Genomic DNA, 144,179 nt, shown 5'->3' on the forward strand with positions numbered 1-144,179 from the left:
GCAAGAGATGACCCTGCCAATTATAGACCTATCAGTCTGATAGATGTAATCCAGAAAGTGGTCGGCAGGGTCATCATCTCAAGGGTTGGCGATTGGATGGAGGGGGAAAGTATTCTCTCCCACCTCCAGGCCGGATTTCGCCGGAAGGTGGGCACGATGGACCAGGTCTTTCGCTTTTTTGTTATCTATTGGAAGACAGTTACCATCAAAAAGGGCAGCCTTTATATGGCCTTCATAGATCTCAAGACGGCTTTTGACCTGGTCCCTCGTGCTAAACTGTGGGAGATTCTGGAAAGTATGGGCTTCCCCGGTACACTCTTGAGTTTAATTGTAAGGCTCCATGAGGGGAATTATACGAGGATCAGATGGGGTGCCCAGGGTCAGTTGACAGACAGGGTACCCGTGAGGAGTGGAGTCCGCCAGGGATGTGTCATGGCTCCGACTCTCTTCTCCCTGTTTGTGAATGGAGTGGTGGACCATCTGAGAGGAGAAGAGACGGATGCTCCATCCCTGGCGGGGGAAAAGATCCCGACTCTACTCTTCGCCGACGACACTTTACTGATATCCAAATCCCCGATAGGACTGCAAAATCTCTTGCATCGATTTAGTTCCTTTTGTATAGACAGAGGCCTAACCATCAATACCCTGAAAACCAAATTGATGGCTTTTTCCCCCTCCAAAAAATTTTAAAACAATTTTACGCTTAATGGGGCTCCCCTGGAGTTGGTTGACGCGTTCGACTATTTAGGGGTCCGGATAAATAGCCGAATTAATTGGAAGGACCACCTGGCTAAAATGTTATTGGGCCACAAAAGAGTATCTGGGGTGACCCTGCGGGAGTATCGGGAATCATCCAGCAAACCAGTGTCACCGGTTATGGCCATTTACGAGGGTCAGATACTCCCGGCTGCATTATATGGCTCCGAACTATGGGGGTTCGAAAATGTCTCTGAGTTAACCTTAGCAGAAAATAAGTTTCTGAGAGATGTGGTGGCTCTCCCTGTTTCCACTCCGTTGATCACCTTGCGGTTAGATCTAGGTAGACGAGCCATAAGGGACCTAGTGAGGCTGCGCCCACTGCTCTTCTGGGTTCGTTTAAGAAGGACTAAGGAGCTTGCAAAATATGCTGAAGTATTGGATGACTTAATCTCGCTTGATACCGGCAAGAAAATTGGATGGCTGAACTATGTGAGGCACTTAGTTTTGCAAATGAGTCTGAGAGATGTGTGGGAGTCTCAAATGCCCCCACCCAAATTAGTGATCAAGAAGCTATATTGGGATTGGGTGCAGGCCGAGGCAACACGCAGCATGGCTGGGGGTTCACTCACTGAGCGCTTTCTTGAGTTCAAGTGGGCTAGAAAACTGGAACCCTTTTTTGACCTCATTACAAAGCCGCTTGACAGAGCCCTATATTTAAAACTAAGGTACGGTACCCTCCCGGTGCATGAATTTACCACAAGGTGGTCCAACTACGGTGGCCCATCGCGACCATGCCCGGGCTGTGCGGCTCCTAAGGAGTCTGTGGCCCATTTATTCTTTGCCTGCCCCGCTTATAAAGTGGCACGGAAGATCTGTCTGAAACCAGTCTGCAGGGGCTTGAGGCTGAGGTGTCACAGACTGGCCTTACGAGTACTGTCAACGGATTCATCATCTACCATCTTGATTTGCGGGGTGGCAAAATTTTTGAGCAGTGCCTGGCTTACACGCTCAAGAATACTGAAGTTGCATTCTAGGCTACAAATTGACCAGTTTGGAGGTAATTGAAGGCCTTCTATTTAAACGAATTGCTGAGAATGTTTGCCCGCGGCTCATATCAACTGTATTGCCTTATGCTGTGTTTATATTTTTAATCATGGTTTTTTCTGATGATAGCTACTATCTTTTAACTTGGTGAAATGTATTCTTTTAATGTGTATAATGTAATCTTTTATGGTGAGCACATTTTACCGAATAAAGAAAATTCAATTCAATTCATTCACAACCCTTCCATAGGGTATTTGTTTAAATTATTACTTAATATGGGCCTGCCAGGTCACAAATCTGAGGGGCATAGTAAAAAAAAGTTGGAGCATGGACCAATGCCAAATTCAGCAGCGCCGCGCTCCTACATATTTAAAACGCAGAGATGCACCATATTCACCAGTATATGGTGCACCCCTGTGTTTCCCTTGGTGCTGGCACAAATAAAGCTACCTAGCGCGAGCGCAGGCACCCTACCGCCATGTTCAATGGGTGCCTCCACTGCAGGAAAGATTGATTATGTGCAGGAAGGGACATTTTTCCGCACATAAACAATCATTCATGGTGATTTGCTCTTTCTATGTGTGGTGCACAATGCAGCACACCTGGAAAGAGCAACAATACAAGGAACAATGTATAGTTTCTCCTTGTACCGTCATTCTAACACCTGGTAATCCATGGTGTTAGAATGGTGCTGTTTGTGATGCAGCCTCAGACTCATAAATCTGGGGCAGCATAATGATAGAAAGTCCACAGCCCACAGAAACACCCATTGCACATCCTATTGCCGCAGAGGACTGTGGCGGAAAGGGGCATATTAACAAGGTGGTGTTAAGCCACGTTAAGTGGCTCAGCAGTAGCACCACCTGGTAAGTATGGGAAATAGTGCTACACCCCCGGAGCATAAAAAAAACGCTCCAGTGGCAATTAGGGATTGTAAGTATGTCCCTGAGACTCTAGTTTCAAAGGAATTAGGTTTAATTTGATTGCTCATATATAACTTATCCACTACTAGCTACTGATCATATTACCATTTAACAGGATTCTTTAGGTAATAAAATCAGGAGTGATTGGTTTGTTTTTGTTTATGGCTAATATATTAAGCTTATTAATTTGTACTGGAATAACACTATATCTATATCACATACATAGTACAGCTACTTTGCTTATATTTTCTGAAGCTTACCATGCCCTTTGCTTACCATGGCTATTTTACAAACTTGTTTACTGCTTACTACTATGACCTGAAGTTTTTCCTCTATTTTATCTAGCTGGTAGGTGACCTTTTGTGTTTTGTTTCTACACATAATGGTTTCTCTTCATTTTACCTGTTAGACCTGGCATCCTTGGCATGGTTTCCCCTGACTTTTTATCTTCTGACCTCCTGTATTTGACTGTTTTTTCTGATTTCATTATTGCTGGCTTTAGGAATCTGGGCACTTTACCATTGCTTACTAAAGTGCATGTGCTCTTTACTTAAAACATAGTAACATTGGTGTATCCACATTTGGCATATTTGATTTGCTTATAAGTCCTTAGTAAAGTGCACTACATGTGCCAGGGCCAGTAAGTCAAATTCTACCAGTCGACTTGCAGCACTGATTGTGCCACCCATATGACCTTTAAACATGTCTCAGGCATGCCAGTGCAGAGGCTGTGTGTTCATTTATAAACTACCATGTCGACCTGGCAAGTTAACCTACTTGTCAGGCCCAAACCTTCCATATTATTACATATAGGTCACCACTAAAGTAGGTCCCGGGGAGCCAATGGGTAGGGTGATGTGTATTTAAAAAGTAGGGCATGAACATTTAAGTTTTACATGTACTTTTAAGTTTTGCATGTTCTGTTAGTGAAATACTGTTAAATTCAATGTTCACTACTGCAAGACCTAGCTCTTCCATAGGATAACATTGGGATTGCCTTATCACATTTTATAAGTATTGTTTCCAATTGGGAAAAGATGGGACCCCCAAAGTGGGTATCTTTAGAATCACAATTAAAACATTTTTTCAAAACACAACTTGGTGAAGTTGGTTTTTAAATTGCAATACAGAAGATGCCACTTTTAGAAAGTTAGTATGTTCTTACTGTAACCATTTGGTGCCTTCTTCTTGTCTCTGGAATGCACATCTGGGATGGGTGACAGCTGGCGTCCTGCACTCCCTCTAAATAGCCACATGCAAAGGAAGGGTAAGGTTGACTGAGTGGCCATCTGCATGCTGATGGGTCTTCCTGAGCAGGATGGAAGGGAAGAGCTGACACTTACACCTGAAAGAGCTGTGTCCTGTCCCCACGCAAAGGTTGCATACTCCCTGTAGTAAGTCTAGAGCCAAGGCAGGAAAGAAAGTGACTCTGTGCACTTCAAAGGATCTCTTCGAAGTCTCCCCCACTTGAAAGGTCCAATTGAGTATTCGTTCTGGACGTCTGACACCACCAATTCAGAGCACTTCTGGAACTAAGGACCTTCTATAAGGAAGAAGGACTTCTGTTCTGCTGGAGGGATTGCCACTTTGCTGAACTGCGTTGTTGTGTTGGCCAGCTGCGTGCTTCCCTCTTGCGGGGAGTGAGAAGGACTGGACCTGCATCTCTACATCCCAGAACCTAAGAGTCTCCCATGTCTTCTTGGCTTGCCCCCTGTTTTCTGAAGTCTCAGGGATATCAAAGACCTCTCCTTTCAACCTAGCCTGCTGTGAGTCCTGCTCTGCCAAGTGGTACCAATTCTGTCCTGGCCCCTTGGAAGTGAGTACAAAGTGCTGCATCTGCCAGAACACATTCATTGACATCATTGCGTCGCTCAAAACGACATATCCCTGCCGTTGCAAGAACCAGATCGATGCATCACACTTGAACCAGCTGCATCGCCTCTAGAACTGCCACATCGGAATAGATGCATCGTCACCACTATGTGGAAAATATTGATGCATTGCCTCTACAACGTGGAGACACCCAGCGCATCACATTCAAAACCACTGCACCTCTGAACCAGCACATTGCTCATCGAACCGACGCATTATCATTGTTGCATTCCCAGATTTCCCATTCCTGGTAGACCTGAAAATGCATCAAAATGCTACGCCTTCCCAGGTGAGGCGTAACAAGGAGAAGAATCTTTATTTCTCCTTTTTGTCCTCTATGTGTGTTGCATGCTGTGTTTCATTCTGCAGCACTTATTGAAAGAGAAAAATGCCTCATGGGATTGTTTTTGAACAGAAAAGTGTCACTTCCTGGAAAAAAATATTTCTGATTACATCGCAGGCACCCTTCACCAAGGTGCAAGGGGTCCTGCATTGGCACTATGCAGCCCCTAGTGCGGCAGAGCCGAGAAAAGACAAGAAATACGTTAAATAGCGTGCATTCTGCCTTTTCCCTATCACGCAGGGCAGCGAGGTAGCTAGCTGCGCTGCATGATTTTTTTGCTAAGTATTCCCTGACACGTCACCATCACCGGAACAAGCTACCCTCGTACATACAATCCTGTCTGGATACGATTTAAGAAATTACTCAAAACATGGCTCTTTTAACTCCTTTCTAATACTCCAGGTCCTGTTTCGACTGCATTCGCACTGAGAGACCCTCTTGGCGGTAAATTGTTTGCCTTTTATAAAATAAATATAAATATAAATATGAATGTAGAAGATGTCAGAACCGAGCATCTCTCATTTTCCCCAGTGTATGAGCACTGCTGCCTTCATGTAGTTAAATTCTCGCTCCTAAAGGCGCCATGTTGAGTGGGCACAGGACAAATACTGCATGGGCCTCATTTATGAGGCTGTGCGTCACTTTTACGCCGCCGGTGCATCACTTTTTGTGACGCACCAGTGGCGTAAAAAATGTGCCTTGTTGCACCATATTTACAAAGTGACGCATCTAGGTAGATGCGTCACTTTGTAAACCCCTGCGCCACATTATACCTGCGCCAGGAATAATGTATGCAAGGGGGGCGTATTGACGCAGTGAAATCTATGAGATTTCACTGCGTCACTTTTAGGACGCCCTTGCGTCAAAATCTTGCGCCTGCCTCACAGCAGGCATAAGACTGACGCAGGCCCTTTCACATGGGGCTTGCCCCATGTGAAAGGGCGCATTGCTGGAGTTGCGTCACTTTTGTGACACACTCCAGCAATGCGTCACTTTTGCGCTTACAGATACGTCAGAAATACTGATGTATCTGTAACTCCTTGAGACATGATGCGTCATACATTAAATATGACGCATCAGGAATGTCGCAAGGAGGGCGCAGGGAAAAGTGACGCATCGTTGCTTTCACGCAGCGATGCGTCAATTCTCATAAATGAGGCCCCATGGGGTATATTATCAAGGGGTTTATCTCCGCTTTTTTGGCTTTAAAAGCCAAGAAAGCGGAGATAAAATTATCTCCCTATTACCAAGCTGTCGCTAACACCAGTTAGTGACAGCTAATAGGAGATAGCGACCATCTTGGGCCCCGCTTTGCATGTCAGTGATATTTATCACTAATGACATGCAAAGTGGGCGTGCCAAGATGTTAGCGACTGGAAACAGTCGCTAACATCGCTATCTCCTATTACCAACTTTTGGAGATATTCGCGCTAAGCGCGAATATCTCCAAAAGCTAACACCTGCCCTGAGCAGTTCTTCACCATGTTATCCAATGGGAGGTGGATAACATGGCTAAGAGCATTTGCTCGATAATGCATGAATATCGCTGACTTTTCAGCGATATTCATGCATTGCGGCCGTTTTTTATCGCATTTGCGATAAACCTTGCTAATAGCAAGGTTTATCTGCGATAAAAATCGCCGATGTGCGGCGATAATTTTTGTCTCTAAACAAGTTAGAGACAAAAATTATCGCTAGTTGTTGGTAATATACCCCCATATTTTTAGAAGAAGTGCTAGTGTTGTGACTTTTTTCTGTTTGCCTGCATCCCGGAAGCATTACACTCGTACTGTGTGAACAACACATGTAAACGTGCCTCTCATTGTGCAAGCGGTGTGAAAGGAATGTGCAGAACTGCAACATCTAAAATAAAAGTTATTGGAAAAGAAAAGTAATTAATAGATTCAGTACCTCTAGGTAGAGTAAGCAAGGTCTGTACTAGCTGTACTGATTGAGGACATGGAAAGTCTAGCTAGGCCTGTGGTGTTTTCCTGTGACTTTACGTATGCTGTGGTAAGGCAGGTTTGGCTGTGAGTACTATAGCATGCGTGCCCTCGGTTCAGTTCTCTTCTTATACGATTCACTATTTGCTAAACTTGTCAGCATTTCTTTAAGGTATGCCACAGTTTGTATTTCTATACGCAGACTGTATTAACTGAAAAACCTGTAAGGTAGCACATTTATGGCAAGTAAAGATCGAATCAAGAAGGCAAGCTCGAGAGAACAGTGAGGATGACAGTGCACACTCATCTTCTCTGCTCTGTCAAGGATGGTTAAAGGTTTAACAGGTAGAAACTTAAAAGACGTGAAATAGAATTCAATCGGACACTAACCAAGACCTTGAAAATGCAATCCTGCTGATCACAGACAAGGTGAGATTGTGAATGACGGCAGTCTGTCACTCATGCCCACGGAATCTAAAACACTGAAACGAATAGGCTAATGATAAATGCCAACATAGTCTACTTTCAGCCTTGAAGTTGGAGGCCAGCATTTGACTGATACTGAGAAAATCCTAACTAGTTATCCCTTGCCTTCTGTCCAAATAAATTGTGATGTTCAGAATCGCCCTTATTCCTTATCTCTATGGTTTTGCACAAACAATATGGGCAATTATCAGAACCACGTGCCCCCGTTGTTTCCACCTTCCCTAATAAGAAGATATGTGATTATGAGCTACATCAACCCATTAGATCATTGACTATTTGATGTTCACTATGTACTTGAGTTCTGAGTTTGATTAATCTAAGTATTGAAACTATGCTTTTTGTGGCTGTTAATGTTTGATATTTTTTAACTCATTTTTAGTTTTCAGAGTGCATGAGGTTGTCTGGGTATGTGGTTGTTTGTGTGTATTGTGAGAGTGTAAGTGTGGGGGCAATAATATGTCTATCTATGTTGGAACGTTATTATGGTACATGTCATTTTTTTTACATTTTGATAAAATATAAATAAAGATTGTATATTTCTTAATCCCCTTTTTCCTACTTTATGGGGCAATTTCTCCGTTTGTATGGTGATTTCTCAACGAGGCAGTTTGGGTCTCTTTAGACTGTATGTTGGCAATTATCAGTTGTGACCATTCCGTGCAGTTTAATACAATACTAATATCTATAGTAATCCACTCTAAAATTAATCGAAATTCCCTTGAGCCTGGCAATTGTTAAAGAGGATTTCATAAGCTCCAACACACTCATGATAGACACTGCCTACTATGGTGGTGTGTGTATGTGTGCACATGTGTGTTTGTGTTTGTGTCTGTGAATGTTAGTCTGTACACATGCACATGGGTTTTGGGAGGAGTGAGGGCAGATGAAGGAGCAAAAAGGGCACATGTCTCATGTCATATTCTGTTTCGATCTTTTGCTTTACCCCATCGCCCCCGGCCTGGGAGATGCTAATATTGCTGCTTGTATTGCATCACAAACCTCCCTCAATTAATAAATACAAATAAAACTACATTGAGGTATATGAAATTGCAATTTTGATTGAGGGGGTGAAAATCCTTATCAAGAAACAACCACAGTGATTTTCAGGGAGCACCACAAAAGTCCCTAAATTATCCTGTGCTTACCAGTGTGGTACTATGGCAAATTATCCTGTGCTTACCTTTGTGGTACCACGGCACAAAAACAGCCAGGCATAAGATAGAGCACTGTGTTATGCATTTATGCAGCAGACAAATAGTTATAAATAAAATGAGACCAAAACAACAAAAATCCAATCAGTAGAACTGAAGATATGCAATGTTAAAGGTTTATGTAAAAATAGAGCCAAGAAGCAAAAGTCGCTAACTGTGCAAATCTGGAAGCACTAAGACCAGGACAAAGTCACAAGTTCAGGCCAAATGCAATGCAGTATGGGACAGATACAGGGAGCAGGTTAGCCTCACTGAAAAATGTTCCTTCTCTAAGTCTGATGGGCAAAGTTCAGAATTGAGGATTTCACATAAAGAGCTCATTCGATGCCAGCAAAGGGTCCAGGGCTTGGGAAGGCACCACTTGGGAATCATGATGTGAGAAGTTGGCCTGATGTATGATGTCTTCAATTTTGGGGGCACCTTATATCAGTCCAAACAATCCCTTATGGTGGTGGTTGTAAGTCAACCTTAAAGACAAGCTATCCTAGAGGTAGCATGGACTAAGCAGCCTAAAGGCTTAACTCAAGAGGGCATGTGAAGCCAGCTGTTATACCATATGCAATCCTGTAATATCAAATGAAAGGACACCACACAAGTTATATATTATAAAAATATATGTATTTATTCTTAGAATAATCCCCTGTACTCTTTATGAGTATAGAAGCACAAGCATTTAAACAAAAGCAGAGTATAACATATGAAAGTTGCACAATTATGGATAGGGCCGGTGGCCACTCAAACCATATATCAAAAAAGTGGTATAAGTATCACCTTTCGAACAGTGGTAAGGCCTAGGGCCCTGGGAATCGCTGGGACTACACTGGACTAACAGCAGTTAGGACGGGAGTAGCCCGCAGGATTCGGGTGCAGCGCTAAAAGCACACGCATGCACCAATGCAAAGTCAATGGTGCGTAAAAGTTATCGAGTTACAGTTTTAAGAGTCTTCCGACTGGACTAGAAGGACAAAACTTTAGACTTAGACACTAGAGGTGTAAACCACTACAGGAGCACCGGCGTTCAAGAGTTACTTCACCCAGAGGAAGCGGGTGCACAGGTGCAAAAGCGTGTCGGGTCTCGTCGTGTAGATCTATGGAGCCTGGAGATGAAGATGCAGCAGGCGGCCAGAAGAGAAGAGTCCGGTTGGATCCAAGGGTGTATCGAAGATGTAGAGTACCTGAAAGCAGAGGGGACAGAGTCTGGGTCACTAGCCAGTGATCAGGAAGGAACCAGGAAGGAACCAGGCAATGTCGGGCACAATCAGGTGGTTGTTGTGAAGCTTGTCTCCGCTGCCACGTGGACTCTGGGGCACCGAGGATGTCCTGGGGTGAATCACGAATTCTCCCACAAAGGCTCTCGCTGTCAGCGGTGTTGGCTTCCAAATCGTAGTTAACAGGCCTTGGCAAATGCAACCAACGCAGGATGCAAAGATCGCTTCTTACTCGGACCAGCAAGGTCAGAGCGGTTGCTCCTTGTCAGGGGAGCGAGGGCCAGTCTTGAGCAACCAGACTAGCAGAGCAAATTCAAAGGTTCATCGGTACTGGGGCCACTAGCCAATGGGCAAGCGACCGGACCAACGCGTCAAGCAGGAAAATGCAAAAGGGCCCCAGGTAGCACTCAATGAGTGTTGAGGAGTGAGCTTTGGTGCAAAAACTGCTCGGGGCTAGGGCTTCTCAAACCCCAAAGAACAGCTTCAAGGAAGCCTTGGGAGCTGCACGGTCAACACTTCGTAGTTTTTCCAAGATGGCCGGCCCCACGCTTCAGGTCGCCTCCACGGGTCTCAGATTCACTGGGACTGTGGATCTGGCTGTTGGAAGGCAGGAACGCTGGGTCTTGTCGATCTCTGTTGCTCGAGTTCCAGCAGGAACTGCAACAAAGCAAATGGTGAGGGACTGGATGGTGCCTATTTACACAGGGTGGTCACTCCTTGACCACAAGGGAGATTCTTCAGTCTTCCACGGCGAGTGGGATGTCGAAGGGTCCAGAGTTTTGTTTCATAAGTTTCAGTCAGGATAATCTTATGTGCATCAGCACAGCTCCTACCTTTATTCCAAATCAAGGGGCTGGATTATCTGCTAGGTCCCTCCTATGGGTGGGACCCAGGAAGGGGGTGGTTACAACCCTTTCCCTTTGTCCATTTTCGCGCCAGAGCTGGGGCTGGAGTGCCCCAGAACCGGTTTGACTGGATTCTGCATGGGACACCTTGTGTGCCCCAGGCAGTGTCTAGTTTCTTTCAACCCTCCCTGCTCCAATCCACTATCTCCTGTCTGGGGTGGTGTAACACCTCCCTGTGACAGGAAACCCTTTGTCCAGGCCTCCCCTGCCAAGCTTCGGTCAGCAGCAGGAGGTCAGACTTGTGTCGGGGCAGCAGCAGCCATTTTGTGATGCTGAGGCTCTGGTTAGGATTAACCGCGTTTTAAGTAAAGTAACATGTCTTCACCCTCTAGAAGGGTGGAATGCTACCCCCATCGCCAGAACTGGCGAGGGGGTAGTATTCCAAAGTGTATGACACCAAACACGACATATTTCGATAAAGCCAAACCAAAGTTAGCATTAACCGTAAGGATTATAATGCACTTAAGAGTATATGGTATGGCAGTATCACTGGAACAGCAGTAAGGAAATGGTTCTGAACACTGCAGACAGGCCCAGCTCATGCCAGAGCACCATCTCACATAAAATGAAGCACTCTGCCCCCAGGATTGTAAAGGCCTGCCATAGGAGTGACTTATAGGTGCATATGTGTCCAGATATAGGTTTAGACATAGGTATACTACATCTAAGCAAGGGGTGATTACACAACCTTGCCCCAGCTGAGTGATCAGCCAGTTGTGTCAGTTTGGATGGCCAGCCAGGGGTGGCAAAAGATATGCTGCAGCCCCTGGTAGGCCTTGGATGCACCTATGCCCTGGGCACCTGTAGTGCACTGTATAGGGGCTGATAAGGTGTCCAATACCAATTTAGTTATGCACCTAGGGTACATGGAGTCCCTTTTAAAGAGAGAGCAGATAGCCTCGGGCCCTGAATAGCAGGGTCCCAGGCCAACTAAGTCAAAAACCAGCTAAACACAAGGCAGCAAATCTGGGGTAACCATAGTCAGGTGTCCACCTTCCTACACATGAACTGATAGAAATTGAATTCTTGGTTGGCTGAAGTATGCACCCAGGCCAGGCAGTGACCCCCACTCTCGTTAGGGTTAGCTAGATACACAATAAGATAACCTGTGCTCACCCTCAGGTAGCTTGGCCCAGAGCAGTCAGGTGTATCTATAAGGCAATGTGCAAAGTATTCAGTGCAAAACACACAGTATTAAGTTAATAAACCACGAAAAGCTTCCTCACAGGTTTAGGAAATTAGAGAATATTTATCAGAGCAAGATAAGACCAAAACGAAAACATTCCAATCAGTATAAGTCGAGATATGATTTTTTAAAGATTAAATCTGAAAAGCAACTAGCGATCAAAAGGTTACTTGAGGTCGCAAGGGACCGGTGCAAATTCAAATTTTCGGCCAATCGTGATCCCCGGCAAGCCGGCTACAGTACCCAGAAAGGTCCTGCTGACGAAATACCTTGGAGCTTTAGTCAACGTCAGCGTCATTGCTGAGCCGCACAAACGGGGTCATAGTTGGGTTCCATTAAAGTGAACAAAATGCATCATCATAGAGCCAAGCAGAGCATTGTAGTTGAGCCACACAGACTGTGTAAACACTGTTGTTGGGCAGTCTCAGCCTCAGCAATGAAGGGAGATCCAGCGTAATTTCTCCTGCAGCCAATGCAATATGTTGGTTTTGATGAAAACAGCAGCAGAACAGACTTCTGAGGCCTAATGCTTGTAGGTGACACCTCAGGCAAGGGTGGGGCTCACAGAAGGCAGAGGCCAGCAGCATCAGCAGACTTTTAGGAAGTCTTTTGTGTCCCTGAGACTTCAGAAAACAGGAGGCACTCAGCAAGCCTTGGAGATCACTTGGAGGGAAGGCAGAGTCCTGCCAGCAGAGACAGAGAGCAGCAGGCAGCAGGGCAACAAGCAGAAAAGCAGTCCTTCCAGAGAAGCAGTTCAGTTGAGTCCTTTAAGCAACACAGCAGTCCCTCTGACAGAGGTTTAGTTCAAGATCCACAAGTGTCTGATTTTAGGGGGCAGAGACCCAGTACTTATACCCAAAAGTACCTTTGATGTAGGGGGTGACTTCAAAGGAACTTACTGAAATGCACATGGATCTTTTTCAACCTAGTACTGTCTGCCAAGCTAATTTTGGGAGGTACATCAGAGTATTGTGTGTGGACAGGACACTACCTATTGGATTGTATGACAAAATATCGAAAGACAGAAAACCGACCTACAAAAATATTGACACAAAAATATCGACGTCAAAAATATCGAAGTCCTATCTACATAAAGATAAGTACAAAATTATCCCCAAAAAATATCGTAAAAAATATCGATGTTAAAAAATCGTTTTTTAAATGTTTTAATAATAATGTAAAAATAAGTCAAAAATTAATAAAAATTATAGATATAAACATTAAAACATATTAAAAAATAATAACTAATACATATAATTAATTAAACATCTACATATAAATTAATATATAGATACTTACTCCATATAATGCAACAGTAAGGAAAACGTTGGATAGCGTAGGGGTACAAATTACTATTCCCACTCCAGTGAGTGCAAAATAGGAAAGCGTTGGATAGCGTAGGGGTAAAAACTACTATTCCCACTCCAGAGAGTGCAACAGTAGGGAAAGCGCTGGGTAGCGTAGGGGTAAAAATTACTATTCCGACTCCAGAGAGTGCAACAGTAGGGAATGCGCTAGATAGCGTAAGGGTTAAATTAACATACTTATCAATTACATATTTTTTTAGAAAACAAATAACATATTAATAATTATTTTACAAAAACATTTAATAAATACCAATAAAATAAAATTAATATTTACTTAAATAACATTAAATTACATCCCACACTATTCCCCCTTTAAAACACAACACACTACACATACAAAAAACACAATTAATTTAACTATCAATTAATCAATTAATAACAATTAATAATCAATTAATATAATTATAGATTAACTAATGATTACATATTAATTACCAATTAATAATAATCACAGATTCATAATTAATTAACGATACATTATTTGACAATAACAATAAATAATAATTATTAATAAATGAATTCTAATTATTATAATTAACTAATAATAACAAATAATTACCAATTAGTAAGTAATTAACAATTATTGATAATAAATACCAATAAATAAAAACAATTTCATTAATTAATTACATTTATTTATTTCCCACCCTATGCCCCATAAACCCACAACCCACTACACATAAAAAATCACCTAATTAATTTAATTATCAATTAATCACTTATATAAAATTAATCACCAATAATTATTAATGAACAATAAATTAATTAACAATAACAATAAATAATAATAAATAATGCATTAATTCTAATTATTATAATTAAATAAATAATAAAAAGTAATTACTAATTAAGAATGAATCAATCATCAATACCAATTAATAAAAACATACTAATAATTAATTATTTATAATCACATTACTTCCCACCCTATTCCTCGATAAACCCACAACCCGCTCTGATACTAAAATGCAAAATTTACATTAACAAAATTCTCTCCGGAAAAAAAGAACTCTTTTGCACAATGCGGGGCATATGAGTTAATTAAAAACATCTTCACTCATGCTAATAGTCTGCACACCACCTCAAATCTCTGAGCTCTGTTTTATGTTGATGTAGAAGTCTGAACGGTACTCTTACCCAGACTCAGATTAATAGATCTTGGGTCTATTTGTAAGGTGCACAGACAAAATGTGGCATAGCCAAGATCCCCTTTAATTGATTAGAATACTCAGCAGTAAGTGTGGGGCCTGTACTGTATTTTTGTCTTTTTGGAGTTTTGTATAGTACAAATTAGACCCGAAGGTATCAGAGCACTTTACATGAGCACCAGTTACGTTACAGGTGGACACATTAATTTTTGTTAGGCACGGGGAGATTAAGTGATTTGCCCAGAATCACAGGATGTTGTCGTCCCTGCGGCGATTCAAATCCCGTTCTCGGGTTTAGAGGTTGACCGCTCTAGCCGTTAGGCCATATCCTCACCCCTCTAATGTTACTCATTAAATTCTTTGTTATTGTAAGAAAAACATTTTCTGTCAATTTTCTTTTGGTAGAGTCACCTGTAGCTGTACATTTCCATGTTACCACTAACAACTCAGAAACCGATGGGCTTTATTTAAAGATAAAACTTTATTATTTTCACAGAATACATCCTGCTGCCACAGTGTCTCACTCTCTAACTTTGCATGTATTCACACCCGAATTTGTGTACAGGAGACTGATGTTATTAAACCATTTCACTCATTGCAAACTTTAATGTAAATATAAACACCCACACTCACCACATTAGTCTACATTTGAACACATGCTGCATACAAATCTGTAATAGGGAAGAAAATTCAGTGGTCATCGTCCTTCTGCCAATCCTGATTGACTCAACAACACTACTAAGTTTCAGAAGTTCTAGAGCTCTACATATGGAAGTCTTTTAATGGGCCCTGATAAAAAATTAGTAATTTGGAGAGGCACTCCTTGTTTTTTTTGTATATAAATTCACAATGTTACAAACAATATAATGACATTATTAAACATGCGTGCAGTAGAGGAGGACGTACCGTCCATTTTATGCGTCTGAAATCTAAACATGAAAGAGAAAACAAGCGGAACCGCTTGCCCTCTACGCACTGTTGCGCATCCCAAAAAAGGAATACAAAATTAGTCCAGCTTCAACAATTATTCAAATTTGTAGTAAATTAATGAAACCACACCATTATATAGTTTCCAAAAAGGATAAATGTATTGACAAAATCATATTTTATATGATGAGTGCTTGAATTCATAAGCGAAAACACAAAAATTCATTAATGAACAAGAACATATGCTTTTTAGCAACACATCATTTTCATTATTCATCATATAACAAGTTCATGCCCTGCCCAATGCATTTCGGGCCACTTGGCCCTTCTTCAGGGGCGGTACCTGAAATGACATAAAAAAACAAAAAGGCTCGATCACTTAAGTGTGAAGGGCAAATCAATCTTCAAGTTCATGGGTTGCCACAACATTTTATAACTGCTTTACTTGAACAATTGTGGTGTGCACAGATATCCCTCTAAGCAAAATAAAATTTTGATGAACACTCACTTGTATGTGAAAAAAGGAAATTATGCGCGATGAAAAAGCTTGACTTGAAAAGACGTATTCAGAAAATCCATACTGAAAAGACAAAATTGTATGTGAGCAAGACAGAAAGAAAAATCAAAACGCGGATATCAGAACACAAAAGTACAATTCGGAATAAGAACATCAACAGTAGTCTGGCGGTACACTGGGACAAGAACAGACATACTATTGCCCAGTTGAAATTCCAGGTTCTGGAGGTGGTGGGCTCATCACCCGGTAAGAGTCTCACAAAAACTCTTCTACAAAGAGAAATTGTTTGGATAAAAAAATTACAGACACAAGATCCCAAAGGGATCAATGATCGAGTAGATTTAATATGCTTTCTCTGATAATTGCACAGACTATCACGCTGGAGGACTGTACTTGTATCAGAATAATCTCTGTATTTTTATGTATGATTTTGTTTGGTGCTCAGTACAGATTTTTTATAAAATCTCCTATGTTTTCTTTACATTTACACCACATAAACATGGCGCCCATACTTTTGTCTATTTAGCCCTTTGTGACATTCAGTCCGTTTTTTATGGCTATGGCACTCTTTACGTCCCTTATCAAGGCCGTCGCATTTAGTATGGCGTTCGTTACAACCGACATCAAACGCGCGGGTTCACACGAGTATGGAGAACGATGGGATAATAGCTACATTGTATCGGATAGCAGGTATTTGAGCCGCACTCGCTTGCTACTTTGTTGCGTTCCGCATGTAATTTGTTTTCTAAGCGGAGATGTTTGTCTCTGTAGGTTGAACTTGTAAAACGGACGCGAGAGTGGATAGGAGAATTAAACACAGTTAGCTGCACCGTACAGTGCCATTAAGGTGTGTATTTTGGGTCAGCAAAGTGCGGAGTCGTTTAAGTAGACAGTGATAGAAATGAGGCAACGTTGTAATACCAGTTTTGTATTTTGAAGGTTCAATGTTTGAAGCGGTGGGATTATAAACATCCGCCATGGATTGCATCCGGTTGAACGTAGCTCTGCTTAGATTCGGACCAGTGTAGTTTCAGTAAGTCACAGAGCATTTCATCGTTTGTTCGTTATTTGTAGATGTTCATTTTTAGTTAAGGCATTTGATTTTTGTCTTTTCAGTATGGATTTTCTGAATACGTCTTTTCAAGTCAAGCTTTTTCATCGCGCATAATTTCCTTTTTTCACATACAAGTGAGTGTTCATCAAAATTTGATTTTGCTTAGAGGGATATCTGTGCACACCACAATTGTTCAAGTAAAGCAGTTATAAAATGTTGTGGCAACCTATGAACTTGAAGATTGATTTGCCCTTCACACTTAAGTGATCGAGCCTTTTTGTTTTTTTATGTCATTTCAGGTACCGCCCCTGAAGAAGGGCCAAGTGGCCCGAAATGCATTGGGCAGGGCATGAACTTGTTATATGATGAATAATGAAAATGATGTGTTGCTAAAAAGCATATGTTCTTGTTCATTAATGAATTTTTGTGTTTTCGCTTATGAATTCAAGCACTCATCATATAAAATATGATTTTGTCAATACATTTATCCTTTTTGGAAACTATATAATGGTGTGGTTTCATTAATTTACTACAAATTTGAATAATTGTTGAAGCTGGACTAATTTTGTATTCCTTTTTTGGGATGCGCAACAGTGCGTAGAGGGCAAGCGGTTCCGCTTGTTTTCTCTTTCATGCCCTGATAAAAAATGCCTTCTGTTGTTTTCTGCAGCCATCACCTGGGACCAAGTGTTTGCTCAGGTTCTGTGAAAATACCTTGAGTCGTATAAACATCCACTTTAATAGTTGCCTGGAGCTGTAATTTCATTTTCATCAGTTTGGTGCAATGTAAGTATTAGGGGTGAGCATTAAATTCCGATCTGCCTGCGGGGATTTGGCCCCTTTCCTTTACCAGAGTTCCTGTCAAATTCTGCCACCTGCATTGTTTTTTTTGTCTCTAGGAGGGCACACGGCGCGATTTCCCCAACGCTGGTAGTTGCAACTGTTCACGATCAGAAAGCTTGCGCTCGAATAGAAAATCTGCTCAAGTGGCAGCAAAATCAACTTGAGAAGCAACACCCGCTGGGGAGCCCTGAGGTGCCGTTGAAGCAGAGTTTTCAGTGCAGAACAAGCTCCCTGTGCTAAAAGTCTGCACCAGCAGCTCAACATGCCAAATTCTGCCCATTTGCTGAACTTTGCGGAATCTTGTGGAGTTTTCATGTAACTCCGCAGAATTCTGCTGAGTTAAACTCTCTGAGTTACACCGACCCCGAGTAAGTATATAGTAAATTTACTTCATAATGTTGTACTGTTCTCCACTCCTCGCACCTGACAATTTTATACTGCCTCAGTCTGTGTTTTAAATCATTATCTTAGTAGATCTCTGTTCAGAGACTGTGCCAATTGTCACATGGCCTGTGTGCCTAACGATGTCAGGTAAGTCTTGATATATCTAGTCAGCAGTCGAGTGATTTCACTATATAGCAAACTCTTCCAACAGACAAACACACTGTTCTCACTGTGCAGTTAATCCTCCCCGATCTCCACAGCAACAATGAAGAAAAATGAATATTTTATTCAGGGTCCTGGTGCCTCTGGGGTGAAATATTAAGGTAGCTCTAGCACATGCTGTCCTAGGTTTGGCAGCATCCACCTGGCACATTTAGCCAAAAAGATAGCTTCCTTCTTCACAGTGTTGCTCTACCTGTCTGCTTGGATTGCACAGGGGCCCATTGTTTTCAGTTATTAAAGCCCCTGCGATGTCGCCCAACCCACCCCAACCCTAAATCGTTGGGGTGTTGCGCAGTGAGGTGTACCTAAGCCAATGTACTAACTGCTCCAGCCCAAATCTAGATAAGATGGACAGACCTTTCCACATAGTGCGCTTTCCATCATCTTGGTTGGTGTCTGTATCACCATGCCACTGCTGACTCAGGATACTCTGAGTGTGTCTACAGCCAGTAGGTCTCTTCAAAAGGATGTCTTGGTTAAAGACACCAGCACTCAGGGTTGACCAATGTTAGGATATGTTTAGACACCCGAATGGAATTACAGGGTTCTGTTTTGAAGCTTTTCTGTTCATCCTCGTTGGCCATTAGCCACCTCCTAAGAGTATCATTATTATGATTTGTAGTAGCTATATTGTTAGTAGTAGTCATAATCAGAGTAGTGATAGTATTGCTATTATTTTAAGTAGCAGTAAAAGTAGAAGCAGAATTCAACAGTAATATTACTAGTGTTAATTACTGTAACCTATTATTAGTATTCTCATTTCATGGCAGTGGATGAAGAAAGGGTTATTTATCTCTGTAAACAATTCAGCTAAAAGGAGAAAAGCATAGATGGAGATATGAAAAAGAATTGTGTTGTTAGGCAATAGCTCGGAGAGTGCTTTTAGAAGAAGAGATGAAAGTAAAAAAAAAAATCGGGAAAATGTTTGTAAACATGTTTTATTTGGTGGCAGAATCTGACAATCCCTCTCATGAAGATAAGCATGCTGGGTTGTCCATGTAACCAAGCCCGTTGCCAATAAAATGGAGCAACGAATCAAGATGCGTCAGTTGACTTGAGATAGATTTAATGTAGGTTACATGGATAAGGAGCCAGCTTCAAACAAACCAGCTCCAACAGACACCAACTCAAGAATGAAACACGCACATCCCAATGTATCTAAGCAGCATAAGAATGTCCTTAAAGAAACACTACACATGAAATTAATAAATGGTTACTACAGATTACTACAGAAGGTTTCAATATTTCTGGACAGACTTGAATCACCAAAATAAAAATATCTCAAATAAACTGCAGTAGACTGGGTTTAACCTTGCCTGATGTTTTGAAACCTGCATCACCAGAGGTCCAACATAAGCACCTTAAAACCAATAAAATCACCAAAGAGACGAACCCATCTGTACATACGTAACCATGGTCGCTACAGCCCTTTTATCTTATGTGAACACCCATGTGCTGAGATCCTCTTTTGCTTATTGTGGATGTACTGTTCCCTCCTACTAGATACTTGTGATAAAAGACTTGGGCCCTCATTTATGGCATTTTGGTGTAGGGCAGTGTAGCAAGGCAGCTCGCTGTGCTGCCCTACGCAAAAGTAAAAGGGCAGGGATGCACCATATTTAAGTAACATGGTGCATTCTTGTTCTTTTAGCGCCAACGTAGGCATCTTGCATCATGTTGCAAGGGTGCCTCTGTTGCAATCAGGATTGTTGTGGTGCAGGAAGGGGCACCTTCCTGCACAAAAACAATCCTAAGAGGTGTTTTCCTCTTTTTTGGGTGCAGCCAATGCAGCACACATGGAAAGAGGAAAAATCGAGGAGAAAGTAAATCATTTCTCCTTGTTATGCCTCACTTCAGGAAGCATACAGATTTGGCACTTCCACAGGTTTAAATGTTTTTGTAAATCTGGGGCATTGTCAAATTATAATGGTGTTGCATGGGAAAACCCATCACAACGCCCATGGAACGCTCCCAAGGTGGCTTTTTGTGGCTTCATAAATCTTTCTGAGAGCCATGTGTCTTGCACATACCATTTTATGGGGTGCAAATGTGATTCAGGGCTCTCATAAATGAGCCCCTTGATTTTTGCTTTTTGGGCCAAACATTGCCAATACTTTGAACTCTATTATTACTTTTGAATGCTTTTGATTTTAATCCTTTACTATTTTTTCTTCATTTTTTGTGACATGTTTCTTTTTGCTTTTTATTCTTTTAATTCTTTTTTAACTGGATCTTTGTTGTATTTGTTTTTTTGTTTAAATTTGTTTATTGTATTTTCATTAAACAATATTTCAATACAGTTCACAACGTTTCACAACTCTGCAGCTCTGTCATATACAGTACCTGTTATTGGAAGTGTGTACAATACTCTGTCATTAGAATAACATGTCATCAGCACAAATGTGGGACATCCTTCGGCTGCTGGGATGCCAGTATATATCCGGGGTACTGGCTTTTGTGGTTTCGAAAGTAATCAGTCAATACTGTGAAGGCATCGTTGACGGTGATAATATGGTTGGGCCATTGGGGTGTGTGCTCGCCACCCCCGCATGTTGTGGCATTCAGTCATCATGTTTACAGTTCTGGCAGGCACAGCACAAACTAAAGGTGTGGAGGTGGCAATCGGGGCAGCTGCCTGTTGGATGAATGTGAATGGCTGTATCCGCTACGCGATAAATGTGTGTTACAGGCTGGGGCACAGTTAAGTGTTCATGTGGTATGTGCCCTATACTTCGCAATTGCATGCCATGCGGTGGGACACTTTCCCATGGAATGTACTCTCGCTGCTTCCGTGTGTCGGAGCTGCTAGGGGGCTTAAGTGATGGAGTGGGGGGTAACTACAAGTAACGGGGTGGGAAGTTAGACTGGGCAGAGCGTTTGTGGGTCGCTTGAATGCAGAATGTCATTGTGGTAGCGCTTGAGGGGTGACTTGCGTGGTACGGGGAGGGCGAGGGCAACATGTTCTAGTTAAGTCGATGTTTGTCTGTGATCTTTTTTTTTTCTTTGCTATTTCTGACAATCTTTCTCACAGTTTTCCCCAGGGGTTAAGTAATATGACCCTTATTAAACCACTTTTCATTTGTGGGGGCTTCTGTTCAGAATGCGTCAGAGACCATTCACAGTTCACATTAAGACTGCGACCTTTCAATCCTGCAGAGTTCCAATTGTATTTTCTACAGGCATTTGAGTTTTGAAGCATAATAATCTAAAGGGAGAACATAAGGACTAGGATATTTTCTACCTCAGACATTCCATCAGAATGTTGGAAATGTGTTTTCCCATAATAGAGAATCAGTGTGACAGGATAAAGAACCTCCCCAGCAGCAAGAAATAAGATCCATATCAAGATCAAGTACCTTTTGTGACATCAAGCCGAATAACCCAGGAATGTCCAGCAAACATGTTTAAATGGTCCCTCACGCCATCCGTTCTGCACCAACAAACACACCCGCAGCAGGCGTCCAAGTCCTCTGCCCTCAAACACAATCATCCCATGCAACAATACCCTGTAAACCCTTCAAGCCCAAACCAACACTGGGAAAGGGCAGCAATGCTCCATATTTATCCAATACAGCACATTCCTGTCCTTTCCGCCTGTGCTGGCTCCATTTTGAAATCCTAGCGCCAATGCAGGCACCCTAGCACTGTGGTGCAAGGGTGCCCGCATTGTAGGTAACATTGTTTTTTTCATGGTCACAAAAACAATCCTGAAAGACAATTTCCTCTTTCTATATGTGCTGAAGAATGCAGCACACATAGAAAGAGGAAAAAACGAGAAATAGAGATATTTCTCCCTGTTACGCCTCACATGGGGAGACGTACAATTTCGGTGCATTCCCAAGTTTGCCAGGTTTGGTAAGTCTGGGAATATGTCAAAATCCATGGAATTTACGTGGGAACACCCACTGCAATGCCCATGGAATAACTGTCTTGCGCAGAGTAATAGAAAACAGCGATTTACACTGCTTTTAATTATTCCAGATTTTTTTAAGCCATTTAAAGCCATGCAAAGTGTCTTTGAGTGGCCTAATAAATATTACTCAGGTGTTTGCGTCATGCATGTACCACGTTGCCAGGTGCAAGCATGATGCACAGCTCTCATAAATATGCCTCTTAGTATGTTGTATGTGGCTTAACGTGTCCACATTTAGCCATATTCCTCTCAGATCTGGAGGAAAATGCCAGATGTAGCTGATTTTAGCAATTTCTTGTGTTGTTTCGGAGTATATGTTCTGCTTTCCAAACGCTGTCCTCTTGCTTGTCCTCTGTATTTAGGGTGACCTCCTCCCTCTAGGTGGCTACAGAGAGTGTCTTTTGTGGGATAGCCCAATGCATTGTGGGTGTTATAGTCTTAGCTCCATTAAACTAGTTAGACTAACAGACCTGAAATCACTTATTTGTAAGTGAAAAGTCCAAGTGGAGACATTGGCCATAATGATCTGCAGTGAGATGGTAGGAAAAACTGTATTTTTGTTGTCCTTGTTGTATGGAGTCTGTGCATTTAGAAACGTTTATGATGTGCATTAAATAAAATAAGTACCAAGCACTGAAGAAATGCAGTACTTACTTCCACCCTTAATGCCTTGCTTCAATTGACATTATCTTGTTTTGGACACAAATGGCGTTCATTAGCACTAATAGAGGAACCTTTCTGTTTATAAAATTCACTGTGAACGGCAGTATTAAATTCAGGGCTTGTCCGGATTGTAATTTGTTGAACATGGCTGTTATTATTTATATGTCTACATCGATAGCTCGTCACCGCGTAAAAAGGAAAGTAAAGACCATTTTTAAAATGAACAAAACAATTTTCTTTGGAACATGAAATATTTATGTTAGGTTTCACTGATCATCTCGAGTTAATAATGAATAATAAGCCTGCTGCCTACTTTTCAGGCTCTGTGATTGCAAGGAGCTCTTCATTAATAGGTTCATAAAAAAATTAATACATTAATGTCAACAGTAAAACAAGGTAGAATTAGTCACTAAGAGCACATAATTGTGATTAATTTCCAGAGCTTGGAGCAATGTAATGAACTGTGGAGAGTTAGGGCATTTATTTGTCAGTGTGCTTAATGGAAGCGATCCATATGTGCTCATGGCTGTGGTTAGCACAGGGGCAATCAATGCACTAAATAATTGTACTTAAATAAATGTAATTTCTCTCATAGTTTTGCTTGCACTTGCCACACATTTAGTGATATTAGGATTGGTTGTGAGCCAGATATCTTATGTAGGCGGGGAGGAAAATTAGGACTTATTCCAATTATTGGTAACAAAAGTCTTACATATTATTGTGCTTTCTGTGATATTTGTGATGATGTCTGACAACCCTCCCTTGCGAGCGTATTCTACCCGCGTTCTCTAATTCTTTATTAACTGCTACAAAGTGAGTTAAACAAAACATTTCAGTTTGGAATATCAATTCCCAAAATAATAAGGGTTTTCTAAATTAGACCATAGTATAGATTTCTGAGGCAGTGAGCTAAATCATATCAATCAAGATTAAGTATTGTGTCAATGAGGATTAGAGGAAATAATTAAATCTAAAGATTTCAGTTCCAAGCGTTCTTGAAAGACCAACAGACTCTACCTTATGAATACAATTTTAATCAAAAGATTTGCATGTTAAAACTCAGCTTTTGAGGGGAATACGTGTTCAGTAGTACCAGTTCCTCCTACTTCTTAAAGGGCGCGAACCACTAAGCTAACTGTACAACCAGTGAGGCTGGAACAATTTTGAGAGTGAGGGTGCTGCCATTAATATCATAACACTGAAGTTGCAATGTGATTTACAGACAGCACGTATTCCGTTGAAATGGCACTAAATTTGAAACGAGATGCAATTTAACTGTTAAAATTATGTAGCGCACAAACTGTAAGGAAATACACCTTTTTGCATGTTCACCCCCAAATTTTGGACTGATGCTGCTGGATATTCCACTTTGAGAGTGCATCGAGGCCTGCCAACCAGAACTCAATGCGAGTGTTTAAGCCTATACAAAAGTTATTGTTAATTGGATACACTAAATTGGTAAGTGGTGTCTTACTTATAAGCCCCTAATATATGGTGCACAGGGTACCCAGGGCATGTAAGGCAGAGTATTCACACAGGACTGCAGCACTGTTTGTTCCAACCTGCGTGTGACCCAGGTAAAATGGACCCCAGTCTGCTACTGCATGCTGACCGGGCAGTGTGTCACACTGCTAACTCGACTTCGCCCCTACACCTAATAGCAAAGGGACAACTTCCCTTAAGTATTATCAGCCGCGGCCCGTAGAGGGAGTTCCACGGGGCAGAAAGGCAGGGCGGGGAAGGGGCAGGGTGGGGGGTGCTAAACACCGGAATATGGATAATGTGAGGCAAGTAAACAATTTAATAAGTAAAACGAATTTCGTAGTGCGCCCTGCATCTCAAAATGCGATGCAGGGCGCGCTACGGAATTTGTTGTATTTATTAAATTGTTTACTTACCTTACATTATCCATATTCCGGTGTTTAGCACCCCCCACACTGCCCATCCCCGCCCCGCCTTTCTGCCCCATGGAACTCCCTCCACGGGCCGCGGCTGAGTACTATATGTAAGTCTCCCCTAAAGAAGGTTTATGAAGTCCTATGGCAGGGGGTTATATGGTATTAAGTAAGTCTTAACATGTTTTAATATGTTTTTCCAGCAACACTTCCAAATTGTTTTTCTGCTGGGGGAGGTTTGGAGCCCCATTGGCTAACACAGGGTTAAATGGTTGGCACTCCAACCAATCTAACTCCTGAATGGGATCACCAAGGTAAGTCAAGTAAGGTATCAAAATATTTGGGATATTAAACCGACCTGTTGGTCAGGTCTTATTTATGGTCACTGTCAAAGTTAAGCAACTTTAGAAAGTTGCTACCCTAAAATCCAGCTAGTACCGTGGCATCACAAAGGTCATGACACAAAGACAGATTTCTTGCCACCTGGGGAGATGTGTCAATGACTCCCAGGCCTGTAAACAAAGTGGTCACCTCCTCTCCAAGAATGGCTGCTCAGAGTGTTAGCCCACAAGGCAGGCTTCAAAGGCGAAGCCACCTTTGGAGGACAGCTAGTAACAACATCCCTGAGCAGGATGACTTTTGTTCCTGCAGACAATTAGAAGACAGGCCAAAGAGAGGGAAACCAATCCCTTAACTGGTTTTCCTGTTAGCTTGTAGCCCACTGGGTGGACTACTCTGCTTCTCACGACCAAGCAAGTGTTGTGCCATATTGAAAGGCGTGAGACTAGGGTACTCTGGCACAGCCAGGTGCCACACATCAGAGAAACATCGTAACTAGAAAGGAGGGGACTCAGTAGCCCATTGGCTAGTGACCATGTGGTCCCCTATGGGCTTGCGTCTGGGATAAATGTGGCACCTCTGGCATCGTACCCATTAGTTCACATTGGAGAAGAAGAGAGGACCAAAGAAGCATTGACGGCTGTCCCTGAACTGCGCACAGAGAGGCTGCACCATCGAGAGGACTGCACCCGTTGCACTTTTGAGCTATCGAGATTGGGACTGTGTCTGTGGCTCCTGACCCCTGGAAGAGGGAATTTCCCCTTTTTATCAAGACCAAAGACTCCAAGGATCAATTTCCCGATCCTCTGAAGCTAGATCCTGGAGTGCAAGAGCTGAAAGATCCCAACCGGACAGAGTAGTAGCCCTCGCAGGGCATGACAAAGAGAGAATCAGGGATTACCAAAACCTGAACCTGCTTCTGGTGGACCCGGGAGTGCTGTTCAAAGTCAGGTTCATCATACTCAACGGACACACGCACCCGCCAAAGGTTTTGCATCCAACCCCTGTGCAATGTGCACAGTAGTCCAGCATCAGCTGTCTGAGTACTGCAATGTAGAGGACTTTGTGGGACCCCGATCTCCGTGGCCACAGTCTGTTTACATCACCTGTCATCTGAGTAACCACCACCGCAAAAACCTGTCAACTGCACCTCAACCAGAGCATTCTTTTGAGCATTTTTGCTGGCATCATTCAGCATTAGGAACACTCCATTGACTTCTTTGGCAGTTGTTTTTAAAGCTGTGATCTTACTATTAAAGCACTCTGGTGGCCATATGACTGTCGAAAGTATCCTTTCTGGCCCCCTAGACCTTGTACCTGCCAGATTTGATTACCCACGATGGGCAGGAATACTCAAACTAACTTTTCAAAGTTTTTTAAAGGTTTCAAACTTTACGTAAGCCAATTTATTTTGCAATTGCATTTAAAAGATATAAAAAGTTATAAAATTTGAATCTCCGGAATCCTCCGGTGGATTTTAATGATCAAGGTCTCTAAAAAAATTCATAGAAAATATGCTTTATGTTTATAAATTGGTGTTGTGTATTTTTATTGGTGTGATTTTCTTATTCTGTTGTATGGTGGTGTTATATGTTTTACACTTAGGGCCGCATTTCTGAGTCATTGGCATAGGGCAGTGCCGCAAGTCTTCTTGCTGTGCTGCCCACCGCCGATGTGAAAGGGCAGGAAAGCACCGTATTCATGAAATATGACGTATTCCCACCCTTTCCCCATGCACTGGCACACAATTTGCTGCCTAGTGCCAGCATAGGCACCCTTGCACCATAGTGCAAGTGTGCCTCTATTGCAGGCAGGATTGTGTTTATGCTGCAACACACATGGAAAGAGGAAAAAACAAGGAAAAAATCAAATAGTTCTCCTCATTACACCTAGCCTGGGGAGGCATAAGGTTTTTGCGCTGCCCTAGTTTTATGTTTTTAATAAAATCTGGGGAAGCATTAAAATCCATGGGTGTTGCTTGGGAAAACCCACTGTAACACCCATGATATGCCTCTTTTACACAGAATAAGGCAAGACAGGGATAAGCGCTGCTTTGTCTTACTTCATATCTTTAAGACCATGCAAAGCAACGCAGGTTGGCTTTGCGTCGCCTCATAGATGTGATTGAGAGGCTTGTGCCAAAGGAGTTTTTAAAAAAGTGACGCTCCAGCAGCCCAATTCTCTCATAAATAAGCCCATTAGTTCCTTTACCAAGTCTTATAGCTCACTCCCACATCAAACTAGGGTTTAGTCAAGGTTGAGTAAATGATACTGACTGGACCCAGGATGGTATATTTGAGTGTACGTCACAATAAGGCCCTAGAGCCATATCATATAGTACACCCAGATCCTCATAAAAAGGATACTGTAAGGAATCATGTTGGAGCAAATATTTATCATTTTTACATCACTGAGTAAAGTGCCTTGATTTGTTTTGTTCCTAATAAATTCTTTCTTTTCAACACACTTCAGAATTACAAAAACTGTGCTTCATTTATGCTTTCCTAATTTCTAATATAATTTGAAATATGTGTATGGTTCATTTACAGGTATTTAAATATTGTTTTGTGTTACCTCCTGTACCCTACCAGGATTGTCACCTAGATCACTTTTACAAAAATCTCACACGTTGCAGTCAGAGAAATAAAAGTTCACACCTGTTTCCCAAAAAGCAGCAATTTGTCAGATGACATAGTCTAACATTTGACCGTTGCCTTTGTATGGGCAGCAAATGTCACAAAATAAACACATAATATAAAGTCATCTTTATTGCTCATTCACCTTCTAAACCCCAGCACTATTATTTCTGGAAGTGCTACAGTACCCCCACTACCCTATTTGTAGTACCTATTTTACCACTAAAGGCCCCGGGATCTTATTTATGAGAGCCATGCATCACCTTTGCCCCACATAAAGTTGTACATGCATGATGCAGGGCTCTCAATTCAAACTAAGCCACACAAACCCACACTGCATGGTATTGATTGGCCTAATAAATCTTGAGTAAGGCAATGCAGTGCAAATTGCTGAGTTGCCTTACCCTGCACCCGGGAAGCATTCCTTGGGCGCGCTGTGGGTTTTCCTATGCAACACCCATATATTTTGACACTGCCCCAAACTAACTAACTCATGTAATCCTGGGGAAGCGCCAAACCAATACGCCTCCCGAGGTGAGGCATAACTAACAAGGATAAATAACTTCTCCTCATTTTGGAATCTTTCTATGTGTGCTGCAGTCTGCAGCACATATAGAAAGAGAAAATGCCTCTTATGATTGTTTATTTGCAGGATAGTTCCCTTCTTGCACTGGAGGCATCCTTTCACCATGGTGCAAAGGTGCCTACATTGGCACTAGGCTGCAGAAATGGCACAAGCTTAGGGACAAAGGACAGGAATGTATTGTGTTGCATAAATAAGGTGCTTTCCTACCCTTTCACTTTAGCGTAGGGCAGCGCAGCAAGTTGCTGCCCTATGCCAAAATCCCAAAAATGAGGTACCCAATTCTTAGTTTCATAAAGATCTCGATTTATGCAGAAATACAATTTATGTGCCAATTGGTATGGTGGAATTTATTGTTTGAGTAAGTCTGTTAACAGGGGGCTCTACTCCTGCTGGAACAATTTTGCAATGGGGGGTGCAAGGCTGTAGTGTCAGTTTACTAAATTCTAGGGCTTTGAACATTTCTCATATTGTAAAAAAGTTAATGTGCCAGAGATCTGACTGTGTTGGCAAAGGAGGCCTGGAAAGGTCATTTATTGGAACATGGGGTTTAGCATGGAGGATTATGTTGGGCAAATGTCATATAATGAGAATCAAAAATAATGTATTCTGTTAAAATAAAAGACCTAAGGTACACTGAAGATTACTACCTATAGAGGAACAAGCAGTCCCTTCCAAAAGAGTATTTTACAACAATGCGCATAGAAGTCAAATAATTTTTATGGACTGCGAATTAAATGAAGTAATACAAGGATTTAGTACACGTTGATAAATCCAGAAACATAAAAAGTGGGAAACATGCAGGATAATAAATATTAAAATTAACAAAGCTCAGACATTTACAAAGTAACTGCATAAAAAATAAACAAGTAGTGGCACATATTTTACCTATGCTATCCTTAGTAGCATACAGAGCAATTGCAAAAGCCATGGTACTCTATGTCGACAACATTTCAATCCCTCTTTCTAATCTTGAGACCATCATCAGGACTTAAGTGTGTGCCTGAGACAAGAAATGCCTGTACAGGGAGACAATTTTAAGGGAAAAAGAACTGGAAGAAAAGGGGGAAAAAAGGAAGGAGAGGAAAATAATGGTAGTTCCAACCAGGATGGAGAACAACTGCCTCACATGCCATGCACGTACGTGGTTAGATGCTGTGCTCTCAGTTGCAACTAAAGTGAAAGGTGGGAGAAACTGCTCTTGCAACCGTGGGGCATTCACATACAGAAAACAATAATCCACCCTACTTTGCATGTGGAATGTGTGAAGTGTTGTACACAGGGCTCCAGACAATTGCTTCCTGGCCTGTGTAGGGGATCGATCCAATTGGGGAAGAAACCTGGTTATGGACAGGAACTCAAAAATGGCTGTGATCATTGTAGAAACAGCCATTGATAGCGTTAGCTGTAGGGATACTGGAATCCAGCATATGCAATCAATCATACTAGGAGGCAAAGGGAAGAAGAAAGTTAGAGGGAAAGGGGGGAGTGAGCTACAGTGTTTGCTCTATTCCAGCTGGGAAATGGGAAATGAGACATCCTTACCTAAAATTGTGTTGGTAATGTGGGCTAAGGGCGTAGCAGGATCAGGGTCCAGACAGATACTCGGTCCAATGAAGATGGCGGGAATGATGAGGTTGAAAATTAGGAAATTCGAAAGGAACCACTATGATGTAATGGCAGCATGTGATGGGAGCTGCAGCATTGTGCAGCATGATTGCTAGTAATGCAACCCGGAAGTAAGCGTGGTTGTGCATGTGTGCCCAGGTCCTCGAGAGACAGGGTGTTAAAGTAGGCAGGGTGGTGGCCATCTTAGTGAAGGAAATAATACTAAGTTTAATGTGAAAGAGTTCCCAGTGTCAAAGAAGGAATCAGAAAAGGAGCAAGAAAAGGTAAAGAAAAAAGGCAAAAAACTCCAATGCAGACATCAGATAAAATTCAAAAGCCATTGTTAGGAAAACATTAAGACATCAGTAATCTAGCATCAAGGGGGTAGTAGTCTGCATGATTGACAAAAGTGCCTTTTGCAATTTACAATATTCAGATGGTGAGTCCCATACAATACTGAATACTAGTTAGAGAGAATTTTATAATAAATAGATGGGCTGACCGTACAGCTAACAGGCCCGAAATATTGTTACTCGACATATCCAGAAATCAAATTACACCATCCAAAGAGCGAAGGTCGTTATAATAGAGTCATCCAGTCCTCTGCTCTGTTTTATCCATTGTGTAGGCTGTTGGTCCTTAATATCAATTTCAATTCTTCTTTGTTCAAAAGCGAAGTAATGTCAGCATCTCTTGGTGGGAGCTTGATCACCGTGATCACCTGCAAACACACATTGTCCTCAGGGTGGCCTTTGAGTTTAAAATGATCCACCAATGGAGCACTGCTCACTTTGCATCGAATGTGGCTTCTGTGTTGACAGATTCAGATGCATACTTTTTGGGTAGTCTTTCCAAAATAAATCAATTCACAGTGGCATATAATGGCAAATATAACATTCATAGTGTTACAGTTAGAAAATTGTTCCAAGACAATGTTGAAATGATTATACGTGAAATTCTTAGTATCAGTAGTAAATGGACAGACACTACAATTGCCACATTTAAAAGATATGGGCTTGGCCAAAACATATTGGGGTTGGGTTCCTGAAGGGACTGGGCCCTCCATGCAGAGTTGTGCTCAGAGAAAAGGATGTGTGTAGCACAAGCTTTGGCACCTAATAGGACTTGAGTGTCTGGAGGTAAGAGACTCTTCATGAAAACTTGTGCATATGGTGAAGAATGTATTGACCCCCTAATGGGGCTAGTGTGCCTACAAGGAATGGACTACAGTGTAATTAGCAGGTGTGGCCGGTGCAGGTAAGGGCGGTGAGGTGGGATGGGCTGGGTTTGGGGCCGGGCAGGGGGAAAATTGACATACGATAGGATAGGGAAAATAAATAAATCAAACCACTTACCTTGCACTCACCGTATCGCAGAGTCGGTAATGCGGCGAGCGCAAGGTAAGTTGTTTCATTTATTTATTTATTTTCCCTATCTCTCGTATATTGCCTCCCCCCCGCATACAACCCTCCCTACCGCCTCACGATCTTACCTGTACTGGAGGCGCTTGGTAGTTATTATATAATATTAGCACATATGTTTATGTAATGTACACTTTACTGGATTCCACACTTTTTAGTCTTTAGTATTTTTTTTATAATTTCGATGGCCATACTGGTTTGTAGAGGAAATTAAAAAGAATATTAGTGAATGACGTAAGTACTGATATCTTCAATAATGTTGATTGAGATGTCATTAGTGATGCTATCAATGATCAGTGGCAGCTCCTCCTTTAGGGTGGAAGAGAGTCGGCCCCCCTGCTGTGAGAGCAGCAAATATAGTTAAAATGGTAATAAAAAGGATTATATTACCATTCCATTATCCCACCAGCACCGGTCTAGCCAGAGTGTGAGGGTGGTGATTGGGAGCAAGGATGACAAAGCCTAAAGTTTGAAGTCCACATGTCGGTTTGGCCAGTAATCTTGTAATGGCTAGCAGAATATGTGCACTTCAGAACTCTCCAACCGAAGCTGTGTTAGACAGCCGGAGACGCAAACCTCCAGTCTCATGAGGAATGCTAGGTTAGTCTGCTCCACCAGTCCTAGTGCGTCTCTCATGCGGTTGCTATTATAAACAGCATGCAATCAGTGCCTTTATTGATTAGGTCAGTTGGCTCTGGGAGCCCGTGCTGGGTGACACAATCTGACTTTGTGGACAGGACAATAGATGGTAAACCGAGGGCACACAGCCTGTGACTGTAACATATGCTGCTGCGTTAGGGTATGTAAATGTTAAAAATGTTAACATTTAATTTTAACTTTAAAACGTTAAGGTAATGCAAGTCAGTGGTTTAGTTCCCTTTTATATCACACATGTTTTACATAGTCATGCATTCCCTAAAATTGTTAGCCATTTATTCCAGGATTTTGTGTTTCTGAAATATTTCATGCGTTGTATTACTCTTGTATAGTGCATAGTATGAATGAGTTGCACCATGTGTTTATAACGGTGTAGCACGGTTACAATGAATTTTTTACAACGCACTACCATTACATCGCAACTTTTACCACGCAAACCATTACAACGCAATGCGCTGGGGGGCGCTCTAGGATAGGGAATGTATTTAATATACTATCCAACACCTTCCCTGCTATCCACGGGGACTGGAGTTGGAATAGTAAATTAAATAATTCACTATCCAGCGCCTAAAAGCATTATGCGTTGTAATGGACTGCGTGGTAAAAACCGCGTTGTAAAGGCATGCGTGGTAAAAGCATGCGTTGTAGTGACACCAATCCGTTTATAACAGCCTGTGACTGAGAGCTTTGGAGCTGAGGCTGAAGGCAGTGCAAGTTTCTCACTGTGCCTGACATTTTGTTGGCCTTAGTAATATTTATTCACAGTCTCACAATTTCAGAATTGAAACATTTGCAATGTTTTTTTAATTACAACAAAAACATTGTTGCTTAATATTTGTTTTAGGCAGTTAACAACCATTGACAAGGGCAATAGTCCAAACCAATGCTCGCTTTAATCATTTTTATCTGTGTGCAGCAACAATATGTTTGCTGGCACACTTTTGTTTTATATGTGCACATTTGTGAGTAGAGATAAGTCACTATATAAGCAATCATGTGGGCAAAATATTCTGTCAAAGTGATCATGGCAATATGGAGGTATGAGGCTGCAGCCACGATCCACATAAAAATCTGTCGATTAACATATATCTTCTGGTCATTTTAACAGTCCAGTGATATAATTTATGGATTTTATTTTGGGTAAAGTTACCTTACCGAGAAAAAGTTTGCAATTAATGCCTACCTGCACTGCGACCAATACAATTATGTGCTGAAGTGCAGAGAGTTCTGTTCACTTTAAATGAGTTCAGTTATTAATAGTTTGGTTCACCTCGCCCCACTAATCGTTAAATACGCAAACAAAATGAGTACAGCACAATTCAGTATTAACTCAACAAATTAAACAAATGATTAACACTGTTATTAATAGTAATAAATATTTTCAATTAATGGCAGTTACTCCTGGAGTGGACTTGCATAGCATTTTCTCATTTGAGAAGAATCCCAAACATAACTTTTTAAAGTCTAATATCTTTAACACTGAAGTACCTAACTAATGAGGCAAGCACACAACATATCACATGATACAGATTGCAGGAATTTTTCTTAATTGAAAGGCAGGCTTCTAAAGGCCATGTAGTAGGAACACATTGTAAACCTGAAACTGAAGATAGGTTTTAGAACGTAACTGGGATGTGCTAAATATGAGGTGCACCTTTTATTACAGGAAGTGTGAAATCATGTGTGATTAAAAGTGGTTTACCTGAGGACGGGAGATTCTGCTTTTATGATCTATGAATTACTACTGAGAGGGCCGGGCCCATTAGTTCTAGACCTTTTCTAGAGACACACTCCGATGGTTCTTTTTCACAGCATGAAAGTGTGAAGGGGAGAAAATCGTTAATACACAGTTTATTCGCCAATAACTCTCCTTGACACGTAATAATCCACTGACAACTGCCTAAGGTCAGTTAGTTTATTATGAAGCCAAAAACATCTGATCATAGAGACGCCTCAACACGAGGGTATAGAAATTCAAAGGAATTAGCAAGAAGCAAAATCTACGGATCCAATTTAAATAGTGCAGCATAAACGAGACTATTAGTTCAAGAAGTAAAATACAGAGAATCAAAAAGCATGAGTCCAAATTCTCCTGCATCGAGGGTTGATGGGTGAAAAGCATCAAATCTATCCCTACTCTAGCTCTATGATGACATCCTTACATCAGCGTTTTCAGTGAAAAGGAAAGGTGTCCGTATGTGGAGTCTTCCCAAGAAGAAGTCTCGCCACCATTAATGGGTCAAGTAGCATAAAGCCACTATTGCAAATGAAAGAGCTTGTTCTGAGATGCTCTCTCTCCAAAGGCAATAAAGAAGTGGGCATTTTCCCTAATTCCAACAATCAGTAATTCACAGGTACCTTTCCCATAGTGCCAGCCAGTGCACAGTCCACAATAAGTACAGTAATGCAAGTACTTTTCCACGATGTTCTCCATGTAGCTACTTTGCAACAATTTGTCCATGGTTCTCATGCCTACTCCCATGTGAATTCATCTCCCTCTTCATCACCTTCAAGCCCTGTAACTGTAACTTCTTTTCTTAACGCCTAGCTACTAAAATAGAGACATTACTTTTTCCTAATGAATGCTTCTCCACCTGCAATAGAAACGTGAGAAAGAACAGATTCCACAGTGCACATGCAATTAAACTAATCATTCCAAAGCGAGAGTTGTCAGGGACTTGCATTTCAGGCCTACGATTTTAGCTAACATAGGATTGTGTCACTTTAAGCATTACAGATTGACATAACCCCTTTGCGTTTTAACTAACACATTTATCAAATTATAAAAATATAGTTGTTAGACACATTCAGTTTGTGAGTGGCATTAACTTCACCACACAAGTTCTTCTTTTTAGCATTTTCAGCTACTTACAACCATTTCCTACATTAATTCTCCATGTTACTTATCTATAACCTAAAACATGCCACTTAGTTATGTTAATACATTTCACAACTTTAACACCTCACATTAATATAATGGGAAGATTATATGCGGGTGCGCTGTTCACGAGATTATGATGCACCCATGCAAATTAAATGAAATTTCCACTCTATCACTTTGATTAAAAAAAACATCTGAAGCCCAGTATTAGCTTGGGACCCACATTCTATGACCCACGGTGTTTATGTGGTAAAAACAAAGATTCATGTAAAAATTATTAGGAATCTGCCACTAAAATGTTTGCAGTAGGTTCAGCACTTTCTCTAAGAGGCCTATAATGTGAATGACTCCTTCACCCAATCTTGGATGTTTTGCCAGTGGAACATTTGCTGTGGGAATTATGATTTCCTACCTAAATACTAAAAACAAAACCACACGTCTCAGAATGCAACTTGCTGCTAGTTTAAAAACAAAGGTTAGCTGAATGTGTCACAAAGGACGTGTTGTCACCTGTGCTTTTAAAGAGCAACACCTCCCCATGCCCCTCGACCAATATTTCATGTATTCAAGGTATATTTTAAAATTCAAACATTTTTCACACAAAAAAACTGCAATATACCAAACAAGAAAAAAAAATCCCACCCCATAATCATTGATATATTAACTTAACATGCGCACAACATGTGCACACTACTCTTTTTTTGTCTACAACACATTCTGTTAGAAAGTTGCTGCTGTAGTAATCTTCAGAAACCAAAGTCAGGAAGCAGATATTTGTGAATCAGTCTTTATTGATGAAAGACGTCCGTCCAGTCCGAACTCCAGTTTGTAATGCCATCTCCCACCCCCTTAACCAATCTCCCTCCCACATCAACATTCAAGCAAAAACATCATAGATCGCGATGAAGCCACGAGCATTGGCACGAGTGCCAATGCTCGTGACTGCTTTGCAGAACACAATAATGACAGGAAAGCCTGCGTGCACCCGACACACCTTCCCCCCTTTAAAAAAAAACCAACAACAGGAAAAAATACCTTAACTCATAACATAATCATGAAATCTCACAGGAAGACGGTGAACCCTTACACGCTTGGAAGGAGCATTAGAATCACTAGTAGGTGAGCTGTTCTAATTCACAATACTACCTTGTTCACTGACACCCAAGAAAACATTGGAGGTAGAATTCTCCAAACTGCTTTTACCACCATTAAACATAGAAATTCTATTTAAATTCCACACACTTCCGCCGTCCACCCAAACTGCATTTCGGAAAGTCTCTACAACTCAGAAAATCTTTGGAAACATCCTCTTTCTTCTTTACAGACACCAAATCACGAATCTTAACTACACATTTACTTGCAACACCTTGTCTCCTTTTCATATCTCGTCTCATTTTTTCCTTGTACGCTTCAACTCTGTGGCGCACTTTCTCATAATCAACATTAGTGAAATCACAACCCTTACATATACTTTTCTGCAACCACCAAGGCACCAACCTGGTACTGGGTTTGTGTCCTCTCAAAAGTTCAAATGGGCGAACTAAAGTTAGAGAGTAGGCTGAGGTTTTGTATGCCAATAACATGGATTATTAAGCATTACGCCAATTCAAACCTCCCTTCACTGACAATTGGATAGCTTCTTTTACAACACGGTTAATTCTCTCAACTTGACTGTTTACCTCAGGATGGAATACTGCAATTCTTCTGTGTGTAATACCACATTTCTCCAAGAAACACTCCATCTCTTTGCTAATGAATTGTGGCCCATTGTCAGTTTTACCTCTTATGGAATACCGTCCCTGAAGAAAACTTCCTTCAAAAACGTAATCACTATCTCTGTAGTGACATTCCTTACCATTTTAACTTCAGGCCACTTTGAATAATAATCAATTAGCACAATGCTGAAAGCCTCTTGTTTGGGCAAAACAGCAAAAGGTCCAATAATATCCAGGCCTAATTTTGCAACAGACCACAGGAAAATCAACAGGCTGGGGTTCAGGACAAAAAGCCACAGCAGATTTCTCACGGGATGCACAATTTGCGCAAGCTCTGATAAAATGTTCCACACATGTGTCAACGCCTGGCCACCATAAGGACTCTCTACTACGTCTTCTCGTATAAGAAATATCTAAATGTCCACCGTGGGCTATCGCTACAACAGTGTTCCATAAGGCATGGGGAGAAACAATTTTATCACTTCTCATAACAATGTTATTTTCAATGGCTAACCCATCCTTAACTTTGGAATAGCTCATCATTTCACCAGACAATTTTCTTTCTTCTGGCCAACCTTTTAGAATATACTCTTTCACTTTGTTTAATGCCAAAACCTTTCCCATTTCGAGTAGCCATACATCCTCTTGTAAACTGGCTTATACATTGCATACTAAATTAATATCACAAGAAGTGAAAGCAACTTCAAAATCTTCTTTCTCAATGTCTTTCAGATTAGACACAGGAGGAGGAAACCTAGACATGCAATCAGCATGTACATTCGCTTTACCTTTTATATATTCCAATGGATATTGGAAGCTTTGCAACCTAGAGGCTAATCTTGCTACCAGCCCCTGGTGCCATCATATACACAAGGAGCTTGTGGTCAGTTCTTAAAATGAATTTGGTGCCCCATACAAAATGTCCTAAAATATTCAGCACCATGCCTGGAGTTCCCTCTCTATGACAGAGTAATTCTTCTCTGCATCTCTCAAAACTCTAGATGCGTAGGCCGCAATCCATTCTTTTCCATTGTCCCTTCGGATTAATACTCCCCCCAAACCAGTACTGCTAGCATCAGCCATAATAACACACTGTTTTCCACACAAAAAATGCTTTTAAACAAGGAGCATTCACAACACATTTTTGTTGGACTTGGCCCTTTTGGCAGGTTCACCTCGAAACTTTTTTCTTTTGCCTAGCCTGTTTCTGTAACCTGGTGTTGGTGATTTTAGGCCTCTGCGCACCTTTTCACTGAGGTCCAGTGTAAAGTACGTGAGCTCTCTGTGTATGTGTGGTGAGTGGCTTGCCCTCCCATAGGAATGCATTAGTAATATGTGTGACCATGGTAGTTCCTGATGTGTGGGGAGTGCAAGGTCGAGTTTGGTATGTGCGAACTCGTGAGATTAAATGCTGCACGATGATTTGCGCAGATTTATTGTGTCTAGTGTGGAAGTGCCACTTCTAGAAGTTGGCATGTCTGTGCAGTGATTGTGAATTGACTGTCTGGCTTGTGATTGGCTGGAGCTGGCTGGTGTGCCTGGCTCCAGGAGTCAGGATGGGTCTGCCCCGGTGGTGAATGGAGAGATCTGCATGTTATGGGAGGGATGAGTACACCTGGGACCTGAATAGGGCTGGTCCTTCCCTCCACAATGCTGGCTCCACCCCCTAAGGTGTGTCTGATGTCCCTGACCCATCCTGTGAATAGGCAGCGGGGCTGAGCACAACAAAGTGCTCCAGAACCAGTTGCATCTGGTTCGCCCCTTGCCTGCACCTTTTACAACAAAGGATTTATGTGTAGAAAAATGGGCTGTGACCCCATGAAAAATGTTCTTGTTTCCTGACTTGAATCTACCAAGGGCGCGCTGCTGCTAGGACCCAGGGGAAGGCTTGCCTCCCTGCGCCCTGCCCAACCCCTGGATTGCAGGAGGACTTCTTGCTGGGACCCCTCTGCTCTGGGTATCCTTCTGTGGGGGCTTTATCGTTGCTGGGCCCCCCCAGAGCCTTGTGAGCGCTTTATTTTTGACTGTCCTGTTCCTGGTGCGCAGGTGCCCACCCTGAGTCTTGCCCGATTTATTTAAGGGTGCTGTTGTTTTTAAATAGCAGGAGCCCACCCTGCTTTATCATCAAATTTGGAGGGAGCCTACCCCTCATGGCGCTTGTTAACGTATTAATTCAGATGGGTGCCCACCCCGTTTATGGGCCTTAGCGGGTGCCCACCCGCTTCAACTTTTTGTTTGTACACTGAGGGAGCCTACCCCTCGGTATTGCCCCCGAAAAAGTGATGCCGGCGCCGTGGCAAAACAGGAAGTCAGGCGGCCAGGCGCCTGGAGCGGGACGGGACTTCTGCTTGCTTCCAGGAAGTCCCACCCGCCGCCGCGCTAAGATTGGCTACGGTCCCGCGCCTGCCGAGAGAAGAGAAGCCGGCCGAGTCATGGCCTCCCGCGGCCTGGGACTCCCGTGAGTTAGGGAGAGCCCCGGTGCCACCTGCCGAACGCAGCACCATGTGATGAAGGGAGCCCCGGAGACAGAGAGCCCCGTCGCGGGAAGGACGAATGAGCAGCCCAGTGAGTTAGGGCTGGCCGGGGGAGACATTCCTGTTTTCGCTCCTCGAAGGAGCAGATGGAGCAGGTGGTGCCCGAGCGAGGCACCGAGGTAGAGCGACCCCGTCTGCCAGCGAACCGCTCCCACGTGGGGCACACATTTAGGGTGGCCCCGGTTGCACAGTGGGCCGCCCCAATGTGCAAGATTGGCTCGTCAGAGCCCCGTAGGTTCCACGTTGTAGGGGGCATGTTTGTTTCTAGAGCCCGTGTTGGCTCCAACATTCCGCATATGTGTTGTTAGGGCGGCCCCGGATGGCACTGGGCCGCCCCACCATTTTACCGAGCAATGCATGGCTCCAGCAATGTGGCACAGTTTGTTGAGGAGTCCCCCGAGTGGGGTTTACCAGCCGGAGGGCCCGTGATTTAGGCCCGTATTTTGCCCCACAGTGCTTGGAGGGCATACTTGTTTAAGAGCCACTGGGCTCCAACCTTTAGGGCATTATGTATTTGAGGAGCCAGAGTGCTCCAGAGGGCACATGTGTGTTCAGAGCCTAGAGGGCTCCACCGTTTGCGCAATATGTATTTCAGAGCCCCGTGTGGCTCCAACGTTTTGGCGCAATGTTCTGAAGGGCTAGTGAGAGCCCCTGTTGCAGTTTAGAGTTCACAGCTGCCCAGCAAGTAGTGGGCAGCTGCACCATTTAGGCTTGTCTTTCGGGGGACCTGTTCTTAGTGAGTCACACTCCCGTCGCCCCTACTTTGGCCTCCACAGCTGCGCAGCACTTAGTGCCAGCTGCAGCGTTTAGGCCCTGTTCTTGTTCTCAGCTGCCCAGCAAGTAGTGGGCAGCTGCAATGTTTAGGTTTGCGCTGATGGTGCACCCTGACTGGCGCTGCAATGGCAGCGCGCCCTGACATTCGGGACACAGGGCATTTGAGCCCCTTCTTGAGATGGCCAGTGGGCCAGGGGGCTGGTATATGGATAGGGTGTACTGTAAATGTGGTGCTAGGAAATGTAATGCATCTAGTATGTTTTACGCACCCTGTGTTGATACTTCTAGAAATGGTTTTACCTATGGAAGTTTGTGTTAGTGAGATTGTGCTTCACTGTGATTTACGCCCCTAAATGTGAGTTATGCTTAGGGGCTGGGGTCTAATGTGTTTAGACTAGTGAGGAGATTGCCTACTGTATTTATACTAGTTAGGCCTAATGTGATTGATACGTAATACGCAATGCCTTTAAGCATGTGATACCTCTAAATGTGTTGTCATGCTTAGGAGGTTGTTTTGCCTAGTATAGTTTATACTAGTGAGTTTATGTGTCCCTGCGTGATCTATGCCTATGGTTATTAGTATTTTGTAGTGTATACCTACCTGTTACCAGTGGTTACTGGTTGTGGTCTATAATTGTTATTTGATGTTACAGTTACTCTAAGTGCTATTTCTACTAAATGCTGATCCTGACAGTGGCCCACGTGGCCCTGTCCTGTGTAAATAATCCCTTGTGAATATTGCCCGTGCCAGTTAGCACAATGTATAGTGTGTGATTACTATCTGATGTGTTTTAAGAATACAAAAGTTATTTTTATATAACCTTGTGTGGAGTTCCTTTTGTAGTGTGCCTGGGATGTTGTTGCCGTGTGCGTGTGCAAATGCTTTACACATTGCCTCCGGGATAAGCCTGTCTGCTCGTGCCAAGCTACCAAGGGGGTGAGCAGGGGTTATCTTTGGCATGTAACTCCCTTGCACTGACTAGAGTGGTGATTTCTGCCTGGCTTTGGCGCAAGCCTTAGCCAACCAGAAATCCCATTTCTAACAATTTTTTTAAAGTACTGAATGCAGTTGACATATCATTTGAACAAACACATTTCGTATTTTTCTTGAGAAGGCACCTGAAAGGGTCTACTTTGGATGCATAATTAGGAATGAACTTGGCATAAAATTCTGTAAGACCAAGGAATGCCACAAGTTGTTCCTTTGAAATGGGAACGGCAGCATTAACAATATTTCTTACGTGATTACGTTTGAGTTTAATAACCAAACCACTAATAGTATGTCCCAGGTATGCCACTTCAGTTGCCTTACATTTGCACCTATAAAGACGCAGGGTAAGACCTTTATTAGACAAATCAGTAAACACTTGTCTTAAATTAGTGTCATGTTCATCAACATTCTTACCATAAACAAGAATATCAGCCTGAAAAGCTATTGCACCTGTTAACCCTTCCAGTGTTTCTTTCATCAACCTCTGAAAAACCGAGGCAGCACTAGCAAGGCCAAATGGTATACAACAATATCTGAATACACCTTTAATTTTTTTTAAATACATTTTTTTAATGTATAAAATACAAAGACAGGTACAGAGATGAAACAATGTCGACCCACCCCAACCCCCCCACCCCATACACAAAACAAGAAGTTTAGCACTAGGTAGACAGAACCTGTTACATCTATTCTATAGTTGTCTTTCATAATCCATGAAGTTTAAAGAATCAAGTATCATCAAATAATAGTGGAGGGTTTTTTAACAACCATAATGAGCTAAAACAATAAGATGTGTAATCACCATAAACATACCTAAGTCCCTGCCATAAGTCTTTAAAAAAAATTCAGTAAGGGAAAACCTTTAAATAGACTAACAACGCATGCAACCAAGACAAACAAAATTGATAAACGGTCGCTGGCTAGAAAAAAAAAAGGAAGAAGGAAGGGAACTTGGCTTACGGGCCTAGTAGTGTGTCTGATTAAGCCATACTGGTAAAGGTTCCTAGATAATTAAGCCCCTCCTTTTTGCCCCTCCTTTTTGCCCGGATGCCTTTTTTTGCGTAAATTGCCTTCTTGGGGCGACATGTAGTAACTAGTCGAGCCAGGCATTGGGAGAACAATGGAGATTTGAATCTATCCATGAAGAGGCTATGCAGATCCGCAATATTGTCATGGCTATGAAGATAAGTGTGCCACCGCTCTTTCTGTTAACCTTGTTTTGTGTCCCTAAAAAATAGTCTTGGGGGTTAACTCAATATCCTGAGAGAGGATATTCTTTGAGAAATCCTGTATTTTAACAAGGAATGGAGTGAGTTTCCGACACGTAGCAAACTTGTGTACTGAGTCTACACAAGGGGGTCCATTAGGACGGCGGACGGATCGCCACCGCCATGCAGGCGGTAGCGATCCGTCCGCCATCCTTGCCCGTCCGCCACCTTTCTTTCCCCCGCCATATTACAATGGCAGGGGGGACCGTGGCGGAGGGGAAGACTGATATGGTGGCGCTGTCTCTCAGACACCACCATCCATATTAGGATGGCCTGGGAGGAATGCCTTTCCGTGGCGGCAATGCCACCACCAAAAGGCATACAGTTCTTGCTTGGGGGCCAGTTGCGGGCCCCCAGGGTGAAGGGGGGTGGGGGGTGCACATGGGGGTACCTATGGTACCCCCCTGCGTTTCACAGCACAACATGGCAGGCACCGCGCGGTGCCTGTCATGTTGTGCTGTGAAACGCACAACAAGCATTTTTCACATTGTGGCGGCCGGTGCTTTAAGCACCGTCCGCCGCAATGTTAAAAATGCAGGATGCACCCACCACTGTGGTGGGTGCATCCTAATTGGGGGCATGGTTCCTCCGCCCTTGTGGCGGACGGTACCTGCCCCCAACAGGATGTCTGTCCGCCATCCTAATAGACCCCTAAATTCTGAACACCTAGGACAAAATTGAGCAACTCTGCTGGGTGTAAGAAAAAAAGCTGTCTTGAAAAATTGTGCCTGCAGTTTAGCCGAGAGCAAATGGTTCTGGGTGGATCTCAAAGCACAATAAAAGATATTATGAGGGATCTCCAGCTTCGACTGTCATTTGCTTGCTATCTTGGACAAGTCATCAGGCATTTGACTATTCAGTGCGGAGTGGATGTGTCCAATCCGAGGTGAAGCAGGGGCCTTTAGTGTGTCAATAATGTCTATCTTCGCGAACCCAGCGGACCCAGCAGCCTTTTGGGCCAAGAAATTCCTTATGGCAATATGCTTGAAAGCTTCTAGTTCCCTAAGATTATATTGAGTTTTAAGGTCAGTACATGGCTTAATTCCGTCAATGGTGATTAAATCTCCCAATTTGAAAATTCCCGCTTTATACCACTATTGGAGATCTCCCAAAAATAGCTGGCAGGTAGGTATTAATATTGATAGGAGAGTAATAATTCAGTCTGCCCAGCCCATAAATTCTGCGTACGTTGAAAAAGACTTCATATGCACTCATTAGGGTCTTAAATCTAACCTGCTTGTAATACCCAAAAGTAAATCGCCACCACAGGCATTCCCAGGCCTCCTCCCCAACTAATAGTTGGAAGGGAGACAGGAGCCCAGTGATTGGGATATAGGAATGATCGTGCAGCAGTTCCATACTATACTATAGGACCGAAGCCCAGTAATATAGTCTTATGTCAGGAAGTTCCCATCCACCCCTCTACCTGGGAAGAGAGAGATAGCTTAAAAGTCTGCCTAGGCTGAGAGTATGCCCAGATAAATTGTGAGAAAAGTTGTTTGAATCTCTTAAGCATAGTTTTACTGAACTCTAGAGGAATAGCCCTGAAAAAGTAAAGTGCGCTTTACAAATGTGGATTATTATTATTATTATTATTATTATTATTATTATTATTATTATTATATAAATAAGTCATCTTGATGACATTACAACACTATAGTCAAATGCATATTATTAATCCGGTTAAGCGTTCTTTTAGTATCTGCTGCCAATGGGATTAGATTTTCTGCCACGATCATATCAGTATTTGCGACAACAGTCACCCCCAGATATTTCTGGATGACCTGACTATGCACACAATTGATTTCTTGATTTAAAATATTCTGAGTTTTATTTTTGTTAAGTGTGTATCCTGAAAGTTTCCCAAACTCCTGAGCCTTCTGTTCTAATGCTAAAATGGATCTGGGTTTGCCAAGGCCAGATCATCGAAAAACCACCACTGGGTCTGGGCCCCCAACAGCACACCTTGGCCACAAGCTACTAATAAACAAAAAGAGGTGCCAGTACTGCTATTTGATTCGACAAAACATATATCTCAAAACATCCGAATTGAACGAAATGCTTTGTACTCGTATCTGTGTTTTGATTTCAGTCGCTTTATTTGACTCAATAATTTTTAGTTCTTAGATTTGGTTTCTTAATTCACCAATTTTAACAATGTTTAAGACCTTATGTACACAACAAATACATTAATCAAACCAACAATTTACAAAACATTATATACATTTTCAAAACTCATTCAGACATTCAGTCATATCCCTCTCATACAGTCACAGACAACATAGAATTATAAATATATACTGGAATTCTGTTACTAACAGGAAAGCCATCAATTTTTTGTTCTTTCAAAAGAACCTATTCTTTATCAATTATCTATGACTTCTTATATCCTTATGGCCTTGGTAGTCTACGCGTTTCGAACTCGCGTTGTTATGGAGTTCTCATCAGGACCAAAGTTTGTGAAAAAAAGAAAAAAAGGAAAAAACCTTTCTTTAGGAGATTTCTCTCTTGTTTATATGTTCGAACTGCAAGACTTTTTAAGGGTTCTACAAAATAAACAGGAGGATTAGCTGTAGGATCAAGACTAATCCCCATCTGCTCTTGGTGTGGCCACCCTAGAAGAGATTGTCCTGACTTTGCGCCATACACTTTGCAGAATGTGTGACTTCCAAGGAATTCCAAAAGGGCCCAAAAATACCCGACCAGATTAATTTTGTGCCCAGTGTAACCTCCTGGTGTGACATCAGGAGCAATTAACCTCTTGTTGGGCCATTTGTGGTTTACAACTTCAAACGCAATAATGGTGTACCATGCACACGAATCAACATGAAATTGTAAACTGACGTTGTCAACACAAATCTCAAATCAGCGAAATTTGCTGACTCCCTCACTCCCACAAATATTGATAACAGTGTTAATATCATTGTCGTAATTTTCATAGTTGCTATCACAATCATCTGTATCTTGTATCATATTTACCCTTCTATACATTGACCTACAAGCTTTGCTGAAATGACACTTCTTGCCACACTTTGAACAGGTTTTATTATTAGCTAGACATATTTTAGAATTAGCTAAGTGTCCATTACTTCCACATCTGTAACAAACTAAGATGCTCTTCTTGTTTTCGCTCCTCAACCCTTTAATCTTTCCTTCATTTTTTTTAACTATTCCCGATCTTTTGTGCAAAAAATTGCTTTGGTTTCTCAGTTTCTTTAGGGACACAAAAAACAACTCTTTTCTCATTACCTCTTATCTCTTTAACACATTTTTCAGAAAGTTCAATGGATTTAGCTATATCAAAAGAAGCATTTAGGGACATATCGGACGTAGTCCATAACCTTTCTTGCAGTTTTTTGTTATTTGTTCTCATTAATTTTTGATCCCTGAGTACTTGATTGTAAGAAATATGCTCGAAATCATATGTTACTGCAAGAGACCTAAAAGCTGAAACAAAATCTTCAATCGACTCGTTAGGTTGTTGATTCCTAGAATAAAAAATTAATTTTTCCATGAAATATTTTTCTTTTTCCCATATCTTTGAGTAAGTTGCAGGGATGCATACTGGTAAACATTAATGTTTCCAGGATTCAATAATGGAGGTACGTTTTTGAATTCTTTTAAACCTATGCCACCCAAACAGTGTTTCAATAGAGCTAATTTTATTTCAGATTCACATTTTCCCCCTCAAGTACTTCAACATAAGCTAGAAATACTGGTTCCCATCCTCCAGGAGATGCCAGAAAAGAAGGAGGTGGAACAATGCCAGACATAGTTGATACAATATACTAATGAAAACCAATGCCAGATATAGCTATAGAAATAAATTAGCAAAAGCAGAAAGTATGTAATAAATGAGATAAAACAATAAAAGTAGTCACCGTGGTCATTTAATAATATCAACGAAATGTGTGCATATCACAAGATGCAGTGTATGCAGTCGGTTTGTTGGTTCCCACGATACAACAAAGCGAAGTGCCCCCGGAGATAGCTGCTGGCTTGCTTAATAGAAACCCAAAGTAGCGTGTAAGTAGCAAACCAGAAAGATGTACATAGAAAGAAATCGTGTTTCCAAGTTCAACAATGGTAATCTTCCCAAGCAGTAAAGATGGCCGCCAATGAGCGTGCTGAACATGCTATTTTCTCACCTGTTCCCAAATCTGTAGTAGTAGTAGAAATCAGCACTTGGTAAAATACATAGTCCTTTTTGAACCGCAACTGAGCCGAAACTCTGAGCTTACAACATGCTCAATAATCTTCCGACCCTTGAGATGCTGGCTAACGATGAAACGGAAGAATTTTGCTAAAATGGGTGTCACACAAGGTCCCGCTGTGCGACCTCGTGTGATGACGTGACATGCTCCGTGTTTCCCAGCATGCTCCATGTCACATCAGGCACCATCACAGCCAGCTAAAAGACTTAGGGGCATATTACCAACAACTAGCGATAATTATCGCTAGGTTGGCTTAGCGGCAATAATTTTATCGCTGTGTAGCGACGATTAGTATCGCTTAGGAGCCTTGATATTATCAAGGTTTATCTCCTAAGCGATAAAAATCGGCCGAAATGCATGAATATCGTTGAAAAGTCAGCGATATTCATGCATTACCGAGCAAATGCTCTTAGCCATGTTATCCACCCATTGGATAACATGGCTAAGAACTGCTCAGGGCAGGTGTTAGCTTTTGGAGATATTCACGCTTAACGCAAATATCTCCAAAAGTTGGTAATAGAAGATAGCGATGTTAGCGACTGTTTCCAGTCGCTTACATCTTGACACACCCACTTTGCATGTCATTAGTGATAAATTTTTCAGACATGTAAAGCGGGGCCCAAGATGGTCGCTATCTCCCACTAGCTGTCGCTAACTAGTGTTAGCGACAGCTAGGTAATAGGGAGATAATTTTATCTCCGCTTTCTTGGCTTTTAAAGCCAAGAAAGCGGAGATAAATCCCTTGATAATATGCCCCGTAGTTCGCAGAAGCTCCAGAACGTTGCAGCTGCTCGAAAAATGCGCCGATCGACGGGTCCCATCAGCTCCAATAATCACCATAGAAAACAAGTAAGCTTCCTGCTGCTTACTCACCACATACAATTATGAGCAAATCCACAAATTGTATTCCTTTGCGTAGTTGTTAAAAAGAGTATGCGACAATAAATACCAATAGTTGTTGATTTTTAAAAATTTAAATAAATAATCCAACTGATGAGCTTGTTCCTGCTCGTCGCTAGTGTTAGAAAGTTGCTGCTGTAGTAATCCTCAGAAAGAAAAGGCAGGAAGCAGATATTTGTGAATCCGTCTTTATTGGTGAAAGACGTCCGTCCAGTCCGAAGTCAAGCTTGTATTGCCTTCTCCCACCACCTTAACCCATATCCCTTCGAAATCAACATTCAAGCATAAACATCATAGTTTGCGAGGAAGCCACGGGCATTGGCACGAGTGCCATGCTCGTGACTACCTCGCAGAACATAATAATGACAGGAAAGCCTGTGTGCACCCAACACATTTATCTTGGGAAAATGTTAAAGTTAGAAGATGGAAAACTGCCCATAAAAACAGGGAATATTTTATCATTAAAGCAAAATGTTACCATATGAGCTAATATTTATTGAGCAAATGAGATGTAGTGGCTTTATTGCTGTTGTTGTAATGGAAGACCTGTTTTCCGATCCCTGTTTCTGACTTCATTAAATGTGTGATCCTGAACAATGTCGACATCCAGCCATCTCACTTCTCTATCTGTTAAACTTAGGAGTACCAGAACAAATACCACTCTTAAGTGCTATATAAAAACTATATTTACCCATGTTCAGCTCCTAATACTTTGAAGATTATTGCTTATTCTTCATTTGAGTGCATAGCTTATGTGTATTGGAGGTTGGGAGCAAGATCTACATCATTAAATGTTTGCTTTCAACATACACAGATGCTAATAAGGGGAAATGTGATTAGGTAGGGATTTAGGGCCAGATGTAGGTAAATTTTATTTTCCGACCTCTTAAATACCGAGTCATACCGACTCGGTATTTCAGAGGTGGTAAAATAAAAGTACCGAGATGTAGGTAAATGCAGATGTGCAATTACCGAATCGGAAACAGTCGGTATTTTCCGATGCGGGAAATACCGACCAGTTAATGCCCATTCATTCCTATGGGCTTTGAAGCCCATAGGATTGATTGGGCATTTACCGGTCGGTATTTACCACATCGGAAAATACCGACTGTCACAAGGGTGCAGGGGGTGTCACTTTGACACCCTCTGGCACCCCCAAAAGAGGCTCGGGTGCCATGTGACAGGCATACCTGCCCTAAGGGCAGGTCTGCCTGTCATATGGCATAGGTGTGCATGCACACATGTGCATGCACACCAGAAACGGTATTTTACCATCAAGTAGTATTTGATGGTAAAATACCGATTTTGTACTGCTTGTGGGACTCAGAAGAGTCCCACCTACATACCAATTTTCCGGAATCCGTAATGATACCGACTCGGTATTTTACATACTCGGTAAATTTACCTATCGGTAAATTTACCGAGTCTGTAAAATACAGGGACCTACATGTCAAATTGCTTTTACCGGTCGGTAACGGCCGAATTCGGCCGTTACCACCCGGTAAACGCCTACCTACATCTGGCCCTTAGTCTTTGCTTTCTCTCTGGGGTCCCCTGCTGACACACCCCAATAGTGCAGATTCCTCTTCTTAAGAGTGATTATTACTGACTCTGTCCCTGTGACTCTGTGTGCTCACTCTCATTCTCATTGTGTGTGGCAAGATGACTTAGGCACCCAAGCGTGCACGTAAGAGGGAACACAGGTCCTGACTGGTTTTTTATGTAAGTCAGATGTTGTATTATATATCTGGATGAAATAACAAATAGCTTTGAGAGAAACCCTTCGTTTGTCAGTTGAGTTTGCTCGCTACATAAAAGTCATCCCTACCTCTTACACCTCACCACAAATGTCACCAGCCCCCACTGTCAATGATGCCACTGAACATGTAATAAGTGCTGTAATATTGGATGCCATAAGCAGTGCATGGTGGGGGTAAAAGTTACAGTTAGCTCAGTGACCCATACCTGGTAAATGTCTATGTTTTTTTAATTTAAAAGGGTCATTTTCAACTGTCCTTTTTACCTTTCTATAACATCAATGTAACCTTTTTTTCAGTGAATTTCAAAGTTGTTTTTTTATTTAAAGTGAGATAGTACTATCAGGCCTAACTATAAAGTCCCTTTAACCCTTGGAATTTTCGGTGAGTTTTTAGTTTTTTTTTTTAATATAAAGTAAGTAATTACTATAACACCTAAATATAGCATTACTTCAACCTTTTTTTTCATTGAATTTCATTAATTTGTTTTACATATACTGATATCTTATCATAGCCTTTGTGATGGCAATTTTTAACCCAAGGCTGTGGGGTCGCAAGTGCCCATGTGGATTGTCTTAATGAAATGTTACTGTAATGCACATGCACTTTTATAGCCACTTGGCAAAATAAAGTTTCTTTGATTGATTGATATCTTATCACAAGTAATAGGTCCACAATTCTCTCCTTGCTTGGAACCAAGTGCCCCATTCTAGCACTGGTCTCTCTTAGGGTAGTGAAGCAGAGCAGTTCAAAGCTTTACCAGGGGAGGTGGAGTTGGCTAGTGTCGGAGGGATGGTCGGAAAGGAAAGCTAGGAGGCCGGAGAATGGTGATAAGTTGTTTTATTGAAAGATGGGACAAGGAAATTGCTGAGGGTATTACGGTGTGGCTTCAGTTGTGGGAGGGAGATTACTGTCCAAAATAAAACTGGGGTCCGGCTATGACTGGATAACAGTCGGTGAGTCGTGTAGGGTGGATGTGGTGTCCTTGGCTCAGGATACAGAATTCTTCGGGCTGGTGATGACGTCCCAGGATACTCCGGAAAAAAAAAATGGCGGTGAATACAAATGTAGATCTCTATATTGCCCTTAACCTCTCCTTGTGCCAATCATGTTTTACAGGGTATATACGGTGAAACACGTGATGGAGGGTGTGCCGGGGATAACAGAAAGGAAATGGTGCAACAGATATAAAAAGCCCCACCTAGCAACTCAGTCTTAATTTTAATCAGGACTTCAGCAAAAGAAAAAGAAAAGGAATCTGATCAGCCAGATCGGCTTAAATGACGGGCTGTTCTCTTTAGTGCGACGGTTTATCCAAACAATCTGTGCAGCCGTTTTCCAGGTTGGTTTGGTGCCCAACCGCCGCCCTAAACCCAAGGCACGTCCCGCACCACGGCCCCCTCCTTCCCAAATGTCCCCAAGATGCAGTGCACTCACCACCAAAGCCGTAACTCTCCTTGAGTTACGGCGGCAAGCTCGCGTCTCCTGGGGGCGTCCACCAATCTTCGCTCCACATCTCAGATTGTTCTTCCGGGGCTGGGTCGGCTGGATCTTCCGTCGACGGTGTTCTTTCTTCGGGCTCAGCAGGAATTCTCCCCGGTCCTACTCCTTCCTGCTTGGCTCCCGCGGCGTCCTCAGCGTACTCGACTCCTTCGGCTTCAACTTACGCGTTTGCCCCGTCTTCCCACGAGAGGCTTCTTTTCTCCGCCTGGCTCAGCAGGGATTGGCTGTCCTCGTCTTCGTCATTCTGCAGTGGGGAAGGCGCAAGGACTCTGTTAACCCTTCCATGACCGGACCTTATTACTGCTTTTCGTGACTGTTGGACCCCCAGAGGTACATCAGTCTGCCCTCGTTCGAACTCCCCCTGACATTCCCCTACCTTAACTTTCCTGCTAGCAGGATACCGTTCAAGAGGATACCGTGACAAAAAATCTGCGTTTGTCTGTTCTCTGCCTTTTCTATGTTGGGTTGTGAAATGAAAGGGTTAGAGGGCTAGAAACCATCGCAGGATGCAATCGTTGTGTCCTTTGTTTCTGGCAAGCCACTCCAGGGGAGGGTGATCTGTGTTTAAAATAAACTCGTTCCTTTCCAAGTAATATTTTAATGATTCCACAGTGCATTTACTAGCAAGAGCTTCCTTTTCTATAACGGCATATTTGCTCTCTCTAGGGAATAGTTTCCTGCTGATGTAAATCACTCGTCTTTCTTGCCCCTGGGAATCTATTTGTGATTAAACAGCCCCAAGTCCCTTCTCCGAGGCGTGGATTTGCAGAATAAATGGTTGAGTATAGTCTGGGATTGGAAGGACAGGTTCAGTAGTGAGCAAGGTCTTTAGATGGGAAAAATCCTGTACAATATCAGGGGGGATGTCTCAATTTCTTTTCTGTAGGCACATCTTTTCTTAAAAGGTCAGTCAAGGGGGCTGCTATCTCCGAGAAGTCGGGTATAAACCTCCTGTAGTATCCTAATATACCAAAAAATGCCCGAAGCTCTCTTTGTGTAGTGGGAAATGGGACCTCAGATATTGCAGCTACTTTCTCTTTCTGTGTTTTAATAAATCCTTCTCCCAGGAGATAACCTAAATATTTTACAGACCTGGCAGCTAGACGGCTTTTAGCGGGATTTATGGTAAGACCCCCCTTTCTAGTGCCTGGATGGTTTGTTCTAGATGTAACAAATGGAGATCCCAGGTATCACTGTAGATGACTATGTCATCTATATATGCAGATGCATACTCCTGATGGGGTTTGAGAATAAGATTCATAAGGCGCTGAAAGGTGGCCGGGCCCCATGATGGCCAAAAGGTAGCATTTTGAAATGGAACAGCCCTCCCGGGGTAGAAAAAGCAGTCTTCTTTTTATCACATTCTCTGAGGGGAACCTGCCAATAACCATTGCAGAGATCGAGGGTGCTGATGTATTTCGCCTTGCCTAATTTTTCAATCATTTCGTCTACCCTCGGCAATGAGTAGGCATCAAAGCGGGAGATCTTATTGACTTCTCTAAAATCGATGCAAAAGCGAATGGATCTATCGAGTTTCGGCACAATGACAATTGGTGAATTCCATTTGCTTTTGGAGTGTTCTATTATACCCATAAGTAACATTTGTTGGATTTCTTCCTCAATGGCCTCCCTTCTAGCCTCAGGGATTCTATAAGGTCTTAACCGCACAATCTTTTTGGGTTTGGTATGTATGGCGTGAGTGATAAGAGACATTTTCCCTGGAGTTAGAGAGAACACCCCTTTAAGAGATGATAGTTTGGCCTTTAATTCTTCCTTTTGGGTCAGGGGCGGATCGGGATCTATGCTCTGTACAAACAGGGGTTCTGGCTTGTCCGGATTGATCAAAAGAGCAGGTCTAGGACCCTCCCGTTTTTTTAGTATATTAATGTGATATATTTGGGTATTTCTCTTTTCTTTGGGGTCTAGATCCAAACGGTATGTAACTTGTTCAAGGACCCTGATGGGGCCCTACCACTGCCCCAACATTTTATGCTCTGAAGTGGGTCTCATCACTAGTACTAAGTCATTTATGTTCGGACTTCGTTCTTTGGCTTTCTTATCATATTGTTTCTTTTGTTGTTCTTGGGTCTGCTCCATGTGGGTCTTGACTATGTTACGTATTTTATAGTCTTTTTTTCAGCCCCAGGACATACTCAGGCAGTGGTTTTGCCCCCTCTGGTTCCTTCTCCCATTCCTCCTTAAACATATCCAGCAGAGTTCTGGGCTGCCGGCCGTACAGCAGTTCAAAAGGGGAATACCCAGTACTTTTCTGCTTTTTACAACAAAGAGCAAAAATGGCCACCCGTAACATTTCTTCCCATTCCCGGGCCTCGAGTTCTAACAACTTCGTTAAGGTGGTTTTTAAAGTGGCATTATATCTTTCACAGAGACCATCGGTCTGGGGGTGATAGGCAGCGGTCCTGATTTGTTTTATGTTTAGCTGCTGGCATACCTGTTTCATGAGATGTGACACAAAGGGAGTGCCCTGATCGGTTATAATCTCTTTAGGAAAGCTAACCCTGGAAAAGATGTTAATAATTGCCTTCGATATTTGGGTGGTGTTTGGTTGTCTCAAAGCTACGGCCTCGGGGAAATGGGTCGCGTAATCAACTACGACTAAGGCATACTTACACCCGCTGCGGGAGGAAAGCAGGGGACCGATGATATCCATTCCAACCCGTGTAAATGGTTCTTCTATTATTGGGAGGGGACATAATGGGACCCTTGCGGGTATTATCCGGCTGTTTTTTTGACATATGGAACATTCCCTACAAAATTTCCTAACTTGTTGGTACACTCCCGGCCAATAAAAGTGATCAAGGATTGCCTTCTCAGTTTTGTCTCCTCCAAAGTGCCCACCCAAGAGATGGCTATGTGCTAGATAGAGGACCTTCTCTCAATGGGACTGTGGAACCAGTAACTGGGGCTTAGCGTCCTTCCTACCCTTTCGATACAGAAGGCCCTTAGCCCTAAAAAACTGAGGACAGCTTTGGTCTGGGTCTTCATGATCTGTGGATCTATTCCATGCTTCACGTAAAGTGGGGTCCTCTCTCTGTGCCATTCTAAAATCATGATCGTGTTCCCATACCTTAGTGTTAACTGTTTGGGTGAGGGAAATCAGAGACCACTGCAGTTCTCTGCTTTTTTCTGTCTTTCGGGTCTTTCCAGGACATAATTCGTGGTCGGGTACTTGGGCAAATGGGGTGGTCTGTCTCCATTCTGCCTCTCCAGGGACTGACTCTAAAAGTAGTCGGTTTATGTGGGGATAATCAGTCCCCGGAATGAAAGGCTTTGGTAACTTAGGTATGAGCCCTATTTTAAGGGAAAATGGTTCTACTTCGGGGTCATGTTAAGACAAACACCTCTGTGGTGTTATATGGTTTCTGATCTCCATGAACGCATTGGATGTTTACCATGCCGGTTTCTGTTTGCACACCACCTGGGATGATTTGGGGTTGGATGACACTTCGCAGGCACCCTGTGTCAACAAGAGCACCCCTTATTTCCCAATTTACTGTTACTGTTCTGTGGAACGGGGTGAACCAGAAGGTACGGGATGACAGATGTAGGACCTGGTGAGTCCAATGTCCATGGGTTCTTCCCTCTGGGGACAGGTGCGCGCAATATGTTCATATGTTCCACAATTATAACATTGAGGTACCAAAGGGGCGGGTGGTCGTGAGGGAGGTGGTTGGGGTTGGTGGTGGTCCTGGTACCATAGTCACAGTATTGTTATTTTTACTGGAGATGGTTTTGGGGCTCTGGAGGTAGAGGTCCCGCTTCCGTGTCTCCATTTGCCCTCGTCTTGCCCCCTTTGACTCTCCTGGGCCCGACTGTACGCACTTGCTATTTCCACTGCTTTTCCTAGCGTAAGGTCTGTGTGTTGCCTAACCCATCTCTGAATGGGGGGGTGGAGGGATGACAAATACTGCTCAAGATATATCTTTTCCATAATTTCTTCTTTCGTAGATTGTTCTGGTCTCGGCCATCTATCTGTCATATCGCGTACCCGCTAATACAATGCCCGTGGGGTCTCTTGGGGCCCTTCTCTGATCTGACGCAGACGTATCCTATATGTTTCCTGGTCTATTCCCATCCTTTCCAGGATAGTCTTCTTGAGGTCAGGGTATGGGGTAACCCCAAGAGGGTTAGCTGCCTGATAGGCAGTTTGAAGTTCGCCCGACAGGAGGGGACCTAAATACTGACCCCATCTATCTTCTGGCCATGCAGCCACCCGAGCCATTTGCTCAAAGTTAGCAAACAAAAAATCGGGGTCTTCCCCGGGAACATATTTTTGTGGGGTCATAGAAGGGAGGGCAGGCTGACTTCTTTGCTGGGTTAGGGTTTCTGCTAATCTCGTGATTACAGTCTCTTGGGTCTGGCTCTGTGTTGTAAGTGACTTGTGGAGTTTTTCTCGATCCTCTTCTGCCACCAAAGGAATCTCTCCATGAGCTGCCCAAGCATCTCCTGATTTTCGGGCATCCTTTTTAGAGCGGCCTCCATTTCCGCCGATCCCACTTCTGACACCACCTGTCGGAGGGATGGTCGGAAATGAAAGCTAGGAAGCTGGAGAATGGTGATTGGTTGTTTTATTGAAGGATGGGACAAGGAAATTGCTGAGGGTATTAGGGTGTGGCGTCAGTTGTGGGATTACTGTCCGAAATAAAACTGGGGACCGGGTATGGCGGGATAACGGTGGGTGGGTCATGCAGGATGGATGGGGTGTCCTTGGCTCAGGATACAGGATTCTTCGGGCTGGTGATGACGTCCCAGGATACTCCCCAAAAAACAAAATGGCGGTGAATACACTTGTGGATCTCTATATTACCCTTAACCTCTCCTTGTGGCAATCGTGTTGTACAGGGTTTATACGGTGAAACACGTGAGGAAGGGTGTGCCGGGGAAAACGGAAAGGAAATGGTGCAACAGATAGAAAAAGCCCCAACTAGCATCTCAGTCTTAATTTTAATCAGGACTTCAGCAAAAGAAAAAGAAAAGGAATCTGATCAGCCAGATCGGCTTAAATGACGGGCTGTTCTCTTTAGTGCAACAACCTTGTCTGAGGAACGGTTTACCCAAACAAACTGTGCAACTGTTTTCCAGGTCGGTTTGATGCCCAACCGCCACCCTAAACCCAAGGCACGTCCCGCACTATGCCCCCCCCTCCCTAAATGTCCCCAGGATGCAGTGCTCTCACCGCCGAAGCCGTAACTCTCCTTGAGTTACGGCGGCAAGCTCGCGTCTCCTGGGGGCGTCCACCAATCTTCGCTCCACGTCTCGGATTCTTCTTCCGGGGCTGGGTCGGCTGGATCTGCGGTCGACGGTGTTCTTTCTTCGGGCTCGGCAGGAATTCTCCCCGGTCCGACGTCTTCCTGCTTAGCTCCCGCGGCGTCCTCGGCGTACTACGCTCCTTCGGCTTCAACTTCCGCGTTTGCCCCATCTTCCCGTAAGAGACTTCTTTTCTCTGTCTTGCTCAGCATGGATTGGCTTTCCTCGTCTTCGTCATTCTGCAGTGGGGAAGGCACAAGGACTCCATGACCGGACCTTATTACTGCTTTTCGTGACTGTCGGACCCCCAGAGGTACATCGGTCTGCCCTCATTCGAACTCCCCCTGACAGCTAGTAATCTCCATTTGCTGACACACAACACCAACCCTTACTAAATCATTTTCCAGTCAGAGCTTTTTATTTTAAAAAGGAAAAGTACATTTTTTACACACGACCTACAAAATAATTACCATTCAATTACAAATATGTTCATCCTGGTACGTATCAAAACCCTTGGAGACACCCTTAAATCACATTTGACCCCTAGTGGATAATGTCCACCACAATAGCAACCCCACAACTTACACTGATGCAGCATCGCAATATAAAGGGGAGTCATTTTAAATAAGCGAGGTCTACTAGCTTTATCAAGGAGTCATTGTTTGAGTATACAAAAGACAAGCCTAATGGATTTGTCAAGGGGTGAAAACATCAATATACAAGGGAAGCCTATTGGCTTTGTCAAGAGGTCACCACATCAACATGTGAGGGCAAGTCTAATAGCTTTCTCAAGGGGTGACCATATCAGTATACAAGACATGTCTATTAGCTTTGTCAAGGGGTCAAGCAGAATATCACATGACTACCTGCATAATTGCACATTTACACTGTTAAAGTTGGGCAGGAGTCTGCATGTAGGAATTCGCACTGGAATGAGTGCTTCAAGCACAAATCACCCACTAGACATTGCTGTATTGCCTCTGCACCATGGCTCAAAGGTTAGAATTGTTTTGAGCAAGTGCAGCCACTGACATCATCAGGTGCCTCGCAGTAAATCTGCTTATTTTTCCCATTGGCGCAATGCTGCACCTTAGATGTGTGCTTAGCATTGCATTGACCTATATTTAGCAAGTCTGGCGATAGTATTTCTCTGAGAAACTGAAAATGGGTTAAAAGAGAGATCGGGGATAGCCACGCCCACTTGCTCGATGCCCTTAGGACACCCTTTCCCGTCTTTTCTTTTCTTTTGACGACCTAATGTGTTCCGGTTTACTTCCACGTTTGCTTCCGTTTAATCAACTGGACTGAGACACCTGGCTACAATGAATTTTGACAAAAACCTCGATTCTGGAGGCTCCGTGTCTTATGTGGTAACCTTACAGATTCTGAGGGTTATCTTGTAAGAATTATCTGCAAAGAATTGCAGACAGGCACGCTTGCACAAAGCCCCCACTCACACGCTTGCTTATATTAAACTACGGATCACTGACAACATGATAGTATGAATTATCGCTCACAGTTGTCACCTGGCCCCTAGCAAGAGGCTGTCATTCAGCCACCTGGGATTTTGAGGACAAAGTGAGCCTAGAAGAACACCCAATAAATGCCCTCGAGACTGGAAAACAAGAACTATCTTAAGAATATCCTCCAGCAAAGGGGCATTTGACCGCCATGGGCATATAGACTATATTAAGTTTATACCATGATATAAAATAAACAGTGGAATTTTAGAATGTGTTATAAATTTGCCTATAAATTTAAATTAAACCGAAATAACGTTTGAAGTAGCTTGTAAAAGCAGGTCAAATAAATGCTTCCATCAGATGTGTCTGCTAAATTATTTTGTGCAATTGCTTAGCTTTAATTATAAAAAAAAAATTGAATGTAAGGCAGTTATAAAATACCAGGAGCTGTTATTTTTTATTGCAGGCAGATACACGGCTAAAGGTCGTTCAATCTATTTAGTTTTCCCTGGGTATGTAATTTTAGAAATGTCACATTTACACTCGAATAACAGTCTTAGGTAGACATTTCTGATGAGTGAATTCCCTGGTGCTATGGGGCAAATGATTAGCATGTCTTTCAGAGGAGAGTGTCAGCACAGCTCAGAAGTTTCCTTCAGGATAACAAAAATATAATTGTCACAGCAAGATACACTTTCTAAACTTGTTTCCTGATGACTGAATAACAGAAAAAAAAGTTGCAAGTCAGTTGGCAAATGCTTGCGTCCATTTGATAAATTATGTAAGCAGAAACATACCGGTGGACACCAATAAATGTATTTCATGACATTTTAAATTGCTTTCTACTTCAGTGCTAGTGCAGCGTGTGTTGCTCTGCAGCTTGGTATATCCCGCATTGCACAATACATCCTAATAATGAGTTTGAAAGAACAGAGGCATCTCCGTCATGTTCTTATCATTGGCAGCCAGTCCATTAAAAGCTGCAACCCTGAGATATGACTAGTGCCAGGCCTTCGGCTTTTCCACTCTCGCAATGGACTCTGTTAGGGTGCACATAGATACACAGATGCGACATTGTGTCATACCAGGACAACTGCCCCTTAAGAAATGTTTCAGATCAACAACAGCGCTCTTATCCTCCTTTAGAATGTGTATTTCTTCTCCTTGTTTTAGGGTAATTGTGCTGTTACATTCTGCAATAATGAAGCCTGTGCTAAAAAACAATATGCTTTTTTTTCTTTGTTCCTCTGTTTAAGAGGATAATTTACAGGGCAATACAAGTATCTTGAGCTCCATTCAAGGGACAAGAGATGTGGCCTAACGGAAGTCGATTGACTTTGGAACGAGGGAGGGAACCGGTTGCGAGTCCCAGCGTCGGATCAGCAACCCTTGATTCTGGCCAAATCACTTCAGGGCATAGTTAACAAAAAGTCATGCAGCGTTGCAAGTCTGTGCTGCGCTTTGTGACACAGAAAGGGCATACATGCTCCGTATTTCACATAATACAGCACATTCCTTTTTATATATTTATTTTAAAAGTTTTATAAAGCGCGAACATGACCCAGCAGGGTATCAGAGAGCTGTACAACGAAGGTGGCTAGTTAAGCTGGTACAGGTAAACATAATATATAAGTATGTGGATACAGCAGATGCGTATTGCAGACTAAAATATTCATATAAGAAGTTCACCCCAGAGGTACATTGCATAGTAGATAAGGGAAGGCAAGGTTGAAAAAGCCATTTCAGATCATTTGTATGGCTACAGGACTATTGTCACAAGTAGCTTTTCAGGGGCAAACCATTGACTTCTTTCTTGAATATGGAGGTCGAGGGATTCGCTCTGATTTCTGGCGGGAGAGCGTTCCATATTCTCAGAGCAAGACCGGAGAAGGTGCGATTGTAGGTTCGATTTTAACTATGGTGGTTTCAGCAATAGCGGGATTGAACTTCTTAGGGTGTAAGTCTCACCCTCTAGCTCAAGTTCAAAGGTGAGTTGAAAGCACGTGGAGAAATACTAACATTTCTTCTCATTATGCCGTCCCTGGGAAGTAGTAGAACTCTGACACATTCCCAGGTCCACCAGTATTGGTAAATCTGGGAATGCTTCAGATTCCAAGGGTGGATGTGTGGGAACACCCATGCTCCCCCATGGAACGACTTCCCAGGGCAGAGTAACGCAATGCAGCGATTTGCACTGTATTGCTTTACACTCTATTTATCAAAGTCACTCAAGGCCACACAAGGTGGCCTTGCATGGCTTGATAAATCAAACTTAAGCGGTGCGTCGCTATTGCATGCTGTTGCGTGGTGAAAGAGTGATGCAACCCTATGATAAATATGCCCCTAAATCTCCTCTCGCTTAACAAAATTAATCTGACCTTTTGAAAGGTAACCTGGCGCTCATGTAGAGAACTCCAAAGTCCTCATTCCAAGTTATTGGCACGTTAAACTGTAAAAAAGCTAAAGAAATGCAAAGTACATTGTTCATGAACAGCCAATGGGATTTTTGGACATTGTGCTACCTCCTGTTGATGGTTTGCAAGAACTAGAATAGCTGGGATTTGCTTAAAAAGAACTTGCTTGGATAGCTTCCTTCCTATAGGGTAATACAAGAGGATATAAACTAGTGTTGTTCATTTCAACAATTCTTGAAATGTTCGCTGGTGTCCACCATGCAATTGTCACAATAACACTTCTCTGGGCCTCCACTGAATCATTTCTAAAATCTGGTGAAGACCCACTAAGCCACTATTGAAAGCCGGGGACCCCAGTCCTAAGTAATTTCTATGATTGGGTCTTCAAAATAATGCACAAAAATACAAAAAAGCATGCACCTAACAAATGCTCGAATATTGAAACACTTTGTGTAATTCACAATGAAATTTAGAAAAAGTTATAAAATATTCGGTGCTGCTTTCTTATTGGAATATACTTTATTTACTTTGATTGATTTATATCAATATTGCTAATTTTATAAAACAGTTGCGGGCCCCTGAGTAGGCCTCGCGGATACCCATGGGTCCTCTGATCACAGGTTAAGAACCACTGGGCTAGAGCCACTAGAGCATGATTTATTGCTACAAGATGCCCGTGTAAATGTATTTATATAATATACAGATCATGCTCCGCCTTGTAAATGGGTTTGAGCATTGCTTATATTCTGTAATGGATGTAGTGAAGAAGACTGCACCTTCCAAGTTCTAGCGTTTAGGAAGGTAGATCTAAACCACTTCCATTTGGAAAAGAAAAACAACAGCAAACAAAGTCAAGAACCCTTCATTCACCCATATCTCTTTCATTGCCTTCTTTTTCACAAGTGAGCTGAATGACAAAGAGCAATCTTGAGTGCTCAATCAACCTTACTCTTCAATTTTGCTTCGACGACAAGGAGAGCCTAGACAGCATCATAAATGTATTTAACTTAGATTGCAGCAAGACATATACATTAGTTCCAAAAAGCTTCCGAAAGAACTCCAACATCTTTAGAACTGCACAACAAGCCAATCTCCAGGACTGAAGGTGCCAGAGCTCACAATCACTGTGCTTCAATTTTTTAATGCTGGCCAGTGGAAATAATAACAGAAGTAAAATGCATTGCTTGTCTGACAAAAAATAATGGTCCTGCAGTCCCAACCACAGGAAAAAAACTGTCTAACCATTGCAAACCGACCCACAAGTTAGGATCCTTGACTCATGAGAAAATGTTCCAAGCAGTCTTTAACAGGAATGATACGGAGGTAAGACAATGATACCATTATGCCCTGTTCACATGTTTATGCTCAAGCTGAACTTAAAAACAAATTACATTTAAGTCACACATCATGTCTTGTGGTCCGGCAAACTAGGGTTAAACAAAATTAGTATCAATAGGCACGATTTGACGAGTATTTATAACTTTTGTTATCTAGGGTTAACCTTTAGCTCATCAGGGTCTTGGAATCCCCATCTTGCTCAAGACAGCGCTAAACTAAAGCAATTTTATTAGGCCAGATATTAGGGGGACTGTGTTCCCTCCACTGAAGGTATATACTTTGCCGTGCATTAGTGCAGCCACCTATGGTGCAGAAGTTTGGGGTTTTACTAAATGTTGTTCTTTACAGGTTGAAGAAAACCGCTTTTTGTGATGGTTGCTGAGCTTACCGCCATAAACCACTACTCTCATTACCCACTTCAAGTTGAACCAGGGCATATAGAAGACAAGATTCAGCTGGCACCACTTTTATTTAGGGTCAATATTTGGTTGAACCCAACAGCAAAGCTTTGTGAAGACATGATATTTGATTGCCTGACATTGGAAAAGGCCTATCCATACTGTGGCTGAGTTACACACAGGACCCTTTTGGATCCCTCGCTATATATTCTCTTGGTTTACTGATCCCAGTCATATTCCCAAAAATGCCAAGAAGGAGGTGAATATATTATTTATGGAATATTGTGCAAACATTAGACTGAAAAACAAGTTATCTAAACCCTCAGTGTTACATTATTGTAGTCGTTTACATAAAGACAAATCCCCCATATATTTATCTTTGGACTTGTCAAGATGGGAGCAGTCAATTCTTTTTCGCTTCAGAGCAGGGTCAATTCATTGGTACTTATTCTTCCAAAACGTTTTAGACCTAGAGGGAAATATAGTTTGCAATTGTCCTTGTGACAATAACTCTGCACAAGCACTTTGCATTTTAATGGTTTTCTGCAATTTGCACAGTCTTGCGCGAAAGCACTTTTTTAACACCTTTATTATGGATGCTAGGGTTTTGACATTGTAGACCAGCTCTCCATTATTTACAATTTCTGAGTTAACCTGAAGTTGTTTTCAATTCATTTCATTATGTCTTTAATTTGATTAAAATATTCATGATAGACAATACATACAAGAAGTAAAAAGAGTTTTGACTAAAAAGCACAGTGCCATATATACAGTCGAAATAGTGCGGCAGTCGATAATCAATTCAATGTATATTTCAAGTAAAAAGACTCAACAACAGAGGACCACTAAAAACCAATACATTCATAAATACAGTATAAAACCAAACAATCATTACTACTTGTTATTCCATAATTAATTATACAACACTGAAATTACATGGCGTTAATGTGACTGTAGCTAGTCTTGGAGTTCTCTTAGTTTTTTAAAAAGAATGAGCCATGCCCAGCTCAGGAATTTTGCCATGGCTATAACTATGGGAACATCCGTGGGTGCCTGCAAGATCCTTAGTGCCACCACAGCTGATCTGGTGTTCATGTTCGTGCAAATTGGTTTCAGCCACTTATGCCTAGGGGATTTGCAAGCCAGGCATGCCATCAAAAAATGGGGTATGGTTTCCAGCGGAACAAGGCAAAGAGGACAGTGCTTGGTCCCGTTCAACCGCCATGTACAAGTAAAGGCGTTGACTGGGTGGGAGCCCACCCTAATCTGGTGGTAAAGTTTCCTATCCACCGGTCTGGAAATTATGTCCCAGTATGGTTTGAACACAAAGTCCTGCTTTAGGGACAAGTAGGCCATGGATAGAGAAGGCCTAGTAGTGGAGAAAAATAGTTACTCCTGACCATATCCCAGTAGGCGGCCTTGATCTCCCTTTTGGATAGAAATAGATTTACCTCAGGGTGCTCCCACAGCCCTCTCATCCCCATCCCACACAGTGTATTTTTTACATCCAGTAGCCATTTGATCTTCCCCGTACAGCCAACCCCCCTGGAATCCATAACAGATTTCGCATAATGGGAGAGCTCAGGGGTGACCCAGAGTCGTCGCCAAAACGCTATTGGCCTATAAGGGGCTAGATCCTCGATTCAAAGGCAACCCAGATCCAAAAAAAGGGGCAGTAAAGGGGTGGATTGTGGGAGGCCCGTAATGGATCTAACAAATTTATTCTGGGCATGTATCAAAGAAGAGATGTTCTCGAAACCCCATAGTTCTGCGCCGTACATAATTGAATTAATAACCTTAGTGCTGTATATCGTGAGGGCAGGGGCCATGAGCTTGGTGAATGAGAGTTTATGTTCTTTAACCAGGGCACCAGCCAACTGAGTGTGTTTCAGAGCTAGAAGGTCAATGTGTGGTTTCCAGCTAAGTTTCCTACCCAAGGTGATCCCCAGGTATGCAAAGGCCTCTGTCTGCTCTAGAGGGACATTGTTCATAAGGATAGTACTATGGATGGTCTTGTGATGGTGAAAGACCATACACTTTGTTTTGTCCACATTAACCACAAGACCATGTTCGCGGCAAAACAACTCAAACCTGGACAATGCAGCCTGCAGTCCCGTCTGCGTCTTAGATAGAATCAGAGTGTCGTCGCGAACATGAGCAGTGGTATCCTGAGGCCCCCAAACTGGGAGCATCTCTGTGGTATGTGGAGTAGTATTGGACCACCCTGTTAATAAACAGGGAGAACAGTGCCGGCGCCAGGACACATCCTTGGAGCACACCCTGTAGCACTGGGAAACTGTCTGTAGTCTCACATTTGGGGCCCCACCGCACTTGAGCGTGGTTCGAATTGTGCAACTTGATTATCAAGGCTAATAACTCCTGGGGCATCCCTACTTCCAAAACGGTGTGCCAAATTTTCATACGTGGCACCAAGTCGAAAGCAGACTTTAAATCAATAAATGCTGCATATAGCGACCCTCCTCCTACAATAATAACCTTCCAGTATACCATAACAAACCTGAAAACGTGATCAATGGTGCTTGTAAAAGGGCGAAAGCCTGCCTGTAGTGGTGACAGAATCTCATTCTCCTCGATCCACATTTGGATTCGACTGAGGACCAGTCTAGTGAATGTTTTCTGCATAGAATTAATAAGGCTGATTTGCCTATAATTCCCGGGAGATGTCCTTATCGATTCCCAAGCATAGGCAAAGGTCCAGGATGTCCGGGCTATAAATGGGAACTTCCTTAACAGTGTAGCTTGCTTGCTGTCTCACCCAGCATGTTAACCCACCTGAAGTTCTCCCCTTTCGCCCCCCTAAGGCTGGCTTGGAAAAGTTAAGAAACCCAGGATGGTGGACTTGTTCTATTGCCCATGTCTCCTGGAATGCCCAGATGTCATGCTGGTCGACAAATGAGGATCAGTCACTAGATACAGTTTTGGGCAGGAGCCCCGCAATGTTCCAAGAGCCCAGTGTAAGCCCAGCAACGCCCACTGTGTGGATCGTAAGTCGGGCCTTTCAAATGGGTCAATAATTGGGGATCCTTGTGCAGAACCCCCGTATCCCTTAGTTGGGCCTAGTGCAGTCGATACCGGCCCACCATCACTGTCCAGTCAGTCGTTGCAATCCAATGTAGAAATGGCATCAAAACGATTTCTCACTGGGACTAGGGGTTCTAGAGGCCCATGTTTTAGGAAAAGATCCTCTCATGTTTGTCCCACTAAGATCAGTAATGGGGCGGTAAAAGGAACCCAAGGGTAATACAGAAATGGAGTGTCTTACGACCCGGTTCCCTGCCCTTGATAGGATACATGGGACCATGCTAGGTGACCTAAAGCTCAGCACCACACAACCCCCCTAAGAGTTTTCGGGGACTTCCCCACCCAGGGAACCCTGCGCGCCATTTTAAATTCAGTAAACAAATCAGTTGATAGCCCGGTTCTCACACTTAGGAGATGTAGGGCCTTATTACGTAGGGTAGATCAGTGTTCCCGCACCTCGGGTCCTAGCACCGGGACATTCCCTAAGACAACAGTATAAGGGGTGGCCTCCGGTGGAAGGTGAAGTAGGGTTGTTGGGTGAAGTATCTCTGTGAATGGTTGCTGGAATGGTTGCAGACTATCCTATCTCGTGGCCAAGGGGGCACTATGTGAGCCCGGTCCACCCACTATAAGGGGGTTTGATAGATTACTAACCGGAGCTACACTGGGAGGAGTAGGAGGAGTAGGAATACTAATAGCAGTCCCTTCACAATGCTCACCCCCCCAACCGGTTGGAGTGCACCCCCCGGCCGACACTGTGCCCTGCTGGAACATTACAAATAGACTGTTGGATTCTAGGTAGACCTTGCTCTATTTTGGTAAGCCTAGCTTCAATAGAAAAAAGTTTCTGCATCACTGGGTCCAGTAGGGAGGACATTTGCAGAAGTAGCTGATTACTAAAGTCTTCCTTACTGCAAGGTAATGAGTCGGGGATTTTGCTCGGGGAGAGTTTGCTCTTGCCCCCAACCCCCTTAGTGGCGGCCTTCCGATTTGCACCCCCTGTCAAGCGTGGTTGAGATTTAGCTAAAACACGCAATTTCCTTTTCTTTGTTGGCGGTTCCCACACAGCTCTCTCCACCCCCTGTTTAGACTGTTTGGCTTTCCCGCCCCTGGTTGTAACTGGGGAGGCTATGTATTTAAAAATTACTGCAATGAAAAGCGCGAGAAAAACAAAACGGTTAGAAGCGCCTATCACGCACTCATTAAAAAAGCTTAAAAGACGTTTTATACGGCAGCAATAGAAACTGCCAGTAATAAACATAAAGCCATTTTCAAGATTGTAAATTATTTTAATAAGCCTAAAATTTTCGAGCAGGAAATCCCGCCCTCAGAGAGTCTTTGCAATACTATTGTGGACTTCTTTGAGGAGAAAGTACAGGGCCTGACGAAGGATTTTGCAGTTCCTACCTTACAGTCAGATGAGGAGAGCAGTAAGGGGAACCATGCGGTTGACCAGCTGGTGACCTTCCGGCCAATCAGCTTGGAGGAGACACACCGGGCAATACTGGCGGCCAAATCAGGCTCACCATTTGATCCGTGCCCCCCTGCACTTCTACATCTGATTGTGGAGGTAGCTAGCCCGGTGATTAATGAAATTATAAATATCTCTTTGGCCACAGCTAACACTCCACCAGAATGGAAACTAGCAGCGGTTAAACCGCTGCAAAAAAAACAATTACCGGATCCCACTATACTATCCAACCTCCGACCAATCTCATTACTTCCTGTTCTGTGTAAGATCACAGAGTCCTTTGTAAACAAACAGATCACCAAGTTTCTGGAGGATAGTGAGGCATGGCATCCCAATCAATCAGGCTTTAGAGCACATCACTCCACTGAGTCTGCTCTCCTGTTCACCACTGATACCATCCGCATGGCTCTGGACCAGGGTAAGAAGGCCGTCCTGATCTTATTAGATCTGTCGGCGGCCTTCGATACGGTCTCGCACACCATCTTGATTGACTGGCTTATAACATCTGGCATCTCTGGTACAGTACTGGAATGGATTAAGAAAATTCTTGAGTGGCAGGAGACAAGTGGTCACCTTAGGTGAATTTCACTCAAAGGAGAAACTACTAATGACGGGAGTGCCTCAAGGGTCCAGTCTGAGCCCGACATTGTTTAATGTCTATACTACCCCTCTGATCAGGTTGATATCATCGTTTCGCATTGATGTGGTAGCATATGCCGATGATACACAACTGATCCTGGTCCTGGATAAAGACACTCGGGACTGGGAAGAAAATCTCAAATGCTGCCTGACGGCTACATTTGATTGGATGAGGACAAACCATCTGAAATGCAATAAGGGCAAGACGGAGATTATGCCGAGGGGCCCACAAAACCAGTTTGTCCCCAAACTATGGTGGCCGGAGAGGGCAGAAATCCCGCCTCACACCACCGATTCGGCGCGGAATTTGGGGATCGATTTTGACACCGCCCTGTCATTTAAGTAACAGGCACTGAAAGTAGCAGGGACCTGTTTTGGCATTATCAAGGGACTTAGGAAGTTCTTTGATCTACTTCCGTTGGAGGCTAGGAAGACGGTAACGGTTGCCCTTGTTACATCAAGGATAGACTATCGTAATAGTCTATATGCAGGTACAAGTAAAGTGGTTACCCATAAACTTCAGATGGTGCAACATGCAGCAGCCAGGCTGGTGCTGAAATGGCCAAAGAGATCTTCAGCAACCGCGGCATTAAACATCTTGCACTGGTTACCAATAATCAAAAGGGTCCTTTTCAAGATATTGATTATCACTTTCAAAGCCATCCACTTCTTAGGGCCAAAGTATCTGTGGAAGAAGTTCGCTAGATACCATCCAACACGCACCCTTCGCTCCTCAAATGCTAATCTGCTATCCGTTCCTACCTTCAGACTTAGCACGAGGGGGGGTAAATCACTACCAGTTCTAGGAGCTAAAGCCTGGAACTCACTTCCCCCCTCTCTTCGAGCTTTAGAGAGTGAAAAGGACTTCAGAAAGGAACTGAAAACCTGGATCTTTAAGCTAGGGGACATCAGTGCTAGAGCACTAGTGTGATGGTTGGACTAGCTATCAAAGCAGCCTGACCATCCTATACATCCCTGGGTCATTCAGTGGCGCCTAGATGCTCCTTGGAGCGACAGTAGCGCGGTATAAAAGACGCGTTACATTACATTACATTACATGTAGCGGGGTTCAGGACTGACTGGGGTTGGTCCGGGGTGCGCAATTGAGGCCAAGGTTACCTGTCTAGCCAAACCAATGGGCGCGACTGCGGGGCCATTGGGATGTGTTGATATGGAGATGGAAGCTGGGTTGGCTGGTCCTGGTGGTAGTGTGGGTTCTAGCGATAACCTACGCTCCGTAATTTGAATCTCATAAAAGTGCGCAGATTCAGCCCTAGTTAAAAATGCATCAAGGGTTCCAACTACTCCACTCCCTACACCCAATTTGCATTTCCCCGTGAGGCTGGCCCCCTCTGGAGGCATTATAGACCAGTAGTACAGCTGTACAGACCCCCCTGTAAAAAATGCCCAGAGTTATAGTTAGAGGGGTGGCCCAGCCCAGCCTCCTCCAGTCTCGGATGGGCTAAGACAGGCCCGCTCTTGGTCTGGGCTTCGTCCCACGCGCGTCCCGCATCGTGGTGGGAGAGGCTGTGCTATGAGCTCATTGGCCCTGCCTCCCCCTCACTCACGGCAGGTGTGAAGAGCAGTGGTGCACTCTGGGGACTGAAGTCCCTCCCAGAGGGTGAAGACTTGAAGTTGCGCTGATGGCGGCTGTTGCGGCGTAACCCCTGGGACCCTCGTCCTACCAGGGGAGATCGGGGGCTTGCAGAGATGCAACATAGGAACACCACAGGGACCGAGAATCAGCAGGACAAAGTTGTTTTCAGTATCTGTGCCTTTTTGACAGCAGCCATTAGGGCTAGAAAAACCATGTTACGTTAATCCGCTAGATTTATGGTTTAATATACGGAACGTGGCTTAGATGTTTTGGCTTAATTTTGGGGGATTGTAGGTGTGTATAGTGGACACGATAAGAGGATATTTTGTTCTCTCTCCAACCCAATTTTTCACATTAAAATCTTAGCCACTCTCTGTATGAGTGCAATGGTGTTTTAACATTTCATTATGACTTGAACTTGATGAATTTTAAAATTGTTTATGTACGTATATCTTTTTTACCTGCTTATATTGAAAGATATATATTTTTTAATGTTATCTGTGTTTATACCTTTGTGCAATATTTCTATGTATTTTATGGTCTATCTCCAATCAGACCGAATAAAGTTATATTGATTGATGTAATGACAATGTTAGGTCAGGTATGCCGTAACAGAGACTGCACTGGGAGAGAAAAGAAGCAATGCTGTGGATAAGGAGTATAGTTATCCAGACCTGATGAACAAGCATCATACCACACCAGATAAAAAAACAGAGAGGCTATAAAGTGAAAAAACAAGAAAACAGTGGGCAAATGCCATTTGTTATACTACCCCTCCTTCATACTCCTGTTGACCACAACCTTTTCTGCTCTTTGAGCTCTAAAGTGACTTGTGAGGGCCAGAGTGCATTAAGAAATCATAAAAGCAAATTCAAATTGAAAGAGGGCACCAATAGGTTAAAGAGAGGATCTGCTGCTATATTATTCTTGTCCTTGTGTATGACATTTGCACTTCTACACAACTATTGTAGGGAACAAATGCGGCTGTATTCGAGAAATTCTGCACTGGCTCAAAAAATATGGCAGTTCAATTTTGCACTTCTTTGTAACTTGTGTATTATGGAATGAAGCTACCCATTTTTGCCAGAGTAAACACTGGAGGAATGTTATTTTCATTTTGCACCAAAGTAAATGTTAGCAACTATATAGAGCCAAAGCTACTCATGTTATTTGTTATAAAGGTATTTGTAGCGCGCACTGCTACTCAAGAGTGTCCTGGCGCGTGGGGAAACAATAATATGGGAGGCAGCAAGGGCTAGATGGATTGTTTAAACATATGAGTTTTCAGCTGTTTTTTGAAGGTGGACAGTTCCTTGATGTGCCGAAGATCATCTGGGAGAGCATTCCATAGAGTGGCAGCCTTGACCGTAAAAGACAGCCCGCCAAGACATTTCCTTTTTGTAAATACATTGTTGTATGTGTTACAGAGATTTATTTAAAAAATCTATCAGGGGTGGCGTGGTCTTGCTACGCATGGAGTGAGACGCACACTGAGGGAGCTGCTTGGAGTACTTGGACAGCAGAAGGGCTTGGGCATCTCTTGTCTGTCTGGCACCAGGTGTGGATCCCTGTTGACGATCATTAGAGGTCCGGGTCCGAACTCTGGCTGGGGCTCAAGCAGCCACCATCTTGTGCCTCCTGGAGCTCGCAGCAACCCTGACCGGCGTGTGCCAGAACCATCGCTGTAACGCCGCATACAGAGGCAGTACTGAACTCCCTGAGGTCCGGAGCAAAGGCATAGAAGCCCGGATCCCCAGCCTTGGCACACAGAGGGTGTGCTGCCCCACGACTGCGACTGCCGCTACCATCATGGGCCTCTCAGCACTGTCCCCGGGTGTGGGTCGTGGATGGCAAGCTGTGTCTCTTGAGGCCTGGGAGGGGAGGCCTACCCTGCATACCTGTGGCCGCCATTTTGGTGTCCTTATGCTCCGGAGAGCCTTGGAGGACGGGTGCTTGCCCTGGAAGCTGCGCAACGCTCCGGAGCGCCTGGGCTGACACTCTGAAGCTGTAGAGCGGGGGCCTGGTGACTTGGACCCTTCACATGGGCGTGTGGCGAGCACGCTGCTACACCACTGCTGTGACTGCGCTGTACTTATCCTGGGCCTGTCTGCGCTGCACTAGAGATCCGGTCACTGAACTCTCGGTGGCCTACTTGGCCCAGTGCTGCCACCTGGAGGGCCTGTGGGACTGCTTCCCGAATGAAGGTGAGTGGCAAAGCCTGCTGACTCCTTCCCTGATGCGCCACTCCCTTTTAAGCTCCTGGCAGAGGTTGGGACAGGGCCCTAATCTGGCCATAGTGCTCTCTTCTTCCACGACCTCCTGAAGGCCTATGGGTGGGGTCCCTCTTCTTCTCCATACGCCTGGAGTGCGCACATTGTGGGCCCCTTCGCCGCCAATCCTTGAAACTTACTCGCTGGGACACGTTGGAGAGGCTTGGAGTCCTGCCCGGAGTGGGCTCCATCTCTGAATCATCCTGCAGCATCCCTCCTGGTGTGCCCACCAGGGAATCCCCTAAACTTTGCCACAAATCGGACTCTGGCTACTGTGGGGGAGGGTAGAGAATCACGACGCCTCTTGGAACACCTGTGCACTCTAACGGCGCTTCTGACTCTCCCACGTGGCTGGGGGGCCTCGCGAGACACGGACCTGTTAAGACTGGTCTTTAGTTCATTATTCCTAAGCAGTGGGGGGTGCACCTGGCCTCCTGTTACATTTCCCTGTCTGAACTCATGTGCGGCGGATGGGTGCCTGAGGGGTCATGCCACGTAATAAAGGTAGGAAAGATACACCTGCATCCTCGAAAGACAATCCTGTAATGGCCTTGTGATAGAAACTGGGTCCCACCTCTGCTACAGATATGGCTTCTTCGACCCGAGGGACCTCCAACCCTGTCACCCAAGCCTTTATGGCCAATTTCAAGCAAGAACTCTAATTTGAAATTGGCTCCCTTCAAACGGAGGTGCAATTCTGTGTTAAAGAGCTTAGGAGGGATGTCGTGGAACTTGGCGAGAGAGTTGACGACCTAGAGAAAAAGGTTGACGCTCGCACTGAGGACCAAGAGCAGCTCTGGCAGCGCATGGCCTGTTTGGAGGAACAACATATAGATCTCCAAGCCAAACAGGAGGACTTGGAAAATCGTAGCCGCAGTAACAACATACGCCTGAGAGGTGCCCCGGCAAGGGTTGAGGCCTCTAATATCATTACTTTCGTTGCAGACCTGCACTACGAAATTAGAGGGGATCACAACGCCTCCCCACCTGCACTGGATCGAGCTCACCATGTATCTGGCCCTCCTGGTCGCTCCAGCCCCATCCCCGACATATTGACCAGGGTCCATTTTTTCACAGAGAAATAGGCCATCCTTAAGGCAGCCCAAGTCGGAGCTCGTCTACAATGGCTCTCCAATACAGCTATTCCAGGACCTCGCTCAAACCACACTTCGTCGCCGCAGGGATTTCAAACCAGTTACGGACAAACTGAGGGAGTTGGGCATCCAGTACCTGTGAGGCCACTCCTTCGCACTCATCTTCCCTTGGGAATCTAAATGTCAGGTGCTGCGATCTTTCCAGAAGGCCGCTCAACTACTACACCTCCCGGTCAACACTCCAACATCTAGTCCTTCCCGCGAGCCTGAAAAGCCTTAATGGGCTAGTGTGCTTCGACGCCGGCATCTATCTAATAGGGGGGAGCGATCCTCCTCTCAGGTCAAGCAGGACATAATCCAACACCTTCGCTCCATGGACGGTGGGCGCCCCCCCCCCAGCTTCCAACAGAATGAGATATGATCGACTAGCCACTTCTCAATATGCCATCAATCTTCGGCAGTCCCCTGCAGGGACGGGGCTGGTTCTTCACGCTCCTGGCCTGCCCAACCCTTGCTCTGAACACATCGGGGCAACAGCACCGGCATGAGCCTCCTGTTAGTGGTACTGAATTTCGGAGACCTGCTCCTTCCCCTATTCCTCAGAGGGTGGCATCTCTGGGATGGCTTGTGCCTTTGAGCCTAGCTTGCTCCTGGACTGGAATAGGACATTGTTATTTGGTTATTTTGGTTATTTTGCCTGTCTCTTTCTTTTCTGCGTTTCCTTCCTTCCTTCTTTTCTTCTTTCTCTTCTCCCGAGAGAAGGGGGCTTTGACACGAAGGATAGGTCTTTGTCCGATCGAGGGGGGTTGGAGGGTGAATTAGCCCACCTCTGGTTGGTGTTAGGCAATGTGACGAGTTATGACTGTGCATGCTTCCCGGGGAGGCTGGATGGGGATTGGCGGGGGACGTTGCTCTGTAGGTTGTTTTCTCCAAATGTGAAAGCATGCATGTATAGATTGCTCTTACCATGTCTTAAGTACCCTGCCTGAAATGTATCTCCCTGAATGTAAAAGCCCTTAATTCCCCTAATAAGCGTAGCCAAATCTGGTGTTACCTATTGCATCAGAACCCGGACGTTGTCTTCTTACAGGAGACTCAACCTGTTGAAGGGCGACACCTTCGGCATGGCTCACCCAAAATATCCCCTCCAGTATTGGGCATCGTGGTAAGGATGGTAGATTACTTAAGCTAGATGTTCGGATGGGAACTCATACACTCTCACTTTGCAATATCTATGCCCCCAATCAGGGACAAGACTTCTTTATCCAGGAAACCTTATAGGGAACACCTAACACATAAGGACCACCAGCTCATCTTGGGGGATTATTTTAACCTGGTGTGGGATGTGGGATTGGACCGTAGCTAGGATTCATTCCATGGGGAAGGGGCCATGTCCGCTACTTTGAAAAAACACCTGACAGACTTAGGTCTAACAGACATCTGGCGATACCACTCGCTAGACACACAAGACTACTCTTAGTATTCACACGTTCACCGATCATACTCCTGCATAGATTATTTCTTTGTATCGCACCCCCTTCTACGTGACATCCTTCTGGCATCTATGTCCGATATTTCCATCTCGGACCACGCCCATGTGGCACACGATCATACATCTCATTCACGCCATCCCCCCATTGGAGACTTCCTCCCCGGGTTCTTCGGGACCCCGTGGATGTGTCTGAGCTCCATGACGCAATCACTTCCTATTTCTTGACCAATGATATACCCGAAACCCCTGGTCTGGGACACTTTTAAAGCCATGATTCAGAGGCACATTACCTCCATTGCAATAGGTCAAACTCGAGAGGCTTGCTTCTTTGAAGATAACTTGTCCCGCGATATAAAAGTGCTGGAAAAACTTGATCAGAAGCATCCTCTTGCTCTCCATAAGCGATGCCTGGCCATGCTCCTTGGCCAATTACGGGTTCATAGGACTAACAAAGCGGAACACGCCCTTCTGACGTTAAGGCAACATCACTATGAAGGGAGAGACAAAGGCTGCATGTTTCTGGCTCGCCACCTTAGGAAACGGGCCACTAAGGTTCATATCGCCAAAATCATATTAGATGACGGCACATGAGCCGCCAAATTGATGGCCTTTCATAACTATTACTCATCTCTTTATGCATGAGACCCTCCAAATCTGGATCAGATCCAGGCAGCACTGGGGTAATGCAACTGGTCACCGATCAGTGGATACCATGTGCAACTCCTCGAGGACCCGCTCACGCTGGAGGAACTTACGGGTGCGCTCAAGGACCTTACTCTTGGTAAATCCCTAGGCCCGATTGGCCTTCCAGTCTCCTTCTATCACACCTTTATCCCACAGCTCCAAGACCATTTGCTGTGCCTTTTTAACTCATTCACTGACACTGGAGGACCCTCCACCTCTATGGTACTGGCTGAGATCGCAATGATTTCCTAACCAGGGAAAGAGAAAGACCATGCGCTGTGTTCCTCTTTCCATCCCATCACGCTACTAAATACAGATCTCAAATTATTTACCAAGATCCTGGCCAAATGCCTCGAACCGGACCTACCTGTGCTTACTGAGCCAGACCAAGTTGGTTTTATGCGACACCGGCAGGGCACGGATAATGTGCGGCATATTGCGCATTTAGTTGGAAAGGCCCACCACTGGCACATACCTGCGTGCTTGTTATCACTCGATGCTGAAAAAGCATTTGACAGGGGGGATTGGGCCTTCCTTTGGGCAGTCCTGCATAATATAGGATTTGGACCCCAAATAATGCTAGGATTATGGCTCCTTATCTCTCCCCCCAAGCCCAGGTGCGAGTCAATGGCCAACTTACGGACCCCTTTTCTATTCATAGAGGCACCCATCAGGGGTGTCCTCTATCTCCTCTGTTGTTTGCCCCTATTGTAGAGCTCCTAGCCACCATGATACATCAGTCTCCTGACATTACGGGCATAGACCATGGATGTGTGGACCATAAAATCACTTTGTTTGCAGACAACCTCCTCCTCATACTTTCTAACCCACACTTCTCTTTACCTGCCCTCCATAGGCTGCATCAATCTTTCGATCGGATCTCGGGCCTCAAAATCAACCATGCCAAACCCTGGGCCTTGAATCTCATGATCCCTTACTCGGAGCTCCATGCACTTCAATCCCTGATTCCATATCAATGGGCAGCTCACTCCATTCAGTCCCTAGGGCTCAACTTGACCCCCACCCTCAACACATGGTCACAAGTCAATTGGCAAGAATGTAAAAAGGCAGTTCTAGAGGAGTTGCAAAAGTGGAAATCTCTCCGTCTTTCATGGCTGGGCCATCTGAAGGCGGTCAAAATGTAGGTGCTTCAGAAAATGTTATATTTATTTCAAACCCGGCTCATGCTTATACCACAGCATCAGATCCAGAATCTCCTGCGTGAACTTACCACCTTCATATGGAGAGGACAACAGCCACGCTTCTCCTATAAAATATTCATGCTCCTCAGAGACAGGGGGGATGGCTTGCCCTAATTTGATGGAATAATACTGGGCCTTCCACCTTCGATTTATATCGGAATGGACCGCATGGGAAAGCGAGACATTTGGGTTTCACATGGACAGGGCGGTGGCATGCAGACCTATATGGGACCTCGCCTGGCTCTCATGGGAGGCTCGGCCTCGCAGTACCTATATGGCCATCCCAACAAAAACTGTGCTGGATATCTGGGACAAGTTAGCACTGTCCAGGGGTCTTACCTCCTTCCCTTCCCCTCACACACCTATAATTCGCAACCCACACTTCCCACCTGCCCTGCACTCATGCGCCTTCTTAGCCTGGTTAGAGGGGGGATGCCGGAAGCTCAGGGTCCTTTTTCAGGGGGGTGTATTCAAATCCTTCGAACAATGTAGATAAGATTTTCTCCTCCCAGAGGGAGCCAGGTTCCAATATCTCCTACTCCGGTACTGGGCACAGTTGCCATCAACCATACAGGCGGCCACTTGTTCTTTTAACCCCTTTGAACGGCTGGTGCGCTCATTCGATGACTCCAGGGGTCTGATTTCTCGCACATACCAGGTGCTCCAGCATGTCCCCCGGGTTACCCAGCACACCTATCAGTCATGATTGCAAGCCAACACATCCATAGACATTACGCCATCACAGTGGGACCACTTGTGGCGCGATATACAGAGGGTCTTCTGTAGCATTTCTCAGAGGGAAACTCATACAAGGTAATGACGCAACGATATTACACTCCCCACAAACTGCATAAAATGTTTCCTGGGTCCTCCCTTACCTGCTGGCGCTGCAAGAGGGCTGTTGGGGATTTTCTTCATATGTGGTGGCACTGCCCGCTCTTATCCACGTACTAGAAAGAAGTTCTTAGCCACATTAAACAGGTACTTGGCTACCCTTTGCCCGAGGTCCCGTCCACGGTAGTCCTAGGCCTCAGGCCGGTGAACTTACTTGCCATGACACGCAGGCATTGGCATCTAAGCCTACACATGCTCAGCGCTGCTAAACAAATCATAGTATTGTATTGGAAAAAGACTGAAGCACCTCCAGTGGCCATGGTGTTACTCACGGCACGATTACAGCTTCGTGATGCCACATTTACTAAAATTTGGCAACCATTGATCAAATATTTCAACAATATTGAACATGCCCATCTCCAGCCTCCGAAGCTTAGGGTTCTAAATCTATTTGCAGACAAAATACTTCCCGTCGACACTGAAAGTCTTAGGAAACCCAACAGAAACGCTGATTAATGCCCACACTGCATGGGGACCTCCCTCTAAGATATCACACAACTCCTCACATATGCTTACTCCACTTCGCAGGGGGTTGGATCATGGTTTCTCCATTGAGGGAATGTTCTTTAACAATAATAGCCTTGTAAGGCATCACTGCTTTGCTTTGGATGTATTCTTTCGCCAATCCTCTGGAATGTTTTCTGATGTGCTCCTTTCCCTCTTCTTCTTCTCTCTTTGTCTTCTACTCCTTTTTCTACTACTTTTCTTTCTCTTTTACTATCCTTTATTATCTGTATTGTTGTATTGTTCTTTGTTTCGACTCATATGCTTAATAAACAGATTCGAAACAAAAAAAATCTATCAATAACGATTGTTACACCTGACATTATTGTTGTGGGCTTTCCCCATCTTTTTGCTGTCACCCCTACTGTTTTCTGAATTTGTTTTCGTTGAAATTAGGACTCAGGGCACTTCATCACTGCTAACCAGTGCTAAAGCACTTGTGCTCAATTAATTTACTTGTACATCCCTGGTAAAGCGATACTACGTGTAACTAGGGCCTTTAAATTGAATGGTATCAGTGGGCCTGCCACACTCATTGTGCCAACTTCTGAAGTAGCACTTCAAAACTTTCCTCAGACCTCCAACCTGTAGTGCAGTTTTAAATGCCCTTTTTGACCTGGAAAAAAGGAATTTTGACAGGCTGGATCCTTCCTATATTATACATGTAAGTTACCCCTAAGGTAGGCCCTAAAGGCCCATAGGGCACGGTGCATTGTATTTAAAAAATAGAAATGTGGGTATAAGTTTTATATGTCCTGGTAACTTAAAAATTCGTTTTGCACTTTTGCAACACCTAGCGTTCCCATGGATAATATTGAGTTACCTTACTACATTTAGTAAGTGCGAGCTTTTGAATTGGAGCTGGTCGAAAGTTCATGTTTGTGCTCAAATTAACTGGTATTTAAAATCCTCTTTAAAGGTAAAGTCACATTTTAAGTCACTATTCTGAAAATAGCACTTTTAGTAAGCTGGCTTGTTCATGCTCTAACCATTTGGTATCATGACTCTGAATGACTCTACTGTTGGGGTTTGTATATTCCTTCCAGGCAGTGAAATGGAGGGGACTGAGTATTGCCTGGGAACAGAGCTGTCCCTACCCACTCACATTTCAAATGGACGTGCCTCCAGCACTCCCAGGAATTTGACGCGTGTCTTTTGTCACCCCAGTTGTCTTGGAGCCTTGACAGAGTAAGGGAAGAACGATCCAGAACCAATGTAGGGTTGGCCCAGGATGTACCCCATTTCAAATGCTGGCACCAAGTATAAATATTTGACCCTCAGAAAACATATTCAGTACACCCTTGGACCTGTGGAAGACTTCAGAAGGAGGGTGTGGACCCCAGAGGAATGCCCTGCTGCTACTAGAGGACTGCCCTGCTGCTTAAAGGTCTGCTTTGCTGCTTGAAGGAGAACTGGATCATCCCTTTGAACTCCGGACCAACAAAAATGACTCCAAGGGCTAGTTTATTGGCTTACTGTGTGAGCTATTGGGACATAACAAATTCCAGAGACCTTGAGCCCTTGACCTGGCCTCGGCTGGAGTGAATACTAAACCCCAAAATGGTGCTCCCAGGTCCTGGACACTTGGAAGTAGTGTTAGAGGTGTTTTTCTTGCATATCCCTAAAAGTTGGGACTTAGAAAAAATGTTACCAAAAAGTGCCAGAAGAATAGACAGAAGATTGGGACCTACTTGCTAGCTGATCCACCCAAGGTGCATGGTCAGGCGACCTGACTTTGAGGTAGATCCCGCTAAGTTCTTCTCTGCAGCAGCAAATCATGTTCAGCGGACTTCCCTGCGATGGAATCTGACTTCATTGAGCCCTCTCCTCCTACAGTCTGCAGTTTTGTCCCCCTGAAGGTTTTCGACTTCCAAAATGTTCTCCAAGTCCAAAGTTAAAAATCTTCGCCAGGCTACATGGTGACATTCACCACAATAACTTCATCAGCCTGGAAATTCAGCCTTTTCTGCTCAGAGCTTTTTCCCGCCATTGTGAATGGCTTCACTAAAACCTCATCCAGTGGCTCTCTGAGTGACAATGACCAAGCATCCTTGGACACTGCCTGCTGTCTTGCCCTGCTAAACTCTACCTTCTTCTGGACTTTTCTTCTGAAAAAGTAGCCAAGACCTGGCCCGATTCCCCTCATATATCCAACCCACGCTCCATCAAGGTCATCCTTAACTTTTGGCTTTGCTCCGGTCTAGCGCGACCAGATACCCACCGTTAGAGCTTTTATCTTTTAGGCACTATTTTACACTAAAAGTTTAAAAATTCACAACTCCAGCTCTACTGATAAGGATTTAATTCATGTAATGTTATTTATTAAAATGTACTCTATGGGCCAGATGTAGGTAATTCTATTTTACCGATTCATAAATACCGAATTTTACCGATTCGGTATTTATGAATCGGTAAAATAAAAGTACTGAGATGTAAGTACATTTTTTTTTTAATTTACTGAATCGGTAAATAGGAATCAATGGGCAATACCGAATCGGTATTTACCGATTCAGTAAATACCGAATCCTGCAAGGGTGCAGGGGGTGTCACTTTGCCACCCTCTAGCACCCTAAATACAGGTATGTGTGCCATGTGGCACACAGACATGCCCTAAGGGCATGTCTGTGTGTCACATGGCATAGGTGTGCATGCACACATGTGCATGCACACCTGGATTCGGTATTTTACCACCCAATTGGATTGGGTGGTAAAATACCGAAACTGTAAGGCCTGTGGCACTCTCAGGAGTGCCACCTACATTTGGAAATACCGATTCGGTATTTTACAGAATCGGGAAATTTACCGATTCGGTAAATTTACTGAATCTGTAAAATATATGCCCCTACATCTGAAAACCCAAATACCGGTCGGTAACGGCCGAATTCGGCCGTTACCGACCGGTATTTTGGCTCCTACATCTGGCCCTAAGTTTCTAAATTTCTTTGGGATTTTTCCTGTGGTGTGCTTTTACTTTACTACTGTTTGTGTGCTGCAAAAATTATATACACATTGTAAGCCTGACTGCTTTTGTGCCAAGCTACCAGAGAGTTAAACACAGGGTAATTTAGTGAGATTTGTGGTTCATCCTGACAAGGATTTTGGTTGTTGCTTAAGCGGGGATTCCACTCCCCTCAATCAATAACCTAATTCTTTTACAAAATTAAAGATAGACCAAGCAGATTTTACTAAAAATATAGTAGCATCTTTCACATTTGAAGAGTTGAGAAAAAGCAATCTTCTCTATTATGTGAATACATTAAAAATAATGTGGAATACAATGACATTTATACACATATTCAATAAAAAGTTGTCGTAATGCAGACCACAATATAAAAAGATAAAACACGATTTAAAACATGAACAATTCACAAAACAGCTCCCTCTATTGGAGATTCTACACTTCAACTGATATAATCTATAAAGTCACCATCTCCATTCCAATGCTGACAGGTACGACTATGAGTCAATGAATTCAATAATAAGTATAGTACTAGCTAGAATGGACTTGAAAACTTAAAAGGTGTAATGTCTCAACCATAAATATCAAGTACAGGTTAGACAATCACTTTAGAATAACATTTTCTTCTAAAAAACATTTTTCTGTGCCATGGCAACTGTTAAGTATCTCAAAAACAAGGGGGACTAGGAGCTATATTTAAGCAGGTCCGGCACACGAGCTCCAGGGCAAAATGTGTATCAAAGGGGAGTGCAGTTGCTAGTGAGAGGGGAAGGGAAAGAGAGGTCTTTCTTCATGATACCCTTACACACCCCGAAAGATGTCATGCTTCATCATTGGGCCATGCTCCTCATCGGGCCACCGCTGCAATGCCCGACGGGCAGCTGTACACTGGGCTCTTTGGCAGAGATCTTTTGAAGAAGTGGTAGGGTGCGTGCGGGTGTGAGGGCAGGTTAGTGCACAGGGTTAGTGAGATCAAATAAGTCTACAGCTGTCCTACTGTCATATGTTTTATTCCTATGGTAGCTCAGGCTTAATTAAAATAAGAGGGAGCCCTACAAGGATGTACTGTTCCTATAGGGCTAAGGTGGTATAGTGGGTCAACATATTTTGTGCCTGCTTAGCCCCTAACGGGGCTGGTGGCACTTCACTCGGACCAACCATAATAAAAACAGAGAGTGGTGCACTACCGCTGGTCTGCTTCTCAAATTTGTGTCCGATGACCAGGCGCAGTAGAGTGACCCCTAGTAGACTTATACTGGAGTAGGAGACCTAAGGGGAGAGATAAAAGAGGGGGGAGAGACAACCAATAGAGAATTAAAACAAGTGAAAGGCACCTGTAAGATGGTGCTCTTTTTGGCAGGCTTACAGGCAATTAATGATACTAAACAGACAAAAAGTACCAAAGTGAGGGTGCATGAGCATTCATTCAAATCAAATCAAAAGAGACTTTATTTCGGTTTGATGCAACCATAAAAGTACACATTTCATACTGTACATACATGAAACAATGAAGAAATAAAATTACAAAAATAAGTTTCCATATTCAACAGAGCTATAATTCATTAGTATATTGACATTCATTGATCCAGACAAATTCTCAATCTAAGAGACATTTTTAAAAATTCAATTATTTGGAGGATACTATCACTGTGCAACAATTGTAGATATAAAAAGGCTGGTCGTATCTGATTAAAATTAAGTTTCTTTAAAAGATCAAACAGATAGCGTTTACGCGGATATTCATAAAATCTACATACAAACATAAAATGCAGCATATCCTGTGGAGACTTTCCGTCGCAGCCACAGGATACAGGAAGTTTACTAAAAGCATCTTTTTTTGGTCTTATAAGCAGATGATGGAACAAGTTCAATCTAAATCTTGTTAACAAGAACTTTTCATGGGTACTAAATGTACCGCGTAGGTAAGGCTCCATTGTCATACATGTTTTAACCATGATATATTTCCTTACTCTTGTTTTCCGTAATTCATAGCCCTCCCTCACGGCCTTCCATCTCAGGAGAAAAGACTGCTTAATTGCTTTAACATCCCCTTTTACAATTTCGGTCGGATGGTCAAATAACTCAGGGCAGCCCAGCTCACAAAAACTGGATTTTAGGTACTTCAGCCATGGGGTACCTAGTGCCTTATCATGAGAGATGAAATCATTTACAATCAGGTGTGTTATGGGGATGTCTTGGCTCAGCCACAGTTTCAACCAGCAGGTCAATGGGCGTAGGGAGAGAACATCGCTCAAATATTCTACTCCCAACTCCTCATGGACTGCAAAGTTGGAGGTGGCGGCCGGGACACACAAGAGGCATTTTAAGAATGCATTTTCTGCAATCTGTAATTGTTCACAAGCCATATACCCCCAGAGTTCACTACCATAGGCTGCAGTTGCTACCTATTTAGCATCATATAATTTCATCATTGCAAGCGTTGGCTTTTTCCCTATTTTTGAAGCACATCTTTTCTTTGCAAGTTGTGGACCCCACGACAATTTAGAATCAAAAAGGACTCCTAGATAAGAGAATGTGTTAGAAAATGGAATTACTTCATTATCTAGTTTCAAGGTGTAATGTCTTTTTGGTCGATTACCGACTTGCATAATAAATGATTTGGAGTTATTAACCAGCAGATCTCTTTCTTCCATAAACTGTTTAAAAGCATTGAGTAACAATTGGAGACCTTTTTCAGTTCTGGATATTAAGACCGCATCTTCTGCGTATTAAAGAACGGGAATACTCCTTCTCCCCACCCTAGGACAATCAGCTTTCACCTACTGCAAAACGCTATCAAGTTCATTTATATAAAAATTAAAAAGGAAAGGGGCTAATATGCAACCTTGGCGCACGCCCTTCCCAGTTCTAAAATTCTCAGTTACGCACAAGTCTTGGGAATACCTAACATTTGCATTTGTGTTACTATGTAGATCTACTAGAAAATTGACAATCCCTCTGTCCACTCCCTTCTCCCTCATGGACCCCCAGAGCCTTCCCCTGTTCACACAGTCGAAGGCTGAGGATAGGTCCATGAAGGCTAGGTGGACGGTACCTTTTTGGGCAATACAGTATTTGCTGAGTATTGAGTAAAGGTTTATACATTGTGTTATAGTTGATTGGCCACTGCAGAAGCCATACTGTGCGATAGACATGATGTTATTGTCCATCGCCCAGTCAGAAAGTCTCTGCAGTACAATTCTCCCCACTATTTTAACCATGGAATTAATTAGGGAGATAGGCCTATAGCAGAGTGGGCCAGCCCTGTCCCCTTTTTTGAAAATCGGAACAATAGTGGAAACCCCCCAGGAAAATGGACACCCAACTCTAGCGGCTGCATTGATAACAGCTTCAACAATCGGTGCCCAAAACTTGGAATCAGACTTAAAAAGGTCTGGGGGTAGCCCATCAGGTCCTGGCGCTTTGCCAGCTGTAAGCCCCTCTATCCCTGCCATTACCTCTCCACTATTTACTCTGAAGGAGGTTGTCCCATTATCGGGTTCAATATGCGTAAGATTGTCCACCGGGCCGCCATATAGTTTCTTGAAGTGTTCTACCCACTCCTCCTTAGTTATAACACTTTCTAGTCCCTCTCCTGGGTCTTGCACCAGGAATGGTTTCTTGACTACCGCCCAGAATCTAGAACTATTTTTCAGGGTTTGTGGATCCAAGATCTCATTCCACGCCTCGTTCCTCAGAGATTCTTTACGAGTGGCAGTAGCTAGTTTGAACTCTTTGCGACATCCTTTGACTGTCTCCTTGTTTCGTGGGTTAGCTGCCAGGGCAGATCTCAGGTTGCGTGCGGCTTTAGAGCATTCCTGATTAAACCAACGCGGTCCCTCTTTCAATCAATCAAAGACATTTATAGAGCGCACTACTTACCCGTAGGGTCTCAAGGCGCTGGGGGGAGGGGGGTGCCGCTACTGCTCGAACAGCCAGGTCTTCAGCTTCTTCCTGAAGGAGAGGTGGTCTTGGGTCAGGCGCAGGTTGGTCGGGAGGGAGTTCCAGGTCTTGGCGGCCAGATAGGAGAAGGACCTTCCTCCTGTTGTCGCTCTTCGAATGCGGGGGACGGCGGCGAGGGCGTGGTTGGCTGATCGGAGGTGGCGTTTGGGAGCGTAGAAGTTGATACGGTTGTTGAGGTAGCTCGGGCCTTGGTTGTGTAGGGCTTTGTGTGCGTGGGTGAGGAGGCGGAAGGTGATTCTTTTGTTGATGGGGAGCCAATGCAGGTCTCTCAGATGTCCGGAGATGTGGCTGGTTCGTGGGATGTCGAGGATGAGTCTGGCTGAGGGGTTCTGGATCCGCTGGAGTCTCTTCTGGACCTTGGCGGTGGTACCGGCGTAGAGGGCGTTGCCGTAGTCCAGTCGACTGGTGACGAGGGCCTGGGTGACGGTCTTCCTGGTCTCGGTGGGGATCCACCAGAAGATCTTCCGTAGCATGCGTAGGATGTTGAAGCACGCCGAGGAGACGTTGTTGACTTGCCTGGTCATGGAGAGGGATGAGTCCAGGATGAAGCCCAGGTTGCGTGCATGGTCCGTCGGTTTGGGTGCGGTGCCCAGGGCGGGAGGCCACCAGGAGTCGTCCCAGGCGGAGGGCGATGAGCCCAGGATGAGGACCTCCGTCTTGTCTGAGTTCAGTTTCAGGCGGCTGGTCGTCATCCATTCGGCTACCTCTTTCATCCCTTCGTGCAGGTTGGCTCTGGCGGCGGCAGGGTCGTTGGTCAGGGAGAGTATCAGCTGGGTGTCGTCGGCGTAGGAGATTATGTTGAGGTCGTGTTGGCGTGCGATGGCCGCGAGGGGGCTCATGTAGACGTTGAAGAGGGTGGGGCTCAGCGAGGATCCTTGAGGGACGCCGCAGATGACTTCGGTGGCCTCTGACTTGTACGGTGGTAGGCGGACTCTCTGCGTTCTTCCGTCGAGGAAGGAGATGATCCATCCCAGAGCCTTCTCCTGGATTCCGACGTTTCTGAGGCGCTGTACTAGGGTGCGGTGGCAGACAGTGTCGAATGCCGCGGAGAGGTCTAGGAGGATGAGGGCCGCTGTTTCTCCGTTGTCCATCAGGGCTCGGATGTCATCGGTGGCGGCGATGAGGGCGGTCTCGGTGCTGTGGTTGGCTCGGAAGCGAGACTGTGAGGGGTCGAGGGAACCATTCGTCTCAAGGAAGGCTGCCAGCTGCTTGTTGACGGTCTTCTCGATGACTTTGGCTGGAAACGGGAGGAGCGAGATGGGGCGGTAATTCTTGAGTTCGGTGGGGTCCGCTGTGGGTTTCTTGAGTAGAGCGCTGAGTTCGGCGTGCTTCCAGCTCTCAGGGAAGATGGCGGTGTCGAAGGATGTGTTGATGATGTCTCGCAGGTGGGGTGCGATGACAGCGTCGGCCTTGTTGAACACGTGGTGAGGGCAGGGGTCGGTCGGAGATCCAGAGTGGACGGAGTTCATCGTGCGGACGGTGTCTTCGGTGCTGATCGGAGTCCAGGCGCGGAGGGTGGTGGTGGGGGGTGGTGGTTCGGTCGTGGTGTACGTTGGTTGGTTGTTGAAGCTGTTGTGTATGTCCGCGATCTTGTTGTGGAAGTATGAGGCGAGGGAGTTGCAGAGGTCTTGCGATGGGGTGATGTCGTTGTTTCCTGCGCTGGGGTTGGAAAGCTCTTTCACGATGTTGAAGAGTTCCTTGCAGTTGTGTGCGTTGTTGTCCAGCCGGTCCTTGAAGGCAGTTTTCTTGGCGGCGCGGATCATCTGGTGGTGCTTCCGGGTGGCAAGCTTGAAGGTGGTCCAGTTGTCCGGTGTTGGTTCCCTTCTCCAGGCTTTCTCGATGGTTCGGCAGTTCTTCTTGGAGCTCTTGAGTTCGTCGGTGAACCATGGGGCTTTTTTGCTGCCGGGTCTGCTGGGCGGGGTCCTTAGCGGGCCGAGCTCGTCCGTGCAGTCGCCGATCCACTTCGTGAGGTTGTCGGCGGCCTGGCTGGGGTTCGCTGAGCTGGCAGGAGGGTGCTGGCTCAGGGAGGTGGCGAGCTGGTCGGCTGTGATCTTGTTCCAGCTTCTGCGGGCAGCCTGTTGCTGGTGGTGGTGGGTCGTCGTTCTTTTGAAGGTGAAGTGGACGCAGCTGTGGTCCGTCCATTGGAGCTCTGTGGCGTGGCTGAAGGTGATGTCTGTGCTGGATGTGAAGACTGCGTCGAGTGTGTGTCCGGCGAGGTGGGTGGGGGTGGACACCAGCTGCTTGAGTCCAAGATTGGCGAGGTTGTCGAGCAGGGTGCTGGTGTTGCGGTCGTTGTTGTTTTCCAGGTGGAAGTTGAGGTCCCCCAGGAGGATGTAGTCAGCGGAGGGGAGGGCATGCGGGCTGATGAAGTCGGCGATGTCCTCGCTGAATAGGGTGCGTGGTCCCGGAGGTCGGTAGATCAGGGTGCCTCTGAGGGTGGTCTTCGGGTCGGTGTGGATCTGGAAATGCAGGTGTTCGGCGGTGGTAAGGGTGTTGTCGGTGCTGGTCGTGATACGGAAGGTGTTCCTGTGGATGATGGCGATGCCTCCTCCCATCTGGTTGGCGGTGCGATCCCTCCGGGTGATCTTGTAGCCCTCTGGGATGGCGATGGCGATGTCGGGAGCTGAAGAGGCGTTCATCCAGGTCTCTGTGAGGAAGGCAACGTCAGGAGCTGTGGTGTCGAGGAGGTTCCAGAGTTCGATGGCGTGTCTGTGGACGGAGCGGGTGTTGAGCAGGATGCACTTGAGGTGGGTGCTGCTGGTGTAAGACTTGGCGGGTGCTGGTGCGAGGCAGGTCCGGATGCAGGTGAACTTGCAGGTGTTGCAGCTGAAGGGTCCGTGGGTGCGTCGTGGTGTGGCTTGGTAGCATCCTGGGGGTCGACCGGCGTTGAGTGCGCAGAGGGTGGCGGCGGTGTACGTCAGGCGGGTCGGTCGGGGTCGTCGAGGGCCAGGGGTCCTGGCACTGGGCGCGGTCCAGGCGCGGACGGGCGCAGACGGGCTTACCTTTGGCGCGCCTTCGGCGCACAATCGGCGCGCCCGCTGCGCGTGATCGCTGCGCGTGATCGCTGCGCGTGATCGCTGCGCGTTCGCACGGTCGCCATATATGGCGAAGTGCGAGGGTGGGCGGAGCAGCTGGGAGGCGGGAGCGGGGAGGGTACAAAAAGAAAAAGGGGCGGGGTCAGGGGTGGTGGCGGGAAGCGGGAGCGGGGAGGGATGAGACGGCGGCTGAAAACTAAGGCTAAACAGGCAGAAATGGGGGGACAAAAGTGCAATTTAAACAACAAAAACTAATCAGAGACACAATACAGGCAGATACAGTGAAACAGAGCAAGAAGCGAGCACAGACCACGCCGCTCGATGTCAGGGGGCGTGGTCACGCGGCGGAGCCTGGGCAGCGAGGCAGAAGGCGGGGAAGCACTGCAGCAGCTGGTGGCCGTGCGGCGCGGGGGTGTCCCAGAACTGGGACACACTCACCTGCGTCGCACGGTCGCCATATATGGCCAAGTGCGCGGGTGGGCGGAGCAGCTGGGAGGCGGGAGCGGGGAGGGTACAGAAAGAAAAAGGGGCGGGGTCAGTGGTGGTGGCGGGATGGGGAGCGGGGAGGGATGAGACGGCGGCTGAAAACTAAGGCTAAACAGGCAGAAATGGGGGGACAAAAGTGCAATTTAAACAACAAAAACTAATCAGAGACACAATACAGGCAGATACAGTGAAACAGAGCAAGAAGCGAGCACAGACCACGCCGCTCGATGTCAGAGGGCGTGGTCACGCGGCGGAGCCTGGGCAGCGAGGCAGAAGGCGGGGAAGCACTGCAGCAGCTGGTGGCCGTGCGGCGCGGGGGTGTCCCAGAACTGGGTCACACTCACCTGCGTCGCACGGTCGCCATATATGGCCAAGTGCGCGGGTGGGCGGAGCAGCTGGGAGGCGGGAGCGGGGAGGGTACAGAAAGAAAAAGGGGCGGGGTCAGTGGTGGTGGCGGGAAGCGGGAGCGGGGAGGGATGAGACGGCGGCTGAAAACTAAGGCTAAACAGGCAGAAATGGGGGGACAAAAGTGCAATTTAAACAACAAAAACTAATCAGAGACACAATACAGGCAGATACAGTGAAACAGAGCAAGAAGCGAGCACAGACCACGCCGCTCGATGTCAGGGGGCGTGGTAACGCGGCGGAGCCTGGGCAGCGAGGCAGAAGGCGGGGAAGCACTGCAGCAGCTGGTGGCCGTGCGGCGCGGGGGTGTCCCAGAACTGGGTCACCCAGACTTTTTTGCTGGCTTTGTCATTAAGATAGAGACTTTGTCTGTTAGACATTGAAATGCAGACAGGACCTGCATTGGGTTAGAGTCAACCTGAGTGCAGCTATTAATTTCATCACTACAGGTATCTTTGATATTTTTATATATAAGGTCAGGAGTACACATGGCCCATTTAAGGCGGCGTCTTCCATCCGTTGTCATTACCCTGCCCATGGACCGACTACAACTTGTATTAACCACCCACGAACCCCTAAGGTGGATAGTCAATGGATTGTGGTCACTAAATTCATTATTTTCAATAGTGAATGAATCTACAAAAACCTGCATTGGCAGAGTAACTAACATATAATCTATAAATGTTCCTTTCCCATGCCCTTTGAAAGTTGGAGTATCAAAGCGCTTCATGGGATCGCTAAAAAGGTCACACTCTACTGACCAAGTCTCTTGTAAACATATAATCTGGAAACATTTAATATATTTTACCCAATTCTCATCTTGCATCTTAGTTGCCAGCCCGGCAATATTCCAACAAATAACATTATTTTTGTGTGTTGTGAGCTGTTTTGCCTCTATAGGCTGATCCACTGGGTTTTGTGCAGTACTTTGACCCTCATGCTCCTCAAGTCAATCACAAGCATCCAAGCCCGAAAACACCTCAAATCTATTCTTTGTGGCCACATTCAACCCTCTCCAACTCTGATTAGCAGCATTATTATTCTGTACAGGCAACTGCCATCCAATCACCCCATGGCTAGCAGTATTATACATATATGGTGCTGCTGGTGTGGGTGATCGAGTTTGGGACATTAGCCTGAGACTTCGAGAGTCTTTGGGGGTAATTGGCCCAGGCGCATAAAAATATCCTAGTGGGCGCACATAGACACTGTTTGGGCTATACACTAATGAGGATGCACGCAATAACACTGTAGCAACATGTTGTGGATATTTAAAATTAATAACCACACAATCCCCGGTTATTGGTTTCCTCGAGGGGCCAACCCAGTTGACCCTTTCTGTTGAAATAATTTGGTCATAATAGTGAGTTGGGAAACCACAATTTTTGTTTAACCAGGCCACTGTTCTGTTTTTCAGTGATTCTTGAGATTCCCCATATGGTAGAGCAGGATGTTCTTCAAAGCGTGGAACATTTGTCAGCACCACCACATAGGGCACACAGTCAGGTGGAAGATTTACGTTCCTAAGTCTTATTCTCTGGGTTGGCGCTGGTTCGCTACTCACAGGTGCCAGCGCTTGTTTTTGTGGCTAGATCGCTGGTGACATATTATTAGCAGCCCTGGTTTCTACCAAACCTTGGGGACACCGCTGCTGCACACTCTCTGCCCTATCTGCCTTTCCCTTCACAACTTTGTTAGAATTAGTTTTTGGTACATTCGTTTTTGGGGCAGTGGCAGGAGCCAGATGTGCCGCCAACAGTCCTCCCATTTTTCTACCTCAGAGGCTACAGCATCCAATCTAGTTAATAATGGATTAACCAGTTCGGTGATTTTCTCCTCCATCTTACCTAATAGTATACTGATCAAATTCTCATAGTGGTTAGAAGTTAAGCTCAACCCTCCTTCACTATTATCCTCCAAATTACTAACGCTTATTGCAGGGTTACCAGCCTTATTGGTATTAGGACGGGAGCTATCAGCTCTTTTTTTTGTAGTTTTTCCCCCTCGTTTTGCCGAGGTCTTTCTACACTTTCTTATTGGACTTGGTGTTGGTAGGGCCAAGTCAGGCTCTTCACTAGAGGAGTTATGCGGATCTAAATGCGCCTCCGCATGTACCTGTGCCTGTACCACAGTCCTAGGGGCCCCTTCACTACTTAGATTAGGGTTCCCTTCTGTAGGTCCCTCTATCCCTTCCATCACTTGAGTGGGCATATTTTCAGGTGATACAGGAGGATTACTACGTCCTAGAGAGGCCCTGCGCTCATTATTAATTTGGTTAACCTTTTTTACCAAGAAGTTGTCTATAGTGTTCAAACCAGCAACTGGCATGTTTTTGGTGAATCTAGACATAACACTTGACAGCTGATCTCTTGCGTTTGTGTTAGTGGATCAAACCACCAGTATTGACAACAATTTGCACCAATAAAACAAACAATATTTAAGACACAAATTAAACCTATTGATAAATCCAAAGTCTCACGTGAAAGAAATATTTCTTAAAATAGGTCCAGGGTCTGTGGCCCGTCCCGTCCTCTTCCGGCCACTGAGGGCCAGAGAGGGCCTGCCCGTTGCCCGGGCTTCGCCCGGCATCGCCCGCGCGCGTCCCGCGTCGCGGGGGAAGCGTCGATGTTAAATGCGCCTCCGGGCGCCAAAGATCGAGCGTCAGTGGGCGCGGCAGTCACGCCAGGGATTGTGGGGGCTGTGGTCCTCCCGCTCCGTGGCCGCTGGTGAAATGGTTTGCGGCGGCGGGGAGGTCCACGGGCAGCAAGCAAACCCCAAAGAAGCAGAAGTCGCCTCCAGGCAACCCACGAGTGTGTCAGGTCTCTCCCCCGCTCTGCCGGGGAAGCGCCGATGTTAAATGCGCCTCCGGGCGCCAAAGATCGAGCGTCAGTGGGCGCGGCAGTCAGGCCAGGGATTGTGGGGGCTGTGGTCCTCCCGCTCCGCGGCCGCTGGTGAAATGGTTTGCGGCGGCGGGGAGGTCCACGGGCAGCAAGCAAACCCCAAAGAAGCAGAAGTCGCCTCCAGGCAACCCACGGGTGTGTCAGGTCTCATTCATTCTTAACTCACTTGGTAACAGAGTTAGAAGGCACCACGGCTTGAATATGGTGGTAATTGTGGTTATACCAAGAGCTGGGGTAGCACACATCCACCAGCGTGGGCTACGTATGCCTATTGCAATGACTTGTCACCGGTATATACATATAGGGTGAACAGATCCCCAAGGTTGGTGTCAAATCGGAGATAGGGTGCTTAACAAGGTGATTGAGGATATATACAAACCATACTTCATTCAGATTCAGTTGCAGAAGTCATTCACGGTTGCTGCAGATTGTCGAGACCTTCCTACTGATTATTTGTGTACTGAGGTGAGCACTTAATTACTGCAGTACCTGCCAAGTGTACTTGTGACAAATAGGGACCCTTATCCTCTAGTCAGGATAAGGGGATTACACTCCTAAATAACCCCTGCTCACCCCCTTGGTAGCTTGGCACGGGCAGACAGGCTTATCTCAGAGGCAGTGTGTAAAGCATTTGTGACCACATACAGTAACCCAGTGACAACACTACAGATGGACACCACACAAAGTTTTATATAAAAAATAAGTATACTTTACATAGATTTACCACAAGACCATAAGCGACAAAAATACATAATACTGTTACTTTAAAATGGCAGATTGAGCTTAGTTAAGTTCAGTTCTTAAGATGAGACACTTTGCGTCAATGTACCTTACGATGGGATGCGCTTCCACAACAAGCAATATTGCAGCGAGGGGAATGCGGCAAAGTTCAGGTGCAAAGAAATAAAGACGTGAAGATCTTCCAGATGCGGCACGCTTTTCTGGGGAATTGAGAAGTTCTAAGTTTGGTGCGTGGACTGCAGTAGTGACACCCTTGATCAGAAGTGTGATGGCAACAGCTCCAGTTGCGACACTCTTCTCCCACGATGCGTGAAGCTTTCACTTAATGCAACAACTACAGCGGCGACATCCTTGTTCAGAAATGTGATGGCAGCAGTTCACGCGACGGCACGCTTCTCAGGGATGCGAGGCGCTTTCCTCAATGCGGCGACACCCTTGTTCAGAAGTGCGACGGCAGGCCCAGCGATGGTGACACGCTTCTACCTCCTTGCGAGACTCTTCTCTCAATGCGGTGCAGTGCGACACCTCCAGCGGGGACACCCTTGTTCCGAAGTGCGATGGCAGGCAGCAGCTACGGCGACATGCTTCCTCTCAGTTGCGGCACGCTTCTCTCGATCCGGTGCAGTGCGACAACTCCAGTGGCGACACCCTTGTTCAGAAGTGCGACGGCAGCAGGCTTCGATTGAGTTGCATCACGCTTCCAGCTCCTTGCGACATGCAGTTCCTCAGAAGGCCCAAAACAGCAGCAGGCACTTCCACAAGAACTCTGGGGAGTTGGGGGTTGAAGTCTGTTGTCCCTGAGACTTCAGCAGGAGGAGCCCTTGGAGATCCTTCACAAGTTGAAAGCAAAGTACACAAAGTTCCTTTCTCCTTCCTTTGGCAGTAAGGCAACCACTGCAGGCCAATCCCCCAAGCAGCACTTCAGCTTGGGACTAGTCTCTCCTCAGTTTCTTCAGGTTCCACTCCTCAGTAAAGGTTTCTTCTTGTAGTCCAGAGTGATTTAATTTCATGGCATCAGGGTGCCAATACGTATACCCCAAATCCTTTGTTCTCTGAGGGGAGAGGGGCCTGTGCCCAGTCCAAACCAGTTCTGAAGCACTCTGTTTACCAGACTTCTCCTTTCCTTTCACAGTGCAGGGCAGAAACATCAGACGCCCCACAGGAGGTAGAGCCAGCATTGTGGAAGGCAAGTACAGTCCTGGAGCACATTCTTGACAGGACTCCTTCTCTTCTTTCAGTGTGCAGGGCAGAGACATCAGCCGCTCCCCAGGAGGTGGAGCCAGCATTGTGGAAGGCAGGCACAGCCCTATTCAAGGTTCAGGTGCAACTCCTCCCTTCCATCTAGATGCAGATCTTTCTATTCACCACTGGGCTGACTCATCCTGTCTCTTGGAATCCCCCAGCCCTGTCACTCACAAAACCCGACAAAGGAATACACAACCTAGCAGAGGCAGGCTTGAAAGGTTAGATAAGAAAATACCTACTTTCTAAAAGTGGTCATTTCAAACACAGAATGTTAAAATCAACTTCACTAAAAGATGTATTTTTTCATTCTGAGTCCAGGCATACTAAACTCGAATTTCTACCATGTTCTCTGAGTCATTTAGGATTATAAAATGTAATAATTCTAACAGCCCATTCTGGCCTATGGAGAACAGGTAGCCTTGCAATAGTGAAAAACGAAAATGGCTCTAATTCACTATTAGGACATGCCACATACACCAGGGCATGTCCTACCTTATACTGCCCATGGGCCTACTATATGGGTGACTGATATGAAGAAAATGGAAGGTTTAGAGACTGGCAAGTGTGTGCACTTGCCCAGTCAGTGTGGCAGTACCAGACTGCACACAGGCTCTGCAATGGCAGGCCTTAGACACACTTTTACAGGCTGCTTCTGTGGGTGGCACAACAGTGCTGCAAACCCACTAGCAGCATTTTGTTCAGAAGCCCTGGGCACACTCAGTGCACTGTACTAGGGTCTGACAAGTAAACCAATTATGGAATCACTAATTCATACAGCAATTTACAATAGGGAGAGCATATGGACTTTAGCACTGATCAGCAGTGGTAAAGTGCCCAGAGTCATAAAACCAACAAAAACAGGACAGACAAAATACAGGAGGAAGGCAAAAAGTTCAGGGATGACCCTGCAAAAAGGGCCAAGTCCAACAGTAGCGATGTAACCCCTTCTGGTATTTAGCAAATTGGGTACACAATATAGCCATTCCCAGTGGCAGCAAAACAAACATGCAAACATCTACATCCCTTTTGTAACGTGACTAATGCTTGTCAGGTAGTGAAGGTACATACGCATCGATCTTAATGATACAAGATAGCTTGGTTGCTCATACTCAAACTATCAATGGCCAGAAATAGCCACAGTTGTGCTGGCAGAGATTGCAGCATTTTTTAAAACTCCCCCGTAGTGATAGAGTCTATTGCTGACGGGGGAGGCAGAGCACGTTGTTGCTCTGAAGATGAAAAAGAGTAAAGTATTCAAACAGCGTTTGTATAGCGTTTCAGGACCCTAGTGTAATTTACAGATTCATGCCCTTATATAGGTATAATTCATCTTGCCCTTATATAGGCATAGAAATCATAACCATATTTAGACATAACCCATCCAGTCCAAATACAGGCATGGCTACTTCCACTAGTTCCGAAAGCCAAAACGATTTCTTGGAAAACTCGGCTTTAGCAGTCAGGGTCATCCCCTTTCATGAATATTGATTTGTCCTTGAAATCATGGCGTTTTCAAAGAACTACCATTCCCTTGGGTTCTTTGGTGACGTTATGATGTCTGACTTTACGTCAAACCAGGCACCTTCAAGGTATAAATATGCCCACACTTGCCCTAGCAAACACGCAGTGGTTTGGAGCAGTTCGACTATCTACTTGCCCGACGCAGCTCGCTACAGCAAGTGCCGAAGGAAGCCGACCCTCCAGCTGACGCACTGACAGAGAGGCTGCCTTTCTCTCGCTGAGAATCCAGCTCCACTGTTTCCAAGCTCCCCTTGCAGGGTGTTGGGAAATCGAGTCCCGAGACAGAGATACCAGACCTCCTTCATTCTAAAACCAAGATACGGAGCTGATTAGACCCTAAGAGAAATCTTGGATAGATTCTTGGCAAAGAACCTAAACCTATGCTACACCTCACTTACTTCTTCCCTCATACTAGCCTTAGGTTAGTTCATCGGATAGGCGTATTTTAGAAGCACCAGTTGAGTACTTTTAGTCTTTGTTATTTATGTTTGTATTCTATGGCTTAGAAACCATACCATGCTTTTACATTATTATTTTATAATACTCTTCTTGCTGTACGCATTATACTTTACAGCAAGTATTACGATTGGCATTACTTATAATGGGGTGACCCTCAGAACCTGGGCACTAAGCTTCAAACAAAAACATTGGTTCTGTCAGAATTCAAGACATTTTCTTTGTTATGTTAAATTCTAATAGATACCTTTAATGCATTTCACATTATTAATCATGGAAATACTGTATACGACATTTGTAAAGGGAAGGATGAACACACACCACAATTATGATTTTTGCAAGGGTATTCTTATTGTTTGTAAATTTGCACGAATTAATCCAAGTTAAAACAATTGGCTGTCCAACAACAATTATCACTGAAAATACAGTTAGGGAGAAGTGCTAAGGTGAGTGATAGTGATAAGTGATTATGTGACTATGGGGTGACACAATAACATATAGACACTTAAAATAACATCAGTCCATCTTTTGACATCAGTAATCTCAAGCAACACGATTATTCATTCTATCCACTGAGATTCAGTATGGACGGATTGATAGTATAACGGCGACGTTTCGACCCTAGTAGATGGTGCAGGCTTCTTAGCAACCGTATCGGGTCTTCATCAGGACAAAAAGGTAGGACAACCTGGTAATTTTGAAAGTATGGAGGCTTCTTCCGTAGCCTCTGGGGGCGGGGTGTCAGCCGACACCCTTCTGGTATTTCTCTAGAGGGGTATCTTGACAATAAATGCAGATTTACTCACCAGCCGGTGGATAAATCAGGGAAAAAGTGCAGCGATAGCGATCACTTGGGAGAAGAACAGCAATCGTCTGTATCGGTCTCCCCTCTTACAAATGTCGGATACAGTATTTCCATGATTAATAATGTGAAATGCATTAAAGGTATATATTAGAGTTTAACATAACAAAGACATTGTCTTGAATTCCGACAGAACCAATGTTTTTGTTTGAAGTATTACGATTGTAGCAGTTCATTTCTTTTGCATGAGAAAGAAGACTGTTCAATAAATACTTTTATTGAAATCGCCCGTCTCTCTATTTCTCTGCACCTCTGATGAAACAAATAACCCTGGGCGTAGTGTGCGGAGTGGGGCTCCGCGGAGCTACGCGAAGTGGGCGCAAAACTACGCCCACCCGCGCACTCCGCGTAGCCCCACTACGCGCCGCCCGCATCCCTCCCGCCCGCGCATGCGCATTAGTATCCGAAATGGCGGCGGCGCGAATCCAGGGACGGAAGAGGGAGCCCCGGGGACGCGGCGGACAGGTAAGTGTTTTTAAAACCTTTCAATCCTTTTATTTAAATATTTAGGGAGGGCGGGAAGGAGGCGGGTGGCGGCCGGCTATGCACCGTCTGCGGAGCGCGCGTATTGCCGCCTGGCTACGCCCGCTACGCAAAATGCGTAGGAGACGGCACTACGCGCACTCCGTGCACGGAGCGTAGCTGGCCGCCCACCCTTAGAAACAAAACATGCACGATTGACTGAGTGAAATATCTATCTATTGTTTCTACGACTCTGAAGATACGTTTTTTCTTGGGGAAACAAAGTTGTCATGTTTATGCGGTTGTCAGAAACGAATCCCTTCTTGTGTATTCGAGAAAGTTTCTAGTGACCTCCGAGCTAGCTGGTACTCACAATTAAGTCTAATATATTCGATAGAGACCTAGTCGACCTAAGGCCTACGTGACATCTATAGGATATATTATTCCAATGCGCAGAGCCTATTGGGAATATAGGAACTACACTACACAGCATGAGGTATGCGCAAAATACCGTTATCAAGGCGGCATTGTTTTATCGGTCAGAAAAGTTTCATACTCACGATGGGTGGCAAAACAACAATCGTCTGTCCTACACTTGCTCCGGGCCCCGTACTGGATCCTTCCAGGTCTGGTGCTTTTGAGGATGAATGCACGTAGGAAACGTCAGAGAACTGGACTGGCGACCCGGACGGCCATCTTGGGAAGGGGGCATGTTTGTAAAACGTAATTGACAGAACATGTCAGTATGCACACGGGTACAGGGTAAATATAATTGCATTGTTTTTGATTAAAAAAATTCAAATGTTAAGTGAACTAGTCTATTGGACGTGAAAGGGGGTGTTATGAAGAATACCAGCCTCCATTGAATGGCTCCCATGAAAAATATAGATTTTGTTTTTCATTTTAAACTCAGGAAAAGTCCTTTTGCCCGCCGACATATGAGTTTTGGGTCAGAGAGGGATCACCAGGGCCTAAAAGGACTCAAAATAAACAGTCTTGGGGGATAGGGTCCTCAGTGTCTAACAAGGCTTGGGGAGGGGGCCAGGTGCCCCCTCTTCTTTAGTTGTAGTAGTGGCCCTGGGGGACAGGGTCACAAGGTACTAATAAGGTTCGGGGAGGGGGGCGTGCTGTCCCTTTGCCATTTAGTTTAAGTAGTGGATCTGAGGGATGGGATCCCCAGGGACTAACAAGGCTTGTGGGGGGACTACTGTGCCCTCTTCTTCAATATAAAAACCAGCCCTGGGGGATGGGATCCCCAGGGACAAATAAGGCTTGTGGATGAGGGCCACTTAGCCCCCATCCATTTTCATAAAAAAGACACTGGAGGATAAGGTGCCCCAGGGCCGAATAAGGCTTGGCAAGAGGAGCCATAAGGCCCCTTCCCTTTAACTAAAATAAAATTGCACTGCCAGATAGGTTACCCAGGGTCTAATAAGGCTCTGGGAAGGGGTGCCCAAGGCTCCTTCCCCTTTAATTTAAGAAATGGCTCTAGTAATATCATCAGTGACATCATCAATGGTGTCATTTGAAGGGGTGAGACCTAATCGTCCACGTAACAAGAAACGATCTCGGGAGGTCTTGTGATCATCGGCGGCCCTGGAGCCTCATTATCCAGACCAGCCTTGACTCTGGACCTGGTCCAGAGAGGAGGAGACCCCAGAGTTGTTGGGAGCATGAATTGAAAGTCCCCCACAGATGCGCACAACAAGGGAAAGAGCTGCGCCTGCTGCTATGCCACATAAGGAAAATATTTCTTGCTCAGGGACTGAGCATGGGCTAGGGGAGCTGCACGGGTGCCAGGGACTGCCCAAATACATCGGCTGTGGTGTGGAGTGTGGAGAAGCATGGACGACCACGTCCAGGTTTCTACCCATCTTCCCCTCTGTTGCATTGCTGTTCGGAGCAGGTGGCACACCCTAGAGGACCTTGGGGCCGGTCAGACCCAGGAGACTGCTGCAAAGGGGAGAGATTCTAGATTGTGGCCTAGTGGGTGCCACGCTACGGGGCATCCCAGCTATTGAAAGAGCACCTGGAAGCAGGACCTAGGGGATTTGGATGAGGCTGACTGGTGGAAAGCTTGAGAGTTCTCTGCAATGGTTGCAATAAAAGTGAGCTTTTGACTAATTCAATTTAAGATCATACACAGCACCTACTACACATGCACCCTACTAAGTGGAATTGACAGGGCAATGGATGTGGACTGTATGAGGGGGTGTGGGCTGGATGGAACCTTCCTGCACACGCTCCTGAGCTGCCCCTCACATGTGACATTTCTGGGAAGCAGTTGGGAACTCCTTGGAGGAGGCAACGGGGCTACACCTGGATTTGCAGCCCAGACTGGAGCAAGTATGAATATGGGACCCGTAAGATCACTCCCAGTACCAGAAAAACTTTAGTGTACATGGGATATATGGTAGCCAAAAGAGTCATATCACATAAGTGGGGATCTTGAATACACCATACATATCAGAACTGGGAACTAGGTCTGGAATTCTGTAGAATGATGGAAAAGGAAATGTATTAGGGGAGTGGATGCCTAAGGAAATTTGATAAAATATGTGGAGGAGGAGCACAACTGTGAGTAGTGGGGGGGATTAAGGTTGTGCAAGTTTAACACAGGTAGAGGAAATGATTAATAGTCGATCAGGTGGTCCCTTGCAACAACCTCGAGAGAATGACGAGGGTAGAAGCTAAACCATACAGGATGCAGAGTTCGGATTATGCTTTGCAGTTATGTGACACACATATTTTGGAACAAATCGGGGTAGGTGAATGTTGTGATTTTCATGATATTGTATTTATACCAAACAAAACCATGATGTCATTTGAGATGTCATCAGTGATGTTATAGAACATGTCATGTGTGATGTAATATGTGAGGTCAAAAGCAGTGCATTGCAGGGGTGCGATTTATAGTTAGCTCAACTAACTATGACGGCAGAATTTCTCTGGTTTTGTACGAGTGAATTGTCCAACTAACTATGACGATCCTAAAACCTGTGTCTCAGTGAATTTCTACGGTTTTTTAAATGCTACTTTCTAACTATAATGTCATTTAAACCTATGGTTTTTCCAGTGAATTTCTAAGGTTTTTTAAATGCTAATTCCTAACTATAATGTCATTTAAACCTATGGTTTTTCCAGTGAATTTCTAAGGTTTTTTAAATGCTAATTCCTAACTATACCGTCCCTAAATCTTTTGGTTTTTCAGCGAATTTTTAATGTTTTTTAAATGCTAATTTTTTAAATATGCCTACATAGGTAGGACGGATCACTGACATAATATCGATTACACTAATATAGAATTACACAAATATCGAGGATGAAATATTGAATACAAAAATATCAAATTCCTATCTACAAACATGGTAAGTACAAAAATATCGAATCAAAAATATCGTTAAAAAATATATAGTTAGTCAAAATATTGAATTATTGAAAATGTCTTAAAAATAATTTAAAATTAATGAAATATTAAAAATAATTAACTAAAATATACTTAAAAATACTTAAATAACCTTAAAATTATTAAATAATTAATTTAAGTTATAAAAAAATTTACCATTTTATTTTTCAAAACATATATATATATATATTAACATAATAATATTAAAAAAATATACAATATTTTTACCGTAGGATAGCGGGAGGGTAAAAATTACTATTCCCACTCCAGTGAGTGCAACAGTAGGGAAAGCGTCGGATAGCGTAGGGGTAAAAATACTATTCCCACTCCAGTGAGTGCAACAGTAGGGAATGCGTTGGATGGTGTAGGGGTAAAAATTACTATTCCCACTCCAGTGAGTGCAACAGTAGGGAAAGAGTTGGATAGCGTAGGGGTAACAATTGTCATGAGCACTTAAACATCACTTTCAACCCTTGTTATGACTTAATAATATGTGGGTTTGTTTCTTGGGACATTTGCATTTAGCAATGCTTGATGATTGTTACACCTTGGTAGTATTGTTCATGTTAATGTTAGCAATGCTTGTTTGTGTGACTCGATGGGCGTTGGCTGAATTTGCTAGAAGAAATGCCAGCACGTTGCACAGGTGTTTAAGCTGAGGCTCGGTAACACGTGGAAACTGCCATCGGCTCAGAGACTATAAAAGCCTCGTCTGAGCCTCGAGAGACGCTTCGCTTGGAGTTTCCAGCGTCTGCGCCTCAAGGTTCCAGCCTCCCGATTTTCCCCTTCACCTTCCTCTATCTCCGAGTCCCCTATCTCCGAGTTCCCTTACCTGAAGATCTCCGCGGCAGCAGCTTTCAAGGCGACGAAGATCCGGAGATTCCATCTTTTCCATTCTTCATTTACATCGGAGCCCCGAACTTCCGGTTCCAGCGTCGGAGCCCTTTTCTCGCCGGACGTGTCCATCAGTCAAAAGGTTCCCCCGAACAGACTTCAGGCCCTTCGAGAAGAAGTAAGGTTTTGTAGTTAGTTAGATAAGAACCCACAAAGAAAAAACAAACCTTGGTAAAAGCAAATCGGATTGGTAAAAAAAGGACAAAACAAAACAAACCTTGGTAAAACCAATCGGATTTTGGTAAGGTGAAAGACTATTTAACCTGAGGAAAATACTCTGTTGGACAAATGTTTACAGTAACAGTGCCATTAAACTGTTGACTAGGAAAAGTACTGTGTTTTAGAATAGACTTTTGCAGGCTCATTGAAGATAGTCTTGGTGACTTTTAAGTTTTGTGGAATTAAGAGAAAGCAGTAGGTTGTGTTTTTTCTTGCTTTCCCTTCCTTTTCAGAACCCCAATTCAACGCAAGAATAGTTAGTTGCAAGGTAGGAAAATACTAGTTGTGCATGATAATTCTGAAGTTGTACTAACCAGTTAAAGAACGGTTAAACGCTGTATGCCATGTAATTGAAGTTTGCTGAAACTCAGAGCTTAATCATTGTATTGTTTCTGTAGGTCACAAGTTAACTTGGAAAAGGCTAACCTTGCAACTAAGAAGTATATGAATGGGTTTTTCCTAGTTTGGGTATGTTTTTTCGGTTCAAGCAAGATAAGAAAGGTATGTCTGAAAGAATAGATTAAGTTGTTAAGTAATGTACTATTGTGTTGTTAATAATTCAGCTTACAGTACTCCGCTCAAGTCAAACCTCAACTGAAGGTGAAACCCAGAATACTTCACGGGAAACAACAACAGTCATCTTCAACTAGAAGAGATCCTGTGTTTCTTTGTTTGTTTCTCATCCACTTCCCCTTCCCTTTTGGGACCAATTGGTTGTGTCAAGAGCTACATCCTTGTCACGCCAGTTGGTTTTAGAAGGTATTGGGACTAGTCATCTTCAAGACGGAACATCTGGAATCTTGTGGTTCTGCGTTTAACAGAAAGCAAAGCCATAATATCCTGTTCTCTCTTGAAGTTGACTATTTCCATAAGACCTTGCTAAATGGATGTTACTCAACTAACCGAGATGGTGCGTAAAATGAATGATGAGGTACAGGAACTGCGTTTAGAAAATCACTCCCTTAGGCAAGAATTAGAAAGCACCAGAGAAGAGTTAGATAATACTAGGGATGGCTTTACGTCCTGGAGAGATAAAGGAGAGATTAAAAAAACAATCTTGACATCGCCAAAATTTGGGGCTCCTTTTCAGGGTCCTACTCAGGGAGCAGGTTTTGGTCAAAGTCAACCTGTTCAATTAACAGTCGTTTCTCCACAGCCTGTCCCCTTAGCAAATCCAGAGAGGTTTTCAGGAGATAGTGCACATTTTCAGACTTTTATGAGTCAATGCCAGTTACATTTCTTGTGCAAACCTAACATTTTCACTACTGACACCTCTAAGATAGCCTTCATTATTTCTTATCTTGGAGGGGTGGCAGCTAATTGGGCTATGCCTCTAGTTGATAAGAATGACCCATTGCTGCATAATTTGACACACTTTAAGGCCGCCATGTCAAGTCTGTTTGCTAAACATGTTTTTCTGCAAGCTTCTGATAATGAGTTGTTAAACTTGCGTCAAGGTTCCAAAGATCTAATTTCTTATGTGACAACTTTTAATCGGTTGCTAGCAGAAACTCAATGGCCTGAGAATAAGAGAGTATCCTTGTTCTATAGAGGACTCAGAGAGGAATTAAAAGATTCTTTGTCACATATTGTGAATCTGCCCGAGGATTTTGCCGAGTTTCAGGATCTGGTGATCAAGTTGGACCACAGGTTAGGCGAAAGAAAAAATGAACGACCAAGAAATGATTTTAGGGGTTTACATTTCAAAACAGAAAAGAAAAGTACTGAGGATAAAAACTCTCAGATAGAACCAATGCAAATAGGAGGGATCAAGGGACCTCTATCTCAAGAAGAAAAAGACAGGAGAAGAAAGGCTAACTTATGTTTGTACTGTGGGAAAGCTGGGCATTTTGTCAGAGATTGTTCCGTAAGGCCAATTAAAAAGAAAGTCTTTACTGTGATTCCTGATTCCACGCAGGAAACGGGAAACTAAGCGTCTCGAGGGAAGGAGGGGTCGATTCCTCGAGAAAAAAAGGTGTAAAGACCTCACAGAAAGTCATTAGTATTCAGAAACAAATACCACAACATTTCATTATTAGAGTGATTTTGATTTTGGAGAATCATCAAAAGCACAGTATTCCAGTACTAATTGACTCAGGTGCTACAGGTAATTTCTTTGATCTAGGATTTGCAAAAAAGTTAAATTTAACTCAAATACCCAAAAAGGAACCAGAACCTGTGCGGGCAGTAGATGGCTCAGCACTCTCTTCTGGCTTGATCAGATTCCATACTCCACCTCTTCTTCTGGTGTCTGATAACGGACACACTGAATTAACTAGTTTTGATCTTATTGACACACCAGCCTTCGGAGTAATTCTAGGAATTCCATGGTTGGAACTCCACAACCCTAAGATCGACTGGGAGAAACGCACCGTGACCTTAGACTCAGTGTTTTGCAAGACTCACTGTTACCAAGAACATAGAGATCCAGTCTATCCACTGACCTGTGCAAGTATTCAGATTGACCTTCCTAAACTTCCACCTGAATATCAAGCATTTTCTGATGTCTTTGACCCTGTGAAGGCCACAAAATTACCACCTCATAGGGTTTACGATTGCAGAATAGACCTTGTTCCAGGAGCTGTTCTGCCGTGCAGTCGAATATATGCCCTTACCGAACCTGAAAATCAATATTTAAGATCATACTTAGACGAACTCTTGGAAATAGGTTTTATCCGCCATTCAACCTCGCCAGTCTCGTCTCCTTTGTTTTTTGTAGCTAAAAAGACTGGTGATTTGAGGGCCTGTATTGACTATCGTGCTGTCAATAAAGCTACAATTAAAAATCGATATCCCTTACCATTGATCCCGGTTCTTTTGAATCAAGTTAAAGGGTCAACGATCTATACTAAATTGGATCTTCGCGGAGCCTACCACTTAATTCGTATCAAAGAAGGAGATGAGTGGAAAACGGCTTTCCGCACCAAATTTGGACTCTTCGAATATATAGTGATGCCCTTTGGCCTTTGTAATGCCCCAGCAGCATTCCAATATTTCATCAACGAGGTACTGCATGACCTTTTGGACATCTGCGTCATTGTATATATCGATGATATTCTAATCTTCTCAAAAAACCCTGAGGAACATGAAGGACATGTAAAAGCAGTTCTAAAAAAATTAAGAGATAATTCTTTGTTCGCCAAACTAGAAAAGTGTGTATTTAATGCTTCTAAGGTTGAGTTTCTTGGTTTTTGGCTTTCTCCTGATGGAATAGTCATGGATCCAAAAAAAGTGCAAGCAATTCTAGATTGGCCTTCCCCTTCTTCTGTCAAAGAAGTACAAAGAATATTAGGATTTGCAAACTTCTACAGGAGATTCATTTCTAAATTTTCAGAAATCGTAGTTCCAATTACTAGCCTCTTACAGAAAGGAAAGAAATTTCAGTGGAATTCTGAAGCAGAATCAGCTTTTAATGTGTTAAAAAGAGCCTTTACCTCTGCTCCTATTCTAAAGCACCCAGATCCTGACAGACCGTACTATGTAGAGGCAGATGCTTCTCAAACAGCCATTGGGGGAGTCTTATTACAAAAAGATGTTACTTCAGGGCATTTCCACCCGATAGCTTTCTTTTCGAGAAAACTCCTGTCAGCAGAACAGAACTATACAATTGCTGAGCGAGAACTCCTTGCAATAAAAGCAGTTTTTCAGGAATGGAGACATCATCTCTTAGGAGCAAAACATACAGTAACTGTTTTTTCTGACCATAAAAATCTTCAATTCTATTCCACAGTCAAGGCTTTTACACCTCGACAGATGCGTTGGCTGCAATTCTTTAGTGAGTTTGATTTTCTTATCACGTATAGACCAGGGACCAAGCAATTGCTATCAGACACACTGTCACGATTGGTCTGTGGTAAAAACCAAGAGTCTGAAGAGAAACTGCTAAGCATTATTCCGGCAGAAAAAATATGTGCAGAAATTTCTCAAATTTTCTAACTATGCTTAGAGAACAGACTAAAGAATTAAATCAAACAGATTGGATTTCACAAAAAAGATCTACAATTTCAGATGGGTTATTCTTTCACAAGAATAAATTGTTCGTGCCCAAAGAAAACTTGAGAGAACTAGTGATTAAATGGAATCATGATTTGGCTTTAGCTGCTCATCCCGGAATAAATAAGACTCTAGAATTATGCCAAAGACACTTTTGGTGGAAGAATATGAGATTCGATGTGCAAAAATGTATTCAAGCTTGCCCTGTTTGTGCCCGACAAAAGTCTTCTCACTCTTCTCCCATGGGGTTGTTACATCCAATGGAAATACCTCCTACACCCTGGCATACTATTAGTTTGGAGTTCGTCACAGACTTGCCAAAATCATCTGGAATGACAACAATCTTAGTTGTTGTGGATTTATTGTCCAAAATGGGACATTTCATCCCTCTACCAAAGCTCCCATCAGCAGTAGAATTCAGTGAAGTGTTTTTATCCAATATTGTGAAATTACACGGTTTGCCACAGAAAATTATTTCAGACAGAGGCCCCCAATTCTTGTCAAAATTTTGGAAACAACTAAGTAGTCAGTTGGGTATTGATTTAGCATTATCGTCAGCCTTCCACCCTCAAACCGACGGTCAAACCGAAAGACTGAATCAACATCTAGAGCAAAGTTTGCGATGTTTAATCTCTACTTTATCTTCGAATTGGGTTGAGGCTCTGCCTTTAGCTGAGTTCACATACAATAACACTCTGCATTCTGCCCTCGGCTGTTCTCCATTTTACTTTCTCACTGGTCAGCACCCTAGAACCTTGCCAATACTCCTTCCTGAGAAAATCACTGACATGCCAGCGGTTTCAGAAAAAATAGCTAGTTTGAGAGATTTCCAGGAAAAAGTTAAACGAACTTTAGCAAAACAGAAAGTTAAAATGAAAACCAGTGCCGATTTACATAGACTGCCATCACCTGTTTATAGGGCCGGAGATCAAGTCTGGCTATCCACTAAAAATGTTCAAATTGAGGGGTCTAGAAAATTAAAACCTCGATTCATTGGCCCATTCACCGTAGAAAAAATTGTGAATCCAGTTTCAGTAAAGCTAAACCTTCCCCAAGATCATAAAATCCATCCTGTGTTTCATGTATCTTTGATTAAACCTGTAAATCCAAGTACCCGTCCTGATGAACCACCCTCTCCAGTAGTAGTAGGAGATCATGTAGAGTATGAAGTCAAGAAAATTCTAGATTGAAAAAGAGTTAAGGGTCGTTTGTACTATTTGATCGACTGGAAAGGCTATGATGTTTCTGAAAGATCTTGGAAGCCGGAGAGTCATGTACACGCTCCACGCCTAGTTCGTTCTTTTCATATCATGTATCCTAATAAACCTCGACCTGTAAGACGACCTTTGGGGGGGGAACTGTCATGAGCACTTAAACATCACTTTCAACCCTTGTTATGACTTAATAATATGTGGGTTTGTTTCTTGGGACATTTGCATTTAGCAATGCTTGATGATTGTTACACCTTGGTAGCATTGTTCATGTTAATGTTAGCAATGCTTGTTTGTGTGATTCGATGGGCGTTGGCTGAATTTGCTAGAAGAAATGCCAGCACGTTGCACAGGTGTTTAAGCTGAGGCTCGGTAACACGTGGAAACTGCCATCGGCTCAGAGACTATAAAAGCCTCGTCTGAGCCTCGAGAGACGCTTCGCTTGGAGTTTCCAGCGTCTGCGCCTCAAGGTTCCAGCCTCCCGATTTTCCCCTTCACCTTCCTCTATCTCCGCGTCCCCTATCTCCGAGTTCCCTTACCTGAAGATCTCCGCCGCAGCAGCTTTCAAGGCGACGAAGATCCGGAGATTCCATCTTTTCCATTCTTCATTTACATCGGAGCCCCGAACTTCCGGTTCCAGCGTCGGAGCCCTTTTCTCGCCGGACGTGTCCATCAGTCAAAAGGTTCCCCCCGAACAGACTTCCGGCCCTTCGAGAAGAAGTAAGGTTTTGTAGTTAGTTAGATAGGAACACACAAACAAAAAACAAACCTTGGTAAAAGCAAATCGGATTCGTAAAAAAAGGACAAAACAAAACAAACCTTGGTAAAACCAATCGGATTTTGGTAAGGTGAAAGACTATTTAACCTGAGGAAAATACTCTGTTGGACAAATGTTTACAGTAACAGTGCCATTAAACTGTTGACTAGGAAAAGTACTGTGTTTTAGAATAGACTTTTGCAGGCTCATTGAAGATAGTCTTGGTGACTTTTAAGTTTTGTGGAATTAAGAGAAAGCAGTAGGTTGTGTTTTTTCTTGCTTTCCCTTCCTTTTCAGAACCCCAATTCAACGCAAGAACAGTTAGTTGCAAGGTAGGAAAATACTAGTTCTGCATGATAATTCTGAAGTTGTACTAACCAGTTAAAGAACGGTTAAACGCTGTGTGCCATGTAATTGAAGTTTGCTGAAACTCAGAGCTTAATCATTGTATTGTTTCTGTAGGTCACAAGTTAACTTGGAAAAGGCTAACCTTGCAACTAAGAAGTATACGAATGGGTTTTTCCTAGTTTGGGTATGTTTTTTCGGTTCAAGCAAGATAAGAAAGGTATGTCTGAAAGGATAGATTAAGTTGTTAAGTAATGTACTATTGTGTTGTTAATAATTTAGCTTACAGTACTCCGCTCAAGTCAAACCTCAACTGAAGGTGAAACCCAGAATACTTCACGAGAAACAACAACAGTCATCTTCAACTAGAAGAGATCCTGTGTTTCTTTGTTTGTTTCTCATCCACTTCCCCTTCCCTTTTGGGACCAATTGGTTGTGTCAAGAGCTACATCCTTGTCACGCCAGTTGGTTTTGGAAGGTATTGGGACTAGTCATCTTCAAGACGGAACATCTGGAATCTTGTGGTTCTGCGTTTAACAACAATTACTATTCCCACTCCAGAGAGTGCAACAGTAGGGAAAGCGTTGGATAGCGTAGGGGTAAAAATTACTATTCCCACTCCAGAGAGTGCAACAGTAGAGAAAGTGTTGGATAGCGTAGGGGTAAAAATTAATATTCCTACTCCAGTGAGTGCAACAGTAGGGAAAGCATTGGATAGCGTAGGGGTAAAAATTACTATTCCCACTCCAGTGAGTGCAACAGTAGGGAAAGCATTGGATAGATTAGGGGTAAACATTACTATTCCCACTCCAGAGAGTGCAACAGTAGGGAAAGCGTTGGATAGCCTAGGGGCAAAAATTACTATTCCCACTCCAGAGAGTGCAACAGTAGGGAAAGTGTTGGATAGCGTAGGGGTAAAAATTACTATTCCCACTCCAGAGAGTGCAACAGTAGGGAAAGCGTTGGATAGCGTAGGGGTAAAAATTACTATTCCCACTCCAGAGAGTGCAACAGTAGGGAAAGCGTTGGATAGCGTAGGGGTACAAATTACTATTCCCACTCCAGTGAGTGCAACAGTAGGGAAAGTAAATACTTCATATACTAATAAAAATAAATTAAATATTAATACCAATAAAAAATGTATTAAAAGTAATTACAAATTTAATATAATATAATAAGTAATCAATTAAAAATACAAATACAAATTAATTATTAAAATGCATTGCCTATTAATACAAATGAATTACCAATTTCCAATTAATTAATTAGCAATCCAAAATTAATTAACAATTAATTCTAAATAAATACCAATAAATAAATTAAAATATTTCAATAATTACAATTAAATTACTTCCCTCCCTTTTCCCCTATAAACCCACAACCCGCTACGGGAAATAATTTTATAAAATTAACATAATTATCAATTAATCAATTAATAAAAATGAATTACCAATTATTATTTAATCAATCACCAATTAAAAATTAATTAACAATTAATTCAAGATAAATACCAATAAATACATTAAAATATTTAATTAATTATAATTAAATTACTTCCCACCCTATTCCCCTATAAACCCACAACCTGCTAGGGAAAATAAATTAATAAAATTATTATAATTATCAAGTAATCAAATAAGTAAAATTAATTACCAATAAAAAATTAATTAATTACCAATTAAAAATTAATTAACAATTAATTTAAAAATACCAATAAATAAATTTAAATATTTAATTAATTATAATTAAATTACTTCCCACCCTATTCCCCTATAAACCCACAACCCGCTACAGAATTAAATTACGCAAAAACTAAATACATAAAATTCATTACTTAAAATAAATTATAAAATAAATATACAATTTTCACACATATATTAACATACAAAACACTTCAACAAATTCGATATTATTAAAAATTCGATATATTTAATACCTATAATATATACTTCGATATTTTGACTTTCTATATTTATGAAAATCGATAATAAATTACTTATCTGAAATTCGATATTTTTGTTGACTATATTCTGTCCATTCGATATTTTGTCCATTCTAATTTTTTCACTTAGATATTAGTGCAATTCTATATTTTTGATTCGATATATTGTCTGTATACCAGGTAGGACAGGTGAAGCAAGTTGAAGAAAGGTGCAGAAATAAGCAAGAGAAGTGCTTTGTCTGTTACTTACAACACACACATACAAAGTTGCCTAATCCCAAATCTTGTTTTATGGCCCTTAGAGACATTGTGGACATTGCTAAGTTAGCATGAGCTTTGCTGCCATTATGCTGCTTTTGCACACTTTACTACATGACTTTGTTTTTGCAAGACTCTATTTGTGCCTTTCACATGAGAATGGGCATTTTTTCTCATTCTCTCCTTTTCGTGGAGATAAGTCTGAACACGATGTGCAAGTTCGATAAACAATGCCCCTTGTTATTCTGTTCTGGTCAGTCCCTAGCCCCTAGATGTAACATGCTACACGCAGCTGCAATACTGAAGACTCAAGCTTTTATATTACGGGGTGGCATGTTGTTTTAATACATTTGGAGAAAGCTGTTCCATGGAGAAGAGCTCCACTGTTCCTAAGATGTAAACGTTGCATCCAGGCTTTAACCCTTTGGGCGCGGCTGGAATTCCCCCGCAGTGCGGGCCAAATTCCACGCGTGTGCAAATCGGACAGCCCCCAGCTGTCCGATGCACAAGCCCACCGTGACATCGGATGGCTGGGGACCTGTCCGACGCATGCAGCGTGTTAAGGTATGTGGTCTGCTGTCAAAGCACAGAAATCAGAGATCTTCCTTTATATAAATAAACTTCTTCTAGTTAAGGGAAGGGTGGTTAGGTCCTATTGTCCTTTTTCCACTGTTTTTATATAATGACTTCCCCCTTTGTACTCTATGGAATTGTAATAATGCTAAATGTTTTGAGTTTATGCATTTTGCTGCTGGTAGTGGCTTGTATCCTGTATTGTAGAGCACAATAGTTAAAATAAACATTTTGAACTTTTCAGTGACTCTGCCAATTCTTATTGTGGACAAGTACGAATGAGTGAGTGAAAGAGTATGTCTTCCTCACGCGATTCCTGAGAGAGTCAGGAGTGTTGTGTTCTGGGTTGTCTAATCATTTGTAGCTTCAGGATTTGTGAAGGAGAACAAATGAGACACTATAGATAGTTAGTTTTTGATTTTGGGTACTAATGTGGTAGGTTGGTACACCCCAATACACTGAGGTCCTGTTTTCCTGCGCATAGTTCTGTGGATGTGCAGAATCCCTGCAACTTGGCGCCACCAATGTTTGATCTGGTTCTTATATGTGAGACGCTTGAGTAGTGGTTGTGCTTGTCCACAAAACCCTCAGTTCTGTTTCCGGAGACAGCTGTGAGGGTGTAACCTCCTATATTGATATTTTATAGGTTATTTCAAGCTTGAAGTTTTAGAAGTTTTTTCTCTCTATGAACCGTTATTGAGCTGCTGCGTTTTAGATTGTTGTTCATTCTTTTTCAATATGGCGGTAGATATTGCGCCTCTTAGCCGCGCCGCCCGCCGCTGAGGGCATATTTGACTGAATATGGAGTCCCTGATGTGGGTGTCATGCTTATGTTTGTTGTAGAAGCAGATGCAGTATACCACTTCTAGGTGTTTTATTCTTGGGTCACCTTTTGGGCGGTGGATAGAACAGATGATTTGTTTCATGAATACACTGCTACGGCCCTTCCTTAAGCATATCGACCGTATAGTACTCTTGAGGTTCTGCTCACAGCTTGGCAACACCAAATTTGGTTCAATGGCGCCCTTCCTCACCCAATAATGCTGGTCCGTTTAGGTCCTTTATTGATGGATTTGGCCAGTTTTGGCTGGGTATACCCCTCACCCGTGTCGTCTAACAACAGCGACGCTTGCAGAACTCTGTGTGTTACGTACATCTCTAATACACGTGCATATAGCCGTTATACAGTTCATGTCGCGCAACTTCCAGGTGGGACCACCTGGCTTTGCTGTGCAACCTGCTGGACCTGGTGGTGTGACCATCAGTCCCCTTATGGTTAATTCAGTGATGGGCAAGCATCCACAGAATAAGGATGAGTTCCCTTATTGGCCTGCTGAAGCATTTGGACAACTAGACGCTGTTTTTCCTAATACCAGTCCTTTGGAGAAACACAGAATATTATCTATAAGTTTGCCTAAATACTTACTTCCCCAGTTAGCTGATTGTAACACCTGGGGCAAGGTGTTTGCAGCGGTATATTCAAAGTGTTTTGGCTCTCCCTCCATGACCGTACTCCCCTCTCTGATAAAACGTGTTCAAGATGAACACGGGGCCAAAGCGGCTGTAGAGTTGGCGATGAGACTGGTGGGGATGTTCGACGTGGTTGCTAATATCATCCTTGCCAATGTCAAGGGTGATGCGGTAAGCTTTCAAGTGGCAAACAGCTTGGAGGCTGTCCCAGATGCAGAAAAGCCACTCAAATTGCCAAAGATTATTGCATAAGCTTATAAGACCATAGGCCGCAATAGACTGGGAGTTAAGCCTTTTACTCAAAATCAAATGCAGCCTCAACAAAAATCCCTGTCTGATAAAGACAGGTGTCTGTCCTTTCCTAAAAAGAACTGGAAAAACAAAAAACAGGGATAGCAACAACAGAAGCAAGTTTTGCATGCTCGTTCAGTCTTCTGAGCGTAGCAATGACTTGTGCGGCCGCGCAAAAATTAAGACTCCTGATAGATTGTAAGTCCATGATCAGCGTTCTCCTCGTTCTTTACAGGACACATCAAGCAATGAAGGAGACCGTCAGGATCGTAGAAAAAGTCAACCTGCACCACAGGGATGAGATCAGCCTTGACAGTTTTTACGTTAAAGGAAAAAAAGAGGATCTACCTCGTTTTCGACCCCTGTTTCAAAAGTTGCCAGGTTAACAGCGAGATATGCTTCAGATGGTGGCAATGTGACTCCTGGATTGGACATTGGCAGGGACTGTTAGACAGCGTTGCAGGGGTTACCATAGTTTGGCAGACTCTGCGTCCCTGTCTGGAGGCAACAGCAACTGATACATTCATTACAGGGGAAACAGCGGATACCCTGGTTGCCCCCCGGGATAGTCTCTATGGCTCTATGAGATTACTTTCCAAATTGAAGGTGATATACCTCTTCCAATAAAGGCGGTTTTCTGGGAGAATCTAACCTCCTTGTATGACATTTTGTTAGCGGAGGCAGATTGGCCTCCACCCTTTGTGTTAGCTGCTTCTGGTGGGGTGGAAGTGATCCTTCTGAGTTTTTCGCGTTACGTGCCCGAGGAGCATGCAAAGGCTTTCACAGCTGAGTGGGCTTTGGCCATAGCCCCGGCGGTGTATAGTAATGAAGTGGGTTGGAATGTTGATTCACCGGCTCATGAAATACCCTTACGCTCTATGCCACAGCCACAACCGCAATATCCAATCAGACGTGAAGCAAAGACTCACGTTTTAGATATTATAACACAGTTGGAGTGTCAAGGAGTGACTGAATCATGTACATCACCGATGAATAATCTTCTCTTTACGGTATCAAACATATCGGATTGTATTGGATTACCGAAATTTGAATGGTCATTGTCGCACTTTTGCAGTGCTAAATACACAGAGCTCTGCGCTAGTGAATAATCTTGTCTGTAAGAAATACAAAACTACACTAGACATTTCCAATGGTTTCTACAGTCATAAACTCGCACCTAAGAGTCGTGACATGACAGCATTTACCGCCGTCGGAAATTAGGAACAATTTATGCTTTTGCCTATGGGGTATAAGAATAGCCCTGGGGCATTTGCGGCATGTGTTGTGTCTTTGTTGCTCAACATTGATCCAGATGCATTCTCGTATGTTGATGACATTTATCTAATGGACGACAAACTTCTGCCACATCTAGTCCAAGTCGACAGAATAATTTTATCCTTTGCCAACTATGGATACAAATTCAATTTTGCAAATCGCACATCGCCCATTTGGCTGTACTCTTTTTGGGCTACAAGCTCAATAATGAAGGAAAGGGTCTTGCCCCTCATTTCTTGGAAAAATGTGCACAATTGCAACCCCCTTCTACACTGAAGAAACTTCAGTCCTTGCTGGGATTTTTGAATTTCTGGAGGACATACATTCCAAATTATGCCCAGCGTATCAAACCTCTTTATGCGTTACCATACATATTCTTCTGCCAGTTGGCTTCGGGGATATACCTCTAGCCTACATTCCTTGCAATCTGACATGCTTGCAACGAACTACTTGTTGACCTGTGATAACACCACAAACCTGGTGATAAGTATGGTTCCAGTGGGTTTCACTTACTTGACGTTCAATGAGGGAGACACAATACCTATTGTATACAAGTCACATTTATACACTGCAGCTAAAATGCGTTTTTCAACTGTTGTAAAAATCTTGACGGCAGTACAGATGGAGGTCCTGAAAGAATGTTCACCGGCGCAGTGTAAACGCATTCTTATAGTCACACCCTTCCCTGCATTGGAAGCTGTGACTAAGGCAAGTGTACCTAACTCGAAGGCACTACACACTGTTGGATAAAATGTGCTCCTTCTTTGTTATCATCTGATGTCACATTTATCTTTGACGCTAGTCTACAGACACAGGAGTTTTTACAGTATGATCACGTTCATCCTCCTCCCTTGTATCTGCTTCCTCTACATGAGTACGAATGCATCATTCATACCGATGATTCTGCTTCACCGCCCACCGGTTCCAAACACGCTTATTCTGCGGCTTGCGTAATTGTTGCTGGCTCAATTGTTAATGGAGAGTTTAAGTCTTCCATTGTGCATACTCAGGCACTCAGAGACTGTATGGCATGATTGGCAGAGCTGCGAGCTCGTGTACCTGCTGTTGAGTTTGCTGATCCAAATGTGAATACTCTTATTGTGTGCGATTCCTATTACTGTGTCCAGTCTTTTAATGACAACTTATTCTTTTTGTCTCAAAATGTCTATCGAGACTCTAAAGGCAGTGCAATTAGGCATTACATGCTTTCGGTTCAAGTGGCAGACCTTAAACAACATCTGCCCCTCACACATGTTATACATACTCTTGGCCATCAGCGTGTGGGAGCACATGCTCTTGGTAATTCTTTGGCTGATGAAGAGGCCAAATCTGCAGTAGCCACGTGCTCTGTAGCAGCTGTTACAAGGTCCATGACTAAAATAGATAATAATATTCTGGCAGCGGTGGCTGCTACGAGTTAGGGAACTGCTTACCCTCAGGGTTTCCTTTCAAAATACTCTTATCATCTAACTCCCAAAAAGGTTTTTGGATGCATGCCATTAGCAATGCGTGGCGTCAGTTATGGATTAACTTTTCGCTTTGCTTATTTTAGTTGCGTGCAACCACTGTTCTACTGTCGGCGATGCCTCTTCTATTGGGCAATGGATATATGCCTCTCCAACACGTCGGGTCCTGTCCCGGATTTTAACCAGTTGATGGGTCCCTTAGAGGCCCATGACCAGGCTTGTTCTGGGGATGGCCATATGGCACGTGCTGCAGCACTTGGGAGTATTGGCTGAATGGGATGTCTGAGTGGCTGCGCAGAACATATTGCATCAGAGTTTCATCGAATATAACGCAAGCTGGCCAGTGGTTAGAGGCGGCAGACCCAGAAGCTGAGATCGACAGTGGACCAGGGTTCGATTCCCCGCCTCGGCGGGTCTCGGGCTCAAAATTCCACAGACTCGACAATTCTCGCTCTGGTGCCTACTCAACTCACGGGGTCACACTCTGCGACTCTGGGCAATAGCTTGCTTAATCTCCACTACGGCCCCTCGCGGCGGGATGCCTGGCTTTCACCTTGTGGACACCCTGCCGGGGTTTCTCACAGGGGAATACCAGGACGGGTTCCCTAAGCAAGCGCCAGGACGCTTACGGGCAGCTGTGCGCTTTACAAATCCAGCACATTTACATTTACATTATGCTTTTAGAGGCGTCTGATTAAAAGGAGCACATTTGTTTGTTTGACTTACCTAATTGGATGGCATCCCTTTTTTCTACCAATGATAGGGATGATCTTTTGGAGGGAATTGCATTACTCGGTTCACACACCTTAATAGACTCACCACCACCTTCATAATAACTGTATTATCCCGGACACAGCACTCTTTCAATAGGCCCTAATCACAATATTGAATTGTTTTGTTATTGAAATTTTGATTTTTTTTTTCAATTTGGTTATTTCAAACACTTTGAACTCTGCTTGACTATTGAACTCCTCTTGGGTCCTTTGTCTATGTCCTATGACTTTACCAAGGGGAGGGTGTTATATGGCCCTTAGGGACATTGTCGACATTGCTAAGTTAGCATAAACTTTGCTGCCATGATGCTGCTTTTGCATGACTTTCTTCTGCAAGACTCTATTTGTGCCTTTCACATGAGAACAGGCTGCTTTTTGCGTTCTCTGCCTTTCCTGGAGTTTAGTCTGAACACGATGTGCAAGGTCGATAAACAATGCCCCTTGTTATTCTGTTCTGATCAGTCCCTAGCACCCAGATGTAATATGCTGCACGCAGCAGCAATACTGAAGACTCATGCCTTGATATTACGGGGTGGCATGTTGTTTTAACAAACTTGGAGAAAGCCATTCCATGGTGGAGAGCTCCGCTGTTCCTATGATGTAAACCTTACATCCAGGCTTTAAGGTATAGGGTCTGCTGTCAAAGCCCAGAGATCTTCCTTTATATAAAGAAACTTCTTCCAGTCAAGGGGAGGGTGGGTAGGTCCTATTGTTCTTTTCCCACTGTCTTTATCTAAAGACTTCCCCCTTTGTACTCTATGGAATTGTAATAATGCTAACTGTTTTGAGTTTATGCATTTTGCTGCTGGTAGTGGCTGGTATACTGTATTGTAGAGCACAATAGTTAAAATAAACATTTTGAATTATTTCAGTGAATCTGCCAATTCTTATTGTGGACAAGCATGAGTATGTGAGCTAAAGAGTATGTATTGCTCCCGCAATTCCTGAGAGAGTCGGGAGTGATGTGTTCTGGACTGTCTAATCATTTGTAGCTTCGTGATTTTTGGAGGAGAACGAGTGAGCCACTATAGCTTTGAGATTTTGGGTACTAATGTGGTAGATTGGTAGATCCTTATACACTGAGGTCTTGTTTTCCTGTGCATAGTTCTGTGGATAGTACATTAGTGGAATGGTCGATGTAGTGACAGCGTGGTCAATATTTTAAGCAGTAGACCATACAAAGATTTCGTTAGTTGAATTTAATTCATTCAATCAAATCATCAGATCATTAGTACATGCTCTTGTAATTCAGAATATTCATGTACATGTTTTGCGTTTTCTGCATAGTGTCAATATATACAATATAATACAGTGCTCTGGGAGCAAAGAGAGTTAGGAAGGAATGGGGGTGGTTGGGTCTGTGAGGGATAGGGTAAAGGTGAATTATTATCAACACAATTCAATCCTGTTCAACGGAACCTTTACAGCCTAGTTAAGGTCTGCATATCCCTTTATAAAACATTACACAAAGGACAGCATTAATTAGATTCTCAATCCTGTGGTGTATGTCGGTGTTTGAAAGGTTGTCAACGTTTCGACCCCTGATTGTAAAGGGTTAATGGGTCCTCATGCTGGGGTCTTCCTCAGGACAGGTTGATAGAGCACCTGAAATCATAAATGTGAGTCAATAAATATCTAAGGGTAAAGGGTCTACTGAAATTAAAGAAATTAAAGGAACCCGGAATACCTACATAAAAGGTCGGCTTAGGATGATCGATCTTAATTGGTGGCCGTCAAGCTCACTCGTATCTATAAAAATGGTTACCAGGTTAGTGGTCATATTAAATTAAAAAGTGTGACTGCTGAACAATTTTATACAAATAGTGATTGGGGAGACTCACTCAGGTCTGTGCCAGATGTCCAGATGCCAGATGCCAGATGCCAGGGCCCACATAGTCTTTCGAATTGTACTCACCAGACGGAAAAACAAAAAATCGTGTTTCCACAAGTACTCGAATAAATAAATAGAATTAAAACCCCATTCATCCAATCGCCATGAAACTTTGGGTAGTTGTTGAGTACACTCCCCTGAAGGTTTTTGGCATATTTTCTTTTTAGATATCGCCCCCCCCCCCCAGAATCCTACGCACCAGACGGAAAAACAACAAATCGTGAATCCACAAGCACTTGAATAAATAAATAGAATTAAAACACCATTCTTCTGATCGCCATGAAACTTTGGGAAGTTGTTGAGTACACTCCCGCGAAGGATTCTGGCAGAATTTTTTTTTAAATATCGGCCCCCCAGGGCCCTCATAATCTTTCGAATACTGATGTATGCACAAGACGCAAAAACAAAAAATCGTGTATCCACAAGCACTCAAATAAATAAATAGAATTAAAACAGCATTCATCCCATTGCCAGGAAACTTTGGGAAGTTGTTGAGTACACTCCCGCGAAGGTTTCTGGCATAATTTTTTTTAAAAATATTGGCTCCCCAGGGCCCTCATAATCTTTCGAATACTGATGTACGCACCAGCCGGAAAAACAAAAAATCGTGTATCCACAAGCACTCAAATAAATAAGTAGAATTAAAACGACACTTTGAAATGTTTTCCATATTAAAATGAATACGTTTCAATAAAAATAACACCATGTAAATTGAATGTTATCATAACGAGTTTCCTTGAATTTCCTTTCTTTGGAGATCGCAGCAACGGGCGATGGGTAAGCTAGTGTTTCATAAAAATAAACATTAATAATTCAATACCTGTGTTTCAAACAGCATACTCTGTTAATATGTGTACAAAAAGGTTTTGTATTTTTTCTGCTCATAATACAGGGAAAAAGGCTATTCAATAGTATATTTGAGGAGTTCTATAACACCTGCATACACAGGACATGTCTGCCTGTGCAAGAGAATGACAGAGCAGGAATTGAGAACATTTAACCACCTATAGAAGAAGCTACCCACTTTTTAAGCTACCATCTTTAGATGCATAACACATGTGAGAATATATATGCAAGTAGACATATAACTCAGTCACAAGAGCACGCAGACCTTTAAACTTGACAGCTTGCACTTCCTATTAGAGTACAGAAAGAGGAGAGAGAAGTACAAAAAGAAGCCAGAGATGTGCAGAAAGAAACAAAAGCAGTGCAGAAAGAAGCAACAGAGATGCAGAAAGGAGAAGTGGGGTGGAGAAAGAGGCGAGTGGGATACAGAAAAAGAGAGTTGCAAAAAGAAACAAATGAAGTCCAGAAAGAAGTAACAGAGGTGAAGAAAGAGGAAAAAGGGGACCAGAATGAGGGAAAAGGGGTTTAGAAAGAGGCACAAGGGTCACAGAAAGAAGGGACAGAGGTGCAGAAAGAAGCAAGAAAAGTGCAGAAAAAAGCAACGGAGGTACAGAAAGAGGGTGAGGGGTAGAAAAAAGAGGCAAGAGAAGTACAGAAAGAAGCAACAGAGAAGCAAAAAGAGGGAAAAATGCTGGAGAGAGGGGTACAGAAGGAAGCAAGAGGGGTAAGGAAAGAAACAAAAAAGGAGCATAAAGAAGGAGCAGAGGTGCAGAAAAGAGGCATCAGGGGTGTAGAAAGAGGAAAGAGGGTGCAGAAAGAAGCACAAGTGGTGCAGAAACAAGGAAAGAGGTGCAGAAAGAAGCAAGAGAAGTGCAAAATGAAGGATCAGGGGTGCAGAAAGAAGCAGGAGCAGTGTAAAAAGAGGCAAGAGGGGTACAGAAAGAGGCAAGAGGGGTGCAGAAAGAAGCAAGAGCTGCAGTAAGAAACAAAATAAGTGCAGAAAAGAGTAACAGAAGTGCAGAAAGAGGCAAGAAGGGTGCAGAAAGAGGCAAAAGGGGTGCATAAAGAGGCAAGAGGTACTGAAAGAAACAAAAGAAGTACAGAAAGAAGCAATGGAGATGCAGAGAGAGGCAAGAGGGGTGCTCAAAGAGGGAAGAGGAATGTAAAAAGCGGGGAAATCGGTACAGAAAGATGCACGAGTGGTGCAGAAAGAAGCAAGAGAGGTGTAGAAAGAAGCACGAGAAGTACAGAAAGAAGCAACAGAGAGGCAAAAAGAGGCAAGAGGGGTACAAAAAGAGGGAAGAGGGGTGCAGAGAGAGGCATACGGGGTGTAGAAAGAAGCAAAAGATGTGCAGCAAGAAATAAAAGAAGTGCAGAAAGAAAGAACAGAAGTGCAGAAAGAGGCAACAGGGGTGACAAAAGAGGGAAGAGGGGTGGAGAAAGAGGCAAGGGGTGTAGAAAGTAGCAAGAGAGCTACAGAAAGAAATAAAATAAGTGCTGAAAGAAGAATCAGAGGTGCAGAAAGAGGGAAGAGGGATGCAGAAAGAGGCATGGGGGTGCAAAAAGAAGAAAGAGAGATGCAGAAAGAAGAAAGAGTAGTGCAGAAAGAAGCAACAAAGCTGCAGAAAGAAGCAAGCGTGGAGAACTCCACTGATGCAATAGAAGACATGATAACTAATTTTGGTAACGTATCAGGCTATTCAACAAACCAAGCGAAAACAGAAGCTATGAGTTGGAACACGTACCCCAGGAAATTACTCAGAGTCTGGGATGGGTTATCCTTGAGCTTCCTGGGAAGATCTAATATAATAAAAATGTCCATTACACCCAAATTCACTTATCTTTTTAACACCATACCTCTGGAATTCAAGAAAGACGATAAAGGAGAACCCTGTTTGGAAACAACACCCAACAAGATCGATAAACATGGGACAGTGACGGCTTACAACGTTGGAACAACAGACTCCCGAAACTCCTTACACATATAATCGCAAAATGAGGATAAAAAAAAGAGGGGTACAGAAAGAGGGAAGAGGGGTGTAGTAAGAGGCATAAGGTGTGCAGAAAGACGCAAGAGGTGCAGTAAGAAACAAAAGAACTGCAGAAAGAAGGAAAAGTGGTGCAGAAAGAGGCAAGAGGAGTGCAGAAAGAAACTAAAGAAGTGCAGGAAAAAGCGACAGAGGTGCAGAAAGATGCAAGAGGAGTGCAGAAAAAGGGAAGAGGGATACAGAAAGAGGCACAAGGGATGCAGAAAGAAGCAAGAGATGTGCAGAAAGAAACAAAAGAAGTGCAGAAAGAAAGAATAGATGTGCAGAAAGAGGAACAGGGGTACAGAAAGAGGGAAGAGGGGTGTGGAAGAGGCACAAGGGGTGCAGAAAGTAGCAAGTGGGGTGCAGAAAAAAGCAAGAGAGTTGCAGAAAGAAACAAAAGAAGTACAGAAAGAAAGAACAGAGGTGCAGAAAGAGGCAAGAGGGGTCCAGAAATAAACAAAAGAAATGCAGAAAGAAGCAACTGAGGTGCAGAAATAGGCACATGGATTGCAAAAAAAGGGACAAAGGTACAGAAAGAAGCAGGAGAAGTGCAGAAAGAAGCAACAGAGTTGCAAAAAGAGGCAATAGGAGTATAGAAAGAGGCACAAGAGGTGCAGAAAGAGGGAAGAGGTTGCAGAAGGAGGCACAAGGATTGCGGAAAGAAGGGACAGAGGTGCAGAAAGAAGCAAGAGAAGTGCAGAATGAAGCAACATAGGTGTAGAAAGAGGGATGAGAGAGGTGCAGAAAGAAACAAAAGAAGAGCAGAAAGAAGCAACAGAGGGGCAGAAAGAGCCAATAGGAGTGCAGAAAGAGGCAAGAGAGGTGGAGAAAGACGCAATGGGTTGTAGAAAGAAGCAAGAGAGCTGCAGAAAGAAACAAAAGAAGTGCAGAAAGAAGGAATAGAGGTGCAGAAAGAGGTAGAGGGGCCAAAAAAGAGACAAGAGGGATACAGAAAGTAACAATATAGGTGCAGAAAGAAACAAAAGAAGTGCAGAAATAAGGAACAGATGTGCAGAAAGAGGCAAGAGGGGTGCAGAAAGAGGTAAGAGGGGAGCAGAAAGAAGCATAAGGTGTGTAGAAAGAAGCGAGAGGTGCAGAAAGAAACAAAATGAGAGCCGAAAGAAGGAGCAAAGGTGCAGAACGAAGCAAGAGGGACACAGAAAGAGGGAAAAGGAGTGCAGGAAAAAGCATGAATGGTACAGAAAGAAGGAAAGAGGTGTAGAAAGAAGCAAGAGTAGTGCAGAAAGAAGCAAAAGAGGTGCAGAAAGAGGCAAGAGCTGTGCAAAAAGAGGGAAGAGGGGTGCAGAAAGAGGCACAAGGGGTGCAGAAAGAAGCACAAGATGTGCAGAAAAAAACAAAAGAAGTACAGAAAGAAGGAACTGAGGTGTAGAAAGAGGCCACAGGGGTGAAGAAAGCAGCAAGGGGTTGCAGAAAGAAGCAAGAGAGCTACAGAAAGAAAAAAGAAGTGCGGAAAGAAGGAACAGAAGTGCAGAAAAAGGCAGGAGGGGCCCACAAAGAGGGAAGAGGGGTGTGAAAGAGACACAAGGGGTGCAGAAAGAAGCAAGAGATGTGCAGAAAGAAACAAAAGATATGCACAAAAGAAAGAACAGAGGTGCAGAAAGAGGCAACAGGGGTACAGAAAGGGAAAAGAGGGGTGTGAAAGAGGCACAAGGGGTGCAGAAGTATTAAGAGGGATACAGAAAGAAGTAACAGAGTTGCAGAAAGAAGGAACAGAGGAGCAGAAAGAGGCAAGAGGGGAACAGAAGGAGGGAAGTGGGGTGAAGACAAGGTAGAAGGGACAGAGGTGCAGAAAAAAGCAAGAGAAGTGCAGAAAGAAGCAGCAGAGGTGCAGCAAGAGGGATGAGGGGTGTCGAAAGAGGCAAGAGAAGGGCAGATAGAAGCAACGGAGAATCAAGAAATGGGAACAGGGGTGGAGAAATTAGCAAGTGGGGTGCAGAAAAAAAGCAAGAGAGGTGCAGAAAGAAACAAAAAAGAGCCAAAAGAAGGAGCAGAGGTGCAGAAAGAAGCAAGAGGGATACAGAAAGAGGGAAAAGGAGTTCAGAAAAAACATGAGTGGTACAGAAAGAAGGAAAGAGGTGCAGAAAGAAGCAAGAGTAGTGCATAAAGAAGCAACAGAGGTGCAGAAAGAGACTAGAACTGTGGAAAAAGAAGAGGGGTGCAGAAAGAGGCACAAGGGGTGCAGAAAGAAGCACAAGATGTGCAGAAAGAAACAAAAGAAGTACAGAAAGAAGGAACAGAAGTGTAGAAAGAGGCAACAGGGGTGAAGAAAGATGGAAGAGGGGTGGAGAAAGTGGCAAGGGGTTGCAGAAAGAAGCAAGAGAGTTACAGAAAGAAAAAAAGAAGTACAGAAAGAAGGAACAGAAGTGCAGAAAGAGGCAGGAGGGGCCCACAAAGAGGGAAGAGGGGTGTGAAAGAGGCACAAGGGGTGCAGAAACAAGCAAGAGATGTGCAGAAAGAAACAAAAGAAATGCACAAAAGAAAGAACAGAGGTGCAGAAAGAGGCAACGGGGGTACAGAAAGAGAAAAGAGGGGTGTGAAAGAGGCACAAGGGGTGCAGAAAGTAGCAAGAGGGGTACAGAAAGAAGCAACGGAGTTGTAGAAAGAAGGAACAGAGGTGCAGAAAGAGGCAAGAGGGGTACAGAAGGAGGGAAGTGGGGTGAAGAAAAGGTACAAGGGTTGTAGAAAGAAAGGACAGAGGTGCAGAAAGAAGCAAGAGAAGTGCAGAAAGAAGCAGCAGAGGTGCAGAAAGAGGCAAGAGGGGTGCACACAAAGGGAAGAGGGGTGCAGAAAGAGGTACGTGGGGTCCATAAAGAAGCAAGAGATGTGCAGAAAGAAACAAAAGAATTGCAGAAAGAAAGAACAGAGGTGCAAAAAGAGGCAACAGGAGTGCATAAAAATGGGTGGAGAAAGAGGGAAAGGGGGTGCAGATAAAGGCAAGAGAGCTGCAGAAAGAAAGAAGCAGAAGAAGTACAGAAGGAAGGAATAGAGGTGCAGAAAGAGGCAAGAGGGATGCAGAAAGAGGGAAGAGGGATACAGAAAGAGGCAAAAGGGGTGCAGAAAGAAGTGAGAGATGCAGAAGGAAACAAAAGAAGTACAGAAAGAAGGAACAAAGGTGCAGAAAGAGGCAAGAGTGGTGTGAAAGAGGCACAAGACTGACAGAAATAAGCAACATAGGTACAGAATGAAGCAACCCAGGTGCAGAAAGAGACGGGAGAGGTGGAGAAAGATACAAGAGAAGTGCAGAAAGAAGCAACAGAGATGCAGAGAGGGGGACATGGGGCGGAGAAAGAGGCAAGAGGGGTCCATAAATAAGCAAGAGAGGTGCAGAAAGAAACAAAGGAAGCGCAGAAAGAAGGAACAGAGGTGCAGAAAGAGGCAAGAGGGTAAAAGGAAGAGGGTACAGAGAGATGCACAACGATTGCAGAAAGAAGGGACAGAGGTACATAAAGAAGCAAGAGAAGTGCAGAAAGAAGCAACATAGGTGCAGAAATAGGGAGAGGGATGGAGAAAGAGGCACGAGGAGTGCAGAAAGAAACAACAGATATGCAAAAGGGGGAATAGGGGTGGAGAAAGTGGCAAGAGAGATGGAGAAAGAAGCAAGGAGGTGCAGAACGAAACAAAAGAAGAGCAGAAAGAAGGAACAGGTGCAGAAAGAGGCAAGAGGGGTGCAGGAAGAGGGGGGCAGGAAGAAGCACAAGTGGTACAGAAAGAAGCAAAGAGGTATAGAAAGAAGCAAGAGAAGTGCATAATAAAGTAACAGAGATGCAGAAAGGGGGAAGTGGGGTGGAGAAAAAGGCAAGAGTGATACAAAAAGTTTGAAGAGAGTTGCAGAAGGAAACAAAAAAAAGATAGAGAGAGGAAGAGACAAACAGTGTAAGAGGAAGAAAGAATGAGAAAGAGTGTGAGGGAGAGAAAGAAAGAGATTAGGAGGGACACTGAGTGCCCACACTGTGGACAAAACCATCACAGCTCACCTTTACTCCACCGCTGTGTCCCCAACCACGTGCCGGGACCTAGTGGAGCCCTCAATCTCCCACATCTAAAACATAGGACAGAATTAGTAATGGCAGAGTAAATACGACTGCGTACGCCTACAAAGCTGAGCTGTCTTTCTGCATCCAGGCTGCAAAACTCCATCCACTATCGCCAGCCAGAGGTATCTGCGCAACCAGGCCTCACTGCTCACCTTTTCACGGACAGGGTACCCTCCACATCATGCAGCTCCGCTCTGCAAGGTAACAGGTCTCACATTTGGTACTGAGTCTTGATATCGCCATGGCAGAGGACATACTAGTGCACCTATCATCATCGCATGTTGTATACCCGCTCAGAGCTTGCGGTGCTACTAACTCAGTGACAAGTGAGGCCACGCACGTGTCGGTAGGCCCGCGCTGTTGTGCTCAGGCCTACACTACGGTGCAGCAGAGCACACAAAAGATGAGGTGTCCATACCACCGGGACGGGCCATCACCGTGGTGGTGTAACTGTGCCGTCCCCAGTGTGAGCAACTCTAAAATGGCATAGAGCAAGTGCGCCCAGTCTTTTTTATTAGTAGGATCACGTGTCCTGTGATGCCTGTGCTGGATGGCTGTGGTGTGGATGTAAACCAGCCGTGAGGGAGTGGCTGTGGCATCAGTGTTGCCAGATTGGGCTAGCTCACGCACAATTGGGCTATATTTTTTCCAGTTGTGAGGTAAAATTTTGGTTTGTGCTAGTTGCCAGATTATAAATATATATATACAGCGCTTCAGCAAAGTTGTATGTTAAAGCGCTTTATTAGACAAATATTTACTTCTGCAACATCATTTCCAATGCATTCGCAGCCTGCTTGACGCTGTCCCTGCCCCTCCTTCCTTAAAGTAGCAATATTGGGCTACTTTGGGCTACTTTTTGGTTGGCTTTGGACTATAGAAAGCTTAAAAAATCTGACAACACTGGATGCGGTTGTCCCTGTTGAAGTAGTGGCGTCACCCGGGTTGCAAAAGCCAAAGTGTCCCACTGTGAGCCAAGTCTCACAACATGGCCAACATGGAAGGTGCAGGGTATCACTGACCCTACATTCATCCATAGTTCCACACAAGAAAGATGGTGGACATGAGACATCTGTGTGGATATGAATGTTTATTGCACATTCAGTGGAGTGTTGCAGCTGTAGCAATATTGAGATATGGAAAGTTGATGTTTCCATTTTTGGCACATGGAGGGCAGCCAATTAGAGACAAGTTCATTGTCGGAGTTAGGCTGCGCCAACATATGTACTTATACAATCACTCCGTCAATCCCCACGCACTTATAACTTCACTATACACTCTCCTTACAGTACTCTAATGATCCAGTCTCTACGTACGTACTTGTACAATGACCGAGACAAAGTTACTTTACTAAAGTTTTCCCCCACTGTCAAAGGTAGTATGGTTGCATATGCTGTCCAGAGCACTATGTAATGTGGTAGGGCCAGGGGAAGCATGTTGCATACATAATGAACACACAGACACAGATAGATAGTGGAACTGGGTACGGGCACGTGCGCTCGACTCCTTTTTATTACCAGGGTCACATGTCCAGTGACGTCTGTGCTGTATGCGTGTGGGGTGATTGTAAGCCAACCCTCTGGGAATGGTTGGTGCTGGCAACAACTACAACAGTAATCATTGGATCAGACACAGAGATTCAATCATAAAAGGTCAATGATTTGTGCTGCACTAAGGTACGGGAACCAGATGTGAAATAATACAGAAAAGATTCTATTGTAAAGGGTTCATGACTTGTGGTACACTGAGGTAGGACAGCAGACGTGAAATTATACACAAAATATTGTATCATAAAGGGTCCATGAGTTGTGCTGCACTGAGATAGGGGCATCAGAAGCATTTACATCTGCGCGGCCAGCGATGATGTGTGGTGCGGGTGAGCCACACTAGAAGGAATGCCTGTTGCCTACTGGACTGCGTTATCTGCAATCGCGACTCGATGTGAATTGTGAGCCTTGCTATTGGTAGTGTACATCGAAGGCAGTAGTCAGCACAGGCATTGAGGAATGTTTTTAGTCAGTTCCTCTGGACAAAGTTCGAGGACTTAGAGTACAATTCTCTCTGTAATAAATACATGATGTCTCAATTTAAATTTGTGAGCTCTGCTGACAGCAGTGTAGGTGTATGGAACAAAAGATGAAACATTTATGGAATACACTAAGGAAATCTTGGTTCTTCTGAGTACAGTTGTAAAGTATGGTATTCTGAAGTTGAATCTGAACTGGTCGTTCATTATATTGTCCACCTTTAGCTGTGGAAAACAATGAGCTTCCAAACTTGTTTCCCCCAAACTCATTGGATTTCCTTTTGCTTTTTTCATCTGAAACAATTCCATAGTATCTCCTATTAGTTCTTTTGAATATAGATGGTGTATAATATAATGTTCACAAACTTCATCTTTTCTTGAATTGTCCACTTTTTCTATTTGTCATTTTTTTTTTCTCCATATTTACCATTTTATAGTAAATATTGTTTTGCACCAGATATAATGTAGCCTTTTGGACTTTCGAGACATGTACTAACTCTTGCCATATATTCCGACTCTTTGTGGGTACACCATTAACAAGAATGACTACAGGTTCAGAATCCTCTCGTTCTACACCAACAGTTTCAACATTTTTCTTAAAATCTAAAGGTAAATACACAACTCTTCCTTGTAAACCTCTTTGTAGGTCTGTTGGAGGCAGCTTACCTGTTTTAGGCTGCTTACTAATTATAGCCTGAAAAGGGTGCCCAGATTGTATAAGGATGGCCTCATATGTATTTAAATCTGTAAGTTTGGGAGGTATAGCAACTAATTCTAAGCCATAATGGACAGCTCTATCTGGAATTATGTTTTCTTCTAATTTATTGTAATAATATTTACAAATACATTGTACAGTACGTAACTCAAAACTACCATCCAAATTCAAATTCAGCTTTATTAGATTTTCATACAATAAAAATCATAAAAGCACAGTTAAAAAGAAACATTTCACATTATTTAGCACAGTAAAAAACAATCAATATATATCCAGAGAAGCAGGAGTGTCATAGCTTTCAATTGTCACATTGTGTTCCTGAATCTAATAACAGACCTTAAAAATAAGGAGATAGCCATAATGGTCAGTTGATGTTCTAACAATTGTAACCTTAGAAGAGCTATTCTGCATTATTTTAAGTCCAATCTCCTCGAAATGGGTACTAAAAACCTTTTTCTAGGTAAAATATAAAATGTACAGAATAAAATACAGTGCAATGTGGTTTGGGGTGAAATATCATCACACAGGCATGGGAGTAACTTTCTCGACCAGTCATTAACTTCTGGGAAGGTAATTATTCTGTGGAAAGACCCAAAATGAAAACGGGTTAAAAGCATGCGACCAAAACCTCCCTCGACCTGTACCAAATAAGGTTGTATACCTGGGCATATTTTCATCAAGTGCTTATCCATGACGGTTTTCTTGTCTCTCTCAAAGAGCCATCGCTTGTTCGCAAGTTGGGTCAGGCAATCTGTTTTTAAGATTTTTCTAGAGATTGTTTCCATAATCTCCGGAGTATCAAAATATTCAGGGTGGCCAAATTAATTCGCCATTTTTTAATATAACTGAGCCAGGGTATAATAGCCACTCTTTCCAGTTTTAGACAGTCCATAATTACATCACGGGTAAAACCAGTCTCCGTTGATGCCCAGACCTTATACCACAGTAAGATGGGATTAATTCTAATAAATATCAGCAATAAATGGGAGACCAAGTTCCATGTGGCAGTTTAAAGTGGCAGTGGAGCTAGGTATCACCAACAGATATCAGGTAAAAACATTTTCACAGCGTTGAACATGTTGAACATCTGCAAATCCCCAAATACCTGCCCCGTGTGTTGCTGTTGGAATGCATTTAGATTTATAAATAGCTAATAACTCAGGGACAGGCGTACAGCCTAGTTTCCTTGAGAAGTTGATAACTATGCCTATTGCTCTTGAAAACATAAGCTTTCCAGCCTGCATAGCCGGATTCCAAGACCCCGTCCTATCAAAATTAATCCCCAGATAGGAAAACTTATCAGTATTTTTGATTTTGTTATTGTGAAATTAAATGTCACATTTTTTCCTCATTTCTTTTCCGCAGCTCATTGTGCATGTCTTGCTGATATTTACTTTTAGTCCCCTATCTTGCGTATAATTAACAAAGTTAGTGACAGTTCTTTATAGCCCAATTTGCGTCCGTGCCATGATCACCGCGTCATCAGCATAAAGTAGGATCAGGACAGGAGTATTTTTGATGATCGGATAGTCCTGCCGGAGTTCAATCAAGTATTGACCAAGGCTGTTATTATAGAGAGAAAAGAGGAAAGGGGTAAATATATAGCCTTGCTTCACTCCCTTTTTTATATGAAACTTAGCTGAATACTCCACCTGTCTCCCATAACGAACCCTAGCCCCTGCCTCCCTATACAATTCCTTAATAAATAAAAGCAAGGGTGGATCAACTTCCAAATCTTCGAGGACACTCCACAGCTCTTCATGTTTAACGCAGTCAAACGCTGAACTGAGGTCAACAAATGTAAAAAAAATAGTTTACCTTCCTTTGCTAATGTATATTTGCTTATAATCCAAATTAAATTAAGTCCTTGCTTGATCGTACCAAGCCCTGGTCGAAACCCATATTGCAGGTTGGATAACACACCAGTCTCTGCAGCCCATGTTTGTTATTTGTTTAAAATGATCCTCCCTACTACTTTCAGGAGAGAATCTAACAGGGAGATTGGACGATAGCACCTTGGTTCATTTCTATTCCCCTTTTTAAAAATGGGGATCACTATTGTGCCCGATCATGTAGGGATAAAACCATATTGGCTGCAGCTAATTAAGCCATTAGTTAAAAGTGGGGCACACAAATCAATATTACTTTTATATATGTCCACAGGGACGCCATCCCTCCCTGGTGCTTTACCAAATGCACTCTCAGTTTTGGCCCTGCTAACTTCCTCAAGAGAAAAAACAATATCTATAGAGAATGCTATAATCTGTGCAGTATCATCAGTCCCCTTAACTACTGAGGATGCCTCGTTTTGACCAGTGCTCTGATCATTGTAGTGACCCGAAAAAAATTCGACCCACTTGTCATCAGTAACGGCAATATCTATAATAACAGTATCCCTATTAGTAAAAAAGGAGCATTAACCGCTTTCCAGAATCCATTATTATCCTTCATAAGGCATGCCTGGTGTAACGTTTGCCACGCTTCTAGTCTCAATTGAGCCTTGCTCTTTTTTACAGCCTGTCTAATATCCTCCCTGGATCTAGTTTTGCTGTGCAATGCTTTCTTCGGGTGGGTATGGACCTTACTGCATTGTCTATCAAACCAGCCCTGTGACTCATGCATTCCCTGTTTCTACTCCCTTTTAAAAAATTTCGGAATTTCTCCTATTATATTGAGGAAGGCAGTTAGAACTTCATCATCGTCCCTTTCATCGGAAAGACAGGCTTCAAAATCGCCACTGGACATATTTACTACTTGCTTAATAAAAGCCACGGGATCCACTTTTGCCCGGTTTAGGGAATACCTGTTTGTGCTAGTAAGATTAATGTTAAAATTATAGTGTACATCCTTATTTTTAATTCTATCCGACCTCCCTACAGTGAAGACCATACTGATTGGATAATGATCGCTCATTATAATACCGTGAGTTTCAAAAGTGTGTACATTGCATGAGTACCTATTTGACACTAAGACATAGTCATTAATTGAATTGCAACCCCTCCCATTAAGGGTAGGCTCAAAAGGTACTAGGGGAGTACACAGTGTGTTGGCATTTCCCAAATCAAACTGAAAAACAATTTCATTTAACAAGTCCCCCAGTGTAAAGTGTGAAAAATGGGCCTGCATATCTTCTTTATCTTTACCTAAGCAATTAAAATCACCACCCTAAATAATACACATATCACCGGACATTTTGTCTTCTAGATTACTCATAGTTTGGCATAAATTTGTTAACACACTCGTAGTCTGCTCTTTGGGGATATTATTATAAAAGTTGATTTACGCTGTACCATTTCCTCCTTCCATATTCACTAGTAGGATCTGGTAATAATCAGTCTCAATTGAGAGTTTCGGATTAATCAACCCTGACGTTTTAGAGACATGAATACATAGTCCCCCTTTGTACGCCCCTGCTCACTGATGATTGCCGGTGTATGAAAAGTTGGAAAACCATTTATGTGTTTTTCCTTAGCTTCCCAGGTTTCTTGTAGACAGATTATGGAATATTCTTCCACAAAGGTTGACCACTGTGGGTCTCTTACTTTAGCAGCTAAACTCGCAATATTCCAAAAGAGTATTTTACCTTCACTGTGTCTCCCTTTACCCGTCCCCCTCCTGATAAGTTAGTAATCACATCTCCAAAGGGGTTGTCCCCATCCATAGTTGGTATTACTACGTTGATCAAACTTATTTCAGGATTGCCTTGAGAATTAATAAAGTTTACATCCATGACCATACCCTCGCGTATATGATCTAAATGGAAATTACAGTCTACCCCATTCTCACACAAAATATCTTGACGATGGCCCTGCTTGTGTGAGGTATCACCCTGAAGCGGTAAAAATTCCAGCCTCCTATGACCATCTCCCCTCAAATGCTGTGTTTGTGTTTAATCCATGCCTTCCAAAGTAGTTAGCAGATCAAAACGATTATAAAGCAGGACATAACGTGCTCTCATTGAGTCCGCATAGAGGTCCCCTACTTGGTTTTTAACAGAATTCACAGCTGAGGGTGGATAAAAAGCACCTAAATGTAAGACGTTAATTTCAGTATAATTAAAAAGTGCATTCCCTGCCCTTGTGAGAACTGCATGGACTAACGTAGGTTCACTAAAAGTCAAAACAATACAATCTCCCTGAAGGATTTTCCGGCCCTTTCCCAGCCAAGTAAGACGTCTTGATCATTTTAAAATTTTTGAATAGTTCATCAGTAAGACCGTTTTTTTTCCTAACCAATGAAGAGATTTATTGCAAAGACCCTCCCATGTTTCATTCACTGATATAGGCAATGAGAGGACATAAGCTAGAATTACAATGTATGGTGTGGCAGCTGTCGGTATATCAAGACGTGTATATTTTAGGTCCTCTAGGGGTACCCTTGTTACAGTTCGGTGTCCCGCTGGTCTAATAGTATAACCTTTCTTCTCAATTAAGGGCTTATTATGGACATTATTGGCTTGCAATTTGTTGCCGGGGGAGTAGATCTTTGAGTAGGCAATTAGGTTGCATCATACGAGATGTCTGAGCTTAAAGTTTCTGTGGGTCTGGTCCTGGTGGAATGTGTCCCTACCTGTGGGATTGAGAGTGAACTACGAGGGAGGTTGTCACTACATAGTGCATTCACCCCGTTACAATAGCACTGTTATCTCCTCTTAGACACCCCTCTATATTTGCCACTCTATCTATTGATTTCTCTAAAGCTTCAGCCACATAGCTATACAAGTCATCAATTTTCTTCAAAATATTTTCTATGACAAGCGTTTGGCCCTCAATTTACATGTTCACAGTGGGTCTCGCTGCACTAACAGAGCTTCTACAAACAGCTGTTTTTAATTGTTTACCCACATTTATCCTTTTCTTAGGTAACACCTTTTTACTTGCGCTCGCCGTGCTCTTCCCAACAAGATTTACTGCTTGTGCCCCTACCGTGGCATCCGGATTCTTGCAATGTTTCGAGGGTGGCTGAGGATCGTCCTCTGGGTCACTTACATGTAAGAGATCTGATGTCTCCTGAATACATCCATTGTGAGCACCGTAGCAATTTGCCCCTCACATACTGTAGTGACAGATTTGCTAGGCGAGCTAGCACGTGTATTACCTCCCGTTAACGTGTCCCTACTCCCTTGAGTAAGAGACTATTCTACAGTATTAATTTGCTCCTCAATGGCCCCCATAGCACCAGTCAGATAGGTCATTAGTGACTTTTGTCCACCCGTTTTTGGGACTGAAGTAGCTGTGTGTCCCGACTTTCTTTTTCCCATATGTTTGCAGTAACTTAACAGTCAAAAAGAGAATCAGGGAACCAAAGCACAGACTAATGAAGAAATAAAACTGTCCGACCCACCTTTGAGGGATGGCCCAGCCCGGCCTCTGATGGTTCAAGACGGGCTAAGACGGGCCTGTCTTTGCCCGATCTGAGCCCGGGCACGCCCCGCGCGCACCCTGCGCTGGGGGGCTGCTACAAAGCTTTAGAAGCCCCTCCAGGGACTCACAACAACAAAGTGCAATGTGCAGATTCAGCCAGGGGCCAGCAGCAAACATCAGGGCTTTGTGTGACGGTCTCCCGCGCTGCGGGACCACTGCGAAGCTTTAGAAACCCCTCCATGGACTCACAACAAAGGGCGATGTGCAGATTCAGCCAGGGGCCAGCAGCAAAGGTAAGGGCTTTGTGTGACGGTCTCCCGTGCTGCGGGACCGTCACAAAGCTTCAGATGTGCAGACTCAGCCAGGGGCCAGCAGCAAAGGTCAGGGCTTCGTGTGACGGTCTCCCGCACTGTGGAGCAGCTGCGAAGCTTTAGAAGCCCCTCCAGGGACTCACAACAAAGTGCGATGTGCAGATACAGCCAGGGGCCAGCAGCAAATGTCAGGGCTTTGTGTGACAGTCTCCCCGACCTTCCACAAAAAGATAAGCAACAAATTCCTTCTATTTATCATTGTTATCCTTTTCACTTTTTAAAAACAAATCCACATTCCTAGTTTGAATTTTTAGCCCCTTCCCTGCTGCGCACATTTCCCTGCTGTGCTGGGGGGCGGGGGAGGGGGCGCGCACAGTGCCCCCATGCTCATGACGAGCTCAGTCATGCAGAGCAGTGCTCCTGTGCTCATGACGGGCAACACCTGTTTCTTTAGAACGTTTGCACAGCAGGGGAATTAGCCCAGCGTGCTAGCGTTATAAAGGCCATGACGAGCTCAGCTCGTCATGAGCACAGGAGCACTGTAGCTCATGACGAGCTGAGTTCGTCATGAGCATGCAAGAGGATGATGAGTACGTCGAGAACAAATGCAAACATAGTTGGAATTTTCACCAGAAACTACTTTAAACTTTGTTATTCATTTTCAAACTTCACATCAATACTATCTTCCATCTCTTCTTCAACATGTACACTTATTAAACTCTTATTTCCTGTACACTCCTCTTGACTAGCAAAGAAACTTAACTCTATATCATCAGAAACTTGTTTTACATCCAGCACTGAACCATGCAAAAGAGCTGTGGTAATTTCATTTAGACATAATGCAGGAGTTTTCACGTAGTATAATCTTCCAACTAACTTTCGCATTTCGGAATGATGTACTGCTAACATTGTGAAATGATGAAAACGACTTTGACACACTTTCCTAGAAAAACAAGCCAGGGAATGACCTTGCAATGCTATATTTGTTCTCACTCTGAAAGGATCTAGTTCTTGTAATATCTTAATCTTCTGTTTCATAGTTTTGTTCTACATTGTCTTAGGAAATTTAGTAAAATATCAATAGATTGTTGACGTATACTACAAATACTACTACAATCCCATGTAAACACTGGAGCCTGAGTATGTCTCCTTTGAAGTCCTTCAGCTATTACTTGTTCAACATTTCTAGTAACTATCTTTTCTTTTTGAATTGGAGAGACATTTTTCACTTCATAAGAACGACCATAAGTATCAACTTCATGCAGTAATCTATTTTGTTGAAAATAACAAAATATTGTATCATAAAGGGTCCATGACCTGTTCTGCACTGGGTTAGTTAGTGTGCACCCTGCGATGATGCTATAATTGATATCCAAAAAGTTCTTGAAGCAAGGATACTAAAAGGATATTATGTAGGTTTTAGGGACATTGTAGTTAGTTGCCTACTCCACTCAGTAATTACTGACTGAATTTTTTTTTTAAATTGTGAGCCCTGATGACCACAGTGTAGACAAGAGGCAGCAGTGAGCAAGGGCGCACAGCCACGTGGCGTTGAGTAGAGCTGCACAATATCGGCAATTCAGCGTGTGTGTAATTAGCGATGATAAGTTGTGCACTGAGTTATTGGCACCAGAAGCAACCAGTGTATGGGCACTCTGCGATGATACGTGGTCCGGGGGGAGCGCATTTGGAGCAATGTCTTGTGTCTATTGAATTCTGCCTTAATAAGGCCACGTGGCGATGACTTATGGTGCACTGAGTTAGTAGTACCTTTGGGGCTCAGCGTGTACGTACACTGCGATGATGCCTGGTCCAGGGGGGCAGCACACGAAGCAATGTCTTTTGGACAGAGGGCAGCCCTGGCGCGTACCTCTGGTAATGTCGATGGAATGGGAGAGACGACCGTTGATGAGGACCCTGGCCGTCGGGCGTATATAGAGCAACCGAACCAAGGAGATGAAGAGTCTGGGGAATCCCATGGCTGACAGAACTGAAAACAAGTAAGGCCATTCCACAGAGTCGAATGCCTTAGTAGCGTCTAGAAAGACAGCCGCTACCGGTAAGTCGGGATGGATCGTGCGCAGTAGAGAGAACAGGGTGCGTAGGTTGTGGGAGGTAGACCGGTGCCACAAAGCCAGATTGATCGGGTAACACAATCTTTTTCATGAGTAGGGAAAGCTGAGTGGCAAGGATTTTCGCAAGGATCTTGACATCGCAGTTTAAAAGGGATAGTGGGCGATACGAGTTGCACGAGCTGGGGTCCTTGTCAGGTTTCAAAAGTGAGGTAATGACTACCTCCCGCATAGAACTGGGGAGAATGCCATCGCTGAGTGACTCTTCATATACCTCTCGGAGGACAGGGGCCATGATGTCTATATAGGCCTTATAGAACTCGGCAGGAATGCCATCCAATCCAGGCGCCTTGCCGTTTTTCAGCGACATAATGGCCTTGCGGACCTCGTCCAGCTCGAAGGGGGCCGCCAGGAAGGCTCTATCGCCATCGCTGAGCCAGCATAGCGCTACATCACTTAGGAAGTCCGCGTAGGGTGGATCAGCTGTGATGTCCGTGGTGTAAAGTGCATGATAGTGAGTGGTAAAAGCATCGAGTAGCGCATCGGAATCTCTGATTGCGTGCCCCTGATCGTCAGTAAGTTCAAGGATGGTGTTGTGGTCTCGTGGGACACGCGTGAGCATCGCGAGGGCTTTCCCAGGTCTATCTCCCTCGCAATACTTTCTAGCTTGCCAATGTTTACCCCGGAATTTTGCTTCCCTGACAGCCTCCTCTTCGTACTTGGACAATTTATCTCTGAACTCTGCATGTATTTCAGGGCCGTTATCCGCAACCATACGAAGCTCAAGAGCTCTGAGGTCCTTGTGCAGGGTATGAAAAGTGTTCTGTATGTCCCGGAGAACCCCAAAACTTTTAGAGATACAGTACCCCCTAATGGTAACCTTGAAGGCCTCCCAGATATGTTCGACCGAGTCCACTGACCCCTTGTTCCTGGGAAAAAAAGCTGCAATTTCCTCCTCCAGCTCCACTCGGAAAAGGTTGTCTAATAGAGCCGCTGGTTGCAACCGCCACCGCGGCCTAGGGTCATCCCATCCAGGGATACGTGTGTGTAGCAGGACAGGGCTGTGGTCCGAGTATGTTCGTGGCAAGTGTGAAGCTCCCAGGACTCCGGGGGTGACTTCTGCAGTGACAAGGAAGTAGTCCAATCGTGACCATGTGCCCGTCTGCGGGGTGAAGTGTGTGCCCTCCTTCCCGTTAGGGTGTAAGCGTCGCCAGATGTCCACCAGGCAGCCCTCAGTGATGATGCCCTCTAATGCCTCCCAGCCCTGGGTTTGTAGTGGCTCACCCCGTCTGCTCTATCTAAGCGGGGCACTAATGCTAAATTAAAGTCGCCCCCCCAAACTATATGGCAGGATCCTATGTCCACGATTTTAGCCCAGAGTGTAGTAAAGAAAGCAGGTATATCTAGGTTAGGAGCATAGCAATTAATGAAAGTGAAAGTGTCTCGACCCAGTCGCCCCCACAGCAGGACATAACGCCCTTCACCATCGATCGCCTCCCCGTACTTGTGAAACGGTACGGTACGTTTAAGGAGGATGGTGACACCCCTCGCGTATGTAGAGTAGGAGGAGAATATGCGGGTACCGGCCCATTTACTTGCAAAGGTAGCCCTCACTTGTGGTGACAGATGAGTTTCCTGCAACATGGCAACATGGACGTGGTGTCTGTTAAGATAAGCGAGTACATTTCGACATTTCCTTGCATTGTTAAGCCCCCTGACATTCCATGACATGCAATTCAGTTGTGCGTCAGTTCCTAAGACCGCCATGAGGTGTGGAGCATAGCGTCATCCATCTCCCTAGTAGTAACATAGCAGTTATTGTCCTATCAAGACCATACAGTTCAACATAACAGTTAGTGACTTGACCATCCACTCCATGTGTGAATCCTCCCTCCCCAACTCGCCCCTTCCCCCCTCCCACCACTGCATCCCAATCATGCCAGTAGCCATTATTCCCTCCCCCCTTCCCTCCCCCCCTCCCCTCCCCTCAACTTGAACATTTGTGCATTTGACATGGGGAACACCCGTAAGGGAAACAGCATTAAAGGCGCACAGCCACTACTCCCGCCATTGGTCTCCTGTGCTATACCGCCCTCGGAGGAGGCCAGGACGGGGATCGTGGTCCTTGGAGTACATTACACCGGAGAGTGCAGGCGTGTCCGTCCTGCAGCATGGCGTCCGCGTCTCTCAAGGCTCTGAAGCAAGGGCCACAACTAAGTGGTCAAAGCGATTAGAAGAAGTCCAAACATGTTAGGTTTATGCGGTCAGCATTCATTTGCCGCCAGGGATGGGTCGCCATCATCAGGGTCCGCCTCAGCACTGCGGCCATTTTTCCGAGCCTTGCGAATAGTTTTCAAAAAGTCTTCAGCCTTTTGGGGATTCGTGAAAAAGCGGTGTTTCCCCTGATACATGACCCGTAGCTTCGCAGGATAGAGTAGGGCATAATCTAGCTGGGCCTCCCGCAGTTTTTTCTTCACAGAGATGAATTTGCGTCTTTCTTCTTGCACGAGAGGGGTAAAATCAGGATATATGGAGAAAGTGAGGCCATTGAATTGCAGAGTTTGTTGGGTCCGGGCTGCCCGAAGCGCGACATCGCGGTCATGGTAATTCAGCAATTTAGCAATGATCGGCCGAGGCGGCAGCCCGGGCTTGGGAACATGGGCCAATGACTGGTGTGCTCTCTCAACAATGAATTGCGGTGAAAAGGCGTCCTCTCCTATCAACCCTCTGAGGAGCTTCTCGATATAAAGTTCCATTCTGCCCGTGTCTGTGGACTCCGGAATGCCCGTGACGCGTATGTTGTTGCGTCGGCTACGGGCTTCCAAGTCCTCATTTTTAGCCGCTATTATTCGGAGCAGATTGTCCATGCGGGCCAATTGTGTGGTATGAGACGAGGTGATGTTGTCGTTATCGGAAATCCGCTGCTCAGTGGTTGTTATCCTTTCTTCATGACGATCCACTTTGTGCACCAGAGCATCAAGTCTAGATGTCATGCCGTCCACTTTTTCCACTATAGTGGCGAACCCCTGCCTCATTTCTTGGAACAGGCGGTGGATATCAAGGTCCCTGGTAGGTGAGGCAGTGACCGCCGAATTGGTATCACTGGGCCCCGGCTCAGCAGTCGTGGATTTCACGCCCTTTTTAGCACCGTCAAAACTTATCTTCGTCTGGCGATTTTCGGGGCGCACCATTGTGATCTCAGAACGCTGTCGTACCGCCACTCCCCGATCCGCCACAGCGGTACCGCTAGGCCCTGCGTGCGGTGTGGCACATCGAATAGCAGCCGGCACTCTGCAGGGCAGTCTAACCACCTTCCCCTTCCTCCGCAGTATATAATGGCGGTATCGATCCCAAGATATACACCGCCAGGGGCTCGGACCACCAGATTCCGCCTGCCTTACCAGGAGCGCGAGGAGGGCAATCACAGGCAGTAACTAATAATGTCCTCCAGCTGCAGGTGCGCCATGTGGAGCTGGGCCCGATCCCGGTGAGATTAGGTGAGGGCGGAGGCTAAGGGTGCATGGCAGGGACCGCAGAGCAGGTAGCGCGGGCAGTAGAGAGTCGGCGGGTCGCATGCAGTCCAGCTCTAACCCCGCTGGGCCACAGCAAGGGGCCTATTCCGCCATAGTGGTTCAATGTGGCTGGCAGAGCTGCAGGCCTCCGAGTGTCTCCGAGTATAATATGTGGCAGAGGATATGCAGGCCCAGCACCGCACCGGTCCCGGCAACATCAAGAGTCCCAGGGCAGTGTGTGAAGCTCCCCCCGCCTGGCGATCCTCATGGAGCAAATGGCCGCTATAAATACTGGGCGCACCTCACTCACCCTGCGTGGCGGCCGCCGCTGGCGCCCGACGTCCCCCGGCGTCCACAAGCGCCGCGGTGGTTATCAGCGTGTGGTCCCCGAGGGCCGTCCTGCCCGCCGGATCGTGTGTGAAGGAGGCAGCGCCTCCCGGGCGCCGGGGCCGCCGAGAGGAGACCGGGCACACAGGACGGGCCCCCGCAGAAAGTAGGCAGCGCCAGGCAATGTCCGAAGCTGATGGTAGTGAGGGAGGAGGAAAGCGAGGCACTCAGCGGGCGCCGGGACCACGGGCGCGGGCCAGGCCTGTTGTCTCGTGGCAAGCACCGGGCTCACGCAGCTCCCCGCGGCCGGCTCTCCCAACACACGACCTCCTGAGTCACCGCCGGCCGATCTTCCGACGCCGTTTCTGCTGGTCCAGGTGCCGCTAGAAACCCAAGCTTCGGTCCGAGTGTGAGGGGCGGACTACTGCATCAATTGGTAGGTGGTTTTTGTAATTTGCTCGCTGGTGGCCAAGGATAATTGCAGGATAGCTGACCAAGGAGCGGGAGCTACTCACTTAAGCATCCATTCCGCTTGTGCGCCCTCTAGTGCCCCTCAGTTAGTAGTACCTTTGGCGCTCAGCGTGTGCGTACCCTGCGATGATGCGTGGTCTGGGGGTCGCACTTTTGTCTATTAAATTCTACCTTAATAAGGCCACATGGTGATGACTTATGGTGCAGTAAATTAGTGGCACCTGAAGCACTCAGTGTATGTGCACCGTGCGATGATAAGGGGCCCTGGGGGGCCACACTGGGAGCAATGTGTCTTGCGTACTGGACTGCGTCATTTGCAATTGCAACTGCATTTGAATTGTGAGCCCTGCTGTCCACAGTGTTGATCGAAGGCAGTAGCCTGTACAGACATAAGCCTGCGGTGCTCTGCCGCTGGGTTTGCAGGGGGCCTGTGTCAAGGAGGCCCGTGGTCATGGCGGCAACCACATGGCAGGGTGAGGCCTGCCACTCTGGCAGACTTGTTGGCCTTCACACAAGTGAACCACGCCCAGAGCCCCGGCCTATTTATTCGTACTCCTATGCTGGAGTGGTGTATGTTGGACCAGCCCACTGCGCTTCCGCTTCCAGTGGGGGACAACACAGCTACATGATCGATATCTTCCCCACTACCTGAGGTAACATGGTTTCGTCTATTGTCCACAACACTACAAGCACACGCAGTATATGTACACATGGAGAGCTCTGTGCTCTGCATAGTGAGGTCTGTCCAGCACATCACCACTACACTTGGTATTGTGTGCATTATTATTATTGATGGGTGAATAGCGTCCTTCACACATAATTGGTTGCCATATCTGCCAACATTCAAGTATTGTGTGGCTATGGGACCATGCTGTTTTTGGAAGGTCCATTGTCCTGTTCTGCGCTGCCTCCGTGGTAGTAGGGAGAGGGTGGTCCGGGGGGAAGTCCTGAGGCTGGTGGCAGCGGGAGTTGGGGCCTTCATGGGTGTCTGAGCTGCATGATCAGTAACTCTATGACATATGTTGGTCTTCAGATGTGATTCTGGCTGGGCTCCCTTTCACTTTGTAGGTAGTCGTCCTTGTTTACACCAGTAAAAGGCAAATGCTAGATTCCTACTGCTAATGCGGCTTATTGCCTGTTTTTGGATCGCACCTCAGATTTGGCTGGTCGTTAAAAATATCAGGAAGTGGTGTTTGTGTGTTATTTTTGGAAAACTGAGGATATCGGCTGTTTTCACTAGGTTGAGAATGGAGTGATAATTCACTGGAAAAACTATACGTTAAAGAAGATAATAATTAGAAATTAGCATTTAAAAAAACATTGAAATTCACTGAAAAAAGCATAGGTTTCAGGGATGGTTACAAATTAGCATTTAAAAAAACGTTTGAAAATCACTGAAAAAACCATAGGTTTCAGGGACGTTACAGTTAGTTGGACATTTCACTCATACAAAACCATTGAAATTCCACTTTTATATTTAGTTGAGCTAACTATATAGTAACTGCTATTGATTTGTCATCAGTGATGTCATCAGTGATGTAATTTGAGATGTCATCAGTGATGTCACTGACCATGTCATGAGTGATGTAATATGTGACGTCATCAGCAGTGCATTGCGGGGCGCGAGTTATAGTTAGCTCAACAGAGGAATTTCAATGGGTTTGTATGAGTGAAATGTCCAACCAGATATAACGGTCCTGCAATGCATTATGGGCATTGCAGTCCTTATGCGATAATACAATGTTTATAACCCGTATGAAATACTGTTTAATGTTGTAAATAACAAAGATGTATTTTGAATATTTAATCACAACATACTCTCAGGAATTTAAGCAGATTGATGCCTCTTTTCTGTTATGTAACGATGGACTAAAACAACAAACAATAGTCTGTCTTTACTTGTGGTGTAATGAGCGTCACAATGTTTTGTATATAACTTTATTGTCCTTAACATACTCTTTACTCATCATCAAGAAGCAGGCTTTGAAACGCGTAGGGTAGATTTTGCCGAATAAATCTCACTTGGAAGCAAATGGGCTAAAGCGTGTTGTCTGGATAATATGGAGAAAACACTTTTTGTTGGATATATATATATATATGTATCATTCTCTTTGTTTCCTAGTTTGTGCATGGAAAGTTTCGGGGTAATCCATCGAGCGGGACTGAGTAAAAAGAAGGGGGTCCCAAAACGCAAAGTCCCCATGCATTTTCCATAGACTTCTTCAGGCAGTGCTACGACAAAATCTGCTGAATGGAATTATGCCACATTTGGCAGTAAGCTAGATCTTGGAACACAGATTGTGCTATTAGTGATTTGGTGTAAATCCGTTCAGTAGTGTTTAGGAAATTAAGGCTAAATAGTATTTGTATATCTGGACGGTTGGGTCTGCAAGAGTTTCGTGAGAGTTCTGTGAGAGTGCAAATTTAAAATTGGAACTCTGTGATTGGCCGAGAGGCCCATTTTTCCTGTCAGCCTTCTCACTCCTGTGGAGTCTTGTGGGAGTGAGTGCTCAGATATTGTGGGAATAATCTAAAAAAAAAGCTGTACAAGGGAGAAGAAGAGAGGCATCCTGTCTTGCTAGATTTGTACAGGAGGTCTGAAAGGCTTAACTACTGTGATGGAAATAAAAGTAATTTTTTTTCATTTTGCGATCTTGCGGGACTCTCACAGGATTGTGAAAGGTAAAAAGGAGTAGGTAAGCTGTCAATAACCTCTACAAGGAAAAATGCATATTGAATGAGAAGAGGTCTGTAAGGCATAAGTACTTTAATTAATAAAATGTTAAATCTTGTTTTTAAAAATGTTGCCATCTCGTCGGACTCTCACTGATTCATGAAAAGTAAAAAGTAGTAGGCAATCTCTGAATACCCTGTACCATCCATATGTGATACTGCAGCATGCCCATTACCTTGGGAAGACATCTGAGCAGAGTTAAGTCTCTCCTCAAACCCTACTATGAACACCCTTCATCCAAGAGAGGGGTCTCAGTTGATAGACAAGTCCCTCCACACACACACTACTATGTACACCAGTCATCTGAGAAATTACTCAGTGGAGAGGCTAGACCCTCCTCATACCCTACTATGCATATCCGTCATCCAAGAGGGAGGTCTCAGCAAAGAGGCTAGTCCCTCCCCACATACTACTAGGTGTATCTTCCTGTGGAGGGGTGTTAGTGGAGTGGTTAGTCCTTCCACACACCCTACTATGCACAGTTGTTAGTCCAGAGAGGAGTGTCAGTCCAGAGATTAGTGACTCTCCACACCCTACTATGCACACCTGTCATCCAAGAGAGAGTTCTCAGTGAAGGGACCAATGTCTCCCCAAGCCCTACAATACACTTGTCGTCCAAGAGAGTGTTCCAGTTTAGAGGCCAATTCCTCCTCACACCCTTTTACACACATACATTATGCAAGAGCGGTGTCTCAGAGGAGAGGCCAGTTTATCCAACACACCCTACAACACACACCTGCCATCTGAGAGAGAGGTCTCAGCAGAGTAGCCAGTCCCTCCCCACACCATACTGTATACACCCATCATGCAACAGAGATAGCTCACTTTTAAAGGGCACTACCTCTAGGCACCCTACTATGCATACCTTTAACCTTTGGGAGAGCTGTTGGTGGAGAGGCCTCTCTACCCACACCCTACTACACATCTATCATCTATGAAAGAGGTCTTGCTATGAGGCCAGTCCTGCCCCACACTCTACTGCATAGTTAAGTTGTCCAAGAGAAGTGTCTCAGTGTGGAGGTCAGTCCCTCAGCAGACTATACTATTCACACCCATCATTCCACAGAGATGTTTCAATGGAGAATCCAGTCCCTTTCTATACCCTCCTATGCACTCAGATGTCCATGGGTGGATATTTCAACATAGAGGCAAGTTAGTATTTGCACCCTAATACAAACACCAAGACCCTGAGGAGGAGTCTCATCAGAGAGGCTAGTCTCTCCCCAGACCCTATTGTGTACAGTTGTCATCCAAGAGAGACGTCTCAGTGGACAGGGCAGTCCCTTCAAACACCCTACTATTCACATCTGTTTTTCAAGAGAGGAGTCTCCCCGGAGAGGCCAGTCCTTCCCTACACCCTACTATGCACACCCATTATGCAAGAGAGAGGGCTTATTGAAGGGGCCAATGTCTCCCCAAACTCTACTATGCAGTTCTGGTGTCCAAAAGATAGGATCCAGTATAGATTCCAGTCTCTCCCCATACCCTACTACATGCATGTCATCCAAGTGAAAGATCTCAGCAATGAGGGTAGTTTCTCTCCACACCCTAATATACACACACGTTCCAAGAGATACATTTCACTGGAGAGGCAAGTCTCTCTCCACATCCTACTTAACCCTGGGCGAAGCACTACGCTACGCTCGCAGAGTTTGCGAAGTTTTCGCAACTTCGCACTACGCGAGCTGCATGTAGCACAGTGCGAACATGCGTAGTGCAGCTGTCATTTTTTGCTTGTTCGCGGTCCTGAACATCATGTTCGCGACTGCGAGCAAGCAAAATGACATCCCGGCGAGATTCTCAACGCGAGGAGGTCAGGTTTCTCATTGTGAGTGGTTGCGCATGCTCGCGACCGCTCTCAATGAGAAACTATCTGTTCGCGTAGAGAAAGCTGCCGATCGAGTAATAATCTACTCGAGCAGCAGAAAACTACAGCTCGCACTGTGCAAGATGCCGTTTTCAATGCTTCCACAGTGCCGGATGCTTGTCCACACTGTGCAATCATTGAAAACGCATCTTGGACAGTGCGAACATGCTACTACGCAGCTCGCGTAGTGCTAAGTGAAGTTCGCGTAGTGCGAAGTGCACTTCGCGTAGCTTCGCGTAGCGCTACTTCGCGAACTACGCCCAGGATTCCTACTACACACAAACTTCATCTAGAAGTGAGGTGTCAGTAGAGAGGCCAGTCTCCCTCTATATGCCTCTATGCACACACGTCTTCTGAGAGAGTGGTCCCAGCAGAGACTCTAGTCTCTCCTCTCACACCTTACTACACACACCCATCATCCAAGAAAGAGGTTTCATGTGAAAGACTAGTCTCTCTGTACACCCTAGTAGTTTGAGTGATGAATCTAGTCTCTTTAGTTTACAGCTTTTTTCAATATATCAGGTTTGTTAGTTTTTGAGAGTCTCTTAGAAGTCCGACATATATCTGGGTGGAGGCAGCTTTTTCTGAGCTCTCACTCTAATGAGAGTTACCGCAGGTGTCAATATTGCCTTAAAAATGGAGTTATAACATGAAAGAATTATTAAAGAGTATTAGTTGTGCAAAGGGGAATGATATTGATTTGGTTTGAAATTCTGTTGCGATCCTGCGAGAGTCTTGCAAGAGTACTTTGCAAACTTCAGGGAGTCAAGCTTACCACATGAGGTTCATATGATCCTGTGAGAGACTCTCAATACTGACATAGAAAATTACTGAGACAGCCTGCCATGAGGTGTTTTACGATCCTGTGAGAGGTTCACATGATCCTGTGGGGAGAAGTAGACAAAAACAATGTGGTTATATTAAGGTCAACCAATGATTAACATTGTCACTACATGTTTGAAAAATGCTGTGATTTGATTGGCTGTATAACCACAGACAGCTGAGATTGCACTTAATGGTTTGGAGTTGAAGGAAGTCTCTTTGGCTTGTGCTCAGCAGACGTGACTATATTTGGAGTAAAAGTGAGTGGTGTCCACAGCTGCCTTAAAGAAACAGCCCCAAGTGTGTGGATAAACAGTTTAGTAATGTTCTGTTTTTTAAATATATTTTAAATTGTGTGGTTTTCAAGAGCATGTTACGCAATGTAGGTGCATCCACCTGATCTGTCACTGTGAGCTGTGTAGAGTATGTTTGGGGTGGTTTTCATGACATTCTCAGACCAGCTAAGTCGAACATTGCAGGTATTAAATATAAAACTCCTGATTAATTCTGCAAATGTTTGTAGATACTTCAAACATAGTTTTGAAGACATGCTCCACTTTATCTGTAAAAAAATGAATGATGCACTGGGTGAGGCTGTGGAATTTTTCTGGAGAAATAAATATTAAGTCAGTGGTGCACTAGATATACATATTTTATTGTGGGTGAAAGATGCACAACAGTTTGGTCAACCTTTTGACGAGTCAGTGTTATCATTATTTAGCAGTATGTAAGTTGAATTTTTTTGCTATTTTTTCTTTTTGTAGGAGGAAAATGGAAAGCAGAGATCTTTGAAAAGAAAAATACGATATGACAAAATATATGGAGGAAAAAATTAAACATTTTCATTTTTGAAGAAACAGGAAACAATACTTTTGTGAAAAATCGTTAAAAAAAACTATTGCCTGGAGGGGTATTTATGTTCCTCTGA

This window comes from Lissotriton helveticus, chromosome 4_1 (assembly GCF_964261635.1).
Source record: "Lissotriton helveticus chromosome 4_1, aLisHel1.1, whole genome shotgun sequence".
Classification (NCBI taxonomy): domain Eukaryota; kingdom Metazoa; phylum Chordata; class Amphibia; order Caudata; family Salamandridae; genus Lissotriton; species Lissotriton helveticus.